General features: G+C 44.5%; 1 protein-coding gene across 1 annotated transcript; it reads left to right on the top strand.

Annotated features, from left to right (window-relative positions):
- Nucleotides 1–26835: 26835 nt before the first annotated feature.
- Nucleotides 26836–135988, top strand: RBM26 (RNA binding motif protein 26). The gene is made up of 24 exons (XM_040341429.1): nucleotides 26836–27146; nucleotides 40947–41065; nucleotides 44659–44795; nucleotides 47542–47627; nucleotides 49924–50073; nucleotides 50346–50557; nucleotides 54862–55122; nucleotides 58399–58653; nucleotides 70966–71106; nucleotides 71303–71467; nucleotides 74804–74912; nucleotides 80423–80582; nucleotides 81204–81383; nucleotides 82251–82322; nucleotides 85829–85951; nucleotides 91475–91549; nucleotides 94653–94820; nucleotides 104776–104880; nucleotides 108786–108992; nucleotides 116738–116824; nucleotides 129830–129943; nucleotides 131060–132024; nucleotides 133997–134056; nucleotides 135930–135988. Exons 1-22 carry the CDS (start codon nucleotides 27088–27090, stop codon nucleotides 131147–131149), a joined length of 3075 nt encoding a protein of 1024 aa, XP_040197363.1. The 5' UTR covers nucleotides 26836–27087; the 3' UTR covers nucleotides 131150–132024; nucleotides 133997–134056; nucleotides 135930–135988.
- The last annotated feature ends 8191 nt before the right edge of the window (nucleotides 135989–144179 follow it).

Genomic DNA, 144179 nt, shown 5'->3' with positions numbered 1-144179 from the left:
CGTTTTTTTAACTGATGGTGTGTAGGCAAGACTGATGAAAGTCAGCTTCATCGGATATCTGATGAAAAAATCCATCAGACCGTTTTCATCGGATGAACCGATCGTGTGTACAGGGCATAATAGATTGATGCGCACATTTGTTCTGACATTTGCTGATCATAGACTCTGTGGCCCAGATTCTCGTACATCGGCGCATCCTTATGCGGTCGTAGCGCATCCAAGATGCGCTACGCCTTCCTAACTTAGAGAGGTAAGCTCCGTATTCCCGAAGCACCGGCGTTCAAATTTGCGCCGGCGTAGTGCAAATTCGTGGGCGTATGTGGGCGTAAGTGAAAGTAGGAAGGAAGTGGGCGTGATACATTTAAATGAACCGTGACCTTATGCAAATGATGGTCTGAACGGACGGCGCATGCGCCGTCACGTGACCGGGTGTCCCCCGCCCCTATGCGCATGCGCACAACGCGATTGGCGAGTTGCTCAAAACAAGTGCATAAATACGCCCAGACATGCGCCCATCATGTGCAAAAGTACACCTGTTAGTTTACTGTTGGTGGTGAGCTTACTTTTGCAGTGCTTTGCCATGTCTGCTGAGCGTACAAGTAGAAGGAAAAAGAATTTCTCTCATGATGAGAGGGCCATCATTCTCGCAGGCATGGAGAGGCACTATGACCGCCTCCATGGGTCCAGGAGTAAAACCACAAGCAAGGGGCGAAGGGATGAGATCCTGCAGAGGATAACGGATCAAGTGAATGCTGTGGGCAATGAGGCGAGGAGGCCCCATCATATAGGCAAAAAAATTAATGATCTTAGGAGGAGGGTCAAGGACAAGATGGCCCTCATGGCGAGGCATGCCAGGGGCACTGGTGGGGGACCTGCCTCAAGGATCCGTCTGACACCAGATGAGGAGGTAGTTGCCCGGTGCCTTACCAGGGTTCAAGTTGAGGGAATGCCGGGCTATGATTCTGTTCATCCGCCCTTGAGGACAGGTAAGTGTTTATTTCAACTATCTGGTGTGTAGCATGTGTGTGGGGGGAGGTAGGGAATATGTGACAAGTTTGTGGGTCCACCAACATGTGAATGTTTTGTGTCATCCACAGGTGTCCAGGATGAAGCTGGCCCGTCTCGTGCCCCTGCCCGTCCCACACCATCCCCTGATGATGATGTCCCTGCCCGTCCCACACCATCCCCTGATGATGATGTCCCTGCCCGTCCCACACCATCCCCTGATGATGATGATGTCCCTGCCCGTCCCACACCATCCCCTGATGCTGATGTCCCTGCCCGTCACACACCATCTTCATCTGATGAAGATGCCCCTGACCCCCAGGGAAGGCAAGCGGCATTGGTGGAGGAGAGTGGTGGCCACGCCTCCATTGAGGAGGTTCTGCAGGATGCGGAGCATTTGGGGGAGGAGGTGTCACTGTCCCTTTTCTTGGAGGATTTGGGAAGCTTGGCTGGTCCATCCCGGACCTCAAGCCCACGATCCTCCATATCCTCGGACTCCATCTCCAACCCAGCCACTCCCTCTGTCTCCATCTCCAACCCACCCCCTCCATCTAATCCCTCACCCTATGCCAGGCCTGAAGCCTCTCGTGGACCAAGGAGGTCAACGCCGAGAACCAGGGGGGTACCCGAGTTGCTGTCTGTGACCCTGACCACTGCGCAGGAAGACCAGACCCGCCTTATGGGTGCGATGGGCCAGGACTTCACTCGAGTGGCTGACAGCCTAGGGGAGAGGGGACATGTCACCGATGTGATTCAGGACATTGCAGGCAACACCACTGCAATTATCACATGTTTGCGGGATCTCGAAACCACCACAGCAAGCCTGGTGAAAGAGGTGCAGACCCTAAATGAGTCCGTCCAGGGGCACACAGCTGCCATTGTTGGTGTTCAAACCGAGACCAATAACCTCCTGAGGAGGATAGCGGTGGCATTAGAGGGCAGGCCTCCAGCCCCGGTGGATGCTCCTCTGCCTGATGAAACCCCCCCCCCCCTCAACCAGGCAGTTGAGGAGCCGGGGCCGGGGCCGTGGCCCGAAGGCAGGCCAATTAGTTTTTCGTGTTGATTATTGCTCTGGTAAAGAGTTTTTTTATTTATTTTTCAAAGTATTGCTCTGGTAAAGAGTTTTTTTATTTATTTTTCAAAGTATTGCTCTGGTAAAGAGTTTTTTTATTTATTTTTCAAAGTATTGCTCTGGTAAAGAGTTTTTTAAGTTAGTGTTGACAAATGCACACGGTGAGGCGTGCAGAATAGTGTGACTGGTGTGAGAATGGGGGGGGGGGTTGACACTCCTGCCAGCAAAGGGGTGTCACCCTCTGCCGTGTGAAAGGTGTATGAATGTACAGTAACATAATTGGAGCCTTGGCGCGGCGTTACTGCTCCCTAAAACAATGTGGTTTGATTGGGTCTAATCCAATTCGATGTGCATGTGGGGGTTGTGTGCTAGGGACCACAGTGGTGTGCACGTGTGCATTCACATTGTGCCATTTTTCATGTGTGTGTTTAACGTTCAAAGAGACGTTCAACGAGGCATCTCCTGATTGCTGATCCCTCAGCAGACGGGGTACCCTCAGGCAGGGGGGGATTGTCGGGTTGTGGGCTCAGGTCATCACGTAGTTCAACCTCCAGGCCCTTTCTCACTGCGAAGTTGTGCAGAATGCAACATGCCCCGATGATCTGGCACACAAAGTCTGGGGAATACAACAGGGTCCCCCCAGACTTATCCAGGCATCGGAAACGGGACTTCAGTTGGCCAAAGGTTCGTTCCACCACTGCACGGGTACTTATGTGTGCAGCATTGTAGTTTTCCTCTCCTGGGGTTTGTGGGTTCCGGAATGGGGTCATTAGATGAGGTCCAAGTGCATATGCAGAGTCACCTGGAAGAGAAAAGACAGGAGGAGGTTAGTCATGCATGTGTCCCTCGTAATGTCTGCGTCATGGGGGGGACAGTCATACCTGACACCCATGTCACTCACCAACCAGCCAGCTGTCCCCGTACACATTCTGGTCAAACTCCATTGGGATGTCGCTTTGGCGGTAGATGAAGCTGTCATGAGAGGATCCGGGGTGTTTGGCACGGACGTGCCATATGAGGCCATGGGCATCCACGATAACCTGGACATTGATAGAATGCCAGTGCTTCCGATTGCGGAATAGGTGCTCTGTGTCACGGGGGGGCTGTAGTGCCACATGGGTGCAATCAATTGCCCCGATGGTGCGTGGGAATCCTGCAATTCTGACAAAATCTGCCCTTGCCTTATTCCGCTGGACCTCCTGGGTGGGTCTGACGATTTGGTTGGACATGTGTCTCAGGATTGCGGGTACAACCTGGTGCACACATCTGCTCATGCTGGTTTGTGACATCCCAGCCACACCTCCACTTGTGCGCTGAAAAGATCCAGTGGCCAGGAAGTGGAGTGTTGCCAGGACCTTGATCAGTGGCTGCACTGCATGTGAGCGGTGTGTTGGGCTTGTAAGGTCATCCTGCAGGATTGTGGTTATTTCCTGGATGGCTTGAGTATTAAATCTGAAGAGGCGATACACCTCTGCTTCCCCGATGGCCAAGACGTCTAATGGCGTTCGGTAAAAACGCTGCCGTGCCCTCCTCCTTCTCCTTCTCATTCGAAGCGCCTGGGCGCACACTAGTTGTGCTATGACCATGCCTGCCCCTGGCATGTTGGCATACAGAAGTCTTGTCCTGCAAGTGTGGTTGCTGAGCTCGTCCGTAAGGGTGCTGCTAAAGCTGCTCTCCAGCTGACCTGCACACGTCTGGTGCAAAGTTGCCCCTGCTTTTATGAGGGGCAAGTTTACACCGGACGAACAGCTTACGCGCACCGCTCGTAGCCTGCGTCGGGCGGTCGTACGTTCGGGAATCTCGGTATATCCCTCATTTGCATATTTGATTATGAAATCAATGGGAGCGCTGGGCGTTCTCGGCGTAAATGTGCGCCTACGCTACGCCGGCGCACAAACGTTGCGCCGATCGAAACAAGACTAATTTCTGGCGTACCTGGTTCTGTGGGTACGGCGCACCGATACGACGGCGCATCTGTTCAATTGCGCCGCGCAAATCAAGGTGCCCCGGCATAACGCCTTTGAGAATCTGGGCCTAAGTTCGGGACACAGTGAATTGTGGGGTAATGGTGGGACCCAAAAATAACTCAGCAGCTCCTACGGGGGTAGTGCTACATAAGTGGAGGGGATGCGCTGGACATCTAATCTTACAGATACAACTGGCCCTTTTAAGGAAAATCATAATGCTGATGCGGCCCACGATCCCACGATGAAATTGAGTTTGACACCCCTGTCCTAAATTCTTACCGTTAGTATGCTCCTTTAGACAATTGTTGTCCAACTTTCAGACAACAAATGTTGATTGACAGACTAGTACATTTTCGGCGGACAACGTTTGCACATCTGATTTTCGTATGGTCAGTACACAAATCCGTCACACGAAATTCAAAAGTACAAACGCGCATGCTTTGAGTCAATGCTCACCAAACATGAAATTAGCATAAGGGGTCCAAAGGGTGGCACTCAAGAGCTGAAATTTCTCATAGTACACCACTACGTTCGTGGCACAATTGTGTACTGTTAGTATGCAAGACAAGATTCCTGGCCCACGCCCAAAAATCAGACGCTCGGTTGGCCAACAATAGTACCGTGTGTATGAGGCTTTAGACTCATTTAAAGGTAAAAACTCAGAAAAACAAGATTCATCACATAGTGCAATATAGCCTGGACACACTGGAAACTATGGGGCAGATCCACAAAGAAAGTACGCCGGCGTATCTATTGATACGTCGGCGTAATTTAAAATTTCCTGCATTGTATCTTTGTTTTGAATCCTCAAAACAAGATACGACGGAATCTGGGTCAGATCCGACAGGCGTACATCTTCGTTTGCCTTCGGATCTTAGATGCAATTTTTCGGCGTCCGCTAGGTGGCGTTCCCGTCGTAATCCGCGTTGAGTATGCAAATTAGCTATTTCCGACGATCCGCGAACGTCGAAAACAAGCGGCCGTCGCATTTTGTTACGTTGTTTCCGATCGGCTTTTTCCGGCGTATAGTTAAAGCTGCTATCTGGTGGTGTACTCAATGTTAAGTATAGCCGTCGTTCCCGCGTATAATTTTGAAAATGTTACGTCGTTTGCGTGAATGGGGCTGGACGCCATTTACGTTCACGTCGAAAACAATGACGTCCTTGCGACATCATTTGGAGCAATGCACCCTGGGAGTTTTGACGGACGGGGCATGCGCAGTTCGTTCGGCGCGGGGACGCGATTCATTTAAATGAAACACGCCCCCTACTCGCCACATTTGAATTCCGCGCCCTTACACCGCGAGAGATACACTACGCCGCTGTAACTTACGGCACAAATTCTTTCAGGATTCAAACCAAAGCCAAGTAAGTTACGGCGGCGTAGCGTATCTCATATACCATGCGCCGGTGCAGATCTTTGTGGATCTGCCCCTGTATTGCTAAGTTGTGCACTTACATTTGTGGGCGCTAATAAGCTAGCACTAACATGTACAGCCAAACAGCAGAGGCACACGCCGATCCTGGAGTTCTCTGTATGCATTCCGACACACCAGAGCTTGGAACCAGGTGTACCGGAAGTGACGTCAGTGCGGGCCAGCGCGCAGCCTCAATGCATCTCATGTTTCTATGTCATCAGGAAGCTAATAGATACACTTCTGATTGCTGCTTGTCCTGCAACTTGTTTGGATAATAGATACACTAATACTATCTGTTATCCAAGCAAGGTGCAGGACAGGCAGCAATCAGAAGTGTATCTATTATCCAAGCGAGGTGCAGGACAGGCAGCAATCAGACGTGTATCTGTTATCCAAGCGAGGTGCAGGACAGGCAGCAATCAGAAGTGTATCTATTATCCAAGCAAGGTGCAGGACAGGCAGCAATTGGTAGCATATCAGCACCACCCACATCACAGCACCTGCACTTTAATCCAATTTGAATTTCAGAAAATAATAAAATAGAACAGAAAATAAAGGAATGGAATAGAAAATAATAGAATAGAATAAAAATTAAAGGAATAGAACAGAATAGAATATAAAAAAAGAATAGAATAAATTAGAATATAACCATCTTCTGAAATACGAATTTCAAATAGAATGAATTTGAATACGATAGAAAATAATAAAATTGAAAAATAGAATAGCATAAAATAGAAAAAATATAACTTTCTTCCGAAATTCGAATTTGGAATAGAATGAATTCAAATTTGAATATAAAATAATATAATAGAAAAGAATAGAACAAACAATAAAAAAGAATAGAGCAGAAAGAATATAACAATCTAACCGTTTTCCGAAATTCAAATTTAGAATAAAATAGTATATAATAGAAAAGAAAAGAATGGAATAGAAAATAAAACAATAGACTATAAAAAACAATAGAATGGAATAGAAAGAATATAACCACCTTCCAAATTTTGAATTTTGAATGGAATTTGATTTGAATTTGAATGGCATTTGAATTTGAATCAATTCCAACTTTCCAAATTCGGTCAAATTTAGTTAAATTTGGAAAAAAAAAAATGTTTAGATTCGTTATTTACATAAATTTGTTTAGTTTAATTTGTTTAATTTGTTTCTTAATTTGTTTCATTTATTCAAATTAAAATCGATTTGAATTTTCTGAACTCGGTCGAATTGAGTTTAATTGAGTTCAAGTGTGGGGCTGGAGGCCGACTGACTGCGAGACCCCACGGGGGGCGCGGGTGACTTGACTGACCGACGGGGAGGAGGGTGGTTGTTTGCCAACCACCAGCCTCTGGCATGTACATCCTGAAAGCTCACATTCACCAGGAATAAATCCAGGGTCTTTACTCACAAGTCCCCAGGACAGCTGTTGCCTTTCAGCCTCCTCTGGGCCTGGTCCAGTAAGAAAGACAGTCCTTAGCAAGTCATGCAGTCAGTTCCAGATCACTTCCAGGTCCCAGCTCCCTAAAACGTTCCTTGCTGGAGAAGACAGTCTCTCCAGAGCTTTAGACTATTTATCAGCATCCCCAGCCATCACCTTGGCACATCTCCTCAATGTCTGGCTAGGACCTGATCAATATGCAGGCTGGTTATTTGAATTTTTTATCCCTAAGATCTAGAAACATCTTCTAGAGGCAGGGGGAAGCAATCAAGCTTTCACCCTGGGAAACCCTGAGCAGACCAAATGATCGTTGTTCCCTTGATTGTAGAAGAAGTCAAAAACAAAATGTATCTAGCATCAGCATGATCCTAGACTCCAGGCAAATGGCTAAACAGATTATTAAAACATTTATTTGAATTCTCTGAACGGCCCAAAAAAATTGAATACGTCACAGCCAAATTTGCAACTCATGCATTCTTACCAGACAGCATAACCACGTTAACGTCCTTTTCAACACTGCATCTAACTTTTGCAGCTTGATCACTCATCTGATTCTGGCCTCCTGATCTGACAATGAAATTACAGTTGACATGGGAACAAGTGTCTCCAGTGAAACATTTCCCTTCAGTTTGGGTGGCAACTGAAAATTAATTATTTTCTGTCACTCTCATTCACGGTGGCATTGGTGTTCAGGACAATTAAACTCCCTAAGAGGGACATATCAATAAACACCAGACAGCAGTTTTAACCCCTCACTACTCTATCCAAATCTCTAAATCCAAATGAAAAAAAAAAAAATTACACTCTAGGGTAGCAGGGTGTGACATATGGCTATAGCTATTGAAGTTCACTTCTGTTTTTCTGCCGTTTTATTTTATAGTAAAAATCGAATATTTCTGTCTCATTTTCTTTTCTGTAATTTTCACTTCTGTACACATTAATATGCACTGCTTGCCTAGGGACAATAAATAATAAGCTGAAGGGGTGTGTGTGTGTACGTACATGCGTGTTTTTACACAAAGATTTTAGCATACAGAAAAGATTGTTAAATCTCATTTGCAAATGCGAATCACTTAGCTGCATGCAACCAGATTGTGTGTAAGATTTGTGTCTGCCTGTGTTTTCCAGCCAGCTTGATGTACAGTGAATCTTTCTCTAGTGGTGGCTGGCAATATTGCAGGCTTTGATAACTTTAGTGTCAGTTTGCACATTCTGTTTTTCGGTTGTCACCCACCTGTGTCTGGAGTGGGGAGGTTCTTGTGACCATGTAGGTGGATTCAGAGAGAGTTAGGCCGGCGTATCAGTAGATACGCCGACCTAACTCGGAATCTGCATCGTCCTAAGTTTAAGTGTATTCTCAAACTGAGATACACTTAAACCTATCTAAGATTTGACAGCCTGCGCCGTCGTATCTTAGGGTGCAATATTTAGGCTGGCCGCTAGGTGGCGCTTCCATTGAGTTCGGCGTAACTTATGTAAATAACTAGATACGCCTATTCACGAACGTACGTGCGCCCGTCGCAGTAAAGATACGCCGTTTCCGTAAGAGATACGCCGCCTAAAGATAAACATGCCCCCTAGGTGGCGTAGCCAATGTTAAGTATGGCCGTCGTTCCCACGTCGAAATTTGAAAATTTTACGTCGTTTGCGAAAGTCGTCCGTGAATTGGGCTGGACGTAATTTACGTCCACGTCGAAACCAATACGTCCTTGCGGCGTACTTTGCCGCAATGCACACTGGGATATGTACACGGACGGCACATGCGCCGTTCGTAAAAAACGTCAATCACGTCAGGTCACCCCCCATTAACATAAAACACGCCCCCTCAGCCTAATTTGAATTAGGCACGCTTACGCCGACCCCATTTATGCTACGCCGCCGTAAGTTAGGAGGCAAGTACTTTGGGCCAGATTCACGAACAAGAGCGCCGGTGTAACGTAACCCGTTTACGATACATCGCCACAAGTTTCCAGTTTTAGTTCCCGATCCACAAAGCACTTACCTGGAAACTTGCGACAGGGTGTATCGTAAAGACATCCGGCGCAAGGCGGGCCAATTCAAATGGGCGTGTGCCATTTAAATTAGGCGCGCTCCCGCGTCGGACCTACTGCGCATGCTCCGTTTCTTAACTCCCGCCGTGCTTTGCGCGAAGTGACGTCATTTTTTCAAACAGCGACGAGGGCGTAGCGTACTTCCGTATTCCCGGACGTGTTACGCAAACAATGTTAAATTTTAAATTTCGACGCGGGAACGACGGCCATACTTTAGACAGCAATACGATTGCTGAATAAAGTTAAGGCACCCAAAACGACGACTAACTTTGCGTCGGGAAACTAGACTAGCGGCGACGTAGCGAACGCGAAAATCCGTCGTGGATCGCCGTAACTCCTAATTTGCATACCCGACGCTGGTTTACGACGCAAACTCCCCCCAGCGGCGGCCGCGGTACTGCATCCTAAGATCCGTCAGTGTAAAACAATTACACCTGTCGGATCTTAGGGATATCTATGCGTAACTGATTCTATGAATCAGTCGCATAGATAGAAACAGAGATACGACGGCGTATCAGGAGAAACGCCGTTGTATCTCTTTTGTGAATCTGGCCCATAGTGAATACAGGACTTGCCTATCTAACTTAAGGCGGCATAGCATAAATACGATACGCTAAGCCGCCGCAAAGATGCAGCGGTCTTTATGAATCCACCGAATGATAACTGCTGGTGTGCTGATTCATTACCAAGGAAGTGTGTTGGATTGGATATTGTCATACCATGTCCATCATTCAGCCTCCCTCATTCCTGTACCCTTGGTTCCCCAATCCATGACACCATGAGAGCATGGAGTGGTGGAAAATGTGTCTATTTCAACTTCCTTAGGCCCCATGCACACGAGACGCTGCTAAACTCGAGTTCAGAGGCATTTGGGCATTTTTTTGCCCCTGAACACATTTAATGTTATCCTATGTGTCCATGCACATGATCACGTTTTTTGGCGTTTCAAAGCAGTTGGGTTTAGGGCCGTTTTTCCAAACCCAAAATTTTGGGTTCAGAAGCTTTCAGCTTTTGCGTTTTAGACGCAAATCGCGGCAAAACGCCGCTAAACGCGGCAAAACACGGCACAAATAGTTTGATTCTGAGCTTGGGGAGGGTCTACAGTGTTTTGGGGATAAACGCTGACAGCCGCAAATCGTGGTAAAACGCCGCAAATCGCGGCAAAACGCTGCGCAATTCGTGGCAAAAACGGGCGTTTTGAATGCCGTTTTTTGCCTTTGAAAAGCTGAGATTAGAGGCGTTTGTAATAGCGTCTCGTGTGCATGGGGCCTTAGTGGTGGGATTTGCACATTATACATTTAGAACAGCCTTTTACAATGTATGCATGGCTTAGAGCAGGGGTACTGAATTAAAATTCACAGGGATCATTCAGAGATCCAAGCGTCATATTGGTGATGACTCAGATACTTCACATGACAGCCTCCTGTGCACGTCATGATTGTTTTCCATTGCCCTTCTAGGGCAGGAAACATATATTTCTGCACAAGTGGGAACAAGCCCTTACATCAGTGCCCTCAGCCCCCCCCCCCTTTACAGCACATCCCTCCCCTTTACATCACCGTCCCCCATCAGAGACCCCCCCAACCCATTACAGACTGTCCCATCACAGCATGTCCCTTTAATGACCCCCCCATCACAGACCCCTCCCTCACAGACCCCCGCCATCACAGATCCTCTCCATCACAGACCCCCTCCATCACAGATCTCCCCATCACAGACCCCACTCCATCACAGATCCCCCTATTACAGACCCCCCATTACAGACCCCACTCCATCAAAATAAAGATATTTGCCAGCACACCATAGAAACAACATAAATAGCATCAAAACGGATAATTTATTGCATGATCACAACACAAGGAGAGTGCAACGTTTCGGAGTCACGCAGGACCCCTTCGTCAGGCATATCACATGCCTGACGAAGGGGTCCTGCATGACTCTGAAACATTGCACTCTCCTTGTGTTGTAATCATGCAATAAATTATCCTTTTGGATGCTATTTATGTTCCATGGTGTGCTGGCAAATATCTTCATTGTGACTTTAACCAGTATCCAGCTGGTTGTTGCTGCAGCACCCAAATTTGAGAGCTCATCCAGGAATGTGTGCGATGGGAATATGAAGTATGTCCCACTCCATCAAAGACCCCCCCCATTACAGACCCCACTTCATCACAGACCCCCCCCCCCCAATTACAGACTTTCTCCATCACAGTCCTTCCTCGATATTACAGAGTCATGGCGCGTACACACGACCATTTTTAATAATCTAGAAAAATAGTTTTTTTCAACCCGATTATTGTTAAGCCTGCCTTGCCTACACACGATTGTGAAAAACAAAATGCTCTAGCAAAGCGTGGTTACGTACAACACGTACGACGGCACTATAAAGGGAAGTTCCATTCGGATGGCGCCACCCTTGGGGCTGCTTTTGCTGATTTTGTGTTAGTAAAAGTTTGGTGAGAGACGATTCGCGCTTTTCAGTCTGTTACAGCGTGATGAATGTGCTATCTCCATTACGAGCGGTAGTTTTACCAGAACAAGTGCTCCCGTCTCATAACTTGCTTCTGAGCATGCGCGTTTTTTTCACGTCGTTAAAGCCTACACACGACCATTTTTTACGACGTTAAAAACGGCAACGTGAAAAACGACGTGAAAATTTAGAGCATGTTCTAAATTTTTAATGCCCATTTTTAAGGTCGCGAAAAATGCTCTGGAGCCCACACACGATCGTTTTTAATGACATAAAAAAAAATGTAATTTTTCACATCGTGAAAAACGGCCGTGTGTATGCGGCATCAGACTGTCCCTTTCATTATTGCAGCATTCCCCCTTCCTCCACCTCCCCACACTGCCCTACCTTATTTACACAAGCCAGGAAGCAAGCATGGCAGGTCTGGACAAAGGATGGGACTTTTCAAGTTAAAGGCAGGTGATTGGTCGCTGGGACTACCCCACTGTCTAGCAACCAATCACCTGCTTTGTAACTTGAAAAGTCTTGCCCGTTATCCAGACCTGCAGCGCTTCCAGGCTTGTGTAAATAAGGTAGGGCAGTGTGGGGAGGGGAGGAAGGAGGGAGTGATGCGATGATGGAATGGAGAGACCTGCCTCGCCTCCCAATGTAATCAAGGATGTTATCGGCAGTGCGGGCAGGCGAGCCGGCAGAGGGGAGAGAACACTCAGGCAACTATTTGGCAAGGCTGTGGGCCTGATAGGGCTGCTACTGGTTTAGGATTCGGCCTGCGGTCCGCCACTTAGTGATGCCTGGCTTAGAGCAACTATAGAGTTCTTGGGTAAATTTTACTTTTCCCATAATACTATTGATCAGCTCTGCTTGTTCAGAGTAATGACTCATCACTTATCACCAACGAGCTAGATTCACAGAACACTTACGCTGGCGTATCTGCAGATACGCAGCGTAAGTGAACAGATGCGCCGTCGTATCTATGCGCCCTATTCTCTATACTAGATACACCTGAATTCTGGCCTCATCCGACCGACGTAAGTCTCCTACGCCGTCGGATCTTGGGTGCATATTTACGCTGACCGCTAGGGGCGCTTCCGTATATTTACGCGCCAAATATGTAAATGACCTAGATATGCCTATTCACGAACGTACTTGCGTCCGTCGCTGTAATCTACTCCGTTTACGTAAGGCGTACGTCCGTCGTAAAGTTATCCCTGCTATAGGTGGCGCAACCCATGCAAGGTATGGACGACGGAACAGCCATCGAAATTTACGTTGTTTACGTAAGTTGTACGTGAATGGGGCTGTGCGTAGGTGACGTTCACGTCGTTCGCATTGAGCCGACGTATCTTAGGCAGTATATGCAACGTATATACATGCGCCGTCCGATCGGCCCTTCATTTACATGGGGTCACGGTTCATTTAAATGTAGCACGCCCACTACCTGCCTACTTTGAATTAGGCGGGCTTACACCGACCATATTACGCTACGCCGCTGCAACGCATATTCGATACGCTACGCCGGAAAAACTATGTGCCGAGCTACCTGAATCTAGTTCAATGTGTGCAAGGTTCTCATCATCCAAAGCTATAAAGAAATCAGCATGTGCTGTGTGTCCTCTTTACATGATCCAGAGTGCTCTGGGAACCCTTTGTCATTTATTAAACCTTTAGGGTCTTCACACCATACGTGAATGGGAACTGATGGGAACTGATAAGAAAACTGCACAGATTTCACTTGCAGAGACATCAGTTTACAACAGTTTTCATGCACGTGGACATCAGTTTTTATGCACGTCAGTTATGTGTCCTATTCACACCAATGTTGATGCTATGTCATTTTTTTTTCCCATGCAGAAAACTGCATACACATTGCTGATTCCTGCACAGAAAAAAATCTGCACGTGATTCCAGTGTTGTGGTGTGAACAGTGCACATAAATGCCAATTTTTTTTTGTGCCCTTGTAGAACGCGTGCAGAAAAACTCTGTACTATGGTGAACGAGGCCTTACTTGTAAAACAATGATTGTTTTACAATTTGGGTATAAACACCTAAAAATATTCATGAATAATTATCTCTAGTTAAACTGGCTTTATCACCTAATTATTAGGAAACTGATAGTGGTACTCCAATGCATCACATGGCCCTATGGTATAAAGAGAATCCATGTGAAAATGCAATGCAAACAGCAAGATTATTATGTCTATACTATGAATCTTATACACATAAAAAAATCCAATATTTTGTTGAACAACGTTATTATATGAACACGTCTCTGTGGCTTGTAACTGCAGTGATAATAAAAGCTCACCACCTCTGACATTTGTTTTCAACTCATCGAAGCAAGACTGAAATCAAATCATGACAACTGGTTTCAAGTAACATTTGAACTTCCTTATGACATTTTGAACAGATTCCCGTCACATCATGTTGGATCCGTCTTATTCAGATTATATATCACTTGTGCAAGAGAATACCAGGTATATAATATGTTGCTATATTTATATAACATTTTGTAAACGTTATCTTTAACATCTTCTATGTTTACCTGATAGAAATACTAACAGAGCTACTAAATGCGAGCTGATTCAGAAGGTACATATTTTATTGGATGCATTTTAGCCCGCATTCACACCTAGGCGTTTTTACACCTGTAGTGCTACGCCGCTGCTGCCAGAGGGCTGAAAACAGATGTCCCTCTATGGAGATGGTTCACATCTCCACGCCGGACGCCTGTCGCCTGCCGCGTGAAAAAAGGTCCCGGACCTTTTTTTCAGGCGTCTTCGAGCGTTCGGCTAGGAGATGGGAATCATCTCCATAGAGGGGGTCATCTTGGGGCACATCTAGGCGGACAATACCGGCGTTTTGTCGCCGCAAATCGCGGTACAAAACGCCGCTATTTTTACCGCGATTTGCGGCGACAAAACGCCGCGATTTCGTCCGCCTAGATGTGAATGCAGCCTAAAGGGTTGTAAAGGAAAAACATTTTTTTCATAATGAGCTTTTTTTACCTGCAGACATTCCTCTTTTCACTTCCTCATTGTTCGTTTTTGCTCAGAAGTTGCTCTATTTCTTCTCTGTTCTGTTCACTTCCTGCTTGTCTGATTTTACTGACCACCGTGAAGGGAGGCTTTACTGCGGTGGTCAGTAACGTGCTCACCCCCTCCTGGGAACTACATCTGTGTGGCAGGACACTCTTTACGTGTTAGAGACTTCAAGGAGGTGTGAATTACTGGGTGTGCCGCAATGCATACTGGGAAATGTAGTTCTTACATGAACGAGCGCCGCAAACCAGGAATTGAATGAGAGAACAGAAACTAGAATGCCGGAGGTGATATAGATGAAGGAATTTAATAGGTATTTACTCGTTTTTTAACAGAATCATTACACTATTCTGTCTGTCTACCTTGCAGACATTAATTTTAGGCAAAAAAATGTTTTCCTTTACAACTCCTTTAAAGCTGAACTCCAGGCTTACCTTTAATATTACACAGTTATACAGGCTTCTCTCCTGTAATGAAACTGCTTAAAGGGGTTGTAAATTCAGAAGGTTTTTTTTATCTTAAAGTGAAGTCTTGTTTTAAAAAAAAAGAAAAATAACATGTTATACTTACCTCCTCTGTTGCAGTTGGTTTTGCACAGAGCAGCCCAGATCCTCCTCTTCTCGGGTCCCTCTTCGCTGCTCCTGGCCCCTCCCTCCTGTCAAGTGCCCCCACAGTCAGCAGATTCCTATGAGGGCACCCAAGCCGAGTCACAGCAGATACAGAGCCCCAACCCAGCCATGCCCCCTCTCTCTCTTGATTGCCTAACTGACTTTGATTGACAGCCGAGGGAGCAAATGGCGCCGCTGCTGTGTCTCAGCTAATCAGGAGCCCTGGATGGCTAAGACACTCATGGATATCGTTGGAAAGAGATGGGGCTCAGGTAAGTATTGGGGGGTGCTGGGGAGGCTGCTACACACAGGTTTTTTATCTTAATGCATAGAATACGTTTGGATAATAAACCTTCTGCCTTAAAACTCCTTTAATGCATTCTATACATTAAGATAAAAAGCCTTCTGTGTGCAGTTGCCCCCCTCGGCCCCCCTAATACTTATGTAGCTCTGCCCTCTTGAGGGTCACAAGTTGTTTCAGTACCCCTCTGGTTGCCCTGACCCTATGAATCCTCTGCCACCTCTGACACCCTGGGTTCATACATTTTCCCTTTTTAACCACCTGCTGACCGCCACACACCGATTTGCGTCGGCAGAATGGCACAGGCAGACAAATGGGAGTACCTGTACATCCCGTTGAATTTGCCGCCTAGCGGGCGGGTGCCCACGGGTCCCGCAAACTCAATGTTTATCCGGCAGCGAGGAGAGGTAGAACAGAGGGATGCCAATGGAAACAAGGCATTTTCCTGTTCTGCCTAGCAACATGACAGGGATCTACTGCTCCCGCTGTCATCGAGAGCAGTGATCTCTGTCATGTTTTAGTGAGCCCACCCCCCCTACAGTAGGGAACACAGTGAGGGAACATATTTAACCCCTTGGGTTAGTGTTCAACCTCTTTCCTGCCAGTGTCATTTATACAGTAATCAGTGGCTATTTGTAGCTTTGATCGCTGTATAATTGTCAATGGTCCTAAAACAGTGTCAAAAGTGTCCGACGTGTCCGCCATAATAAAAATAATACTAGAAATCGCAGATCACCGCCATTACTAGTAAAAAAAAATAATAATAAAAAAAATGACATAAATATATCCCCTATCTTGTAGACGCTATAACTTTTGCGCAAACCAATCAATATACACATATTGCGATTTTACCAAAAATATGTAGAAGAATACATATCGGCCTAAACTGTGGAAGAAATTCGTTTTTTTATATATATTTTGGGTGATATTTATTATAGCAAAAAATATTGCTTTTTTTTCCAAATTTGTCGCTCTTTTTTAATTTGTGGCGCAAAAAATAAAAACCACAGAGGTGATCAAATACCACCAAAATAAAGCTCTATTTGTGGGAAAAAAAGGACGTAAATTTTGATTGGGTACAACGTCACACGGTCGTGCAATTGTCAGCTAAAGCGACGCAGTGCAGTATCGCAAAAAAATGCTCTGGTCAGGAAGGGGGTAAATCCTTCCGGGGCTGAAGTGGTTAAATGACAAGGAAGGAAGTAAATGCACCAGAATTGATTAAACCAGTAGCTTGTTTACTTAACCACTTCAGCCACGGAGGATTTGGCTGCAAAATGACCGGGCCACTTTTTGCGATTCGGCATCCTATCTTAGGGTGCAATATTTAGGCTGGCCGCTAGCTGGAATAGTAATGTTAAGTATGGCCGTCGTTCCCGTGTCGAAATTCGAAAATTTTAAGTCGTTTGCGTAAGTCGTCCGTGAATAGGGATTTATGTCATTTACGTAACCAATAGGCCTGTGCGGCGTACTTTGCCACAATGCACACTGGGATATGTAGGTGGACAGCGCATGCGCCGTTCCAAAAAAACGTCAGGTCAACACAAATTAACATAGAACACGCCCTCTCAGCCTATTTTGAATTAGGCGCCCTTACGCCCGCTCGCTTTAGGCTACGCCGCCGTAACTTAGCAGGCAAGTACTTTGTGAATCATGTACTTGCCTCGCTAACTTACGGCGGCGTAGTGTAAACACGATACACTACGCCGCCGCAAAGTAAGGGCGGGCTATGTGAATCTACCCCTTAGTACTAGCTGGTTTTCCCCAGAGCTCCTGATGGTGGAGATGGATTTAGCTGCAAGCTAGTCCTCAAGTTTGCCCCACCAGGGTGTGAGAAAGCTGGGGTCCAATAGCGGATAAACAGACAAGGATGAAACAGCAGCGTGTTCAGTAAACAAGCCAAGGGATCAATCACGAGTGGCTGCAGGTTGGGATCAAGCAGTAGAGTTGTAAAAGAACAGGCCCGAGGGTCAAACATGGGTGGTTGCAGATTGGGATCAGGCAGTAGAGTAGTCCAGGAACAGCCCGAGGGTCAAACACAGGTGGTTGCAGGTACAGATGGCAGCAGGAAAGGCAACAGCAAGGCACTGGCAGGGAAGGCACAATAACCTGGCAAAGAGGAAGTGCTGAGACAAGGCTTTTATAGGAAGTTCATGGGAGGAGCAAGGAGTTCAAGGTTCAACAGCAATCAAGACACCAAGCAGAGTAGTCTAATGGATCAGATAGGTTTATCCAGCAGATCAGGCAGGGAACTGTCCAGCATCCCAGATAGCTCAGTGGTAAGAGTCAATGCCAGACACTCACCACACTGGAACAAGAGATGATGTGGATGATGACTGTCTCTTAAGAAAATTGCTCAGGGGATGGTGTCTGACCTCTGGCGCACTGCGCTACGGCTCACTCAGCAAGGCCACACAGTGTCTCCTAAATGCAGGAATATGTATATATCCAGCTCCTGGCTACACTTACCTACCAGTATCTGTCCAGCGATGTCCATGAGTGTCCCAGCCATCCGGGACGCTCCCTCCTGATTGGCTGACACACAGCAGCAGCACCATTGGCTCCCGCTGCTGTCTATTAAAATAAGTTAGCCAATCAGGAGAGAGAGGGGACAGGGCCGAAGTGCAACTCTGTGTCTGAATGGACACATGGAACTGTGACTTGGCCCAGGTGCCCCCATAGCAAACTGTATGCTGTGGGGGCGCTAAATGGGAGGCAGGAGCCAGGAGCACAGAAGAGGAAGCTGAGAAGAGGAGGGTCTGGGCTGCTCTGTGCAAATCCACTACACAGGGCCGGTAAGTATGACATGTTTTTTATGAGACTTTACAATCACTTTATTCTGATTTCTCTGCACACTGTGAGCTTCTCACAGAAATGTGTCCTCCTGTACTCAAACAAAAAAAAAATATCTTTTTATCCACCCTTGCCTCTGATTTTACACATTGCTGGATTATACATAGCAAATAAACATAAAGAAAGTGTCACCATACCAGTAAAGCCAGCCAGTATCCCTGATCACCACACCACTAGTGCAGTGTTAATGGACCAGTGCAGTCAGCAACAGCATCCCTGATCTCCACCACACCAGTGCAGTGTCACCAAATAAGTCAGCCAGCCACAGTGTTCCTGATCGCTACCACCAGTACAGAGTCACTATAAGGCCTCTTTCACATGTCTGTTCCGCCTGTCCGTTCATTACAAGTCCGTTAACGGACTTGTAATGAATCCCTATGGGAACGCGTCCGTTAGCGGATGGAGCATCCGCTAGCGTCCACGTCCGTTGGGATCCGGTTTTCGGACGGAAGAAAACCCTATTTTTCTTCCGTCCGGCGGAACGGAACAGATGCAGACGGTCCGTCTGCATCCGGTTCCCCATAGGGCAGAGCGGAGCTGAGATAGGGCGGTCCCTGCACTGTGTGCGGGGACCGCCCTATCCGCCGAGAGCTCAGCGGGGATCCCCGCTGAGCCGACGGAGCGGACAGGACAAACTGAAAGGACGTCTGAAAGGACCCTAACAGTGCAGTGTCAGGGTTGGGCTCAGCCCTTCCTTCTCTGAGCTGGCTGCTCAGTTGTTGGCTAATTGCCAGCTCCCATCTCTCCACAGTGACTCACCTGTTGATGATATCCTGCTTGTCAGTCCCAGCCCAGATGATCTCTGCCTTTGCCTTGGTTAACATCACAGAGACTGTGTTCCTTTTAACCACTTAAGGACCCCTTCACGCCAATATACGTCCGCAGAAGGGCACGGCTGGGCACAAGCACGTACATGTACGTCCTCTTTAAGAGCCCAGCCGTGGGGTCACGAGCTCGCGACCCGGTCCAAAGCTCCGTGACCGCGCCCGCGGGACCCGCGGACCCGATTGCCACCGATGTACCGCGATCAGTCACAGGAGCTGAAGAACGGGGAGAGGTGTGTGTAAACACACCTTCCTCGTTCTTCATTGTGGCAATGTTTCCTGATATAGGAAAAGACGATCACTGACGTCCAGCCCCGCCCCCTACAGTTAGAAACACATATGAGGTCACACTTAACCCCTACAGCGCCCCCTAGTGGTTAACTCCTTCACTGCATTGTCATTTTCACAGTTATCAGTGCATTTGTATAGCGCTTTTCGCTGTGAAAATGACAATGGTCCCAAAAATGTGTCAAAATTGTCCGAAGTGTCCGCCATAATGTCACAGTCACGAAAAAAATCGCTGATCGCCGCCATTAGTAGTAAAAATAATAATTATTAATAAAAATGCCATAAAACTATCCCCTATTTTGTAAACGCTATAAATTTTGCGCAAACCAATCGATAAACTCTTATTGCAATTTTTTTTAGCAAAAATAGGTAGAAGAATACGTATCGGCCTAAACTGAGGAAAAATTTTTTTATATCTTTTTTGGGGATATTTATTATAGCAAAAAGTAAAAAATATTGATTTTTTTTCAAAATTGTTGCTCTATTTTTGTTTATAGCGCAAAAAGTTAAAACCGCAGAGGTGATCAAATACCACCAAAAGAAAGCTCTATTTGTGTGAAAAAAAGGACGCCAATTTTGTTTGGGAGCCACGTCGCACAACCTCGCAATTGTCATTTAAACCGACGCAGTGCTGAATCGCAAAAAGGGACAAGGTCATTTACCTGCATAATGGTCCGGGTCTTAAGTGGTTAAAGACGTGCTTGGCTGACATTCCTTCTGGCTCCAGATCCTGCCTGCTGTTCCACTACGCTGATCCATGGCTTCCTGACTTTCTGGCTTGTCTGACTATCCGTTCCGGTTACTGAACTTTGGCTATGTTTTGACTTGTTCTATTTACTTTTAATATTAAACAAGTGTGATTTAACTGTACTATTGTCTCGGTCTGATTCATGTTTTCTGACATGTAGTCAGTTACAGTACCCCTGATCACTACCATAGCAAACCAGTTCTGCCAGCAACAGTGTTTATGATCACTGCCCCACCATTACCAGTGTTGGAAGGCAACATGGTTTAATATTATATTTCTGAATTTTTCTTTCTGGTTGATACAACCAGATGACTGGAATGTAACAAGTTGCACATCAAAGCTTTGTAGAACAAAAGCTTGGCTCTTGACCAATTAGTGTCATAAGATTGAAATCCTTGATTAACACTCTTCAAAGAGGGCCATTGCTGAAGACGGGCGACATAAGATCAAAGGACCAACAGTCAATGAAGATCACCCGGGTCACATACTGTAGTGATGATCTATGGATGAATACTGCCCCTAGAGGCCAATACAGCAGGACGGACAGAAATATAATATATTAAAAGGACTGCCTCTTGGCAATATCTCATTGGACAGGTAGTGGGGTATGGTTACGAGTGGGTCTGAATGCAGTGTAAAAGTGCACATAGAAGGGAAATTGTCCCCCTTTTCGCTCTTGTTGGCTCTCTGTTACTTGTCTGAGTCTCATGGCTCTCTGTTACCATTTTGAGCCCAGCTGACGAGACAATATCTAGGGGCAACCTTACGTAGCGTATCTTTGATGTTTTGTATTTTATATGCTCTGTAATATATTGTTTTCATAGCAAACCTTATATAATTATGCTATCAATAGTAACATTATCAGAGTTTTAATAGACAAGCTAACTATAGGAATAGACAAGTTAAAGCGGAGGTTCACCCAAAAATCACATTTCTGTCACTAGATCCAGCATACTGCTGACATCTACAGTATGCTGGATTTTTTATTTTTTTTGTACTTATCGTTTTAGCCGTATTTCTTCTCCGGCTCAGAGCGGGGAATCCTTCGGGGAGTAGGCGTTCCTAAATCAAGCGCAGTTGATTGACGGGCTTGGATAGCGTGTCACGCCATGCGGAAAAAGCCGATGTGACTCTCGGCTGCTTACGGCACTATACGGCGCCTGCGCCTGCCGTGTAGAGCTGACTGCGCAGGTGCCGTAAATTGCAGAGAGTCACGTTGGCTATTTTCGGAAGGTGTGACGCGCTATCCAAGACCGTCAATTAACTGCGCTTTATTTAGGAACGCCTATACCCGGAAGGATACGCCGCTCGGTGCAAGAGAAGAAATACGGCTAAAATGATAAATACAAAAAAATGTCAGCAGTATGCTGGATGTATTGACAGAAAGTTGATTTTTGGGTGAACCCCCGCTTTAAAGTGGTTGTAAACCCAACCACACAACTTGCACCTACAGGTAAGATGAAGGCCTACACGGTTAAGGAGATATTTTCACAAAAACAGGCATCGATGTCTATGGCGCGCACTGAGCATGCTGTTTTTGTGAATGGTACATTCGGGCGTTAATGCCGTATTTTCTGCCAGTCCCACGCGCATGCGCAGGAGTGACTTAATCGCCGCTCCGGCCAATCACAGCGCCGGAGCGGCGATAACAGGAAGTAGTTCGGAGGAGACATGGTGGCGGCGGCGGAGGGCAAGGAGGAGAACTTTGGGGGCTTCGATCTCAGGTAAGTCAATCATAATGAGCTAGTATGTTATGCATACTAGCACATTATGACTTTCTCTTGCAGGTTTTTTTGTTTTTTTTTAAACTGAATGAGGGTTTACTTCCTCTTTAATACATATATGGAATAAATAGAGGGAATCCATAACCACCCGAGCAACATTTAGTTTAACATTTATTTCAACCAGCGTCAACATCAGTGTGCCTGATCACCACCACACCAGTCCTAGTGCCAACAATAGTGTTCCTGATCGCTAGCCACACCAGTCTCAGTGTCTCCAGACCAGTGTAAGCCAGAAACATTGTTCCTGATTGCAGCCACACTAGTAACAGAATCACCAGACCAGTGCAGCCAGCAACAATGTTCCTGATCGCTAGCCACAGTGGTGCCAGTGTCTCCAGAACTAGTGCAGTCATCAAGAGTGTTCCTGATGGCTGCCACATCAGTACAGTACCACCAGAGCCAGTGCAGCCAGTAACAGTGTTTCTGATTAAGTACAGCTGGGAATCCAACTACCTGTGGGAATCTTCGGACATGTGTTCTTTGTATACATCCATTCCTCACCAGGCAGGCCTCAGAGCCATCTCAACCTGAATTTCAGGCAGGCTCAATTTTTAGTAGATGAAGTGGAGTTTTGCTTGGAGCACAATAACTTTGTGTTTCTTGACAAATTCTACTTACAGACCCAGGGCAAAACCATGGGTGCCAATTTTTCCCTGTGTTATGCCAACATTACTTTGGTCCGTTGGGAGGTCCATTGGGAGGAGGATAATCCTTTTTCCAAGCATATTTTATTTTTCGGACGCTATATCAATGATGTCCTAATCATCTGGAGTGGCTCTCTAGGGGATTTTGAAGCGTTTGTATCAAATTGTAATACCAATTACTTTGGTTTGAAATTTACTCTTGTCATAGACCTGACCAGTCTTTTTTTTTTAGACTTGGCGCTCACCTAAAAAGAAGGTGCTATTATTACCAAGAATTTCTGTAAATCAGTTGGTGGCAACTCTGATGGCGACCCCTGATGTAAAGGGGCACTCTGATGGGCACACCTAATGTAAAGGAACAATCGGATGGGGACACCTGATGTAAAGGGGCACTCTGATGATGGCACCTACTGTAAGGGGACACTCTGATGGGGACAAATGATGTAAGGGGGCACACTGATGGGAGACACCAGATGTAGGGGAGCCGTCTTATGAAGAAACCTGATGGAAATACCTGATATAAGGGGGTACCCTGACGGTGGCAACTGATTTATGGGGGTGTTTTGATGGGGACACCCAATGTAATGATTATTCTGGTAGGGGTACTTGATGTAAGGGGAAACACTATTGGGGACATTTACATTCACAGAGTATTATCAGAGCGTGTGGAGGAAACCATAAGAAAAGCACCAGAGAGTGCGGCTTACGCCAAAAAAGGGAAGAAAGACATGTACAATCGTTAATGGCACAGACTTGTGATTCGGACCTCGGCCGTAAAAAAAATGTAGTGACCGGACCTCCTTGAATTTTAATTCATTACCCCTGACCTAGACCATCAGCAACAGGCTCTACTGGTTAAGTCACTGATTATAGAAGACAGAGATATTGGCGCTATAGCAACTTCACATGGTACTCTATTGCATGCTATTTGGTAAATTACCAGAGGTACCTCTAGTAGGCCACTTTTACACTGAGGCGCTTCTAAACTGCCAGTAAAAACACTGAGCGCGTTTGAAGAGCTTTCCATTCATTTCAAGCCAGCACACTGCCCCAGTGTGAAAGCATTCATTGATTTTAATGGAAATAGGTTTTCGTGAGCTTTTTAGGTGCTGTTTTTAGCGTGAAAGCGCCTGAAAAACGCCTCAGTGTGAAAGTGGTCTTATAGTGGTCTGATTTAGGAAGCTCCGGGCCCATGTGTGCCGCCTACTCAGTGCCTGGTTGAGCTACCCATGCAGAAGCAACACAGATGAATGCACCACACATGGTTTTATTTTCCGGACGTAACAATTGAGTGATATTTTTTTTTATAGTGTGGTGAAGGGACTGTATAGATATTTTTGTACCATGTGAATTTTTATTCCCCTTTGGGATTCTTTTGATAACATTAAAATTCATATTCTTAACCATTGCAGGAGGTCCAGTTTTCTGCCATAATAACCACTAGGTTACCCATTGTGGAGGCTTTACCTCTAAATGTGTTTACCATTTTTTTCTAATATGCGTTTGGATGCAAGGCGGAACATCTAAATGGTGTATGGTCACAAGGAAGGTGACAATATTTCATATATCTCCTCTCTCTAATAAAATTGTGCCTTTACCAGCTTCTTTATAGCATGGTTACCCCAACTGTTCAGCTGCTTTATATCCTGGGTACCCCAACTGATTTATATCATGGTTACCCAAACCTGTCCAGCTGCTTTATAGCATGGGTACCCCAACTGTCCAGCTGCTTTATCTCATGGGTACCCCAACTGTCCAGCTGCTTTATATCTTGGATACCCCAACTGCTTTATAGCATGGGTCCCCCGACTGTCCAGCTGCTTTATCTCATTGGGTACCCCAATTGCTTTATATCATGGGTACCACAACTGCCCAGCTGCTTTATATCATGGGTACCACAACTGCCCAGCTGCTTTATATCATGGGTACCACAAATGCCTAGCTGCTATATATCATGGGTAGGGATGAGCTTCGTATTCGAGTCGAACTCATGTTCGACTCGAACATCCTATGTTCGATCGTTCGTCGAATTACGAACGCTTTGGGCCGGTTGCGCCAAATTCGAGTGGCATGTCTCGGCCCATAATTCACTGTGGCATCGCAGTGCATTGCTGGCTGATGATTGGCCAAGCATGCACTATGACCCGCATGTTTGGCCAATCACAGCTTGCAAAAAACGGAGAGCCATAATTGGCCAAAGCCAGGGTGGCTTTGGCCAATTATGGCTCAGGGGGTTTAGTACATGCCCCACACTATAGAAGGCCGCCTGCAGGTCGGCCTTGTGTAGTGTGTTGCGGTGGTTAAGAGAGAGAAGACAGAGAGAGAGAGTGTCATTTTTTGTAGGTAGATAGAGCAGGCAGGCTAGTCAGTAGGTAAAGTTACAGTGTGTAGAGGATATATATGCATCCCAGGTGTTGTAGATATATGTATAGTTTAGCTAGATCCGCTCTTCCTAATTTACTGACAGGCAGACAGGTGATTGTGCTACCTGCAGTATTCTAATGTGGTGTACTGCCTGTGTCCTCTGCAGTGTGCACCTAAAGCTATGTGGTGTGTACTGCCTGTGTCCTCTGCAGTGTGCACCTAAAGCTATGTGGTGTGTACTGCATGTGTCCTCTGCAGTGTGCACTTAAAGCTACATGGTGTGTACTGCCTGTGTCCTCTGCAGTGTACACCCAAAGCTACGTGTCCTCTGCAGTGTGCACTTAAAGCTACGTGGTGTGTGTACTGCCCGTGTCCTTTGCAGTGTACACCTAAAGCTACGTGGTGTGTACTGCCTATGTCCTCTGCAGTGTGCACCTAAAGCTACGTGGTGTGTGTACTGCCTGTATCCTCTGCAGTGTGCAACTAAAGATACGTGGTGTGTACTGCCTGTGTCCTCTGCAGTGTACACCCAAAGCTACGTGGTGTTTGTACTGCCCGTGTCCTCTGCAGTGTGCACCTAAAGCTACGTGGTGTGTGTACTGCCCGTGTCCTCTGCAGTGTGCACCTAAAGCTACGTGGTGTGTGTACTGCCATTGTCCTATGCAGTTTGCACCTAAAGCTACGTGGTGTGTACTGCCATTGTCCTCTGCAGTGTGCACCTAAAGCTACGTGGTGTGTGTACTGCCTGTGTCCTCTGCAGTGTGCACCTAAAGCTACGTGGTGTGTACTGCCATTGTCCTCTGCAGTGTGCACCTAAAGCTACGTGGTGTGTGTACTGCCTGTGTCCTCTGCAGTGTGCACCTAAAGCTACGTGGTGTGTACTGCCATTGTCCTCTGCAGTGTGCACCTAAAGCTACGTGGTGTGTGTACTGTCTGTGTCTGTGCTATTTTTCCCAATGATTTTCATCCATATTGCAGGGACCAGACATTACATTAAAGCCGCAAGCAGTTTTAAATTACTTTTTTCTTATAGTAATCTCATTTTGTGCAGGGACAGTTCTAAACCACGTGCCACTTCACAGGCATACTATAGACACCCAGCAGGTACGATATTTAAAGGAATTTTTCATTTTTTTCACTTTAAGCATCATTAAAATCACTGCTCCAGAAAAAACGACTGTTTTAAAAACTTATTTTTTCCATTGATAAATGTTCCCTGGGGCAAGACCCGGGTTCTCAAAGACGTTTTACCACAATAACTTGCATATTAGGCTTTAAAATGAGCACTTTTGAATTCGAACGTTCGAGTCCCATAGACGTCAATGGGGTTCTAAATGTTCGCGCGAATGGTCGCTCCGTTCGAAGGTTCTGGTGCGAACCGAACGGGGGGGTGTTCGGCTCATCCCTAATCATGGGTACCACAACTGCCCAGCTGCTATATATCATGGGTACCACAACTTCTCAGCTGTTTTATATTATAGGCACCCCAACTGCCCATCTGCTTTATAGCATGGGTACCCCAACTGCTTTATATCATGGGCACCCCAACTGCTTTATCTCATTGAGTACCCCAATTACTATATATTATGGGTACCACAACTGCCCAGCTGCTATATATCATGGGAACCCAGACTGTCCAGCTGCTATATATCATAGGTACCCCAACTGCTTTATATCATGGGTACCCCAACTGTCAAGCTGCTTTGCATACTGGGTGCCACAATTGCCCCCCTACTTTAAATCATGGGTACCCCAAATGGCCAGCTGCTTTATATCATGGTTGAGCCAGCTATTCATGGTTAGCTAGAACTGTCCAGCTACTTTATAACATATGCCCCACAAGGCGGGCGCACTGCTGTCAGTCATAGCTATTAGCTCCTAGAACCGTCCCCAGAGTTTAGAACGTTCACTACACTGTGCCAAACGGCGAACACTCGTCTCCGTAGCCGTCGCTGGTAGTGCGCATGTGCGGACGTACGTGCTGACGTAGACGTAATGTGGTGTCGCGGTTGATGGTGGCCGCCATCTTACAGATTGTGTGGGTCCTCAATGGTTTACATGTTATACGGTATCGTTAGGCTGAGCAGACCGGAGTCAGCGGCGGAGCCGTTTAGTACGTACGTTGTACAGCAAGCCGTCTATCAGAAATAGGAAGCGAGCAAGACAACGACTTGTGTGTTGTAGTTCTCCCCTCCGCTCTCCGACCCCAGGAGAGGTACGAACATGATCATAGAGGACTTCGAGGCCCTGAAGATCTGGCTCTCTAAGACCTTGGAGCCCATGTAAGTGACCGAGCAGTGGGGGAGGGGGCAACCTGCACCGTGTATGAGCTCCGCTCACCCCAATAAATCCTGTGTACTGCCCCCCAACTTCTACACACCAATCAGAACTCAGGGAATGCATCTGATCCGTATTACCTGACTGCGACACTGATTGGCTACTAAGTGAGAGACTTCCAGGTCATCCTCCCCACCCCCTATCCCTATACCATCTCAGTGATTGGGGGTACTTCCAGGTCACCCTCCCCACCCCCTGTCCCTATATCATCTCAGTGATTGGGAGACTTCCAGGTCACCCTCCCCACCCCCTGTCCCTATATTATCTCAGTGATTGGGGGTACTTCCAGGTCATCCTCCCCACCCCCTGTCCCTATATCGTCCCAGTGATTGGGGGTACTTCCAGGTCATCCTCCCCACCCCCTGTCCCTATATCATCTCAGTGATTGGGGGTACTTCCAGGTCACCTTCCCCACCCCCTGTCTCTATATCATCTCAGTGATTGGGGGTACTTCCAGGTCACCTTCCCCACCCCCTGTCTCTATATCATCTCAGTGATTGGGGGTACTTCCAGGTCACCTTCCCCACCCCCTGTCTCTATATCATCTCAGTGATTGGGGGTACTTCCAGCTCACCTTCCCCACCCCCTGTACCTATATCATCTCAGTGATTGGGGTACTTCCAGGTCATCCTCCCCACCCCCTGTCCCTATATCATCTCAGTGATTGGGAGACTTCCAGGTCATCCTCCCCACCCCCTGTACCTATATCATCTCAGTGATTGGGAGACTTCCAGGTCATCCTCCCCACCCCCTGTACCTATATCATCTCAGTGATTGGGGTACTTCCAGGTCATCCTCCCCACCCCCTGTCCCTATATCATCTCAGTGATTGGGAGACTTCCAGGTCATCCTCCCCACCCCCTGTCCCTATATCATCTCAGTGATTGGGGGTACTTCCAGGTCATCCTCCCCACCCCCTGTCCCTATATCATCTCAGTGATTGGGGGTACTTCCAGGTCACCCTCCCCACCCCCTGTCCCTATATCGTCCCAGTGATTGGGGGTACTTCCAGGTCATCCTCCCCACCCCCTGTCCCTATATCATCCCAGTGATTGGGAGACTTCCAGGTCACCCTCCCCTGTCCCTATATCATCCCAGTGATTGGGGGTACTTCCAGGTCACCTTCCCCACCCCCTGTCTCTATATCATCTCAGTGATTGGGGGTACTTCCAGCTCACCTTCCCCACCCCCTGTACCTATATAATCTCAGTGATTGGGGTACTTCCAGGTCACCCTCCCCACCCCCTGTCCCTATATCATCTCAGTGATTGGGGGTACTTCCAGGTCACCCTCCTCACCCCCTGTCCCTATATCATCTCAGTGATTGGGAGACTTCCAGGTCACCCTCCCCACCCCCTGTCCCTATATCATCTCAGTGATTGGGGGTACTTCCAGGTCACCCTCCCCTGTCCCTATATCGTCCCAGTGATTGGGGGTACTTCCAAGTCACCTTCCCCACCCCCTGTCTCTATATCATCTCAGTGATTGGGGGTACTTCCAGGTCACCTTCCCCACCCCCTGTCCCTATATCATCTCAGTGATTGGGGGTACTTCCAAGTCACCCTCCCCACTCCCTGTCCCTATATCATCTCAGTGATTGGGGGTACTTCCAAGTCACCTTCCCCACCCCCTGTCTCTATATCATCTCTGATTGGGAGACTTACAGGTCACCCTCCTCACCCCTGTCCCTATATCATCTCAGTGATTGGGGTACTTCCAGGTCACCCTCCCCACCCCCTGTCCCTATATAATCCCAGTGATTGGGGTACTTCCAGGTCACCCTCCCCACCCCCTGTCCCTATATCATCTCAGTGATTGGGGGTACTTCCAGGTCACCTTCCCCACCCCCTGTCTCTATATCAGCTCAGTGATTGGGGGTACTTCCAGGTCACCCTCCCCCTGTTCCTATATTATCTCAGTGATTGGGAGACTTCCAGGTCCCCCTGCCCACCCCCTGTCCCTATATCATCCCAGTGATTGGGAGACTTCCAGGTCACCCTCCCCCTGTTCCTATATCATCCCAGTGATTGGGAGACTTCCAGGTCACCCTCCCCCTGTTCCTTTATCATCCCAGTGATTGGGAGACTTTCAGGTAACCCTCCCCCTGTTCCTTTATCATCCCAGTGATTGGGAGACTTCCAGGTCACCCTCCCCCTGTTCCTTTATCATCCCAGTGATTGGGAGACTTCCAGGTCACCCTCCCCCTGTTCCTTTATCATCCCAGTGATTGGGAGACTTTCAGGTAACCCTCCCCCTGTTCCTTTATCATCCCAGTGATTGGGAGACTTCCAGGTCACCCTCCCCCTGTTCCTTTATCATCCCAGTGATTGGGAGACTTCCAGGTCACCCTCCCCCTGTTCCTTTATCATCCCAGTGATTGGGAGACTTCCAGGTCACCCTCCCCTGTTCCTATATCATCCCAGTGATTGGGAGACTTCCAGGTCACCCTCCCCTGTCCCTATATCATCTCAGTGATTGGGAGACTTCCAGGTCACCCTCCCCCTGTTCCTATATCATCTCAGTGATTGGGAGACTTCCAGGTCACCCTCCCCCTGTTCCTATATCATCCCAGTGATTGGGAGACTTCCAGGTCACCCTCCCCACCCCCTGTCCCTATATCATCTCAGTGAAGTTTGTAACATGAAACATTGTAATTAAACTTCCTTCTTAGAGCAAACTTCTGTGTAAATGCAGGAAGTTTAACCACTTAAAGTCCAAATCTTGTTCTGACACTTGTTTAAGTTAAAAATCAATATTTTTTGCTAGAAAATTTCTTGGAACCCCCAAACTTTATATATATTTTAGCAGAGACCCTAGGGAATAAAATGGCTGCAATATTTTATGTCACACTGTATTTGCCCAGCGGTCTTTCAAATGCAATTTTTGGGGGAAAAATGCACTTCATAGAATAAAAATAAAAAAACGAAACGGTAAAATTAGCCCATTTTTTTTTTCTTTTTTTTTTTTAAATGTGATGTTATGGCGCAAGAATCGTGATCTATCTTCTAAAAATTGTGATTCTCATTTTAACCAGAATCGTGCAGCTCTAGTGCCCAGTAGACAAGTGGTTAAAGGGATTGTAAAGGTAAAAAAAAATTTTTTCCCCCTAAATAGCTTCCTTTACCTTAGTGCAGTCCTCCTTCACTTACCTCATCCTTCCATTTTGCTTTTAAATGTCCTTATTTCTTCTGTGAAATCCTCACTTCCTGTTCTTCTGTCTGTAACTCCACACAGTAATGCAAGGCTTTCTCCCTGGTGTGAAGAAAGCCTCTTGAGGGGGCGAGCAGGCAAGTCAGGACACTCTACTTTGCAGATAGAGAAAGGAGCTGTGTGTTAGTGAGCGTCCTGACACTCCTGCTCGCCCCCTCCCCCCTCGAGGCTTTCTCCACACCAGGGAGAAAGCCTTGCATTACTGTGTGGAGTTACAGACAGAAGAACAGGAAGTGAGGATTTCTCAGAAGAAATAAGGACATTTAAAAGCCAAATGGAATGATGAGGTAAGTGAAGGAGGACTGCACTAAGGTAAAGGAAGCTATTTAGGGGAAAATAAAAATGACCTTTACAACCCCTTTAAACAGCTATAAAACCTGAAGGATGGATGCATAATGCAAGATGAGATTACATAGAAAACTTTGTGAATAGGCCATTTGTTTTTAGTTCTGTCCTGGGGGTCAGGGCTGCAGCTGTGGGTAGAGAATAGCGGTGGTGGCGGCACTGATATACCCTTTCCTTCACATGCAAGTAGGGGATGGAAGTCTAGCTACAGACTGCTGCCACTGTCTGTCATTCATGAGGAGGAATGCGGAGCACAGTTAGTATCATTTACTATGGATCGTTACTGTATATTATGGCAATCATTTACATCACTCCCTGCCCGCAAGGAGCTGATAATCTAAAGTGTCTCCCTCACATGAATACAGTTAGGTCCATGTATATTTGGACACAGGCACAATTTTCATGCTTTTAGCTCTGTATGCCACCAGAATAAAAATAAAACAAAACAATCCAAATAAATTTGAAGTGCAGACTTTCAGCTTTAATTCAAGGGGTTGAACATAAATATCAAGTACAAATTTTAGGAACTACAACCATGGCTATTTTCAGGAGCTCAAATGTAATTGGACAAATTAAAATAATCATAAAAAATTAAATTTTTAATATTAAAATCCATTACTGGAAATGACTGCCTGTCTGGAACCCATGGACATTACCAAAGACTGGGTTTCCTCCTTTCTGATGCTTTGCCAGGCGCTAACTGCAGCTGTCTTCAGTTGTTTGTTAGTGGCAGTGGCGGTCTGTCCATAGAGGGCGCTGGAGCGCCGCCCCCTCTGGCTCCGCACCACCACTGAAAATAACATACATTCATGCATTGCATGAATGTACCGTATTTTCCGGCGTATAAGACGACTTTTTGCATCCAAAATCATGCCCCAAAAGTCGGGGGTCGTCTTATACGCCGGGTACCTGTTGTCAGACAGCGGCCATCCATTATTCAAAAGCTGCGCCTCCTCCTCTGACTGTTATATGCCGGGCGCCAGGTCGCATTGGCGACAAGAAATTGTGACCTGGCGCCCACATCCCGGCAGTAATTGAGGACTGCGAAGCCGCAATTACCGGCCGCCGCGGGCCCGACGGGGGAGGTGGGGGCGCACAGAGGCACAGGATCCTGTGTCTCCGTGCGCCCCGCGATCGTGGCGGGCCCGCGACGGCCGGTAATTGAGGCCACGACTTTGCGGCCTTGTGAAGTCCCAAGCTCTTCCTTCTGTGAGCTCAGCTGGCGCCATCTGGTGGTGGCCGTTGGCATTACACGTTAAACAGCAATTCTAATGTGTAATTTTTCACTATTTTTACTGCCATCTCCTTCCCTCTAATTAGAACCCCCAAACATATATATTTTTAATTCTAACAGCCTAGAGAATAAAATGGCGATCGTTTCAATACACAATCGCCGTATTTGCGCAGCGGTCTTGAAAGCGCACTTTTTTCGGAAAAAAATACACTTTTTTTAATTAAAAAATAAGACAACAGTAAAGTTATCCCAATTTTTTTTTTATATTGTGAAAGATAATGTTACCCCGAGTAAATTGATACCGAACATGTCACGCTTCAAAATTGCGTCTGCTCGTGGAATGCCGACAAACTTTTACCCTTTAAAATCTCCATAGGCGACGTTTAAAAAAATCTACAAATAAATAGAATAGTACTACAGCGCTGCTAAATACTTAATAATATATGACACCAAAAAAAATACCAAATAATAATCGCAGCATATAATATAGGTAGCCAACCAAAAATAGTGAATCAATAATAGTGATATGCGCTGAGTATTAACTCCTGTGGTGTAAACCTTTAAACAACAATACAAATAATGATTCGATTGGGTGTATACAAAATCATAAGCCGGTTCACACTGGGGCGACTTGCGATCCGACTTCATGTCGCCTCAAGTCATCCCAAGTCGCCCTGTAGAGAAAAACAATGGAAGTGAATGGGAGCGGTGTTAATACACACGACTCAAGGCGATCCGACTTCAGAAAAGGTTCCTGTACTACTTCAATCCGACTTGTAGGCGACTTGTACCCATTGATTTCAATGGAAGTCGCTTCCAAGTCTGATCACTGTCTTAACTGAAGCGACTTTCCAGGAAGATAACATACATTTCTCAGGCAAACCTCTCCTGCCCCCCTCCCTCCCCCTCTCAGAGCTGATTGTTGTTTGATTGGCCACTGGAAAGTCTCCTGTCCCGGAGACGACTTCAAGTTGTGTTGTAAATCGCCCCAGATCGCCCTGTGGTTCATGCTCAAGTCGTGTCGGAGTCACCTCTGAAAGTCGCGCTGGAAGTCGTGTCGCCCTAGTGTGAACCGACTCTAATAGTAGTCCCAATAGGTGCTGGGTGTGTGCACATTCACTACACTCCCTGTGTATGAAACCAAGCACAATGCTGTTTAATGACTTGAGTAATGTTTGGTGCGATCAGGCTCCCTGACTCTCAGCTTGCTGTCTCACATATAGATGTCAGATCTTCCACATAAATGCAGCTCATGAAAGACAAGGAGAGAAAAGAGAGATCCTCATAGCGCAATCATATTAAACCATTAGGAAACAGATGGCATGCTTGAGATAAGGGCACACTCGCAAATATTATTGCCAGCTGCCGCTGGTCTATTCAAGGTGGCCGGATATTGAGCGCCGACCACCTGAATAACGGCAGCTGGTTGGCTGTGCGGAAGTGCGCTGGCTCTGATAGGCTTTCCGTGTACAGCCCTCGTCCTCCCGGATGTCTTATCCAGGAAATGTACTGGGTGCGTTCCTTGGATAAGACTGACGGCCGTCTCAACCAGAATCGGTGAACCTGATTGGCTATCGGTAACCTGATTTGGCTGAAGCGTCACCAAGGCGGGAGAAGAAGACATTGAACGACGTCGAAGGATTAAGGTAAGTGGATTTTACAGGGCACAGCGGCGACAATGGGCACAGAGACGACAAAGAGCACAGTGGCATCAATGGGCACAGTAGTGACAGAGGGCACAGTGGCAACAATTAAAGGGCACAGTGACTTGCACAGTGGCCACAATGGGCACAGCGGCTGCGTTTGATGGCATGGCACAGTGGTGATAATTGATGGCACAGTGGCTGCGTTTGATGGCATGGCACAGTGGTGACAATTGATGCCACAGTGGCTGCATTTGATGGGCACAGTGAGGCTGCAATTTTTTTTTTCTTTTTACGTTTGCGCCCCCCAAAAAATTTTGAGCACCAGCCGCCACTGGTTAGTGGGTCTTTCTGCCTATAGTTTAGCCTTCAAGTGAAATGCATGCTCAGTTGGGGTGAGATCAGGTGATTGACTTGGCCATTGCAGAATATTCCACTTCTTTTCCTTCAAAAGCTCCTGGGTTGCTTTTGCAGTGTGTTTTTTGGATCATTGTCCAGCTGTACTGTGAAGCGCTGTCCATTCAAGTTTACTGCAGTTGGCTGAATCCGTGCTGATGTGATATTTCTAAACCCTGCACAAGTCATTCCGGCTGCTTCTGTCACATCATCAAAAACACAAATGACCCAGTGGCACTGGAAGACATGCATGCCCATGCCATCACACTGCCTCCACTATGTTTTAAAGATGATGTTGTGTGCTTTGGATCATAAGCTGTTCCAAGCCTTCTCCACATTTTTTCTTCCCGTCATTCTGGTAAAGATTATTCTTAGTTTCATCCGTTCAAAGAATGCTTTTCCAGGACTGGTCTTTCTTTTTTTAGATGTTTTTTTGGAAAAATCAAATCTGGCTTTTCTTTTCATCAGGCTTATGAATGGTTTGCACATTGTGGATAACCCTCTGTATTTGCTCTTGTGAAGTCTTCTCTTGATTGTAGACTTTGACAGTGATGCGCCCATGTCCTGGAGAGTGTTTTTCACTTGTTTGGATGTTGTGAATGGGTTTTTCTTTATCATAGAGAGGATCCTGCGATCATCCACCACTGTTGTCTTCCATGGATGTCCAGGCCTTTTTATGTTTTTCAGGCGGTTTAGCGCTAAAAATGGCACATAAATAGCGCCTAAAATAACTCCTGCACTGCATTCTTAATGTGAAAGCCAGAGGGCTTTCACACTGAGGCGATACTGTGGCGGGACTGATCCAAAAGTCCTGCCAGCAGCATCTTTGGAGCTGCTGGCAGCTCACCGATCCTTCCCATTGAAAGTAATGGGAAACCGCAGTAATACTGCCAGCAATGTGCCTCTGCAGAGGCGCATTGCGGGTGGTATTAACCCTTTTTCGGTCGTGAGCGGGGGTTAATACTGCACCGCTAGCGGCCGAATACTGCTGCAATTCCGATGGTATAGTGCCGCTATACTGCCACCGCACGTCCTGCTCCAGTGTGAAAGGGGCCTAATTGATGAAGGAATAACGAAGTAGCCCACACCTGGCCATGAAACGGTGTTTGATTCAATTGCCCAATTACTTTTGGTCCCTTGAAAAAGGGGTGGCGGCTATTCTTAAGAGCTGTAATTCCTAAACCCTTAGGCTCCATTCACATCTATGCGACAACTGCGTACGCGGCGTATTTTGCTGCGAGTGTGAAACTTTTTTTTTTTTTTGACAAAGCATTCCCATTGCTGTCAATGGGCGAACGCCAATGTCGCCTGAAAAAAGGGTCCGGGACTTTTTTTCAGGCGTCAGGCATTCGGCGTCTATGAGATGTGAACCATCTCCATAGACAGCAATGGGAATTCTCCCCTCTAGCGGCAGAAGCGTCGGGCGTTTTGTCGCATAGATGTGAATGGAGCCTTACTCTGAATTGAATGTACATACCCTCAACTTAAACCTGAGAGTGTGCTTTCAGCCCATATCCATTATATAACTGTTCATTTCTGATGGAAAGCTTTTCCTTTCGAAAAAGTACAGGCTTACTGGCTGGCTAACCAGATGAAAATAGAAGAAAGCCTAAAAAAGAAAACGAATACAGCCATCACATCGAATAAAATGTTGAGCTGCATTATGTTTGCTTTTGGGTTTAATACTACTTTAACCACTTCCTTCGTGCAAATAGTCAAATGACATCCGCAGGAGGTATATCCCATCCTGGGCGGGCGTTGTATGTCCTCGCCTTCCCAGCAGTCTAGGTAACACATTTACCCTTCATCGCCCCCTAGTGTTAACTCCTTCCCTGCCAGTGACATTTACACAGTAATCACGCAGGCTTTTATGGAAATGAGTTTAGGCGCTTTGGGAAAATAAATCGCCCTAAACTCAAGTTTAATAGCTGCTGGTGTACATGGAGCCTAAATAAGGTTTGAGTGTAAAACATTAAATGATTTGTTCACCTTTTTTTATTTATTATTATATTTATTTATTATATTTAAAAAATTTGGCAGGTAAAAAATGTATTTGGATTAATTTTTTTATTTTTTTTACTTGGAGCCTGTAAAGCATTGCGATCAGCAGATCACGGGTGCCATGCAGGACTATTTCAGTCTTGTCAGTGTATCTGTCTGCTCGTACCCAATATGGTCAGGCAGATACACACTGACAGGGAGAGAGCATAAACTACCAGAGCGCACAACAGTGGCGTGGTATCCCATTGAGAACTCCAAGCTGACAGCCACAAAGGCTGTCGGGACTTTTAGTTTCCAATCAACCGAACACTGAATGGATGCCAAGTTTTTGTCAGATTGTGGCAGCAAGTTGGAGTAGAAGATCTCCCACTCGCTGTTAAAATAACAGGTGGGGAATTTATCCTTTAGCCCAGGTTCACACTGGGTACGATTTGAGATGCGATTTAACATGTCAAATCGCATCTCAAATTGTCGGCAATGGCACCGTCCTAATCGGTGCGGCGCTGCACCAATTTCAAAAAGTACTTCCTGTGCTACTTTTTGCGATTTACATTGACCTCTGTGCAGAAACCTGCACAGATGTTTCTTAAATCGCGGCCGAAATCGGGACTGCGAGCGGGAGTTCTCGCACGGCTTCACTCCCGCAGCCCAGTGTGAACCTGGGCTTAAAGTTGCACTTAAAGCCCTCCAAAACCCCCCTTATGTACATTCAGATACAAACATAAGCACATGTTTGGGATACCTATGTATTGCGCCACATGTTGGTTATCACTGCGTACACCCAGAGTAAGTTCTAGGGCCATCATTTAAGGGTACCTCTAAGCTGATGACCTGTCAAGATTTGTAAAGGGTTGGCTATAAAAAATTTTGGTTATTAAAGTTTGCCCCCATTTCATAGACCAATGCCATTTTAGGCTTCTCCCTAAAGAGACCCTTTCACCACCTAAGACATACTAGGATAAATATTGCAAATTAAAGATTTGCATTTATGGTGGTACTGCCCCCTGATATAACCATTCTGGGAAGAAGTCCACCGAATCTCATGCCAAATCACTACCCTCCTATTGGGTTAGCAGCCCCCCTAATACCTACCTGAGCCACATCTCTGTCCAGCAATGTCCATGAGTGTCTTGGCCATCTGAGACTCTCCCTGATTGTATGTCTGAGACACAGCAGCGGGGCCATTGGCTTACGCTGCTGTCAGTCAAAGTCAGTCAGCCAATCGGAGAGAGGGGCGGAGCAGGGCTGCAGCTCCATGTCCGAATGTGACTCGGCCCAGGTGCCCCCATAGCAAGCTGCTTGCTGTGAGGGGCCCTCAATTGGAGGGAGGGGCCAGGAGCACAGAAGAGGCACACAAGAAGAGGAGGATCCAGCCTGCTATGTGCAAATTCACTGAAGCAGAGAGAAGGTAAATATAACATGTATATAACATGTTTGTAAAGTCTTTGTTTTTTGTGAAAACAAAAGATGATCTGTACGCTACAAAGCGAAAATGTAGTTGATGTTTTTGTTGTCTTCATTATCCGCTACACTGCATTTGTCAAATGAAGCTTTTGGGGGAAAAAAATATAGATGCCCATTCAAAGGAATGCTGCCACTAAAGAAAGGAGCTAAAAATGTGATATGGCAATGTTGCATAGGTGTGAATGGGGCCACACTGGCAGCTGCTCCTCACCTCTGCCATCCACCAAGGTTCTGCCACCACAGGAAGTCTTTCACTATCTCCAGAGATTGTCCATGCCCATTCCATGAGGCTTCTCTGGGCACTTTTTAAATCCTTGCTATTCAGTTTTACAGAGAGGAATGGGGGAAAATGATTGACCATATTTGCAATTTCGATAGCTACTCAGGTCTGTAATTGCTGCCAATCATGTATCTATGAAATACTGACACCATCAAATCTGCTCTGGTGTTTTTTTCAATATTTTTATTAAAGATTTTCACAGAACAAAAGTAAAGAGATTCCAGGATTGAATTCAAACAATATGAAATGCTGTATAAAAATAGAAAGTCATACTTTATCTGCCCATTTTGTCTGAGTGTAGTAGATCTGTGCTTGTCCCAAGTATGCTGAAACCCCCTCATTCCCCAACTTGTTACTGGAAATCTGTTCTATTTCATGTAACAACTGCTCTTTAGGTAAAATAATACTTTCTAATATTGCATTTGAACTTTCCTCCTGCTAGTTTAAACCTTTTTCACACAGACTTTTGCCATGTTGTAAATCACAGGAATTTACTGAATCTTGCTCGTGTATTTGACAAAGAACACCAAGCCTGTGCACTGTAATGTCACTGTCACGTGAGGGGACCGTGGCTGGATGCACACAAATTGTGTGTTTTTGGTATAGTTTCTAGAATGTGTGCTTTTTTTCTTTAGTTCTGAATAGAACCAAATGTATTTAAACAACTGAAACAGCAGATGTGTGAATGGGGTGTATAAGCATGTGGTATATTTTTATTTTCTTTTTTAAATGTTTGTGACATTTTTTAGTTTGGTTTTTATTGTTACATTTAGACGCAAAGTGAATTTTAAGTTTGCTTTAAATAGCTGTAGCTTTTATGGTGTGTTTTATTATAGGTATAATTTTATATGCTTCTATTCTTACAAAACTTCTGACCTCATTTCATGAACTCTTTTGTTTTCAGTCCCCATAATGCAACTGTTAGGTCTATAAAAGGCTCTAGTCAGCTTTATTGCCTAGGCAAAGCGCCTTAATATTTAAATAACACAACACTGGGGTGAAAGCTGGGTTGTTTACAGCTTAGACTGAGCTTGCATTAGGCCTCTTTTACACTTGTACGACTTGTCCTGCGACTTGGAACTGCAAAGTCGCATGACAAGTTACCCCCCCCCCATGATTTCCAATGACAACCATTCATATTAGTACGACTTCAAGTATTCATCTGCAGAATGTACATTGAACTGTGCTTCTGTTTCCAGCATGGTACCCGTGTGCCTGGATTAATGATGTACACAAATGCCACTCCTGTGCCACCTAATCAAGACAGCGTTAGACTGGCACACAGAGCTTTGGATAAGAGTCTGGAAAGAGACCTCATGTGCTTCAGACAATAGGATTGTGGTCTGAGGTCCCTTTCCAGACTCTTATCCCAAGCTTATTCTGTGATAAGATATTCCTGCCTCCTAGTTTTTTATTAGTATTTTTTTAAAGCGTATGTAAACCCGAAGACCCCTTTTCACACTGAGGTGTTTTTCATGTGCTTTTGGGCTAAAAATAGCGCCTCTAAAGGGCCTGAAAAATGTCTTCCCTGCAGTCTCAGTGTGAAAGCCTGAGTGTTTTCACACTGAAGCGATACGCTTAAAGGAGGTTAAAAAAAACTGCAAGCAGCAACTTTGGAGCGGTGTATACACCGCTCCTCCACCTTAAAATGAATGGGCAGAGTCACCGAACCGCCGGCAAAGCGTCGCTGCCCATTTCATTTCCCGACGTTTAACATTAGGACACTTGCCTAAGTCCAGCGATGTCGGGTGCTGCCATTGCGGTTGGAGGGAACCTTTTGAATTCACGGTCGGGTCACTACTGCACGAAGCATGCTGCTCTCGCTAGCCCTGCAGGAGGGGAGGAGGAGGGTGGAGGGGATTTTTTTTTTTGATGTGAACACAAGCCAGAGTGAAAGGTCTAATTAACAGCAACTTAAACCTACGGGTCACAGGAGTGCAATTCAACTTGCCCTCCTGTGACTCGTTTTCAGCAGAGAGCGGTCTGAAATCCGCTGACGTCACTGGAATCGGTCCAGGCACAGCGTAGTCCCGACAATGAAGTCTGGATCCGTCAGGTGCCTGGACTGATGGATAGAATGCATTCAGATAAAAACCCATCTGCCTTACTCTTACCACCACCCTGTTCCAATACTGATGAGATTTAGGGCATTGTTCATTTCCACTGATGCTGGGACATATTGTACTCCCAGTGGCCACAGTCCACCCTCTAAAGTCTGGAGGATAGTAAATTGGCCCTTTTGTTTAGAAAGTTTGTAGACCCCTGTTCTATACTGTGTACTTGTCTCAGTTAACCACTTGACCTCCGGATATCTTTTACCCCCTTCATGACCAGGCCGTTCTTTGCTATTCAGCACTGTGCTATCTTAACTGGCAATTGCTTGTCATGCAACATATGTAAATACATTTTTTATATCCTTTTATTTATTTTTCTCCATCAAATAGGGCTTTCTTTTAGTGATATTTGATCACCACTGGGTTTTTTATTTTTTAACTATATAAACAAAAAAAATATTGCAGATTATGTCTACTCTCTTTTAAAAAACATATTCAATATAATCAAAATGTCTTCATAAATTGAGGCCAAAATGTATTCTACATGTCTTTGGTAAAAAAAAATATCCCAAGTGAAATCCCACTTGCCAACCCACTGCAGTACATTTACTGGGGCAGGTTGGCTCAAACAGGCAAAATTACGTACCTGTACGTCGCGACTGCTGTCATTTTCTGCAGCACAAGCCAATCAGTGGGTCTCTGGCAGTGATTTACAGCCAAACTCGCTGATCGACTGAGTGAATGACACAAGAGAGCCCTGTGTAGGTAAGCTCTCTACAGACGTAGCAATGTGCCGTTATGTTTTGCTTTTCTCTTTGTTTAGTTTTGTTTTGCTGTCTTTATTATGGTTGGAGACATTTCACATTGCCTCCTTAAGGACTCTAGCATCAGATCAGAAAGTGAATTAAAATAACAAAATTTGTTAAAAAAAGAAAAAGAAAAAAAAAGCAAAATCTCCCCTGTATTGGATAGCAAAATCGAACTTTTCCACCATTTTTACAAAGCTAAAATAAAAAGCTATAAAAGTTTCTGATTGCAATTGGACTCTATTGTATGCTTTATATTCATTTGGTTAGCTTTGTCGTAATTTTTATGTTTACTCTGTTTTTGGATTTCAGTTGTGATGCTGATCCATCAGCTCTTGCAAAATATGTTCTTGCATTGGTGAAAAAGGATAAAAATGATCGAGAACTGAAGGCGCTGTGCATTGATCAGCTTGATGTTTTTCTTCAAAGAGGTACGTTTTCTTCAAAGTTTTTTTTTTTTCCCCCCCCCATTAAAGCGGGAGTCCACCCATAAAACAATTTTCCCCCTTAGATGGATGCTAGATGGATGCTCGTTTTGTCTAGGGAAATCGGCTAGTTGTTTTAAAATATGAGCCGTACTTACCGTTTTCGAGATGCATCTTCTTCGTCGCTTCCGGGTATGGGTCTTCGTGGGCGGGCGTTCCTTCTTGATTGACAGTCTTCCGAGAGGCTTCCGACGGTCGCATCCATCGCGTCACTAGTAGCCGAAAGAAGCCGAACGTCGGTGCGGCTCTATACTGCGCACCGATGTTCGGCTTCTTTCGGAAAATCGTGACGCGATGGATGCGACCGTCGGAAGCCTCTCGGAAGACTGTCAATCAAAATAGGAACGCCCAGTCCCGCAGCCCATACCCGGAAGCGGCGGAGAAGATGCATCTCGTAAACGGTAAGTACAGCTCATATTTTAAAACAACTAGCCGATTCCCCTAGATAAAACGAGCAGGAATCTAAGGGGAAAAAGTGTTATGTACGGGTGAACCCCCGCTTTAAGAACACATGCACAGTTTTTGTATTGACTGATCATGGTACTATTTCTGTATGAGAAAAGTCTGCCATTTATGTGGTTCCAAAACACATGGGATAGAATACAAATCTTTTGTGGCTCCTCCCTGTACCTATCTTCATTTATCATGCTTTCTTATTTCATTCTATTCATGCTGAGCTCTTTTAGTGAAGTATAAATTATTTGTTTGGACCAAGCTGGTCCAATCACCATCACCAACTGACCTGTATGTAGCTTCAGCTACCCAAGTATTCTGCGCCGTATTCCAGCAGTGCCATGGGAACTTCCTGTTCTGCTCCTGGAACCAAATCGGGTTGTGTGGAGCGCTGCTCAAGTCATCCATACTGAAACTTTGTATTCTATGAATGTATATCTAGCTTCCTCTCTAATTCAGTGGTTCTCAACCTGGGGGTCGGCACCCCCTCGGGGGTCAAATGATGATTTGCCAAGGGTCACCAAATCCTGGGCTGTTCCTGAAGCCTGCACATCTTTTGCAGCCACCCAGCAGGGCTGTCCCTGGAGCCCGCGGCCGCCCACTCAGCCTCTTTGCAGCCGCCCATTCAGTTCACAACATGGCTGAGGGGGCAGAGACTCTAGGTCAGCTGACTGGTGTGGAATGTGAAGTGGGAGACATAGTGAGTAACACTAGCCCGCTCACTGATCTGAGTTTTACGCTATGTGAGTCTTTTCTGTCTTTATATACCCCCGGGTGACATATCGAGAGCATATACCTGTAAAGACACAGTTACCAAGATTCCATCGCTGTTGCTGTTTATGGGATAGTATCCATCCATGTCTCTTACCATGCGCCATCTGATCTCTTATAATTTGGAGATCAATTCCATCTGGTAAGAGGCTTTTATATCGTTGGTGGAGGATCTTTTCTGTCAAGCACTTTCTTTTGTGGATTGAGTTCATCACTTGGGAGAATTGATTTACTTGCCTTTGTGGCGGGACTGACCACTTATTTGAACTTTTGTCACTATTTATGTTCACTCATCATTTATTTAGCGCGATCTCTTCCCTTTTTTGCATTGTTGTTTGTGTGGTATAACACTTTTTGATCGCTGCTTTTTTTCACCTTAAACAAGCGCAATATTTTCTCTTTTACTAGTGAGTAACACTACCTGTGATTATAGTTCCCATTAAAATTCCCCACTACAGTTCTCAGATCAGAAAATTACCTTGATCCTGATCAGAACTCTCCCACCAGCACTGCCACTCATCCCAACTCTTCCACCAGCACTGCCACTCATCCCAACTCTCCCACCCCAAGGAGTAAGGGAAGGAATAAAAATAGAGAATAAGTGGAAAGGAAAGGAAAAGAGGGGGAGCAACAAAAAAAAAGGGAGAGAAAGATTAAGAAAGAGAGCAAGAAAGACGGCTAGATTGAGGGATGGGGAAAAAGAAGAAATTGGGATAGAGAGATAAAAGGGAAAGAAAGGAGAACAAAGAGTGGTACATACTAAAATGTACCATAAGGGATTTTAATACTTCACAAATGTAAGAGTTAGGGGCGCAAATTACTTGTTTTGCTTCGGGTGTTGACAACCCACGCTACGAAAATGTTTACTGTTAGGGGTCCCCACAACTTGGGAAATTTTATCAAGGGGTCACGGCACTAGGGAGGTTGAGAACCACTGCTCTTATTGGTAGAGAGGTGGGTAGATAACGTCCCAATCTCTGCCTCAACCAGAAGAAGCTTTTTATTCATACATAGAATATATAGCTTTCCTGTGAATGGCTGAGCAGCGCACAGCCCAAATAGATTTCATTCTGGGGGCCGGAAATTTCTGTCTGCTGCTTAAATACAGCGTTGTATACTGTATGTAGCTGAGGCTATATACACTTTATACAGCACTCACAGCCATTGCATCTATTAGTGAAGGTAATGGATCATGTGGACTAGCTTGGTCCAAATTAATTAATACATTTCACTTACAGTTGGAGATCAGCTTTAACTTGGTAACAGTGCGTGAATTCCTTTTTCATTTTCTAGAACATCTGAAGACTAGAACTATTTTATTGTTTAGCTTAAAGTGGTTCTAAAGGCTCAATGTTTTTTTTTTGGAGGTAAGAAAACTTGTGTGCAGTAGCTTCCCCTAATATTTACATTAGTCACATTGCATTCCAACGACGTGCACAAGGGCCTTGTCTCTCTGGGGACTCTCCCTCTCTTATTGGCTGAAACAGCAGCAGAAGCCATTGGCTCCTGCTGCTGTCAGTCACAGCCAGTGAGCCAATGAGGGGAGAGAGAGGGCAAGGTTGAGCCGGGGCTGTGTGTGTGAATAGACATGCAGAGCAGTGGCTCAGGAGCAAGGCTTTTTGGGTGCCCCCATAGCAAGCTGTTTGGTCTGAGGGCAGTTGGCAGGAGGGAGGGGCCAGGAGCGCTTTCACGGCACCCCAGAAGAGGAGGATTGGGATTGCTCTGTGCAAAACCACTGCACAGAGCATGTAAGTATATGTTGTGTTAGTATAAACTTGCCTTTTAATATAATTTTTAATATAGTTAAATGAAACCTTAAAAAAAAAAAAAAAAAATCTTAAATAAAATACTTTTACAATGCAGTGAGTACATGCTAAGTCAACACAGTGTGAAATCCTTGTGCCCATCATCTGACTTGGTTATACAGTTCCTTCCTTTTGCAAACAATATAATATAATTGAAGGTAACTTATGATGCTGGTAACTATGAGCCCAAATGCTTTTTGGGTTTGTGGTGTTCAGGGTTTTCAAAGCTCTCTGTGAGAAACATGGTGACAACAATTGACAACCTCAAGCACGGCGCTCCGGTGAAAGGGCTTAATAATTTTTAATATTTTTTTGTTTTAAGCAGGCGAAGCATCAGGAAACCCACTAATGTTTTATCTGTATATTTTATGTTTTTCTGCTACATTTTAACTTTGTCATTTTTGTCCCCAGGCCTTCTAAAGTATAAACAAATCATAAATACTTTTCAGCTGAAGCATTTCTCTATTTGTATTTGTTCAAATTGTTGATTTTTTTTAACATATATTTTAGAAACCCAAGGCTTTGTGGATAAATTATTTGAAGCTGTGGGCAACAAGAGTTACCTCCCACCCCCTGAGCCTACATCAACAGTCACTGTAAGAGAAGAGGTATTGGAACATCAAGAGAGAGAAGTGAGAAGAGAAGAGGTATTCTTATAGATTGTGAATCTTCTTTATTTTATGCTTCTAAAATGGCCACATTCTTTGTTAATGGGCAGTTTTCATGACAGTAAAAGTATCGTATAGAATGTATATCAGTAACTAGGGTTTGCTCCGATACCGATCATTTGCACGAGTACTCGTGCAAATGTTCCGATGCTTAATCTGATACCTGTTGTACTGCGTCCGACGTCCTCAGCATAGCAGGGAGGGCCGGGGAGCCTCACACGATCGGGGTGGGGGTAGTTACAACCACCATAGCTTTACAGGGAGATTGTTGCTTTATTTAAAGGTTAAATTGTAAAAATAATAAAAAAATAAAAATAAAACGCTGTCGCTCCCCCAAATAAGAAAACACTGTAGAAAAAAAATTACAAAAAAATGTAAATGGTAAAATAGAATCAAAATAAAAAACTACTGACGCAGTCCACGCCTTCTCAGTGCCACCTATCAGTGCTGCATATTGGTACCACTGTCGCATGACATTCTAAAAAAGTATCAGTGTTCACGAGTACTGGGGGGGGGGGGGGGTGTGTGTATGGGTGCAACCCTATCTGTAGCAGTCTGTTTAGCCAAATACTGTTAAACTGCTGAGTTAGCTTGGATCGCTGTCTCCTGCCTGAGTTGCAACACTCCTATGAGTCGTGTTTACCCCTTAAGGCGTTACTAAACCCACAACAGTAAAATCAGTCTGTATATGCAGTAAAGCATGCTTGTTATACTCACTGTGGAACCTGAGGGGTTAATCCAGTGCATTGTGTAAAAGGGATGTTTGATTCTGTCTTCCCTGATCCTCCCCTTCTTCCACAGTTCCCAATCCATCTCCTGATAGAACATAGCTTTGGGGGCGCTCTGCACATGCTCAGTTTGCTGTGTACTGCTAGAGGTTTTTTTCCCCCATCAATCCCCCCCCCCTTTTTTTTGGGGGGGGGAATGTATGTGATCAGCACAGGGCCAATCGGCAATGCCCAGACAAAAGTCAGGGGTCCTGCAGTGTCATAGGACAGTCGGAGGAGAATAAAAACTTTAACCTGGAAGATTTGGCTGCTCAATGACCAGGCCATTTTATGTGATACAGCACTGCGTCACATTAACTGAAAATTGTACGGTCGTGCGAAACTGTACCCAAACAAAATTTACGTCCTTTTTTCCCCACCTGGTGCTCACATTGGCTCCGGGTACACTCGTGCACCCCTAGTGGCCAAAAGGCAAAGCCACTAAGGTAACGTCGTTTCGCCCAGCCGTGCCATTCTGCTGCAGTAAAACTGCTGCGGCTAGTCGGCAAGTGGTTAACCAGTGCTCTGCCAGACTGCTAGAAGTCACAAGACTGCTATACACTGCTGATGTGAAAAGATATTTTAGCAGTTTATATTTACTTAAATAATTGCATTTCTGTGTACTGTGGGAGACCAGATATAGTGCATACAGGGTGCTTGGTTTAGTAACACTTTAATTCTCCTTTTTTAGAGGGTTTTTTTTTTTTTTTTTTTTTTTCAGTAGCAGTCTGTTTTAACCAAATACTGGTAAACTGCTTAGTTGTATATGAAGTTATGTTTACATAGCAGGCAAAATGCCACAGCTCCTATTCTCCACTTCTGCTTGGTGCTTACAATTCTGGCTTTGTCCTAAGAGTTAATCAGTCCAATTCTGTCTGCATCCCTGTAGGGAAAAGGAGCTGCATTACATTAAAAAATGGTGGTCCATTCTGCAAAAACAATAACTAACAAAACACACCTACTCACCTTTTTTTGGCTGCAGTGTCAGCATGATGTCCCCCCGCCAGCTCAAAGCCTGAGAACTGAGTGATCATGTGACCGCTCGGTTCTCAGGTCACCTCTGACCACCCTCCTGGGCAAGTTGATTGCAGTTCTGGGCGGAAGGAAGCAAGAGTGGCTGGCTCAGGCTCTCAGTGGCGTGCTGAACGGCTAAGCCTTCTGCCAGTTGGGTATCTGGGTGGATCCTAACATTATTTGGCATACAACTAGAGTCTGGAGAAGCTCGGTTACATCTGCCGACTGCTAGCTTTGGCCCACGGCAAGCAAAGAGTTTGGCCATACTTCTCTCTTAATCACCTCATAGAGCACATTAAGGAACACGGGTCCCTCCTCTTTGCTCCTTATGATTCACTCCTACTATTGTTTGCTACAAAATGATGCTTGCTTGGGGAAGGAGGGGGTATACAGGCTTTCCTTTTGAGCATTGTTTGTCAGTGTCCAGTGTCCTGAAGACAGCAGCGTGACACCTAATAACCGCAAAAAAGAATTTGCGGTATGTAAAAAAAAATTATATATATATATATATTATATATATATAAAATAAAATAAAATAAAATAAATTAGAAAAAAATAATCAATTTCTTTTTTTTTTTTTTCATGGTTGTAGCAGGATTTTAGATTAAGGGCTTTTGTTGACTTTGCGTTACCATACAAGTCTAAAGGAGTAAATAATGCACTTAAAACAGATCAGAAGGAGGTCAAATGAATATGTCAATAAATTGTGGACGATCTCAGAAATGTGTTAGATCGATGCCAATAACATAAGTCTTAACTCTCCTGAATTCAGACCAGTACCCCATTCTGGTACCTTGTAATTGGTTTTGCCATACCTAAAATTTGCAATTATGAATTTAATTGAGTAAGACTGCTGTTAAAAACATACATTTTCCTTATGGCAAATGTATCATATTGTATCTTATGGACTTTGGTTAGAATTTCCCTTTTGTATTTTCTTTTAGAGTAGAGATGAAGATAGGGAGAGAAGAGGCTCAAGAAGAACTAATCACAGTCCCCAGCCTTCGACTACTCGTCATAGAGAAAACAGGTAACTTGATCATAATGGCAGTGACTACATCTTTCTTGGGTCGATCTTGTCCAATAATAAAAAAAAAAAATGAAGTTTCATTGCTACTTGGAGATATCATAAAAATGGATACATTTCATTTAAATAGTTCTGTGTTTTTGTTGTTGTGTCAATGCATTTACTTCTCACTTCACTTGTGCAAGGTGATTAGCTCAAGATCTTGTCCCACTTTCCCATTTCATGCACTAGCACTTTTGTATTGAGCAGTAAATAGCATGTTTCAGTAGGCTTGGATTCTCTGCTAATAACTTGGCTTGCAGTTTAAAGCAAATGTGGGCTGTAGCCCTTGTTCTTTCTGTTCTTGCCATATAGGAGAAATTGGGTGTTTTTTTTTTTTTTTTTTTTTTTTTTTTAGTAAGTGGACCGCAGCCATCGTGATTTATGGATTTACAGCGGGATTTTTTTTAGGGGGAGGGGTATGAGTAGAGCTACTCATTCACGTGCGTTTGTGGAGGGTGCTACCTAGAGGTCTCCTTTAATATTAAAATAATTTCCAGGGTTGTGGGGAAGAGGGACAATGTGCTTTTCTGTGGGGGAGTCACTCCCTGACCAGACGTCCCTTTTGAGGTCCTATGGCCTGGTAGGAGGGGGGTGGAGGTGCAGGTGCAGGCTTGTCTCTCCTCACCTGTCCAGGCCAGCTAGGCAGCATGCTTGAATTTAGAGTTCGGTGTGTTGTCACATTCTGCTCCCCATCACAGAATGCTCCGGAAGTCACGTTCCATCGCCCCCATCTTGCTACACCATACACTCCTGCACAGTAATGATAGAGTGTGAAGGGGGCAAGCGGACATCTTGTTACACCCATCGCAGTTTTAGATTTCACACTTATTTTCAACACAAAACGGAGCTTATATGCCTAAATACAGTATTTTTAAATCCGACGGACTGTTTAGATGTTAAATGTGAAAATCAGAGGTGTTTTGTCACAGGAGCAAACATGTAAGGTCATCAGGTTTGCTGCTGCTTTCAACATTTAAACAGTCCGTCGGATTTCCAAATACTGTCTTTAAGCATATAAGCTCTGTTTTGTGTTGAAAATCAGTCTCATATCTAAAACTCCGGTGGGTATAACAAGATGTCCGCTTGCCCCCTTCACACTCTATCATTACTGTCCAGGAGTGTGGGGTTTAGCAAGATGGCGGCGAAAAAACTTCACTTCTGCAGCATTCTGTGATAGGGAGCAGAATGTGACACTGCACCGGCATGGATTTAATTTTAATTTTTTTCTAGGGACCACACATTTTTTTACAAAGTGGGGGGGGGGGGGAAATAACATTTAAATTGCTGACAAATTGCATAATTCATTGCCGGCTTTTTAAAGCGGTGTCCCCCCCCCCCCAAAAAAAAAAAAAATTAAAAGCCAGCAGCTACACATGCTGCAGCTGGTGGCTTTTAATAATCGGACACTTACCTGTCCTGGAGTCCAGCGATTTCGGCATCGGCGCTCATGTTTGTCGGGTGCTGTCGCCGCCATTGCGGGTTAATTGTAGCCTTTCGACTTCATGCCGGGAACCCAACTGTGCATGCGCGAGGCCCGCTCCTCTCTCCTACTGGCCTGGTGGTCAGGGGAGGAGGAGAGAGCCCCACGGTGACGTTACAGGCTGTGGGCCGGACTCGCGGAAGTGGGAATGGATACCTGTCAAAGACCCCCCCCCCGAAAGGTGCCAATTGTGGCACCGGAGGGGGGGGGGGAGGCATCGGATGAGTGAAAGTGGAACTTTGCTTTAAAAAAAAATAAAAAAAAAATGCACAAAATCCCCTTCAAATGTCCCACAAAAGTAAAAGAAAATCCCAAACTTTGGATTATCACCAGAAGAGGAATAGAGGGGAAATCTTCCAACGGGAGCACTAGTACTGGTGGCCCGTGTGAGAACCAGGGATTCTCTCACTTTTGAGGCATTTCCTTTTGCTTTCTGTTTTTGCTGGGACAGAAAGTAAAGGTAAACCTCCCCAATGGAGCGCACATGACAAAAAAAACCCCTGAAATTATATAGCTCTCCCTTACTTGCTTTTTCAGTTCCCACCAGGAAGCCGACACTGCACACAGCTAATCGCAGGCAATGAGACACTTCCCGGGGGGTACCCGAACATGCCTGAGCCCATTGCTACTATTTGAAGATGAAAAAATGTTTTTGGGCGTTGCTTTAATCTGTATATTCAGAAGGGTCAACCTGATTTCACATTGGTATTGCTGCTGCTCAGCCTCTTGCAACTGTGTCTAATTTTTTAAATCTTTGTATCTGTCACTTCTGAGCAGAGAAAACAACCGAAGACGAAGTAATTCTGACAGAGAGAGCAACTCCACGCAAAACTCTTTAAGGTCTGCAGGACAAGAGCCAAAACAAGATGTTGACACCACATCATCTCGTTTAGGTGGTAGCAAAATACAGAGTTCAAAAACTACAAGGTATAAACTTAGTGTTCTTTTGGATGAGTTATCGTGTAGCTCTTTGAAAATTTGTTTTGGGCAGGGTAAGGCTAGGCTTGAGCTCCAGCTGAATCAGCATTTCTGTATAAGTCCTTGGGTAATATCAACGTGTGTACGAAATCTTTCTGTATAGGTTTCACTGTGAATTTTTTTTTTTACCTAGTTGTTTATTTTATAGGGTTGATTTTGTGTTGTATTACTTTGGAGTTTGGCAGAAAAAAAAATACATATATTTATAATTTTACATTCAGGAGTAGAGATGACCGCAAAAAAGATGACCGTTCTCGTAAAAGGGAGTATGATCGGACTATGCCTCGTCGAGACTCATACAGGGATCGGTACAATAGAAGAAGAGGTAGAAGTCGAAGCTACAGCCGAAGTCGCAGTCGCAGCTGGAGTAAAGAACGACCACGTGAAAGAGAGAGAAGCCGCAGCAGAACAAGGAGTAGGACTAGGAGCAGAGGTTGGCACTTTATAACCTAAAACATCAACTTCAGAAACTTATTGTACAGTTGTGCTCATAAGTTTACATACCCTGGCAGAATTTGATTTCTGGGCCGTTTTTCAGAGAGTATGAATGATGACACAAAAAAAACATTTCTTTCACTCAGAGCCGGTTCACACAGCCGCGGCACGACTTCGGGGGCGACTCTGCAAGTCGTCCTGAAGACGACTTCAGAGGCGACCTGCAAAACGACTTCTGTATAGAAGTCAATGCAGGTCGCCCTGAGCCGCCCCCGAAGTCGTACAGGAACCTTTTTCTAAGTTGGAGCGACTTGCGTCGCTCCTATTAAAACGGTTCCATTGCATTGAATGGGACGCGACTCGTCAGGCGGCTGAGCCGCCTGACGAGTCGCCCCAGTGTGAAACGGCTCTCATGGTTGGTGTTTGGCTGAAGCCATTTTTTTATCAAGCAAATGTTTTGACTCTTTAAATTGTAATGACAGCAGAAACTACCCAAGTGACCCTGATCAAAAGTTTACATACCCCGGTGATTTTGGCCTGATAATATGCAAACAAGTTGACACAAAGGGGTTTTAACGGCTATTAAAGGTAGCCATCCTCATCTGTGATCTGTTTGCTTGTAATTGGTATGTGTGTATAAAAGGTCAATGAGTTTCTGGACTCCTGACATACCCTTGCATCTTTCATCCAGTGCTGCACTGTCGTTTCTGGATTCTGAGTCATTGGGAAAGCTAAAGAATTAAAAATACAAAAAAGTACAGCGCTAAAAGTATGTGTGATCACCAAAAAAATATTGAAAAATTAGTGAAAAATAATTGAATAGTGAAAAGAGAACAATAGTTCAATAAAAGTCCAAAAGGAACTCGAAATCAAATGGATCATATATTGAATAGTGATGTTGAAAGTAGAAATCCTCCACCATAAAGGACACCCGATAAATAAAGATGTAGTCTCCTTACCAGATGATAAGACCGGTATTGCAGCGGTCTTATAGGGCCCGGGGATATTTAAAAGTCCTCCCAAAAGACTAACTCAGATGCTGGAATGAATCTCATAGGCTAAGTGCGTACCACCAAGTATAGTCCCTTCAAGCTCTGAGACTTCTCCAGAGCCTCCCCCATCCTCTAGAACTCCCAATCCTGATTCACTCACTCCTCTGCTGCCAATGTCTTCTCTCTCGGCAGGAAATAGAGAGAAGACTTTTAGCGCTGTACTTTTTTGTATTTTTAGTGTTTTTTACTTTGGTTTTAGGTATTAGGTACTGGCAGCTATTTACACTCAAGTGTTTCACAATATTTTATATGTTAGCGCAGTGTTTTTTTCCCTACCACTAGTGGTCGAAAAAAAGCTAAAGAATTGTCAAAGGATCTGCGGGAAAAGGTAGTTGAACTGTATAAAACAGGAAAGGGATATAAAAAGATTTCCAAGGAATTAAGAATGCCAATCAGCAGTGTTCAAACTCTAATCAAGAAGTGGAAAATAAGGGGATCTGTTGAAACCAAATCATGATCAGGTAGACCAACTAAAGTTTTACACATAACTGCCAGGAAAATAGTTTGGGATGCAAAGAAAACCCACAAATAACTTCAGGTGAAATACAGGACTCTCTGAAAACATGTGGTGTGACTGTTTCAAGATGCACAATAAGGAGGCACTTGAAGAAAGATGGGCTGCATGGTCGAGTCGCCAGAAGAAAGCCATTACTATAAAAATGCCACAAAGTATCCCACTTACAATACGCCAAACGGCACAGAGACAAGCCTCAAACCTTCTGGCACAAAGCCATTTGGAGTGATGAGACCAAAATTGAGCTTTTTGGCCACAACCATAAACGTTACATTTGGAGAAGCGTCAACAAGGCCTATTATGAAAGGTACAGAGGTGGATCGCTGATGTTTTGGAGATGTGTGAGCTACAAAGACAGGAAATTTGGTCAAAATTGTTGGCAAGATGAATGCAGAATATTATCAAAAAATACTGGAGGAACATTTGCATTCATTAGCCAGGAAGCTGTGCATGGGATGTACTTGGACATTCCAACATGACAATGATCCAAAACATCAAGTCGACCTGTCAGTCAGTGAAAGTGATGGAGTGGCTACCTCATTCTCCACTCTGGGGAGATCTCAAACGTGCAGTTCATGCAAGACAGCCCAAGAATTTACAGGTACTGGAGGCTTTTTGCCAAGAGGAATGGGCAGCTTTACCATCTGAGAAGATAAAGGGCCTCATCCACAAATGCAGCAAAAGATTTCAAGCTGTCCTTGATCTTAAAGGGGGCAGTACACTGTATTAAGAACTGGGGTATGTAAACTTTTGATCAGGGTAATTTGGGTTGTAATTGTGATATAAAAAGAGTAAACACAGTTGATTAATAATAAATGGCTCCAGCCAAACACTAACCATGAGTGAAAGAAAAGTTTTTGTGGTGGTGGTCATATTCTCTGAAAAATGGCTAAGAAATCATAAATTCTGCCAGGGTATGTAAACTTATGAGCACAACTGTACAATACTCCACAGAATACTTTTTTTTGTAGATTACAGTTTTTTTTAATTAATGTAGGCAGTGCTTCTAGTACCAGGTGCTGTTTTCTGTCTTTTTTTTATTTTTACAATACATTTTTGAATAATTGCGTGATTGCACTGCTTCTGAACTTTAGTGCAGTAATATATTGGGGATCTCCCCAACTTTAAAACTAAACTCGAAACCAAAAATTGTAATTATTTGCACCTGGTAATTCTGCAAATAATAAGTGTTAGGGAGAGTGAGCACTGTACAGAAAAAAAATAACATTGGTGTTTGTTCTCAGTTCAGCTCACAGAAAGTGACAAGGACACTGCATTTCTGGCAAGGTCAATAGATAGATTCTTAGCCTGGAAAAAATAAATAAAAAATAACAGCTGCAACCATCACACCGAAGGACTGTTAAGCTGCAATATACCGGTATTTCATTTTTATTTTTGAGTTTAGTTATTTTTTAAAATTTTTGTTTTGTGACCGAGTGAATATTGGCAATGATAATCAGTCATATCCTAAGCAACAGTAATCTTTTGTTTGATTCAGAGTAAAGTGACTACAGGTGGTAAATTTAGCCTGTGAGCCGAAGTTTTGCAGACTGGCTTATGTTGCCAGAGCTACAAATGGTATTGTGCCTTATATGGTCTGTGCGGGCACTCTGTAAAACAATACAACAATGCAGAGAGGTGTGGAAAATTTCTTGCATGTTTGCATTTTTCCCCACTGCAGTGGAACTCTCCTGAAGTTTGTCAGTCTGTGCATTGTGTCACAGCTGACCTACGGGACATGGAAATGTATTAAATGCCATTTTAATATATGGACCCTTAACTGTCTAGTAGAGCTGCACGATTCTGGTCAAAATGAGAATCGCGATTTTTTTGCTTAGACTAAAGATCACGATTCTCAAAAACTGAATGCCAGAACCCCCCCCCCCCCCAAATAAACCTGTGATTTATCTGAAAATATGAATATATAAAAGAGACCAGTGATATGTCTATAATGTTAGACCATATAACTCCTATGAAAAAAGCAAAATCAAACTTTGATTCTGCTTTTTTCATAGGAGTTATATGGTCTTAAACATTATAGACATATCACTGGTCTCTTATACATCAGAAGCAGTACTGCCAGCAACCATTGGGTGGCGCATGGATACACGCAGTTGTACAGAACTGTGAGAAAGATTAATACATCAGAAGCAGTACCACCGGCAACCACTGGGTGGCGCATGGATACACACTACAGTTGTACAGATCTGCAAGAGAAGCCCAGGCATCCATCCAGCGGCGCAGGCTGCCGACGTTGGTTCCAATTGCGTTCTAGGCTGGTTACGTGGAACCGTCCGTGAAACAGAAGAATCGCGGGTCATCCCTCAGGGAGATCGCGGGCGGGGAGAATCGAGATTGCGATTCTCCACAATTAATCGTGCAGCTCTACTGTCTAGAGAGCACGCAATGTCGGCACCGCAGCCGGTTCCCTACTGTGCTGCGCTTATTAATTGGTCCGGTGGTGAAGGAAGGAGGAGGGGGCCAACTTCCGAGAGATGGCGCTGGGGCCTTGTCTCCCGAAAGTGGGAAAGGGGACTTTTTAAAAACGGGTCCTCGTTCCACCCTCCCCCTGAAAGGTGCCAAATGTGACACTGGAAGGGGGGAGACAAATAAGCGGAAGTTCCACTTTTGGGTGGAACTCCGCTTTAATGAATTTGTTTGAAAATATCATTTTTTTTTTACCTGTTAATAACAAATATGCTTTTGGCTAATGCTTTCAAAATGATTATTCCACAGATAAAGATTCAGGAAAACCAAAGTATGAGCTTGATCGACCAGAAGCATCAGACACTAACTATCAGGCAGGCTCCTCCATTCCCCACATTGGGTCAGGTCATTACCCTGTTCCAACACTTAGTAGCACAATCACAGTTGTGGCACCATCACATCATGGGAACAGCACAGCTGAAAACTGGCCGGAATTCCATGAAGACCAAGTGGACCATAGTAGTTATGGAAGACCTCCCATTCCCAAAAAGCGCTGTAGAGACTATGATGGTATGTTTTCAGTCTCTGTAGTATGTGTCAAGCTATACATATTGAGATAGGAGTTACGATTTCTATTACTGTGTCTATTGTCCTTTGTTTTACAACGGTTGCTTATACATTTAAAATCCCAGAAATACAGCCATTTTGTAAAGAGTGTAGGCGTACAGTGAGTTAAGTCTAAGGAGCTGCATGCTGTCTCTTGGGCTTATCTTTATTATTTATATCTAAGAGGTTTATTGCCCTGCCTGGAATTGCACTCCAGACACTGGGGCATTGAGAGAGGGGAAAGGCACACAGCAGCTATGAATATAAAGAGTATTCACGCGCTACTGTGGAACAGCTGAATGACAGCTATGACGGGGTTAAGTATGAGTTAACTGCTACAAAACGCTGAGTGTGCATAAATATAAAAAGTAGTGCTGAGCTGTTGATAAAATTATATGCAAAAGTATAAAAACGCACAAGCATAAAAGCAATGATAATCATTGCTTTTATGCTTGTGCGTTTTTATACGCATTGCTTTTATGCTTGTGTGTTTTTATACTTTTGCATATAATTTTATCAACAGCTCAGCAACTTTTATCAACACAGCAACTATGCCCACCCCTCCCCTCTGCTAGCCATTCAGAGAAGCCTTGGTATTTTATGAATGTGTTCACATAATACAAAAGCTTCCGTGAATGGGCAGGAGGGGGTGAGCGTAGCAGCTGCAGCGACTCTCCTGTTCAAGATGTATAGATCTGAAGGATCAGTGCCACTCTCTCTAAACTACAGTGTTGGCTGTCTTCAAGGAGTATTATAAAGCTGTCAGATAAAAATAGTTATAAGCCCAGATGTCATAACGTGCCTTAATTTATTACAAAGGAGATGACTTCCTGGAAATTGGCACAAGCGTCTTTACACAGACTTGTAGTTCAGTGAAGGGGCTGGTGTGGACAGGCCAGTTTTTCGTTGGTGTGCACTGTCGAATGGTAATGCATGTTCAATTGCACCATCATTTTTACACTTTCAGCACAGCTGCTGTAACAGGAAAGTTGAGGTAAGACTAGGAAAATGCAACGTCCGACTTAATATCTATTTCTGTGACTTTAGTTGGGTATTAAAGAAACCACCTGATAAAATGCATACTATAGGCTCACTACTCCTTTGTCCTTTTGAAAATGCTATTTGCTTGATTATGATCCAGTGGCGTCACTACCTTGTGAGTTACTAATCTGGCAAAAGTGTTCAGATCAGAAGTGTGCACTTTTCTTTCCTGTGACCTCAATTGCCGCATGCTTATTTTGGGTCCACAACTCTCTAATAAACTTTTCAGCTGTCAGACCCTGGTATCCACATTTAACCTCAGATGGCCAGACCACTTTTAGTATTTTTCTGTCATGGTTAACTTTTTTTTACCTACACCCTGGAGTTTAGGCAGGGTTGCTCCTCACAAATTTACTTGCCAGGAGTAGTTATCCTGGTTGGTTGATGGAGATCTATTGATTTCTCCCTAAGTTTGGCCTTGTTTTCTTCTACCACTAGATGGCTGGGTACTTGGTGCTACTAGATATGAGAAGGACAACGCAAGGTCAGGTTATGAATATCTGGGGTATGTTAGCCAATGGGCAGTGGTTTTCTTGAATCCCTTGGCCTGCTGGGAGAGCCTATATGTTCGGGTGGAGTCAGGCGATCTAGGTTCTCTGCCACCTGGATGGCTGTCTGCGTGGATGTGTGTTGTATTGCCTGGGCTGCTAGGCCGGAGTTTGGGCCTATCTTGGGCACATCTGTCTGCTAGGCTTTCTGAGGGCCTATCCAGAAGCAAGAGAGCAGCGCAGGTTTGGGACTGCGGCGTGCAGTCCAACCAGATGTGACGGTTCTGCCAGCCGGAGAACCTGTCGTGGTTGGAGGTAGAGGGGAAACTGTCACCACTAAGGGACCAATTTATTACCAGGGACCACAGTGAGTAACTGAAGCAAGTACTGGAGCAGAATTCTCACCATCTGTGGGTGGTAAATAATCAGGAAACAGTGGGTATCAAGCCAGGGACCCAGCCAGCGGAGGTGATGTTTGCAGAGCAACCTTGTGTGCCAAGCTAGGGAAGCTTGAGAGGTATCTAGAGTGCCAAGCTAGGGACCCAGCAGGGAAGTGGGGGTGACGCTTGAGGAGAAGATTGGAGGAGCTCAAGGGATTCGGTGGCAGTGAATCAGTGGGTCTAGTGAAAGACTGGGAGCTCAGTGGGCGAAAGAACTACAAGGAAAAGTTGCAGTGAAAGAGAGGAACTGTTAAGTTTGTGTTAGGAACTGTTAGACTGTTGCCATAAGAGACGGCATGCAGATGTGCAGTCTTGCTGGATGCCTTTCCCTGCATGTCTTCTATCAGTCTGCCAAATGATCTTGCAACTACCTAATGGTGTCCTGGCCCAACCCCCCCCCCCCCAAAAAAAAAAAGATTAAGAGAAATAAACTTTCTTTTGCATTCAAGAAGTGTCTGGCGCACAATAACTTTAAACTTCTCTGCACCCACCATGCCTCGCAACACACTACGTACCGAAGGATGTCCGCTATCTCTTGCCCGGGAGGTTCTCATAAGACCGAATGAGGCCTGGGACCTTGCTACATATGTCGCAGAACACGTAGAATAATAAGATGGTGGTGGTAATTTTTTAACAGAGTTAATGGCAATTATTTGTACGTTTTTAAAATGTGCAAAACTGTTCAGATTGAAGGTACACAAAACTGTAGATCAGCTTGCACTAACAACGAGGCAGTTGGCTTCAGACCTATGCATTGCAGTAATGTCCAATCCACAGTATTGGACAAGCATACATTTTAGCACAATGCAGCACTTTTAAACTCCGTTGCACAACAAGGTGCATAAAGTTAAATGAAATTCAAGCCCTGTGATGCGTTGTAAGAGCTCACTGCAAAACGTGCGCTATGCATACTAGCATGCACATTAAATGGGCTGTTTTTTGCTGTACTGCAGTGCACCAGTACTCATAATGTTCATTACTGCAATGTGCATAGTGCACGTGTGTGTGTTTGTAATTTTTCTAAACCTTGACTAGCTAAAACATGTTCATTATAAATTCAAGAAGGAATTAAGTGTAAATGCACATGATGCTAGAGCCACATTGCTAGCATCAGAATACATCTATTTTTCTCTATATTTGTTTGGAAGTTCCCTACATACATTACACATGGACATTGTGCAGAATTAGTGTTAAGATAAGTCGGTATCTTTTTCCAATTCATTTACATGGAGCGGAAATTTGTTAATTTTTCAATCTGCTTCTATTTTCAGAAAAAGGATTTTGTATGAGAGGGGATATGTGTCCATTTGATCATGGTAGTGATCCTGTGGTTGTTGAAGATGTCAACCTACCTGGAATACTGCCGTTCCCAGCACAGCCACCTGTTGTAGACGGACCACCTCCACCAGGTCTTCCACCCCCACCCACGCTTCTTACTCCTCCTGTTCCTCCTCCTCCTGTAAATTTGCGACCTCCTCCAGTTCCTCCACCGGGCCCTCTGCCACCCAGCCTTCCACCAGTATCAGGTAATTCTTTGTGTAAATTTTTGCTACATGTTGTAACTATTATATTCTAAAATAATGGCATTGTACCAAAAGCAAGTTTTTTCTTTCTTTATCGTACATCACGGGACACAGAGCTGCATATTCATTACTATGTGGGTTATAGAGTCTACCTTCAGGTGATGGACACTGGTGTAATCAATTAAACAGGAAGTTCCCTCCCTATATAACCCCTCCCCTACTGGGAGTTCCTCAGTTTTTTCATCAGTGTCTAAGGTGTTGGTCACGAGTTAACATGTGCTCTTAGGAGCTCCACTGGAGGGATCCATGCTGGATGTAAAAAGCCTCCATAAATCCGGATCCGTCCAAGGTGCTTCATAGCCAAAGTGGACGGTACCCGGGCCTCGGTACGAAGAACGAGGTTTAGCCTATAATGCCTCTCTGCGGAGGGCTGGATCCTGGGTTCCAGAACTTTGTGCCTTCTAAGGACCAAATGTTTTTTCTGCTGCCAGGGTGCTATATAGGTCCAGGGGTGTGGTGTTCCTGCCATGGACCCCGGTCCCTGAAGGTCTAGGACTATACCCACGGTGAAGGGGGAAGATTGGGCCTCTTGCTTGGCAATACCCTGCAGCGTGGAAAGGTAAGAGAGGGACCTACGGGACTTGGTTCGACAGTAGGTCTTCTGTAGGGGACTATGGGTCTCGCCTATATTATGTTTTTATGCATGGGCAATGTAAACCACAATGTCTTTTGAGACGGGATGGCTCAGGGCACCCATATACCTCCCCTAGCCGGCATGTAGCCTGGGCCACTATGTCTGTTCAGACAGGATGGCTGTAGTACCCATATATCTCCCCTTGAAGGGGCTGGTACATAAAAAAAAAAAAAAAAAATGCCCTTAATCCTATGCAAAGCATTGTCTTCCATGAGTAGCTGCAAGTCTTATCTGTTTTTCCACTACTATGGGCAGTAAAAGACATGCCTGATGTTTTCGCTTACCATGCTTTCCAAAGACGGAAGCTTAAGTGTTAACTGGTCTATTGTGCGTCCCACTTCCTCAGCTTCAGGCTCTACCATGTCGCACGTGCTCACCGGCTCAGTGCAGTCGCAGAGAGGGCTCTTCAAAAAGGCCCAGACGTCAGAGCTCTGTAAAGCTAGGGGGACACAAACGCAAGCACCTTGTGTGAGTTGGATACAGATTCATCTAAGACGCCTACTCCGCATCTAGCTGTGCAGATTAGCAGGCATTGTTGCTGCCAGACTATGTTCAGCTGTTGATGCACCTGGGTTAAGCTCCTCTGCTTTTAGCTTAGGACTTTGGTCTCCCCATTAAATAAGGTCAGGGGTAGGAATATAAAAAGGAATCGCCACCTGAACCTGGTGACCCCTTATTCTCCCCTGTAGAGACAGCTCACAGATTGAGCCATCAGACCTGTCAGGCAATCAATGCAGCCTCCCCCAACATTGCAGCCACTCTGCATGTGTTTTGTTTTCTCTTTCGTTCATAGACGGACACAGCATCCTTTGACCTTAGGGTTATGCTTCTTCCTACCAGGAGATTTAGGCAGAATTCTACAGCACTTAAGGTGTTAAAAACTTTCCTTCATGCCGCTCCTCCCAGGGGGCGTGGCTCCCCCAGGCATAACCCCCACTCTGCTTTAGCAGCCTCAGTTTGTTTCTGCCTAACCGTCAGGAGAGTCAGGCTCTCTCTGGAGTCCTGGACTCTGGAGTTTTTTCTTGCAAATTTTTTTTGCTTTTTGCGAGTTTTTCCTCGCTTTTTTATTTTATTTTTGAATCCTGCGATTCTTCTATCAACAGCCGACTGGGTGACAGGCTGGGTCCTCGACCCTTGTAGTCCCCCCAGGTTCGGCCTTCGAGCGTGTGCCGGCCCTCAGCTCCGCTTTGGGACGTCCACGACAGGCCCCATTGCTCCAGGGGCGGCCGGGGAACTTCGGTTCTAGGGCACACATATGACCGGTCTCTATGGCCTTGTCACAGTGTGTCTGGCTGACAACCATGCCGTTCGCGGACGTTGGTTCTGTCTGGGATACCTCCAGCCGGGTAGTCGCAGGACAGGTAAGTAGTGGCCCCTTACTCAGGTAAGTGGTCTGGCTGGAATGTTTTCCCTTGGGAGGTCGACTGAGGGTTTTTCCCTGCTTTCCTCTCTCCCTTATTCCTCTCCCTCCTTCCCCCTTTGGGTGACGGCTGTGCAGGGGGTTTTTTTCTCTGGGGCTCATTTTTTTCACTCGTGGTATGGCTGGGGCTGTTCTGTGTCACTGCAGGGGACTGTGGTGGACATTCTGGGCATTTTTGTGTGTGCTGTGTGCTGTTTTGGTGTACTGTCATTTTTGGGTACACTGTCTTTTTAAAACTGCGCAACGGCGGCCATTTTGCCGGAGCCGCGCTTGTATTATTCGGCGGCCATTTTCTTGTGGCCGGCGCCGTTTTCAGCACTAGTTCGGCCTCTAGTGGCCGTTTCGGCGGGGAAAAAAGACCGCGAATCATCTGAGGGGACAGACGCAGCGCTGCAGCTTCTCCTCAGCACACACTTGCCTTCACAGACCGCGCTGTACCAGAGGGTGGTGAGTCTCAGGGGGCCCCATACTGTGCTCTAGCGGCCGGGAGGTGACCTGTGGGGGACTTTTTTCCTGCCATTGGCAGTGGGGGTGACACGGCAGCTGCAATATGGAGCCTGAATCAGGCCCCTCATTCCTCACAATGCCGGAATTAACCCTTAAGCGCCCCTTCCCCTGCCACATCTGTTGAGTCGGTGTCGGCTGTCCTGGAGTCTTTTTCTCACCAGGTTTGGAGCAGCCAGTGCTCGGTTGGGGGGTAAAAAGCGCCCCCCCCAGAGGCTGTTTCTGGGGATATCTCTGACGCAGAATCTGATGCTTCTGGTTCTGTCATGTCAGAGGATGCGGGCTTAACCCACATGGACAGCGAGGATGACTCTGCTGCGGAGTCTGCTGACAAGGAATTTGTTGGAGCTCTTATTACTGCGGTGCGTGAGACTCTTCATTTAGAGGATGTGGCGGAGACACCAGCGGTGTCAGTCCCTTTTGGATTCCGCAAACCACCGCGTACCGCTAAGGTATTCCCCTGTGTTCCTTATTTGGACAATTTGTTGTATAAGGAATGGGATACACCGCAAAAGGCTTTTACTATTCCTAAAAGCTTTGATACCCGTTACCCCCTGGAGGAGGACTTTTAAAAAAAAAAAAAAAAAAAAAAAAAAAAGTGGGTCACTCCTCCGTCGGTGGACCCTCCTGTGTCCAGACTGAGTAAGGCTACTATGTTGCCTGTGGAGGGGGCTCCTGCTTTCAAGGACCCCGCTGATAGGAGAGTGGAGGCCGTGGCCCGCTCCCTGTTCTCGGTGGTGGGTTCGGCGGTAAGGCCGGCTCTGGCCGGCGCCCTGGTTGCTCAGACGCTAACTGAAAGGGCGAAGCTCCTGCTGCAGGATCTGGAGGTCTAGGGTGCTTCCGAGTCCTCTAGGGACCTGGCTGAACAGTTGATTCAGGGTCAGAAGTTTCTCTGCGAGGCGGATATGGATTAGATTCCTTTGCTTTCCAGGGCTTCTGTCTACGCAGTGGTTCTGCGCCGCCTTATATGGCTGAAGTGCTGGTCGGCTGACCAGTCCTCAAAAAAGGCCTTGATAGATTTGCCTTTTAAGGGCGGACGGCTTTTGGGGGCATCCCTGGATGACATCATTAAGGATGCCACTGGAGGTAAGAGCACCTTGCTCCCTCAGTCGGGGAAGGGTAGGGAACCTCGCCGCAAGCAAGGTCCTACTTTTACTACCCCCTAAGCGGTTTTTTTCGTGCGGCTGGAAAAGGTCCGCAAGGTGCAAAAGCCCTTGCTGCCGGGCGTAAGCGCCCCTGGTTCAAAAAACCGAACAAGCCTGCGGACAAGCCTGCTTCCGCATGAAGGTCTGCCCCCGCCCGGGTCTCGGGTGGGGGGACGGCTTCACGACTTCGTGGATCGGTGGAATTCTCTTCTATCCGACCGTTGGGTTTGCGAGGTGGTCGCCTCGGGGTACAAGATAGAGTTCCTTTCTTGTCCCCCAAACAGACATCCAACCTCCAGCTTCCTCCGGATAGCCCTGTCCGGGGCTGTCCAGGATCTTCGGTGGTTGTGCCGGTCCCCTCGCTGGAACGGTTTCGGGGGTTCTACTCCAATCTGTTCGTGGTCCCCAAGAAGGGAGGGGTTCGCCCTATCCTGGACCTAAAGGCCCTCAACTCCTTTGTCAAGGTGCAGCGATTCAGGGTGGAGTCGGTCCGTTCTATCATAGCGTCCCTCCACCAGGGGGACTTCATGGCGTCCTTAGACATCATGGACGCATACCTGCATGTTCCCGTTGGCACAAGCCACCAAAGGTATCTGCGCTTTGCGATCGGGGAGGACCACTATCAATTCGTGGCCCTCCCGTTCGGGCTGGCGTCGGCACCACGGGTGTTCACCAAGGTGCTCGCCCCGATCCTGGCCTTGCTACGGCAGCGAGGGATCGCTATCGTGGGATACCTGGACGACCTTCTCCTGAGAGCTTCTTCAGGCTCAGAGTTAGAGGAGGACGTGTCCATCACGTGTCGGACTCTGCAGGAGTTCGGCTGGTTTTCTGAATCTCAGAAAATCAGTGTTGGTTCCGTCCCAGAGGCTGGAACACCTGGGGCTGGTTTTGGATTCGGGGGAGACAAAAGTGTTCCTCCCATCGCAAAACCTGCTGACCCTGCAATCTGCAGTGAGACAGTTGTTGACCCAGAAGTGGTCATCTCTTCGCTTCTGCATGCGGGTTCTGGGTCTGATGGTGGCCTCCTTCGAGGCGGTTCTGTATGCCCAATTCCACACCAGGGTACTACAGAAGGAGATTCTGTCACGATGGGACAGGGTCCCATCTTCTCTGGATCGCCAGATTCGGTTGAGCCATCTGGCCAAATCTTCCCTGGCATGGTGGCTGACGTCTCCGGTGCTTCGGTCCGGGAAGTCTTTTCTTCCGTGCCGCTGGACAGTGGTCACGACGGATGCCAGCCTCTTCGGCTGGGGGGGCGTCTGGGGCACCCAGTCAGCCCAGGGGCGCTGGACTCGGGAGGAGTCCCGCCTGCCGATCAATATCCTGGAGCTCCGAGCAATCAAGCTGTGCCTTGTCAGGTGGTCGCTGGAGCTACAGGGCCGTCCTGTCAGGATCCAGTCCGACAACGCCACGGCCGTGGCGTACATCAATCATCAGGGCGGCACAAGGAGCTCGGCCGCGGCGACGGAGGTCGCTCACATACTTCGGTGGGCCGAAAGGTCCGTTCCGGCCCTGTCGGCGGTATACATTCCGGGAGTTCTGAATTGGCAAGCCGACTCCCTAAGTCGCATGACTCTGGATCAAGGGGAGTGGTCTCTCCACCCGGAGGTGTTTCAGATCCTGTGCCAAAAATGGGGCACTCCAGACGTGGACCTTCTGGCGTCCCGTCTCAATCGGAAGGTACCACGGTTTGTGGCTAGGTCAAGGGACCCGTGGGCAGACGCGTCAGACGCGTTAGTGGCTCCCTGGGTCAATATCACCTGATTTACGCCTTCCCTCCTCTAAGGCTCCTACCCCGCCTGCTGCGCAGGGTGGAAGCCGAAGGTATTCCAACGATCCTGATCGCCCCGGATTGGCCGCGTCGCTCTTGGTACGCGGACCTGGTACGTCTGGTGACAGACGCCCCCTGGCGTCTGCCTCTGAGGGAAGATCTCCTGTCTCAGGGCCCGATCTTCCATCCTGCTTTACGGTCACTGGCTTTAACGGCGTGGCTGTTGAAAACCAGGTACTGAAGGACCGGGGCCTGTCGGGCCCGGTAATCTCTACCATGCTGCGTGCACGGAAGTCCACTTCTCGAAAAATTTACCATCGTACATGGAAAGCATACATCTCTATGTGTGAGGAGATGAAGTGGCACCCCCGTACTTACGTGGTGTCCCGGATCCTGCTGTTCCTACAGCGGGGAGTGGACCAGGCTCTTGCCTTGAGCACGATCAAGAGTCAGATTTCTGCTCAGGCTGTTTATTTTCAGCGTCCCTTGGCAGCGAATTCTTTGGTTCGCACGTTTGTGCAGGGGGTCCGGCATGTGGCCCCCCCGGTGCGCCCTCCGCTACCTTCTTGGGACTTGAACTTGGTCCTCTCGGCGCTTCAGCGTGCCCCCTTTGAGGACATTCGGGAGATCCCCTTGCTGACTTTGTCGCAGAAGGTGGTCTTTCTGGTAGCTATTACCTCTATCAGACGAGTGTCTGAACTGGCGGCCTTGTATTGCAAGGCCCCCTACTTGGTCATCCATCAGGATAAGGCGGTGCTGCGCCCGCAGCCCTCTTTTCTTCCGAAGGTCGTTTCGGCCTTTCACATTAACGAGGACATTGTTGTTCCATCATTATGTCCTCAGCCGAAGAACCCGAAGGAGGCCTCTTTACATTCTCTGGATGTGGTTCGGGCCCTTCGAGTTTACTTGTCGGCGACAGCTCCGTTCCGGAAGTCGGACTCGCTGTTCGTGTCTGTGTCCGGTCCCAGTAAGGGCCTGGCAGTCTCGTCGGCCACCATTTCCAGGTGGATCCGACAGGTTGTGCTTCAGGCCTTCGCCCTGAAGGGGCGGGCGCCTCCCTTTCGGGTCATGGCGCATTCGACCAGGGCGATCGGGGCCTCCTGGGCTTCCGACACCAAGCCTCTGTGTTACAGGTGTGTAAGGCAGCGACCTGGTCGTCGGTCCACACTTTTTCAAAGTTTTATAAGGTGGATGTGAGTGCATCTTCTGATGCCTCCTTCGGCCGCAGGGTGTTACAGGCGGCAGTTTAAGGTTGGAGTTCCTCCGTTGAGTAACTCCGATTTTGTTTGGGGTGTAACCTGTTTTTGCTGTGTTATTTTCCCACCCCTCGAATTTTTTTGACACTGCTTGGGGACGTCCCTAAGGTCAAAGGATGCTGTGTCCGTCTATGAACGAAAGAGAAAAAAGGATTTTTGTACTCACCGTAAAATCCATTTCTCTGAGTTCATAGACGGACACAGCACCCACCCCTCCTTTGTTTGTACTGCTTGTTACGAACTGAGGCTGCTAAAGCAGAGTGGGGGTTATGCCTGGGGGAGCCACGCCCCCTGGGAGGAGCGGCATGAAGGAAAGTTTTTAACACCTTAAGTGCTGTAGAATTCTGCCTAAATCTCCTGGTAGGAAGAAGCATAACCCTAAGGTCAAAGGATGCTGTGTCCGTCTATGAACTCAGAGAAATGGATTTTACGGTGAGTACAAAAATCCTTTTTTTTGCATCACATTTGTTGTTCTACAAGAGGTTAACTGCTATGTTCGCAGCATCCTCACAAGAAGCAAAAAAAAAAAAAAAAAAAAAAAGCAGGGTGTGTCCCTTTTCCTGCTTTAATCCTTAAACAAAGGGATTAGAAGAGCTGGGGATGAAGGTTCACTGTCAGAGGACAGGAGACAGGAGCTGCAGCCTAACGAGGAGAGGCTATCAATAGCCCTACAGGTTCTGATTGCACCTGCAGTCTTTTCAGAGATTCATGCTGCATATAATTTCCCTCTGCCTACTCGGCCAAAGCCTCTATCTTCTCCTTAGAGTGTAAAGAGAGGTTTTCCTATAGGTGGCTAGTAAGACCTCCATATGGTCCTCAGCCTGGTGTCGGCTTCAGGCTAACCAAATGCACATCTGAGGGATGCACAGTTGCTGGTACACATTGCTAACGTCTCTTAATTGAGGAAACGCACATCTACAGAGGATAACTTCCTTTTTACCAGTCCGCATGTTGCATAAGATACATGAGTTTGGAATGCATGTGGGATAAAAACAAGTAACAAAGCATGTTTTATTGTGGATCGCATAAGGATACATGTTTCTGTCTGTATGGTGTTGCATGTTTGTTAGAGTTGCATAGAAATGCTTGAGTGCATAAAGATGCTAGTTACCTGATCACTCAAGTCCTGGATTACCCAAGGATATTGGGTCACACAGAGATACTTGTTTCCACAGAAAAGCCTAAAATCGCATAAAGACGTTTGTATGTATAAAAATGCTGGATCACACACACATGGTTACCTGATCACCCAAATCCTTGATTACCCAAGGATGTTTGGTCACACAGAAGTGGTTTGTTTCCACAGAAATGCCTAAAATCGCATAAAGTTGCTTGGATGCAAAAAAGATGCTGCATCACACATGGTTACCTGATCATCTGCGTCCTGGATTACCCAAGGATATTTGGTCACACAGAGAGGCTTGTTTCCACAGAAGTGCCTAAGTTCGCATAAAGATGCTTGTATGCATAAAAATGCTGGAATCACACATGATTACCTGATCACCCAAGTCCTTGATTCCCCAAGGATATTTGGTCACACAGAGAGGCTTGTTTCCACAGAAATGCCTAGAATCGCATAAAGAGGCTTGAAGGCATAAAAATGCTGAATCACACATGATTACCCGATCACCCAAGTCCTTGATTACTCGAGGATATTTTGGTCGCACAGAGAGGCTTGTTTCTACAAAAATGCCTAAATATCGCTTAAAGATGCTTGAATGCAAAAATAAGCTGGATCACACATGGTTGTCGGATCAACAGCGTCCTGGATTACCCAAGGATACTTGATCACATAGAGAGGCTTGTTTCACAGAAATGACTAAAGTCGCATTAAGATGCTTGAGTGCATAAGGATGCTGGATCGCACAGGGGTGCTTGGTCACACAAGAGTCCTTGGTCACACAAGGGTTCTTGTCCGCACAGTAGTGCTTAAAATGCATAAGATGTTGATCGCATGGAAGATGCTGAATCGCATAAGGATGCATGATTACTTTAAAGTTGTACATGGCGGCCTAATTAAGCAATACAGGATTCCTTGTGTTTGCATAGAAATACGTGTCTGCATGGGTTCATGTTGCACATTGTTGCATAACACGTTTATATCGCATGCTTGCTTGCAAGATGCTTGTTCCAGAGCACACATGCTATATGCATGTTTTTCTTAAAACATATTTATATGAATTCATGCTTCCAGGAACACACGCTGCCATGTACACACACTTCCATTGAGGCATATGGCTTTAACACTTGCCACATACACACATGGGGAGCCAGTTGCATATGTGTTTATTTACTTGGGTCTGCAGAGGTTGTCTGCGTTTCGCAGGGGAACAGCACTATCTCCAGTTGGTGGTCTTGCCCTTTTGGGTTAGCCTCCGTGCCTGGGTTGTCAGGGTGCTAGGGCCCGCCTCTAGCAGGTCTGTAGGCCCAGGGTATAGCAGTAATGGCATACCGAAGCAAACTCCTGCTGATGGGTCAGTCAGTAGCATGGCTGGACCTAAGGGTGTCCAGCATGGTCAAGTATCTGGAACTCTAAAGATACATTCTTTCATTTGACAAGAAGCTGGGTATGTTTGGCACAGTCCAAAAAGGAGAGTTTTTTTTTTTTTTTTGGCCTCAGACAAGACCATCGCTATAAGAAAACTGGTCTATGTGGTCACGGCAAGGAACAGTTCCTTACTTTTGGCCTTTTGATTAAGGCACTAGGGAAGATGCTGGCTTCATTCAAGACAGTTCCCTATACTAACTTTTATTCAGGGCTGTTATAAACAGTATTTTGTCGGCCTAGAAAGAGTGGATCTTGACCTAGCATTATCCAAAGAACCCGGTCCCAGAGATATGCTGGAATTCCTCTTGGTGATTCTTAACTAAAAGGGTTTGCCAGGTCAGGAAGAGACCATGGCCCAGGGGAAGTAGTCAAGCTCCAAGGGAGCCTTATCTGTCAGCTAGAGCTACCGATGGAGCATCTGGCTTAGGGGCCTGAACGTTCAGGTGGCAGGTTGGTTCTGTCAGAGTACAATCAGACTATGCCATACTAGTGATTTACTTAATTTACCAAGGAGGAGCTTGTGCCTTGCCTATTGGCATTCGTCATTTCATGAAATGCAGAATTGGCAGGCGATTCGCTGGAGCCGTCAACAAGTGTCTCCGGGAGAATGACCTCTACACCCCGACTGTTTTCCTGACCAAATGTCACAGAAATAGTACCCTGTACATATGATGTATTGGCGTCCAGGCTCAACAAGAGATTGAACAGCTTGGGGTCAAGGATAAAGGATCCACCCGCATGCGGGGCAGATGTGTTTTTAATCCGAGGGGGGGGACCAGTTGTCACTGGTTGTGTCTCTCCCCCCCAGTGCCGCGACTTTTGTGGCTTCTATGCAACATTTAGAGGAGAACGGAAGCTGGCCTGATTACTCCGGCATAACCCTGACGACCTCTCGGTGCAGGAACAGTAAGGGTGGTAGTAGAGGACCCACAGTCCCTTACATCTTGTCCAGGCCTACTTTGCAGGGGGTATTACATTCTGCCTTGCAACAGGTGAATTAATGGTCTGGCTATTATAGACCACATTCTCGAGGATCGGGGCTTTCAGAATCAGCGCAATTCCCTTGATTCATGCAAGAGAGCTGGCCTCCAGGACCAGATAGCCTACGGTCTGGAAGGCCCAGGTTCCTGGTGTGAAACCAGATGGTGGCATCCGTGGAAGTTTGTCAAAGGTAAAATTCCTGCCTTCCTACATTTGGAAAGGAGACGGAGCTAGCCTTAAGTTATATCAAGGATCCGATCTCGGCCTTGCTTCCAAAGGTCGATTACTTCACACTCTTTGGTCCGGGCTGTTATGCACGTCACCCCTTGTAGAAGTCCACCAGTTAGGTCGCCCTTGTGCTCGGAGGATTGGCTCTAGTTTTGTCGGCTTACAGGGTCAGCTCCTTGGGCCGATGCACCATATTTTCCTTCATCCTTTAACAAGGGAATTGGTGTTCTTGGTTGTGGTAGCCTCCAAGAGTTTCAGTATTGGCAACTTTCTTGGTATAGAGCCATACTCAATTATTCTTACAAGTAGAGTGATTTTCATCCTCACCCAACCTTATTTACTAGAAGGATCTAGTATTCATTTGAATCTAGATATTCTTACCTTCCCTTTTTTCAAAACCTTGTTTCACGGAAGGAAAGGTTATTGCTTTTCTCTGAATTGAGATGAGAGCAGTTAAATACCTATCTGAAGGTTTCAGATATAGAAAGCTGACGTTTTTATTGGGCTGCCAGAAGACCCTAGATGGGCAGGCAGTGTTCAGGTCAGCTATTAAAATGGTTACACTCTCTCTCTCGTTGGAGTAAGAAGGGTCTAGGCCTATCTGAAGCGGCTGCTCGGATACGGAAAACTGATGTTGTTGCGCTACCAGGAGGCCCCAGGAAAGGGCAGGCAGCGTCTAAAATCAACTGTTTTTAAGGTTGATTCATCAGGTTATTATTCAGGCTTGTGGTTAGAGTAGGATTCCCCCTGTTTTTTTGGTGGGGGTGCTCCCTACCAGGATGGTAAGCGCTTTATGCGCAATACATTTCCAAGCCTTTATGACGCAGATTTTCAAGGCCGCAACTTGGTCATCTGTGCTTACGTTCACTAACTCCTATCACTAACTCCTATCAGGTGAACATAAGACGGCAAGAGGATGCAGCTTTTTGGCGCAGTATGCTGCAGGCAGCATTATAGGTCCTCACGTCTGATGGCGGTCTGCGTTGTTGGTGTCTCCCTCCCCTCAGTAAGCATTGCTTTGGGACATCCCACATAGTAATGAATATGCAGCTCTGTGTCCCGTGATGTACGATAAAGAAAATAGGATTTTTATAACAGCTTACCTGTAAAATCCTTTTCTTGGAGTACATCACGGGACACAGAGCTCCCACCCCTCTTGTTTGGGGATATTGGGACACTTATTGCTTTGCTACAAAAACTGAGGAACTCCCAGTAGGGGAGGGGTTATATAGGGAGGGAACTTCCTGTTTAATTGATTACACCAGTGTCCATCACCTGAAGGTAGACTCTATAACCCACATAGTAATGAATATGCAGCTCTGTGTCCCGTGATGTACTCCAAGAAAAGGATTTTACAGGTAAGCTGTTATAAAAATCCTATTTTTACCACTAAGTAGCAGGTCCTCCTCCTAGCTGCCTTCCTATAGTAATCCCTGTCCTGCCCACCCCTATCTGGAACTCTTGGAAACTCCTAGTACTTCCCAGTATGTGGCACATGTGACCACCTTCCCTTTCACCCACTATGTAGTGCACATTACTGCCAGTTTCCAGCCTAGTGTAGAGTCAGGAAGAAGGTTGGTTGCAAGTAATCCACAATACAGACTGTCAAGGAACTTGTAGGGGAATCTCTTTTTGGATGTGAGGTCAAAACAGAAGGGGGAACCTATTACTTTCCACATTTTAAGGGTCCATACAAAGCTTTTCCCATGCATGTACTGGTTTTCCGGTCTCCTGATTTTTATCTTATTTTTTTCTTTGCTTTTCCCAGGCCCACCACCACCTCTTCCGCCATTGCAACCTGCTGTCATGGATGCTCCCCCAATCTCTGCCACCAGCTCGGTTCCTACTGTTGTGACTACTGCCATTCACCTCCCTCCTCCCCCTGTGGTCCCACCACCTCTCTTCTCAGGTATGTGTGCTGTGTGTCTTTTTAAGATTTCAGTTTGCTCCCTTAACAATTAAACATTTCAGTAGATTTGTTTTTAGTAACAACTCTAAAACCCCAGTGCAAAAAAACAAGTGTGCATATTTTAGTGATCCTGTGTTGTATAGGATTTATGCATGGCTAGGTCTGATAATAATTTTTTTTTTATCTGCCTTTTCAGGAGCACCAATACCGTTGTTCCCAGAAACATATGAAGCTGATGTTTATAATCCAGAAGCCCCAAGCATGACAAACACTTCTCGACCTGTGTACAGGCATCGTGTACATGCACAAAGACCTAATTTAATAGGCCTAACATCAGGAGACATGGATTTACCACCTAGGGGTACATACTTTTCTTCTTCATATTTAAAAATACCTTGTAGGTGGGGGTTATTTACCCAGTTTCTAAGCAGCACTGGATGGAGAAACATTGGGTCGCCCTTTCGCTTGTTAATGCTGGTGAATCAGGGCTGCTCTGTACGTACTGCACACTGTCTCACAAACCTGTATATTAACCCTGCCCCTCCTTTTATACTGCTCACCTGTAGATTATCCCCTAATTTACATTCTCCCACTGCATGTGAACTGTACATTAACACCTTTATTTACCCCCTCTGTATATGAACTGTATGCGATGCATCTAGTTCATCATGACCAAACTTCATACAAAAAAGCAAGCCACTGCTGCCACCTATACTGGTCATTGCAGAAAGCAGCATTGAAAGGCAACATATGTTAGAAAAAAGGCCAAGGAAAACTCCAAGCTCACTTACTGACCAGCCCGTAGACAACCAAATGAATCTGTGTAACAGCATGTGTTAAAAACAGGGCTTGAGTCTGCACACATTTGCAAATGCATGCGTAAGCTACAGGCTCGGCCAAGGCACCCTAGTATTTGTAGTCTTAGCATTAGCTTATTAGTGACTCCACAATGGAAGCACATGCATCATTACAAAACGTCATGTTTTAATCCACTCAATAGCAGCATGTTTTTTCATTCCCTAAAAAATTTGCAAAAATATGGTGTATTTTTTTCAATATAAAACAGTGGTTATAAAATACCACCAAATGACAGCTCTATTGTTAATAGAAATGATTTAAAATTAATTTGGGTACAGTGTTGCATGATGGAGTAATTGTCCAAAGTATCACAGTACTGGAAACTGAACATGGCCTGATAATGTAGAGATTTTACAGGCTGGTACTCAAGTTGTTAAGGTGATACTAGTGCACCGTAAATATTTGTATTGCAATTGGTTTATGAAAAATTCTGCAAAAGTTTTTTTTTTTAATATGTAAAAAATGACTGTGCTATGCTAAAATAAGCATAAAAAAAATCAAAGATAAATCGATGGCTACCTTATAAATATTAAACATGGGAAGTCAAATCAATAGCAAAGTAGTAGTGTCCAAACCCGTGCAAATATAATCTTGTGAATACCATACCAGAAAATATGCAAAACATTTATCATAAATGTAAATGTTTCTGCCACCGTTGTGCTCATCAAGTGCAAATCAAAACACAGAGTGATTCATCCCATCGGAGAGCAGCTCATCGTCACAATTAATCCCCAAGATTACTGGAAGGTCTGAAAATGCATTTGCAAAATCCACATCTTGACTGCTGTTTTAATATACCAATCTGGACTACAGATGGATACATCAAAAAGAAAATCCCATATGTATGGAAAAAGAGGCTAACAATAGTGAAAAAACGCTTTAAAAGTTTTTTATTAAAAGGTTACACTCGCTTGTCTTATGCCGCGTACACACGATCATTTTTCGGGTTGTAAAAAACGACGTTTTTCAGGCTCTAGAAAAAACGTTTTTTCAACCCGATCATTAAAACGGCCTTGCCTACACACGATCGTGAAAAAAATGCTCCAGCAAATCACGGTGACGTACAACACGTACAGCGGCACTATAATGGGGAAGTTCCATGCCGATGACGTAACCCTTTGGGCTGCTTTCGCTGATTTTGTGTTGGTAAAAGACGATTCGCGCTTTTCTGTCTGTTACAGCGTGATGAATGTGCTTACTTCATTACGAACGGTAGTTTTACCAGAACGAGCGCTCCCGCCTTTTAACTTGCTTTTGAGCATGCGCAGATTTTTCACGTCGTTAAAGCCCACACACGACCATTTTTTTTACAACCCGAAAAACGACAATGTTAATAACGTCATTAAACAGCATGTTCAAATTTTTTTTGCCCGTTTTTCAGAACCCGAAAAATGCTCTGAAGCCCACACATGATCGTTTTTAATGACATTAAAAAAAGTTATTTTTTACAACCCGAAAAATTATCATGTGTACGCGGCATTAGGCTGCGCTTTTGACGGAGCCCAGGAAGTTTCATGAATCCCACAAAATTCTACGGCCTGCACTCCGGCACCAGAGACAAGGAACTCCCACGCTGACATATGCCCTGTTTATTTGTGTGGCCATTAATGATTAGTAATTTGGGAACGGTTTGTATATCACTTTTGGCAGTGAAGTATATGCTCCTTTTCAGCTCCAGATCATGGACTTGGAATTGTCTCATGGCCAGGCTGAGACAGTTACTTGTCAATGGGTACTGCATAACCTTGCAGATACCTTATATCTGACTTATCTCCTAGAAGGAATCATTTTTTTTTTGGTTTGTTTTTTAAAGCGGGGGTTCACCCTATCGACGAAAAAAATTTTTTTTTTTTTTCTTTTACCATAAAATCAGGCATTGTAGCGCGAGCTACAGTATGCCTGTCCCGAATTTTTTACCCCCGTACTCGCCTTGTACGCGTAGATCGAAGATACCGGGGAATGGGCGTGCCTATGGAGACGGAGGATGATTGACGGCCGGCTCTGGCGCGTCACGCTTCTCCGGAAATAGCCGAAATAGGCTTGGCTCTTCACGACGCGTGCGCATAGCCTGTGCGCAGGCGCCGTGAAGAGCCGAGACCTACTCCGGCTGTCTTCGGGGAGAGTGACGTGCCAGGGCCGGCCGTCAATCATCCTCCCTCTCCATAGGCACGCCCATTCCCCGCGGGAGCCGAAATCTACGATCTCCGATTACAAGGTGAGTCCGGGGTTAAAAAAAATCGGGACAGGCATACTGTAGCTCGCGCTACAATGCCTGTCTCGATGGTAAAATCGTGTCGGGGGGGGGGGGGTGAACTACCGCTTTAAGCAGATTGCTATTGTTGCGTGGCATTTTTACCGATGGTTGGACCTGGACCCATCCCATTAGCCTTAGGCTTCATTCACACCTAGGCGTTTTTACGTCCGACGCCCCACGCTATTGCAGCCTGCAATATGCTGGAGGGGTGATTTAACATTGTCGGCTATGGAGATGGTTCACATCTCCACGCCGAACGCCTGAAGCTCAAAACAAGTCCCGCACCCTTTTTTCCAGGCGGCTTCCGCGTTCGGCATAGCCGACAATGTGAAATCACCCCTCCGGCGTATTTTAGGCTAAAAAACGCTGCGTTTTGTCGCGGCAAATTGCGGTACAATACGCCGCGTTCAGGTGTGAATGCAACCTTAGAGCGAGGCTATACTCATTCAAGCTAAATATATAAATAAGCGTTGTCAAATGTTTTTGAGTGTTACGTTTTAAGAAATTCTATTTTATAGGTTGAATAACCTGTTGGTTTATGCCGATTAAAAATTGTGTGATAACATTTTTTTCTTTTTACCACAGAAAAACCTGCCAATGGTAATGTAAGGATTGTTGTTGATTCTGAATCCAGGAAAAGGAATCTTCCACCCGTAGAAGCTGCAATACCTGTGAAAAAACCTTGGTTTGACAAGTATGTTTCATTATTATCTACCGCGAGAATTACTGATAGTGTTGCATGTTAATGGAGTGAGGTTTATATTTTAAATATACAAAATGTATTCTGGGGATATGCCTACATAGTGCCTCAGCACTGAAGCTTGAGAATTGACTTCTGGCCACCAATTTTTCCTTTCCATTCTAGCACTGTCCCAGAAGGACTTTACCAGAATAAACCACTTCTCCAAGCGGAACAAGCTTCTAAATAGTTTAGGAATGGGAACACGGGCCAGACTTTCTGTGAAAAGAACAACCAAATTCTTAGGCTGGCCGGTTCAGTAGGGACCAGTCGAGATTCGGACAATCTATGGTCATGCTGGTAGAACCAGCAGGTCAACTTTTTCATGTGAGTTTTGCCAGCATCTATAGCCGCTAGCAATATTCACTATTCTCTCCTGACTGAACCCTTGGTTGCAGGAAAGAAAATCGCACCATCTATGGTCGGCTTTATCTGCATTCCCTATAATGCATCTGCATACAAATTTACCCCATCACATATGTAGAAGACGTTTGTTTAAATGTATCACTCATCTGATTCTATCTCTCCATCCTCTCCTCTCGTCTAATTGATCTGTTTGAGCTCCCTTCGTTAACAATGGGATAAAGGCTAACAGGCCTCAGCTCAGTTTCACGATCACAAAAAAGAATGTATCATACTCTTTGTCTACAGGTCCTATATTGCTTGCAGATATACCAAGGGTAACTATAAACTTCTTGCATGATGCTGAAGGATGGCCCTGAAACTGAATCAGACTCATACACAGTTTATGAAGACCGGTTTAGTGTCATTAAAGCGGAGGTTCACCCATACCCTACACATTTTTCCCTTGGCTTCCTGCTCGTTTTGTCTAGGGGAATCGGCTATTTGTATTAAAATATGAGCAGTACTTACCCGTTTTCGAGATGCATCTTCTTCCGCCACTTCCGGGTATGGGCTGCGGGAATGGGCGTTCCTTCTTGATTGACAGTCTTCCGAGAGGCTTCCGACGGTCGCATCCATCGCGTCACGATTTTCCAAAAGAAGCCAAACGTCGGTGCGCAGTATAGAGCCGCACCGACGTTCGGCTTCTTTCGGCTACGAGTGACGCGATGGATGCGACCGTCGGAAGCCTCTCAGAAGACTGTCAATCAAGAAGGAACGCCCGCTCCTGAAGACCTATACCCGGAAGCGACGGAAGAAGATGCATCTCGAAAACGGGTAAGTACGGATCATATTTTAATACAAATAGCCGATTCCCCTTGACCAAACGAGCAGGAAGCTAAGAAAAAAAAGAAATGGTTGAACTCCCGCTTTAAGTACGCTAGCTAACTTTTCCTGGGCCATGATCCAGGACACCTTCTGAATTGTTACTTTAATAGAAACTCTCAGGCATTTCCACGCCCTAGCCAGAGTAATTTTAGCTCCCAGCAAAATAAAGTGGATCAGTACACGACTATGCTTAAAAGACCTAGGTATACATGCATTAAGGAGTACAAACTCTGGCGACCTGGGAATCTCACAACCCGTGACTCTTTTAATGAGGTTCAATATTTTCCTCCAGAAAGATCGTATTCTGGGGCATTCCCACCAAACATGGGCGATAGTGCCAAGCAATTGACACCCCCTAAAACATAATGGGTCAGCAGAAGGGAAAAACTTCGCCAATTTGTAAGGCGTTAGATACCATCTAGTCAAATTTTTTTAACTTGCTTCAGTCAGTGAAATATTGATAATACCTTTTATATGCACGGGTTACAGCTGACTGCCAGGACTCCAGGCTCCACTGGAATTGGAAGTACTGGATTTTAAACCACATAGGTACTTATTTTAAAAAAAATATGTAGCCATATATGCAAAAGAGGCCAGCAGAAAACAATCTGTCAGAATAAAATTTTCTGACTAAATTTCCACTTAGTGTGATGGTTCACTCCTTCACATCTTCCAAGGCTGCCCCAGGCTCAGGTGAGGAACATGGTCGAGCTCATGATAGATGTCTCCTGGAAACGATCCTCCTACATATCTCCTTTATAATGCAACAGTTTTCTTAAAAGCTTGCAAACATTTTTTACTAAGGCATCATAATGCTTTTAAGGTGTATATTTTGGCATTGTGGAGGACAACTGCATGACCAACAAAAGAACAATGGTTCTCAAGAGTGTTTAAACAAAAATAAAACCAAGAAGAAAAATACTGCCAAGTAAACCTGGAACCCAATGTTGCTATTCAGATACCCTCCTCTCTGACTCTCTATATTAAGCACTTTGCATTTTGCTTTCCTTTTTTTGAGTAGATGCTCATTCTCATCCTTTCTACAATATTATGTTTCCAGTGAGTGCAGAATGATTTGTTGATTTGTGTGGATGAACGGATTCCTCCATCCACAAAAGGGAAGTAGATGAAGGAAATCCTGTGTTTTCTGACTATGGGACTCACAATAAATTGATCAGCAGCTGCTTATTGACAATGATTGACTTCTGTCGAACGGGGATTCCCACATATGGAATGAAATTCTGCAGGTCCCTGCTGAACACGCCAAATTTTGATCTGTATATGGCTAGATTAAGTGTATGGCCAGCTTTAGACTCCCATAATTCCTCCTCCTCCTATATTCCAATCATATTGTTTCCTAGATAATAAAAAAAAAAAAGTTTGAAGTTCTGCCCTGTGCGGAGTGAGCAGCTGCCATCAGGCACGCTGTTAAGCTCAGGTAAGTATAAGGCTGGAGGGATCATGCTACTTTATTTTTTACCACAATGCAGAGAATGCTTTAAGTAAAAAAAAAAACTTAAAGAGGAGTTCCACCCATTTTTTCATGTTTGGCTGTGCTGCATGCCCTTAGTGCCTAGTTTTCATAATGGACAATCTGTTTTCTTTTTTTGCATAGTAAATACCTTTTTTCCGTTTTAATCCTCAGCTCCCTGGCTTAATCGCCTAGGCAATTAAGGCATAAGGCGATTTGCAAGGGTTCCTGGGATATCAGCGTCATGTATTGCCTCCTACCGAAATCTCGCGTTTTTTCTAATTCTAGCTGCAGGCTTTCCCTTTGCAAGGCACGGAGCTGCCAGGGATTGGATGTGGGCGGGGCTGCTTACACACAGGAGGAGGAGATCCTGCTCTCTCTATCTCCTCTCCTGTCTGAGTGTCCGGACTCCGGAGGAGGAGGGGGGTGGGCTGTCAGTGCGGGGTCTGGGCAGTGTGACAAAGAGTAGACGCTCTCTGTTCATAACTGCAGCCAGCAACAATGGAGTGAATACCCAGTCTTCTGGGGCTCTGCACACACTCAGCCCCCCTCCCCCATGGCACAGTAAACAGTTTCTTCGTCTATCTGAAACTTTCATGTCAGGATGATATGATACCAGCCTTCAGTTCAGCTCTTCCTCCTGATAACCCCCCAGCTCCTTGGAATGTTCCACCCCCTCCCCTGGTCACATTGCACAGGTCACAGCATGGCAGGTTTTGGAAGCACAGGATGTGTGTGAGTGATCAGTGTCCAGCTACACGTTATTACTGAGATCAGTGCGCTGTGCAGGGTGGTCAGTGTGTTGTGTCTCTATGTTTCTTTCTTCTGCTGGTGACCCCCCATGCAAGACATTGCCTACAGATCAGGCTTCTGCCCTGGTTACTGCTGATACTGCCTGGGGGTGCAGCATTTACAAGAACTGGGCTGTATTTTTACACCCGCTGTGCCTATTAGGGGTTCCCACCATCCCTGTGCTGAGTTCCCGGGTCTGTACACCCGCTGTGCCCATTGTGCGAGGTTCCCACCATCCCTGCGCTGAGGTCTGTACACCCGCTGTGCGCATTGTGAGGGGTTCCCACCATCCCTGTGCTGAGGTCTGTACACCCGCTGTGCCCATTGTGAGGGGTTCCCACCATCCCTGTGCTGAGTTCCCGGTCTGTACACCCGCTGTGCCCTTTATGAGGGGTTCCCACCATCCCTGTGCTGAGTTCCCGGTCTGTACACCCGCTGTGCCCATTGTGAGGAGTTCCCACCATCCCTGTGCTGAGTTCTGGTGTCTGTACACCTGCTGTGCCCATTATGAGAGGTTCCCACCATCCCTGTGCTGAGTTCCCGGTCTGTACACCCGCTGTGCCCATTGTGAGGAGTTCCCACCATCCCTGTGCTGAGTTCTGGTGTCTGTACACCTGCTGTGCCCATTATGAGAGGTTCCCACCATCCCTGTGCTAAGTTCCCGGTCTGTACACCTGCTGTGCCCATTATGAGAGGTTCCCACCATCCCTGTGCTGAGTTCCCGGGTCTGTACACCCGCTGTGCCCATTATGAGGGGTTCCCACCATCCCTGTGCTGAGTTCCTGGGTCTGTACACCCGCTGTGCCCATTATGAGGAGTTCCCACCATCCCTGTGCTGAGTTCCCGGGTCTGTACACCCGCTGTGCCCATTATGAGGAGTTCCCACCATCCCTGTGCTGAGTTCCCGGATCTGTACACCCGCTGTGCCCATTATGAGGGGTTCCCACCATCCCTGTGCTGAGTTCCCGGGTCTGTACACCCGCTGTGCCCATTATGAGGGGTTCCCACCATCCCTGTGCTGAGTTCCTGGGTCTGTACACCCGCTGTGCCCATTATGAGAGGTTCCCACCATCCCTGTGCTGAGTTCCTGGGTCTGTACACCCGCTGTGCCCATTATGAGGGGTTCCCACCATCCCTGTGCTGTGCTGAGTTCCTCCTGCTTCCTCCTTTCCCCAGCACAGCACATTGCCACCATAACATTGCGCATTGCATCCGTACAGCACAGTGATGGTGGGAACCCCTCATAATGATCACAGCAAATACTATTAGTCCTTTTTGAGCATCCAGCTTTTTAAATTCATCATAACAAATGTTGGTAATTTTTTATGAAAAGTGAACGAATCTAACGAAAATTGAGTTTCGGGTACGAAATAATGGCTAATGCGAAACTAAACAAAATTAATTTATTGACGGCGCACGTTTAGTATGTACACACCACGATAGATAGATAGATACTGGTTCCTGGAAGGAGGAGGGGAGGAGAGGTTTGCATAGAGAAGGGGTGGCAACTTCCTCTGACACTCCCGTTGCTATGGAAACCTGACCTGAAACTATTACATTGCAAGACAGAAATCCAGGAAGTCATACAGTCTGGCTTCATGATGCCCACACTTAAGATGGCCACGGCCTATTTCTAGATTATAAACTAACTAAATACTCTAACAACCTAACAAAACGGACCTTAGTTTACAGACTAGCTTTACTAGACTACATTAAGCTTGTGTATTACAGGGGTATTCATATTTAAAAAGTGAAATTGTGGGTGGAACACCCCTTTAAGCCTTTAAAACCATTCTCATTTCTAGAATATTTCTTCTCCAATAAAACAGAAAAGTATATTGACTCAAATGTTAAATATTTATTGCTTTTAATCATAGTATAGTATGACTTGCCAGTGTGGACATGTCTTGTACTTGTATTTTGTGACATTCAATCAAAAATGTAAAAGATGCATTTTAAATTATTTCTACAGACAAAACTTCAATAGAGGAAACCCTCCCAACTTTCCAAAAAAGATTCCATTTCCTAATGAGAATACCAAGCTGGAGTTGAGGAGAATTCCTTCAGAGCTGAACAACATTAGCAGACTAAATGAGCATTTCAGTAAATTTGGAACACTGGTCAATTTGCAGGTATTGTTTGGTTTAAGCTGCTGCTTCGTTTATTTTTTATTCTACTAATATATTTTTATTTATTTTAGTTAATTAGGCTAATCCAGTTTGGGCAAGTTAATTTGAATGTATTTGTAGCTGTGTTCTTCAGTTAATTTTGGTGCTCAATATTCGCAGATAGATGTGAAGAGAGGTGTGTGTGTGTGTGTGTGTGTGTGTGTGTGTGTGTGTGTGTGTGTGTGTGTGTAGTCTCTGTATACTAGTTCTGGGGATAGTAAAGTCACTTGCACTGTAGCTCATTAGGTTTAGCTTCCCTGCCCTGGGAAGGTTTTGTGTTTTGTGGGTTCTGTGCCTCCCTCCCCTTCTTTTTGTTGAACAAAAGTGCCTTTTTTCTTGAGAGATTTGGGGTAGGACCTTAACTCATCTGAACCACTTCTCCTATATAGCCTGGACAAAAGGTGTTAACGAACACCGTGCTTCTCTAGCAGCCAGGAGTTTGTTTATTTTCCGGCGATATACTAGGTCTGTGGCAGTGAAAAGGATTGAGAGATCAAGCAAAGCAAATTCATAGTAATACTGCGTGAGAACTGCTACTGTTAATCTCTTTCCCTTTAAAAAATAATTGAGCTTTATATTTTACAGGTTGCTTATGAGGGAGATCCAGAAGCTGCTCTTATTCAGTTTGCAACAAATGCGGAAGCAAAGGCAGCCATCTCAAGCACAGAAGCAGTTTTGAATAACCGGTTTATTAAGATGTATTGGCACAGACAAGGGCCTGCTCATCAAACGCAAGCTCCAGCATCTGCAAATATATTTGCAAAGGTATTTTGCATAATAAATATAAAACCTATAGGTGTTTTCTATAGTGCAACAGTTTGGTTGAAATCTGATAATGGTACTAATTGCAGTAATTTTAGGAACAGGTTGGATGATCCTGCTCAGAATATTCTCTTTTTAAGCCAATCATAAATAGATAAAAATTTGGCCGGTTCAGCAGGTACTGGCCAAATTTTAAAACATGTCTGGGCTGCGAGGTTGTACAACAGTTTACCATTCAACTTCTGGGGGGAACTGGTGATTTTTTTTCCCTTGCTTTACCAGCTGGATGAACAAAAAAGACCAATGTATGGGCTGCCTTACTTGATGAATCAATATTATTGACAAGCAAATTTCCTGACTCTTATTTCACATTACTTTCTCAAAGGTGATTAAGTGGCTGTTTAACTTTTTTTCAGGCAGCCATTGACTTTACCATTATCAATGAGGGCTTCAGATACTCTGTTATCAACAATGGTTATAATAGATAAAGGCAGTACAAATTGCTGTTATCTATGGCAACCAGTCATATTTCAGTTTACTGTAGTCAGATTAGTTTCAGATGGTATTTGATAGCAGTTTGTTCACTGCTTTGCTAATGTGGAGGCAGTATAGGTATATTAATGTCATTTGCAGGGTACTTCTAAGTTTGAAAATAAATCACTAAGGTAAGGATTGTGTGGAAGGCAAATCACATTTGGAAGTATAACTGCTCTAAGTTGCCCTTTTCAGGTTCCTTGATTGGCATACCTTTTTATTTTACTTTCCAAATACTTGGAGATTGTGTCGTTATTTTGTAGGTTTGCTAATACTGCATTTATATTTAATTTGGTCTTTGTTCATTGCGCTTAGTTGCTATTTTATTTATTGCAGACTGTAACCAAAGTACCAATAAAAGAAAGGCTGGGTTTTATTGCGAAGCACACAACTGCAACCACCGAAAAGGTCAGTAAATTGCTTTAGAACTAAATCTATTATAAGTTTGGTCAAAGTGGGGGAAAAAACAAGGTCTATCGCTTGCTAATTAATCTGATGTGTCCCTTTGTGTTGCTGGTTTCTGCATCGGATGAAATCTCCATCCTCTGATTTAGGAAGATTGCAGCAGCTGGGTTAATATAGCTGAGGGAGCTGCGACAGGTACTTAAGGGTGCCTGACTATGGCTGCCCTTTCCACCCAGTTCCTTCATTCCTAGAAGTCATAACACAGCTTCTATGAATGGAGGACTCAGATGATTGAAAGGTACGCTCCTGCAATTCATAGACCATGTTTTTTTAATATGCTATATTTTCACCTACAATTAAAGCACTTGAATAAATGGATTGGTATCCCCCGGCTGTGCCTCCCAGAGAAAGACGCAGATATTTTATTTTAGAAATGTTTTGCAGTGTCTGGCATGGATCCAGGTGAATTTTGCGTCAAGTTTTGTCACTTGTACATAAAATTAATGTCTTTGAACCTTTATGTGTCTTTTAACAACCACCTAGTTAGTCACCTGGCTTTAGTTTTAGATCTTTCCAAATTGTTAGGATCCTGAATTGAAGAGTTTTAGCCAACCCTTTTGAAGATCAGCAACATTCTCTGTGAGAACGGAGTGGAGACCTTAAAGGGGTTGTAAAGGTTTGTTTTTTATTTTCTAAATGGGTTCCTTTAAGCTAGTGCATTGTTGGTTTACTTACCTTTTCCTTCGATTTCCCTTCTAAATGTTTTTTTCTTTGTCTGAATTTTTCACAAAGAAAACATTTAGAAGGAAAAGGTAAGTGAACCAACAATGCACTAGCTTAAAGGAACCTATTTAGAAAATAACGAACCTTTAGAACCCCTTTAAGCGGCTGTGAAAAAATCTATGCAAGTGCATGGCACGCAAGGCTACATTTCTCTTCCGTTCATGGACGGACACCGCAGACTTTGACCTTAGGGTTATATCTGCTTCCTTAAGGTCAAAGGCTGCTGTGTCCGTCAATGAACTCAGAGAAATGGATTTTACGGTGAGTACAAAAATCCTATTTTCTCTTCCGTTCATGGACGGACACAGCAGCCTTTGACCTTAAGGAAGCGGATATAACCCTAAGGTCAAAGGCTGCTGTGTCTGTCCATGAACTCAGAGAAATGGATTTTACGGTGAGTACAAAAATCCTATTTTTTCTGCTTCTCCACTACTTTGTGGACAGTAGGGGATGTGAAACCCCGCTGTATTCCCAATGCTTCTTTGTCTTTCTTTCCTGTGACCTTTTACAGGAGCATTTGGCAATGGCTGGGCAACTAAGTGGTTTGCACTTGCATCTAGCAGGATCATTGGTTTGAATCCCAACCACGGCATTACCTGTCTGGAGTTGGCATGTTCTCCCTGTGCCTGTTTCCTCCCACACCCCAAAGACATGCCAGTAGGTTAATTGGCTCCTGTCCACATTGGCCGTAGTATGTGTATGTATGAATGAATGTGAATTAGGCACTTTTAGATTGTAAGCTTCTTACGGACAGGGACTGATGTGAACGTACAGTAAATATGTGTAAAGCACTGCAAAAATTGACAGCGCTGTATAAGTAAATTAAATGGCCAAGCTTCTGGCCATCCAGAAAACAAGTCCATACAGATAAGTGCATGCTTATAATATCCTGACATTAGGCTTCTGGATATATCAATTGGTATACTCTTAAAGGGATATTCAGCTTTTGATATACCTTTTGGTGACAGGTAAAACAAGAAGCGGTATATTTTGAAACCGCTTAAGTGGACCCTAGTGCTACCCAGTGCTCGATTTACAGTGCCTTGAAAAAGTATTGATACCCCCTTGACATTTTACACATTTTGTCAGGATACAAACAAAAAACGTAAATGTAATTTATTGGGTTTTTATGTGATAGACCAACACAGAATGGCAGATAATTGTGAAGTGGAAGGAAAATGATAAATGGCTTTCAAATTGTTTTTGCAAATAAATATGTGAAAAGTGTGGCGTGCATTTGTATTCCACCCACTTTACTCTACTCTAATACCCCTAACTAAAATCTAGTGGAAACAATTGCTGTCAGAAGTCACCTAGTTAGTAAATAGAGTCCACCTGTGTGTAATTTAATCTCAGTATAAATACTGCTGTTCTGTGAAGCCCTCAGAGAACCTTAGTGAACGAACAGCATCACGAAGGCCAAAGAACACACCAGACAGGTCAGGAAAAGTTGTGGAGAAGTTTTAAAGCAGGGTTAGGTTATAATAAAAAATATACCAACCCTTAAACGGCTCACGAAGCACTGTTCAATCCATCATCCCTAAATGGAAAGAGTATGGCACAACTGCAAACCTTCCAAGACATTGCCGTCCATCTAAACTGACAGGCTAAGCAAGGAGAGCATTAATCAGAGAAGCAGCCAAGAGGCCCATGGTCACTATGGAGGAGATGCAGAGATCCACAGCTCAGGTGGGAGAATCTGTCTACAGGACAACTATTGGTCGCACACTCCACAAATCTGGCCTTTTATGGAAGAGTGACAAGAAGAAAGCCATTGTAGAAAGAAAGCCTTAAGAAGTCCCGTTTGAGAGAAGCCATGTGGGGAACACAGCAATCTATGCATGAAGGTAAAAAAAAAACTTTAAGTGTGCAGCTCCCCCCCCCCCCCCCCAAATACTTGCCATAGCCCGATCTCGATCTTGCTATGTGCACGGAACCAAGGCTCTCCTGGGTCTTTCCCTCATTGTCTGAGATGCCGGAGCCATTGGATCAATAACAGCCAGTGAGGGGGGAGCAGGCAGTAGGGCTGAGCTGCACTCTGTGGCTTATGGAGACAGAGTGGGGCTTGGGAGAGAGCAGGCACGAGTGCCCCCTTAGCAAGCCACATCTATTGGTAAAAACAGCATACACTGTTGGGCACACCCTTCTATTGCCCCTAGCTGTTAACCCCTTCCCAGTCAGTGCCATTAGTACAGTGACAATGTAAAGTATTATCACTGATCACTGTATTGGTGTCACTGGTAATGTCAGTCAGTTACTCCATTCCCATCCAGTGTTAGTGTCATGTTGGCTGCCACACTATCACAGTTCACGTACAGAGCACTGTGCTGTTAGTAAACGCAGGTCCTGACCATAAATCTCTGGCCTGGGACCTGCTAACCAACTTGTGCCGTAGCGAATGACACAGGATGGGGCAGTACCTGGAAATTCTGGATCATGTACATGTGTAGGCTTGGAAGGGTAGGGATGTGTTGCGTATGACTGTACTGGCTTTCTATTTGCTGAAGTGTTCCTTTGTATCGGAATACAAATGTCTAACTTTTCCAACCAGTACACCCAATAACAGGAACTGTTTTTGCTGCAGCACTGCTAAAATGCAAAGAAATGTATTATGTAAAGGCCCTCCGCTGTCCACATCAGATGAAGGGCAAGTTTTTTCTGTTGCTCAAATTTTAAAGTTCCATTATGTTTTGTTTTTAATGATTTGTACCCTTTTTTTTTTCTAGGTCTTATCCACATCTACTGGACTTACAAAAACGGTTTACAACCCGGAAGCTTTGAAAGCCATACAGAAATCTGTTGTCTATTCCAAGTCAGTTGACATCAGTGAAGCACAGAAAAGGAAACAGGTAATTTTGCATCATAATAAACATTTGAAATGAATGTTAAGTTGTCATAAATTAAATTGGTAGTAAAGCCCATTTGGTGATTTTTTTTTTTTTTTTTACCTACAGGTAAGCCTATAAAAAGGTTTACCTGTAGTTAAAGCGGATGTTCCACCCCAAAAAAATATTAAAAGCCAGCAGCTACAAATACTGCAGCTGCTGACTTTTAATATAAGGACACTTGCCTGTCCTGGAGTCCAACGCCGTCCGCAGCAGAGCACGAGCGATCGCTCGTCACCCTGCTGCTCCCCCCTCCATCCACGGTGAGGGAACCAGGAAGTGAAGTGCTGCGGCTTCACTGCCGGTTCCCTACGGCGCATGCGCGAGTCGCGCCGCGCCCGTCGATTGGCTCCCGCTTTGTGCTGGGAGCCGAGTGTTCCCAGCACACAACGGGGGGGGGGCGACGGGATGTGACGCAATGCCCGTCTTTTGCCCGAATGCCAGGCCGGAAGTGGGTGCAAATACCTGTCTTTAGACAGGTATCTGCACCCCCTCCCCCCTGAAAGGTGTCAAATGTGACACCGGAGGGGGGGAGGGTTCCGATCAGCGGGACTTCACTTTAGGGTGGAGAACCGCTTTAAAATAAAGCTCTCCTAAAAGTGTGCCATATGGGAGATATATGCCCTCAATGCAACCTGTGATGTCACCTGTCCATGCACTCTGAAGGTCTGGCATACCTTGCCAGACATTCAGAGCTTTGTGCCGGAACCAAGGGCTCCCACACGCATTGCGACTCTGGCCAATCATAGTTGTCGCGTGTGAACCCTGAAAGACTGGGGGAACCCTCTCAGTGGTGACAGCGCACCTCTAAAATGCTTAGTTCCAAAGGTAAGTATTTCATAATGTGCTAGTATGCGAATAGCAATTGCCTTTTCAGGGGGGTGTGTGTGTGTGTTTTATTTTATTATTTTATAACTACAGCTTTAATGTATTGGTGATGATTTTGATGGTAGAAGTACTGAAAATATATTTTTTCTCTAAAATGTTATAGCAACAACAGAGGGGCAGACTGTCTCTTATGATTCCTAATGTTAAATGAAAGTCAAGGTCCCCTGCATCTCTTTAAAAGTGCAAGTTTAGTTCCTCTTCCTGCAGCACAGTAGATTTGTAGAGGATACCCGATTTTAAGACACTGCATTTAGTAATCTGAAGATTGTCCAAAAGCAGTCGCTCAGTTTGGAAATGTGCCTGCTTCTGAAAAGTAATGGGTAAATCGCAGCTGAGATGCGTGTTTAAATTGGTAGCATATATGTTATCTTTGATTTCTAAGTTAAAGCTGAACTCAAGGAATTCAGACATTTTTTAAAATGTTTTAGATTACTAGGGGTGAAGACCAACGTAGTGCATTTACAATTTTAATTTTTAGTGAGTTCTGGAAACATAGCTACTGGTATACCTTTGGCGTTCCAACGCTAGACCTTCTGGTCTCAGCTTCTGAAGCTGCAGAGTGATATGCAACTGCTCAGCCAGCCTGTCCCCCTTCTGCCAAATCAGAGTGCTTGTATTCTGTGAACCAAAATACTTCTGTGAAAGGGCAGCAGACTGTATGAGAGAGCAGTGTTTCTCCTGTCTCAGAGCACAGGGAGTATAGTGATAGCTGTACTCCTAGAGCTAAATAAGAGATAACCCCCCCCCCCTCAACAGCCGGCTGGGCATAGTCTCCCCACGCTCTCTGACACCATTAGAAAACTGTGCGGGGCTCGATCCACACAGCTGCATCCATTCATTCACAGGTATCTGTGAATGATAGTACTACTAAGAAGTCCTGTTTTCCAGTCACAAACAGCTTGTGGTTCTGAATGACCTGTGAGGGTCCTGATGAGCTGAGAAACGTTTTGCATGCTCCTGCGGGGAAAAATAATAAATTGCATTTTTTTATTTTTTGCAAAAATATATGCATTTGTTAGCCAAAAGGTGAACTTGGCATTTAAAGAGAGAAAAGTTCATGTCATAGCTCCTGTTACAGTGACTCTAGTTGGTGTCCCGCAAAACTGTAATTTAATAATCGGTTGCTCGCTTAAGAGAGTCTTATCAAATGTACTGATGTGACTTAGAGCTTGCTGGCTTGGCCAGGCAAGCGGAATATTAAATCTTATAACATGTTTTCTTTACTAAATATTTAGGCAATTTCCATCTAACCTAGCTCATATTTAGACATACTTATCTCTGGTAATGCAACCAAATGGAGTATTCTGGCAAACTAACAACATTTATTTTCATATAGTTCAAACATGAAAACGTGCAACTTTCATGCTTAACTCCATTCGCACCTAAGGGTAAAACAAATCTTGAATGCCTAAGCACAATTTTGCAACTTTGAAATTTGGTAATGCATAGCTTCTGATTTTTTTTTTTTTTTTTATATATATATATATATTATAAAAGGAAAACTGGCCCAAAACGGTAAAAATATATAATATGTTTTTAACCTCTTCCATACCGGGCAGTTATACACACTTCCATACCAGGCCTATTCTGGCACTTCTCTCCTACATGTACAAATCATCATTTTTTTGCTAGAAAATTACACAGAACCCCCAAAGATTATATATGTTTTTTTTAGCAGACACCCTAGGGAATAAAACGACGGTCATTGAAACCTTTTATCTTGCACGGTATTTGCGCAATAATTTTTCAAACGCCTTTTTTTGGGAAAAAAATTGTTTCATGAATTAAAAAAATTTAAAAACAGTAAAGTTAGCCCAATTTTTCTGTAAAATATGAAATGTGATGTTACACCGAGTAAATAGATACCTAACATGTCACGCTTTAAAATTGCGCACACTCATGGAATGGCGCCAAACTTCGGTACTTAAAAATCTCCATAGGCAACGATTTGAAATTTTTTACAGGTTACCAGTTTAGATTTACAGAGGAGATCTAGTGCTAGAATTGTTGCTGGCACTCTAACGCACGCGGCGATACCTCACATATGTGGTTTATACAGCGTTTACATATGTCGGCGGGACTTGCGTGTGCGTTCGCTTCTGCGCGCAAGCTACCAGGGACAGGGGCGTTAAAAAAATAAATTTTTATTTCTTTTTTTTTTTATATATATTTCTTTTTTTACACTTTTTTTTTTTAATTTTTTTTTTTTTTTTATCACTTTTATTCCTATTACAAGGAATGTAAACATCCCTTGTAATAGGAATGTGTGTGACAGGTACTCTTTATGGAGAGATGCGGGGTCAATAAGACCCCACATCTCTCCTCCAGGCTGGAAAGCATGAAATCGGTGAAAAAAAATTCACCGATCTCATGCTTGTGGTTGCTTAGCAGCCGCAATCGCGGCTTTGTTTACTTACGGGGACCCGGGCGTGACGTCATCACATCGCGCCCGGGTCCTCCGACGGTCATAGAGATGACTGGTGACCATCTGGTCACCAGTCATCTCTATGCTTCCTGCGAGCGCCGGACGATTCGTTCTCCGGGCCCCCGATGGCACGGGAGAGCCCGGAGAAGCACCGGATGGCGGCGGGAGGGGGGGGGATGTCCCCTCCCGCCGCCTGTAAGAACGATCTAGCGGCGGAACCGCCGCTATGATCGTTCTTACGTTGTGCAGAATCGCCGGCAGTTTAGAAGGATATCTGAATGATGCCTCTTAGCTGCAGGCATCATTCAGATATCCACCCGGAAAGCCCAGGACGTCATATGACGTCCACTCTGAACGGCAGAAGTTCTTTGTGGACGTCATTTTACTATGGGCCGGTAGGGAAGTGGTTAACTTGGCTGTATATTTCTTGCTCCTACCATAACCTTCCACCAAAGAACAACCCCAAATTCTTCTTCTCCTGACAATTGTAGCGATACCACATATGTATGTTTGTACCCGCAGTAGACCTGAGAAACAATAGTGTGCAGTTTGCTTCTTTTTTTTTAATCCTACCTAAAACACTGACACTAATTGGAAGGAAAAATCCTGTCCATAAGAAATTACGGATTTACGGAAATCTAGATATTTATTTTTATTTCTTTCTTTAGATATTTCTCCCTCACCAATGTATCTCTCTCCTCTATTCACAGATAGCGAAAACAGGGAGCAGCCTACACAGTGACTGATCACTGAGCCTCTCAGAAGCTATTATTATTATACACAATTTTATATAGCGCCAACAGTTTAGGGGAGACAGCACAATTAGAGTAAAGTTCAATACAGGAGGGCCCTGCTCATAGAGCTTACATTCTAAAGGGAGTGGGTGGTGGTGCGAAAGGTTATCGCTGTGGAGAATGATTTGATGGGGTGGCTCTGGGACAGTTTTTTTAGGTGGGTGTGGGGATAGACTTTACTGAATAAATGAGTTTTCAGGGATCTCCTAAAGGTGGAAAGGTTAGGAGCTGATCGAACATACCAGGGAGTTCCAGAGGATGGGAGAGGCTCTGGGAGAAGTCCTGAAGGCGAGCATGGAGGTAACAAGGGAGCTAGAGAGCAGGAGGTCCTGGGAAGAGGAGCGGAGGGGGTGATTAGGATGATATCTGCAGATGAGATAGCAGGAGGTCCTGGGAAGAGGAGCGGAGGGGGTGATTAGGATGATATCTGCAGATGAGATTGGTGATGTAGATGGGGGAGATGTTGTGAATGGCCTTGTATGTTGTGGTTCGCATTTTGAATTTTATACGGTGGGGCAGGGGAAGCCAGTGAAGGCAATGGCAGAGAGGAGTAGCAGTCACAGGTCGGTTAGTGAGGTGTATTGGTCTAGCAGCAGAATTCATAATAGACTGAAGGGGGGAAAGCCTTCGTAAGGGTAGACAATTATGGAGAGAGTTGCAGTAGTCAAGGTGGGAAATAATCAAGGAGTGAATAAGTTGCTTTGTGGTGTCATTAGGAAGGGTAGAATTATGGAGTTGTTAAGGTGACAAGATTTAGCCAGTGATTGGATGTGTGGGCTGAAGGACAGGTCAGAGTCAAGGATTACACCCAGCACCCTGGCACGTGTGGAGGGACCAATGATTGTGTTGTTTTTCCTAATGGTAAAGTCATGGGGGGAGGGGGGGACTGGGAAGGAGGAAATATAACGAGCTCCGTTTTTAGAAAGATTGAGTTTGAGGAAGTGGTGTGACATTCATACCGATATGTCATTTCAGTAAATTTGAGATCCGTGAGTAGATTGAGGGGGTGAGTTGTGGAGAGAGAGATCTGGGTGTTATCAGCATAGAGGTGGTATTGGAAGCCATGGGAGGTTATCAACTATATTACCGCGATCAGGTGACCCGGAATCAAAATTTCCAGGGCCAACGCTGTATGGCAAATATGCAGCCCCACGAAAAAAACAATCCCAGTCCAGTTGGGCCAAATATTTGCGTACGCGCGGTGCCAAGGGGTTAGGTCATTGTAATGCATACCTGTTATGTAGGGAAGGAACTGTCCTAGTGTACATTGCTTTGTGGAAACCTCAGAGCCACTTTTTTTTTTCTTTCCTTTTATATAGTCATATTTATACTTTGCTATATTAGCCATTTAATCAAGTTTTTTTCCAAAATAATTTACAGGAAACACTGAAACTTCAGCAAGATGTAAGGAAGAAAAAGCAAGAGATTTTGGAAAAGCACATAGAGACACAGAAGGTAAGTGTTTTGACTGCTGAGTCTAGCCTTGCACCTTTTATAGTAAAGCCCTGTATTCCCTGTGTCATGTTTTAGTTGATCACTGCAAAATCTATTCAGACGTCTTCTGGAGAAATATATTGTACATACTATTAGTGGGGAGACACTGTACATACGATTAGTGGAGATATACTGTACATACGATTAGTGGGGAGACACTGTACATACGATTAGTGGAGATATACTGTACATACGATTAGTGGAGAGACACTGTACATACGATTAGTGGAGAGACACTGTACATACCATTAGTGGAGAGACACTGTACATACCATTAGTGGAGAGACACTGTACATACGATTAGTGGGGAGACACTGTACATACAATTAGTGGAGAGACACTGTACATACGATTAGTGGAGAGACACTGTACATACGATTAGTGGAGAGACACTGTACATACGATTAGTGGAGAGACACTGTACATACCATTAGTGGAGAGACACTGTACATACCATTAGTGGAGAGACACTGTACATACCATTAGTGGAGAGACACTGTACATACGATTAGTGGAGAGACACTGTACATACGATTAGTGGAGAGACACTGTACATACGATTAGTGGAGAGACACTGTACATACGATTAGTGGGGAGACACTGTACATACGATTAGTGGGGAGACACTGTACATACGATTAGTGGAGAGACACTGTACATACGATTAGTGGGGAGACACTGTACATACGATTAGTGGGGAGACACTGTACATACGATTAGTGGGGAGACACTGTACATACGATTAGTGGGGAGACACTGTACATACGATTAGTGGAGATATACTGTACATACGATTAGTGGAGATATGCTGTACATACGATTAGTGGAGATATGCTGTACATACGATTAGTGGAGATATGCTGTACATACGATTAGTGGGGAGACACTGTACATACTATTAGGGTGAATCCTGGTAAATATCAGACTCGGATCAAAAAAATGTTATTTAAAGAAAAAAAAAGTTGACTGTTTTGCAAATTTTCAAACAGAACTATAATATATTATATGCTGGCCATACAACAATGTCTTCCTTCATTCCTAATCAACAGAATCAACATTATTTTTTAACCACATTGATGGGAAAATTTAGAAATAGAGAAATTCTTGGTGAAAGGAATTTTCAGACAGTGTATGTGGTTTTCATTCAGAAATGACATTCATTCTAAAACTGAATGTTAAAAGCAAGCAAAAATTTGAAACAACATTCTTTGATTCGGTAAATGTGCAAACATTTATTTGCTCTTTTTGTACTATAAAGGGCTAATTTTAGTTGCTGGCCGATTAATCGGCCCTAATAATTAACATAATTAATTCTGTGCATTGTTCCACACCCTGTGAAACAGTACATTAGATTGGCTTGTCAGCCTGTATCAGAGAAAGCTGAGGGTGGCAGCCATTTGGGCAGATCACTAAATTCAGTACACTGCTTTGTCACACATCTCCATCCTTTTGGAGAGACCTGCCACTGGGATCCAATCTGGCTATGTCTCTGGAGCTGTGTCTGTTAATAACCCCATCCAAGAGATTGGAAACCAGCCTCTGTGCAGGGATCCTGGCACAAAGATAATAGGAAGATATAAGACTTTTGTTGTAACGCTCTGCAGATTAAGCCATAGATCATTTGCATTGGTCACTAGAATTTTAAAGTATTCTTTATTCTGAAGTCCATTAATCCAGCTTGGACATCTATGTCTGTGCCATAATCCTGTAAATTTAGTCATGTGCTTAAAGCTTGTGTCTGAAGAGCAACATGAGAACTACCAATGCTTGTCTTATTTTTGAAGCTGTCCGGGGCTATCCTCCTTACCTTTAGCTTTATTGGTTGGTGAGTTGGTACTCTTCTTCTTCCCCATTTTTATTTTATTTTTTTATTTGAATGCCAAAAAACACAATACTTAAGCCAATATTTTGGTAAACGCTGCTTTAAAATTGCACACGCCCGTGCAACTGCAACAAACGGCATACATTTTTCTTTCTGTAGGCAATGCTTTAAAAGCCTTTAATAGGTACTGCTTTAGATTTGCACAGGAGGTCTAGTGCTAGAATTACTGCCCATGATATGACATTCGCCGGAATACCCCACATTTGTGGAGCAATCACTGTTTGCATGCGGGACAAGAGATTTTGGGGTCAAAAAGATGCAAGATCCCTCTTCTGCCCTTAAAAGTATTTGATCACATCAGGATTGATGCGATCAAATGCTTTCCATTTTTAAAAATGGTGCCTGGGAAACCGGAGGTGATGTATGCTCATCGCTACTTCTTTCTTATATCATAGAGGCAGAGCGGTTCCAGTCTTTTTCAGTGGAAGCGCTGGCTGGTCCAAGCGGGTGTTCGGTGGCATGGAACAGCCTGCTGAAGACCGTGAAAGCGATCCATTCGCTAGTTGGCCGCTTGGATTGCTTTTGCAAGAAAGCCCACCTGCAGCTCTAAACCCTGCTACTTGCCCGCTTCAGGGCTAATAAATAAAAACACTTCCTGGTGTCTGGAACTGCATGTCCTGGGCATTGGATGATGGGAATTGAATGTCCCTTAGAAAGGACAAGTAAGACAGTCATAGTGCAGGCACCCTTCCAAACCAAGTCCACAGTGGTAGCTCCAGTATTTCTATTCTGATGGGCTCAGTTTAAAGTGGAATTTTAGTCACAAACTTACATTCTGCTAGATCACTTCATGCTGACCCCTTTTGCAGGTGTAGTTATGTAAAACATTTAAAAATAAGTGCCTTCACTTTTTAAAATCCAGTAATACACTGTCTCACCCTGCTCTGCACATGCTCAGTTTCAGCACCATGACAAAAATGTATAGGCTGATCTGCTGACAGCCTGAAGAGTTACTGCTGCTCAGGGACTCATCAAAATGACAGCCCCTGGCAAGAAGAAACAGGAGCAATGCTGGAGGCATTGGAATGTATGTTCCTTTGATAAAGATCCTTATTTTTTATTAAGTTGTTATGGGTAAAGTTCCACTTTAACTTTCTCTCTGTTAAACATTTGAACACTTATGGCAGATTTTGTGTAGACCATGTTGTTTAGATCTTCTGTGTGTGTTTGTTTAACTTACAGATGCTTATATCTAAACTTGAGAAAAATAAGACCATGAAGGCTGAGGACAAAGCCGAAATCTTGAAAACTCTGCAAACCTTGACTATTGCCATTACAAAATTAAGAGATGAACTAAAGGCTGTGTCATCTACAGGAACGGCTCTTAAGAGTAACAGAAGTAAAGTTCAGGTATGTTTGTTGTTGTTGTTTTTTTTTTTTTTATATTATTTATACATAAATGCGTGAATCTATGCACATGTTTGTAAGGGAGATGCTTTACTGATAAGAGTGCTGTTTTATTTCAAAACCTGCTGTCATTTTGAACTTATCCAGGGCTAGAGTTGACAAAATCTGTGATAGTTTTTCTGCTACAATTTATCCCATATCGACAGATATCTCGCAACATTCTTGAGTCTATGCACAGACATGATGATGCTCATCTATGTTTTTGGCAGCTCGATGAAAAGTCACAGCAATTCTGCATATGTTTGTGAAATTCCTATGCATGCACACACAGTGTAGGCATCTCCAATGTCCCCGATACCAAAAACAAGCAGGTCTTAGGGATTTGACAGAGACCTGTAGCATGTCTTCACATTCATGAGATATATACCGATAGTGCTGCAGCAGGGCCACAGTGAAAAATTAGGGGGGGAACAAAGGTACAAATAAGCAAAATTGCTCTAAAAATCTGGAAGTTATTTTTCACATACAACTTTGACCCCCCCAAACCATGTTCTGAAAGCACATGACCTGTAGAAAAAGTGTGTGTGTGTAAAATGTTTATCAAATCCTTATTACCCTAAAATTAGCGGCGATAAACACAACACAACATAACTTTACAAATTCCTTCTAAATTCCCTACTAAGGTCTTTTTCACATGGGGCATACTAAAGCGTATGCCCGTGAAGGGTCATGTTTACCTATACAGTCCATACACCGTATAGATATGTCAGCGCAAGCATTAAATTAGGTAAAGCATGTAGAACTCCTTTGACGTTTAATGATTTTTATTGAAAAATTTTAAATGAGACAGGAAAAAAAAGTACATTCGTTGTTTCTACAACCAGAGCCTGGGTACAATCTTACAAAGCATTCTTTACATTTTCAAACTGGAATTAAGGGAAACTGAGTAACCTCAGACTGTATCCCTCCAGAATAAGATTGGGGGGGGGGGGTTGGGTTGGGTTGGGTTCAACACATAAAGCAGAGTTCCAGTCCCCCAAATACTTTTTTTCTTTTTTTTAACCACTTAAAGCGGAGGTTCACCCAAAAATCAACTTTCTGTCACTAGATCCAGCATACTGCTGACATCTACAGTATGCTGTATTTTTTTTATTTTTTTGTACTTATCGTTTTAGCCATATTTCTTCTCCGGCTCCGAGCGGGGAATCCTTCTGGGAGTAGGCGTTCCTAAATCAAGCGCAGTTGATTGACGGGCTTGGATAGCGCGTCACGCCATCCGGAAATAGCCGACGTGACTCTCGGCTGCTTACGGCACTAAACAAATTTGATGTCCCCCCCCCCCCCCCACAAATAGAGTGTCAATTTTGAAAAAAATTCAATATTTTTTTAACTTTTTGCTATAATAAATATTCCCGAAAAAATATATAAAAAACTATTTTCCTCAGTTTAAGCCGATACGTATTCTTCTATATATTTTTGGTAAAAATCGCAATAAACGTTTGGTTTGCGCAAAAGTTATAGCGTCTACAAAATAGGGGATAGTTTTATGGCATTTTTATGAATATATATTTTTTTTTTTACTAGTAATGGCGGGGATCAGCGATTTGTAAAATGACACTGGCAGTGAAGGGGTTAACCTGTAGGCGGAGCTGAAGGGGTTAAGTGTGTCCTAAGGAGTGATTCTAACTGTTATGGGGCGTGGCTACAAGTGACACATCACTGATCGCTGCTTCCGATGAGAGGGAGCAGAGATCAGTGTCGCTAGGCAGAACAGGGAGATGCATGTTTACACTTTCCTCTCCCCGTTCTGCAGCTCTATGACCCGATCGCAGGACACCGGCGGACATCAAGTCCGCGGGTCCCGTGGGCAAGGTCACGGAGCTCGTGGCAGGGGCACGTGCCCACACGGCAGGACTTTTAAAGTGACGTGTATATATACGTTACTCTGCCCAGCTGTGCCATTCTGCCAATGTATATGTACTGGAGCCGGTCGGGAACCGGTAAAACACTCCTCCACACCTGTCTAAACATATACAGCAACATTTAGAACATGTCATCTGTGTGTTCCTTATAGTTTAAGTTAAAATATTTGAATTTCTAACCAGATCCCGAAAGCAAGCAGATTCTCTTCTCCATTTCCGGGATTCAGTGCAGCTGGCTACCCAGCTACACCTCCCGATCTCGCACTTGCGCAGTAATACCGGTCTGGAAATGACGCAAGATTTCGTCACTAGGAGATTTGCATGCACTCCTGGGATACGTCACTCCCCTATCCCAGGAGTCCTTGCGAATCGCTTGGTGAAGAGATCGCCTAGGCGGCCGCAGCGGGAAGTGCTGCTGAAAACACAAACAAAAAGGTATTTATGTATAATAAAAGGAGGGAGAATGGGTGGAACTCTTCTTTAACCACTTTGATACCCGCCCATAGTCATTTGACGTCCACAGATGGGATCTCCCATCCTGGGTGGACATCATATGACGTCCTGGGCTTTGTGGGGGGATATCTGAATGATACCTGCAGCTAGAGGCATCATTCAGATATCATTTGTTAGTCCCGGCGATTCTGTGCAACATAAGAACGATCATATCGGCGGTTCATCTCTATGACCGTTGGAGGCCCGGGCGCGATGTGATGACGTCATGCCCGGGTACCCGTAAGTAAACAAAGCCGCGATTGCGGCTAGTAAGCAGCACTAATCATGAGATCAGTGAATTTTTTTTCACCGCTCTCATGCTTTCCAGCCTGGAGGAGAGATGTGGGGTCTTATCGACCCCGCATCTCTCTATAAAGAGGACCTGTCGCACACATTTCCTATTACAAGGGATGTTTACATTCCTTGTAATAGGAATAAAAGTAAAAAAAAAAGTAAAAATTAATAAAAGAATACAAAAAAAATAAACGCCCCTGCCCCCGGTAGCTCGCGTGCAGAAGCGAACGCACGCGTAAGTCCCGCCGACATATGTAAACGCTGTTTAAACCACAAATGTGAGGTATCGCCGCATGCGTTAGAGTGCCAGCAACAATTCTAGCACTAGATCTCCTCTGTAAATCTAAACTGGTAACCTGTAAAAATGTTCAAAGCGTTGCCTATGGAGATTTTTAAGTACCGAAGTTTGGCGCCATTCCATGAGTGTGCGCAATTTTAAAGCGTGACATGTTGGGTATCTATTTACTCGGTGTAATATAATCTTTCATATTTTAAAACTTTACTGTTTTTTGTTATTTTTTAATTCATGAAACAATTTTTTTCCAAAAAAAAGACATTTGAAAAATGATTGTGCAAATACCATGCAAGATAAAACGTTGCAATGACCGTCGTTTTATTCCCTAGGGTGTCTGATAAAAAACATATATAATGTTTGGGTGTTCTGCGTAATTTTCTAGCAAAAGAATGATGATTTGTATATGTAGGAGAGAAGTGCCAGAATAGGCCCGGTATGGAGGTGGGTATAAAAGCCCGGCATTAAAGTGGTTAAAAGAAGTTCTGGTTGTAACTTTAAACAAGTTTTCTCTTTCGTTCATAGACGGACACAGCATTCTTTGACATTAGGGTTATATCCGCTTTCACTAGGAGAGTTTAGGCAGAAAAAAAGCACTTAAAGTGTTAACAAACACAAACCTCAGTGCAGCTCCTCCCAGGGGGTGTGGCCCCCCCCCCCCCCCCGGTATAACCCACACCCTGCTCTAACAGCCTCAGTTTTTTCCTGCCTAACGTCAGGAGAGTCAGGCACTGGAGTTCCTGTACTCTGGAGATTTTTTTCTTGCGATTTTCTCGCTTTTTATTATTTTGTTCCTGCATTTTTGGAATCCTGTGATTCTTCTATCAACAGCCGACTGGGTGACAGCCTGGGTCCTCGACTCTTGTAGTCCCCCCATGTTCGGCCATCGAGCGTGTGCCGGCCCTCAGCTCAGCTTTGGGACGTCCACGACAGGCCCCATTGCTCCAGGGGCGGCCGGGGAACTTTTTGTTCTAGGGCACACATATGACCGGTCTCTATGGCCTTGTCACACTGTGTCTGGCCGACAGCCATGCCGTTTAGCGGACGTTGGATCTGTCTGGGATACCCCCAGCCGGTGGTCGCAGGACGGGTAAGTAGTGGCCTCTTGCTCAGGTAAGTGGTCTGGCTGGAATTTTCCCCTGGGGAAGTCGACTGAGGGTTTGCCCTGCTTTCCTCTCTCCCTTTTTTCCTCTCCCTCCTTTCCAGTTTCTGGGTGACGGCCGTGAGGTGGGGGCCCCGCTTGGGGGGCTCAGTCTGACCTGGGGGCTGCTACTGCTGTGGGTGCTGTGTTTTTATGTGCTACATATGTGCGGAGGGGGTCCTGTGGGCCTGTGTACTGCGTGTGTCACTGGGGCTTTGCTGTGTTTTTTTGAAAAAAACGCAGTTTTCGGGCGCCATTTTGCCGCTGACGGCGGTGTTTTATGGCGCAGTTGTAATTGCGGCGGCCATTTTCTCGGAGCCCGCAGACATATCGGCGGCCATCTTGATACAGCTCTTGTGCCTAGGATGACGGCGCGTACGGCTCTGCATTTTTTCTTTTGGATGGTGCGGCACAGGCAGCGTTTTTGGCTCTCGGCAGCGGCGGTCTGGTCGGACGGTGAGTCCTCCGGGGGGGGGGGGGTTTCCCTGTTCTCTGTGGCGGCTGGGGGGATGTCCTGTGGAGCCTGCCAGTACTAGGGGATGTTAACCCTTAGTGTCCCTGCGGCCTCCAGGGATGCTGTGCTGGCAGTCCCTGAGGCGTTTTGGGTCAGGATGGGAGTGTTGGAGGGATGTGGGAATTGCACTTGTTCTCCCCTTTGCCTCTCTCTGGGTATTTTTTCTGACAGGGAATCAGGCCTCGCTGAGGCGTCTGGTTTTGTTTTTTTGTCAGTTGCTGCTGGCTGAAGTCCACACGGACTGTGAGGATGGCCCTGTTTCAGGGTCGGCACTTGATGGTGCTGTTGTTGGGGCTCTTAACACTGCGGTGCGGGTTACCATGGTTAGCTATGGTGGTTTCGGTGGTGGCATCAGTGGTGTCAGTCCCTTTTGGGTTCCGTGCCGTCCCGCACCGCAATATGTGTTGTTTCCTTGTGTTCCATGTCTGGAATATGTTGTGCAAGGATTGGGATCAGTCGCAGGGTACAAAATGCTTTGCGGTCTGTCCCCTCTTTTTTGGGGAGGATTACTGTATCAGGGTGTCTCTCTCTCTCTCTCTCCCCCCCCCCCCCCCCCCCCTGTGTTCAGCTGGGTAGCTTGTTTTTGAAACAAGGCTGCCACATTACCTGGGGAAGGGGCTCCCGCTTTTGGGGACCCCGCTGATAGGGGTGCTGTGAATGTGGTCGCTCCATATTCACATGGGGGGGGGGCGGTGGTGAGTCCGGTTTTGGCCGGGACTCTGGTGTCGCACACATTTCCCGGACGGGGAGCTGGAGGCGCAGAATGCTTCTATGACCTGCGTGGTCCTGACCGACCAGTTGGTACTAGGTCAGATATTTGTCTGTGTGTCGACCCCGGATATGCTCCCCTTGCTCTCCAGGGCCTCCGCCTGCGCCATGTTTTCTGCCCTGCCTTGTATGGCTGGGGGTTGGTCTGCGGACGATCTTTTCAGTAGTCCCTGGTGGTATTGCCCTGTGGGGGTGTACGCAGGGGTGTCTCTGATTGTCATCATAAAAGATGCCACGGGCGGTGTGAGCACTCTGCTCCCGCAATCTAAAAAAGGGTAGGTGCCTCACTGTAGGCGAGGGCCCTTATTTACTGTTCCCCATGCGTTTTTTTGTTCTCGCCCGCCAAGTGCGGCAGGAAAACATTTTCAGGGGGCTAGGACGTCCACTGAGGACACAGGCGCCCTGGGTGCCGCAAGCCCAGCAAGCCTGCTTCCGCTTGGTGGTTTGCCTCCGCTCGCATCTCGGGTGGGGGGCTGGCTCCGCGAATTCGCGGCTCGGTGGAGGTCTCTCCTCTCTGACCGTTGGGGTTGCGAGGTAGTTTCCTCTGGGTGCGAGATAGGATTTCTCTCTTGTCTACCAAACGGATTTTTTCCCTCTATCCTCTGGCTCGCCGGTTGGCTCTGTCAGGGGCTGTCCAGGATCCTCTGGTCAGGGCTGTGATTGTGCCAGTTCCCTCGTGGAACAGGCTCCGGGGTTTTTCTCCAATCTGTTTTGTGGTCCCCAAAGGAGGACGGGGTCCGTCCAATCCTGGGCCTCACCTCAGGCCCTTGTTTGTTTTTTAGTAAAAGTGCAAACTTTCAGGATGAGGTTTTTCTGGCGTCCTTGGATGCCGTGAACGCGTACCTGCATGTTCCCATATGCTCAAAGCACCAGAGTTTCTGGACTTTGCGGTCAGGGAGGACCATTTTTCATTTGTGGCCCTCCCGCTCGGCTTGGTGTCGACACCACAGGTTTTCACCGAGGTGCTCGTTCCGATACTGGCCCGGCTGTGGCAGCGGGGGTTTGTTATTGTGGGATGTCTGTACGACATTCTCCTACAAGCTTCCTCGAGCTCTGAATTAGTGGAGCCATGTCTGTCACGTGTCAGACTCTCCAAGAGTTTGGCTGACTTCTGTTTTTGTCCAGAAGTCAGTGTTGGTCCCGTCTCAGGGACTGGAATTCCTGGGACTAGTCCTGGATTCCGCCGGGGCGGAAATTTTTTTCTCCTAACGGAAAGAATTCAGACTCTGCAATCTGCTGGGCAGCAGTTGTCGACCTAGTAGTGATCATCTCTGCGATTCTGCATGAGGGTTCTGGGTCTGACGGTGGCCTCTGTCGAGGCGGTTCCGTATGCCAAATTCCACGCCAGGGTGCTACAGAGGGAACTGCTGTCTCGTGGGGACAAGCTTCCGTCATCCCTGGATTACCAGGTTCAGTTGAGTCACCTGGTCCCTGGTGTGGTGGCTGACTTTTCCGGTGCTTCGGGCTGGAAAGGCATTTCTGCCATGTCACTGGACGGTGGTCGCGACGGATGCCAGCCTCTCCGGTTGGGGAGGGGTTTTTTGGGGCACCCAGTCAGCCCTGTGGCGCTGGACTCGGGTGGAGTCCCACCTACCAATCGGTGTTCTGGATCAGGCTTTGCCTTGCCTGGTGGTCCCTGGATTTACAGCGCTGACCATTCAGGACCCTGTCCGACAACGCTGTGGCGTACGTCGACCATCTGGGAGGCACACAGAGTTCTGTTGCAGCGACGAGGGTCGCGCACATCCTTCGGTGGGCCGAAAGGTCCGTTCCGGCTCTATCGGCCGTGTACATTCCGGGAGTATGGAATTGGCGGGCCGACTCCTGAGTCGGACTGCGCTAGACCAAGGAGAGTGGTCTCTCCTCCCTTAGGGGTTTTCAGTGTCTGTGCCGAAAGTGGGGCACTCCATGCGTGGACCTTTTAGCGTCCCGCCTCAACCGGAAGGTGCCATGTTTTTTTGGCCAGGTCGAGGGACCCATGGGCAGACGCGTCAGGCGCGTTGGTGGCTCCTTGGGGTCACTTTCGCCTACTTTGAATCACTCCTCAGTATCTTCTTCCTCGCCTGCTGCGTAGAGTGGAAGCCGAGGGAATTCTATCAATCCTGATTGCCCCAGATTGGCCGCGTCGATCATGGTACGCGGACCTGGTGCGTCTGGTGGCAGACACCCCCTAGCGTCTTCCCCTGGGGGTTGATCTTCTGTTACAGGGTCCGATCTTCCACCCTGTTTTTTACAGCCACGGGCTTAGCGGCGTGGCTGTTAAGTGCCTGGGGCTGTGGGCCAGAGGCCTATTGGGCTCAGTGGTCTCTACCGTGCTGCCTGCACGGAAGTCTACCTCACGTAGGTTTTACATCATACGTGGGAGGCCTGCATGTCTGTGTGTGAGGAGATGAAGTGGCACCCTCGGACATACGTGGTGTCCAGGATTCTGCTGTTTTTTACAGCAGGGAGTGGATCAGGCTCTCGCCTTAAGTACGGTTAGGAGTCCGTTTTCTGCTCTGGCTGTTACTTTCAATGAGCCTTGGCGTCGCACTCCTTGGTGCGTACGTCTGGTCTGGGGGTCTGGCATGTGGCCCCTCCACTACCCCCATGGGACTTGAATTTAGTCCTTTCGGTTCTTCTGGATGCTCCCTTTGTGGACATTCGGGAGGTTTTTTTGTTGACTGTCACAAAAGGGGAGCAGGTTTAGCTCAGCGCTGGAGTACCTGCCCTTCATGCTTTTGACTCTGGGTGCTAGCCCAGGAAGGTCTGCGTCGTCACGTGGCCATGGCTCAGCGTGGGCATTTCCACTGTGATTTTTTCTGGTAGCAATTACCTCGATCAGACGAGTGTTTGTTCTGGCGGCCTTGTCTTGCAAGGCTCCCTGCTTGGTCATCCATGAGGATGAGGTGGTGCTGCGACCGCAGCCGTCTTTTCTCCCCAGGGTCGTTTCGGCTTTTCACGTTGATGAGGACGTTGTTCTTCCATCCTTATGTCCTTGGCCGAAATGCAGGGAGGCGGCCACTTTACATCCTCTGGATGTGACTCGGGCCCTACGAGTGTACTTATCTGCTACGATTCCGTTCCGGAAGTCGGACTCGCTGTTCGCGTCGCTGGCTGGTCCTACAAGGGGGCCTGGTAGTCTCGTCAGCCACCCCTTTTTCGGGGTGGATCCGACGAATTGTGCTTCAGGCCTATGCCCTGAAGGGGCTGGCGCCTCCCTTTTGGGTTACGGCGCATTCGACCAGGGCGATCGGAGCCTCTTTGGTTTTTCTGGCATCTGGCCTCTGTGTTACAGGGGTATATGGCAGCGACCTGGTCGTCGATCCACACTTTCAAGGTCTTACGAGGTGGATGTGTGTGCATCTTCTGATGCCTCCTTCGGCCGCAGATGTTACAGGCGGCGTTTTATGGTAGGAGTTTCTCCGTTGAGCAACTCCCGGTTTTGTTTGGGGTGTAACCTGTTTTGCTGTGTTATTTCCCACCCCTCAAATTTTTTGACACTTCTTTGGGACGTCCCTAATGTCAAAGAATGCTGTGTCCGTCTATGAACGAAAGAGAAAATAGGATTTTTGTACTCACCGTAAAATCCATTTCTCTGAGTTCATAGACGGACACAGCACCCACCCCTCCTTTGTTTGTACTGCTTGTTACGAACTGAGGCTGTTGGAGCAGGGTGTGGGTTATACCGGGGGGGGGGGGGGCACGCTCCCTGGGAGGAGCTGCACTGAGGTTTGTGTTTGTTAACACTTTAAGTGCTTTTTTTCTGCCTAAACTCTCCTAGTGAAAGCGGATATAACCCTAATGTCAAAGAATGCTGTGTCCATCTATGAACTCAGAGAAATGGATTTTACGGTGAGTACAAAAATCCTATTTTTTTTTAAGTCTATTATTGACTTGTTTAGAGCAACAACCAACAAGAGGGGCTTTCAGGAAGTTGCTCAAAGTTTATAGAGAACTTGTAAATGTCTACGTTATACATAGCTTTTTAGTAAAGGGTCTACAGCTTGAAGTCTGAGGGGGCTATATAAAATTCTAACAAAATGACTCCACACCATGGCCTGTGTTTTTCACCTCACTCCTAAAATGCAGACCACAGCATGGGGGCCTGTGGCATGTCAGTTATTTTTGTATATTGCTGGAGAGAAAGCATTTGGATTTGAGGCTATTCACATGTCAACAGATCATGTGACCTGGTGAACTGTTTGCACATTTTTTTCTACTTTCATTTTTTCCAGCTTGCTTCCATCTCCCAAAGCAAGTCGAGTTCTATGTACAATTGTAAAGTGTTTTTATTTTTTCTCTTAAAGCAGCAGTATGCCTGCAGTAGGGACCATTTAACTGTTTTATAACTGGGGGCCTTAACATGGAAATTGTTGCTGTAGAAAGCCGTTACCTAATGTGGGTCAAACTGAAAAAGAACACTTCCATCAACTTCAACGATGTGTTGCTGTAATTTTTCCTCCAATTTGTTTATCTTCTAAGCTTGTTGTGTCCAGATCCGTACTTTTCAATGTAGCTTTATATATAAAAGTATGTTGAAATGTTTCTTTCAGATGCAGAAAGAGCTACTTGACACTGAACTTGACTTGTACAAAAAAATTCAGGCCGGTGAAGGTGTTGCGGAGTTAAGGAAAAAATATATGGAGTTGCAGCTTGAGGTATGTGTATTGTTTATCCACTTTGGGGGGGTAATGTTACAGTTGATAGTGTGATCAATTTACTGTATACGTTATGTTGTATTGTATTTGGGAAGGACATGGTTAAGCCCTTATTACTAAAATTAAAATGGGATTAAAAAAAATAACAAATGCATTATTCAGTTTAGCCATTGGGTGGCACTACAGCTGTGCAGATTATTTCAGTTTTTCATTAGTTACTACTTTTGTTTTCTTACTTCAGTTCTAAACTCCTCCTAAAATACCATATTTGTAATTACTGTAGCAATTGGCTATGAAAATTTTACAGTTTAACATGAAGACAAAAAATGATGCCAGTGTACCAATTCTAAACCTTTTCACCAAGAATGTATTCTATTCACATTGATTTGATTTACTAAAACTGGAGTGCGTAAAATGTTACAACTGTGCTTAGAAACCAGTCGGCTTCCAGGCCTTTTTAACCACTTAAGACCCGGACCAATATGCAGGTAAAGGACCAGGCCCCTTTTTGCGATTCCGTACTGTGTCTCTTTAAATGACAATTGCGCGGTCATGCGACGTGGCTCCCAAACGAAATTGGAGTCCATTTTTTTCCACTAATAGAGCATTCTTTTGGTGGAATTTGATCACCTCTGCGGTTTAGTTTTTGCGCTATAAACAAAAATAGAGCGACAATTTAAAAAAAATATGCAGTATTTTTTACTTTTTGCTATAATAAATATCCCCCAAATTTTCCCTCAGTTTAGGCCGATACGTATAAGCGTTTATCGATTTAGTTTGCACAATTTATAGCGTTTACAAAATAAAGGATAGTTTTACTGCATTTTTATATAAAAACAATTCTACTAATGGCGGCGATCAGCTATTTATTTTATTTATTTATTTTTTCATGACTGCGACATTATGGCGGACACATCAGACAATTTTGACACATTTTTGGAACCATTGTCATTTTCACAGCAAAAAGTGTTATAAAAATGCATTGTTTACTGACAATTGCAGTTTGAGTTAACCACTAGGGGGCACTGTAGGGGTTAAGTGTGACCTCATATGTGTTTCTAACTGTAGGGCGGCGGGTCTGGACGTGTGACAGCATTGATCGTCCCCTATATCAGGGAACAGACGATCTTCAGATCCGGTGACCGATCGTGGGACACTGGTGGGTCCCACGGTCACAGAGCTTCGGACCGGGTTGCGAGCGCGGTGGCACGCTCGCAACCCCATTGCTGGGCTTAAGGATTCACGTACAGGTACGTGATTGTGCCCAGCCGTGCCATTCTGCCGATGTATATCGGCGTGAAGTGGTCCTTAAGTGATTAAAGCTTAATTGAACAAGCTGAAGTTAGAAGCTGATTGGCTACCATTTAACAGCTTCACCATATTTTGCACACTCCAATTTTTAGTAAATCCCCACTGTATTCCTTCTTTAGTATAAAAGACAAGACAAAAACAGAACATTCCATAGCTCAACTCGCCGACCAGTCTGCTGACTAATCAAATTAACCTGTCCAACAGTCTGCGTTAAAAACAAGTTTTTACTTGGCATGCATTTGCAAACACATGCGTAAGCTTCTTCACGGCACCCTGTGTATGCTTGCAGTCCTAAACGCTACTGAATTTATAAGCGTCTCCACAGTGGGAGTGCATGCATTCAATGGATAGGTGAGGGGCATTTGTTTGTTCCTTCTTTAGTAGCCAGTGATGTCATAGCCATGACACATAATACACAGAAATATGATGCATCATTGGGGCTAGGAAGTCGGAAGCATTTAGTCCTGTACCCTGTCAAGGTTCCAGGATAGGGAGGCTATTTCGGGAAAGTTTCCTATTAGGGCTTGCCCCAGGATGGCCTTGTTCATCTTCTAGATAAGGGTGAGTTGACCTGGTTCTTAACGCTATCTGATCTGTGTTCTTCCTTTCTATTTTGATGAGGAGCTCTACCTGATTTCCCTCTGCCTAATCCTTGTATAGGTAGGTTCCATGTACCTCATCTTGGTAAAAAATAGAGGCGTCTCAAGGATTCCCCAATTAACCCCGAGACTCCAATGAAGTAGTGTGGGCGGGGAGGACTATACCGGTACTTGATAATTAGGTTCAGAAGCCTGAATAATTCATATTTACGAAAGTATTTATTAACAAATAAACATTGAAGACAAGAATAAAAATGCAATACATACAGACATTACAAAAAATACAAACTTGACCACAATCAGGTCACCGGTTGTGCAATCCCCATTTTACAGACGGGGTAAATATCGGTGAGAAAATTTAAATCATGAGACCATTAGTCTCGAGTCTCGACTAGTTTCGCTTCGTCAGGAGATGGTCTAGAGGCACAAAGTCTCTTGTTTCCAGAGAGAGGTTTTCCAGTTGAACGATAGGTGCATGTGAAATATGACCAAGTCTAGTGAAACAGACCTGTGTGCCTGATAGGGCATTCAAAAGTTAAAGGGGTAATGGGTCCCAGGACATAAAGGTCCTGTAAACCAAGGAATGCTCACAGTAATGGCCAGGTAAAGGAGGCCAATGCAGGAGGCTGGTAATGTATCAGTTACCAGTCAGTGGGGATAACCAGCAGGTGAGCTTTTGGTGTTTAGGATATATGTATGTCCTGGGACCTGGCTCCGGTGCACCTCATCTTGCCTGTTGCTGACTTGGTGGAATTGAACCTTGGCTCACCTGCTGATTTGCCACTATTCACAGGCAGTTTAACTCTTCAATAAGCTACAAAAGTTGAATCCACTGCAAATTTTTGGATGTCTGTGATTGCTGAACACAATTTTATCAAAACAATGCTTTCAATAAAAATGTTTTGCTTTAATTTGCGCCCAAACAAGCTCAACGTCATTTGCAAAATTCCTATTCACTCATTTCTGTATGTCCTGCAATTTCTGTGTGTGTGTGTGTGTGTGTGTGTGTGTGTGTGTGTGTGTGTGTGTGTTTTTTTTATATAATCTCTAAATGTTAGTGGGCTCTTTTACAAACCTTAATATGCTTGTGAAACATCGAGAACTGGTTCAGCCATCTGAGGTTTTATACTCTTGCACTATAGAGGAGTTTGATGTTTTTGTGGTGTACGTGTTCTGTCTCAAAAGTCCAGCCATTGTTAATGTATTGAACGGTCTGCGCGACATTGATGTAACCTGGCTGCCATGGAGAATGGACTGGAATGCACATTTGTGAACAATGATGACTTCACAGTACTAGACAGTGGGGGTGCTAGATGCTGTTGAGTGAGCATGTGTACAATCACAAGGTTCTTATCCTTGCTACATTATCCAAATCTGATTAAATTTACTTTGGCTGTATAAGAATTCTAATAGTAGTAGACCTTTTCAGTTTTTGTTGGCAGAATACCCTTTTAATATATGCCTTTTTTTAAAGAAAGTGTACTCGGCAATGTGTACTCTTTCAGGGCTTGTTCACACCATACATGCTTGAAAACTGATGAGAAAACCGTGCAGATTTCACTTGCAGAGACATGAGTTTATACATTCGTTTCACATCAGTTTTCATGCACATTTCGGTGAGTCTTAATGCACTTTGACGTCAGTGTTAATGCGCCTCAGTTATGTGCTCCGTTCACACTACAGTGTTTGTCAGTTTTTTTTTTTTATATGCATACTTGTACATTCCTACGCAGAAAAAAATCTGCTCATGATGCCAGTGTTGTGGTGTAAACAGGGAACTTAGAGAACGTTTTTTTTTTTTGTGCCCTTGCAGAACGCATGCAGAAAAACCGTTGTCTCTGCACATGGTGTGCACGAGGCCTTAAGGATCATTTTGAGAATCTTTCTTTTTTTTCCCTTAACTAAAATGCCTACATTTGCAAATTCTGTGACAAGTGCCGAAATACAGTGCAAACATGTAGCCTTACAATTGGTGTTTTTGTATCCTGTTTGTAGGCTGCAAAACGGGGCATCCTGTCTTCTGGGCACGGAAGAGGGACACATATGCGGGGAAGAGGAATGGCACGTGGAAGAGGGAGAGGAAGAGGTCGAGGTCGAGGCCGAGGCATTTCAGTTCATTCTGTGTTAGATCATCGTCCAAGAGCTTTAGAGATATTTGGGTTTACTGAAGGTGAAAGGGAAGATCTCCTTCCTCATTTTGCAGTAAGTTATTGTTATTCCTATTTTTATATCATTTTAGTATATAGGTATTGTAATATATAGGTAATGTAGAACAGTGTTGTGGATACATAAACATTTTTGGTCATTAGTTGTCTCCCGTGGCATGTGCATTGCTTCAATTTCCTCCTACAGTACTTGTATTAAGGAACAAAAAGCTTCTGTAAACAAATCGTGTACCGTATATTCTTACCTAAATCTTGCTATTCTTTCTTTTTTTCCATATCTGTGCAGTAGTACAGCATTAAACAACTGTACTTTGCCTCTGTCACTGTTCCCCGAAATAAGACTGGTTGCTGCTACTCCTTTTTTTTTTGTACAGGGGTTACTAGTCTTGTATCTGCCCCTGTAGGTTTCTGCAGGCATCCTGTAGTGGGTGGACCTCTCTCTACAGCTCTGTTCTCTGCACAGAATATTTGCAGTACTTTTGTGATGATGCGGCTACTTCTACAAAGTGGCAATTACATTTCAAAGGTATTTGGGGTACGCAAAGTGGGTTTATAACCTTTTCATCTTTCATGGAAAATAATAAATGCCTTAATTTCCATAAAAAATATGGTTAATAAGGGTACGTTCCTGATAAGTAGCATCCATGATAGGTGTATGTCAGGCATGTCCAAAGTCCGGCCCGGGGGCCAATTGCGGCCCCCGTTCCAGTTTAATGTGGCCCCCCTGGTAATTTGGATATATACTGTATTTATCAGCGCTGCCTCGGAGGGGACAGGGAGAGGGGGAAGAAGTGCTGTCAAATTACATACAGGAGAATTTCCTGTTTACTCAGCGACATCTGTAATACGAAGTCCTGTCTCCTGGGCTGCCATTGGACGACTCCTGTCTCATAGGAGGCGGGAGAAATTGTATTAAAGAGTTGGTGCTCATCCCCCCTCCCCCGAGGCTGCAGATGGACATCGATCAGGCTGCATTCATGGCAGTGGAGAGGCTGCATTCATGGCAGTGGCGAGGCTGCAGATGGGCACTGATTAGGCTGCATTGATGAGCAATGACCCTTATTTTGCTTCACAGTTTTTTATTTACATTTTTTTTTCCCTGGAACTTCCCTCCTAAAGTGAAGGTGCGTGTTATATGCAGATAAATACGGTATATCCAAATAACACGTCCACGCTCATCTCTTCACCACACACAGCCACAAAGGCAAGAAAATTCTTGTTGGGCAGTGTATTAGTGCTTGAACGAACACACTTAGACCGAATTTTAATGGTTCAAAGAATGTCGGGCAAAATGGTTGGCCCTCAAGCATGTTCACTTCATCAAATCTGGCCCTCTTTGAAAAAAGTTTGGACACCCCTGGTGTATGTAGAAGTGCTTCCCAAGGGTCCTTGTGCAAGTTAACACGGAGAACCTTTTTGACCAGTGTATAGACCCGTATTCAAAGCTTTAGCACTTTCGTCCATCACATTTCAGCCAGGTCTGGGCAGCTCCAACAGATATGAGTAGGCTTTTTGCTATCCTAGCCAGCGTGAAATACCAGAAGGACATGACCTTAGGAGTTTTTGAGAGCAAGCACATTATGGGATAATTTAAATAATAGTCTCAAAAGCTGTCAATAGGGGTGGTCACAGTTTTTAATCAAAGATTCTAGAAAATTATGAATTTGAAGATAATTTGTTCAGACCCAAGATTTTCATATGATCACTAAGCTATTGAAATTAACAGATCCTCTGCCTGGTTAATAGGGAACAGACTGTCATAAGGTCCTTTTTTAGATGCCACCATTGAAAGCTCTGGATTCTCCAAGCCTGGGGGAAGCAGAGGACAATTAAAGAGTGGAAGATGTGGGGATAATAAGCATGCAGAATATTTCCTACAGTAAGAGTATGGGTCAATGGAATTTAGGGGGTTTGGGAGAAGCGCAAACTCCCTTGCCTCCCACCCCAATGCACCTTGTCTCCATATTGATGGTGACAAGGGCCCCTTCTCGACAACCGCCGTTGTGTGGGCCTGTGGGCAGGGGGCTTATTGGAATCTGGAAGTCCCCAGATCCCGCCCCCTCTATGTGAATGAGTATTGAGGTACATTGTACCCTTACCCATTCACCAAAAAAGTCAACAGTACACAGGTTTTTGACAAAGTCCTTTATTAAAACTGAAGAATGTCCCCCGTCATACCTCCAACATGTCCTCTTTCTCCTGTGATGTCTTCTCCCACCAGTTCTTCTCCCTCCGCTGTCTTCCACCGCTTACGACGCCACGCCCCATCATCCCCCAGGCGGTGAGGTTATAAGGGGTGTGGGGTTTCTGGGTGACGTCACCCAATGGCCACACCCCATGTCTATATATGAACCGGCAGAGAACGGAGGTGGTACAACTGCAGGAGCTAGCGTCAGGAGAAGAACCAGAGGAAGAAGGCATTTGCAGCAGAGGGAGAAGAACCAGGGGAAGAAGACATTCGTAGTGGAAGGAGAAGAACCGGAGGGAGAAGACACGTTTGAGCTATGACGGGGAACAATCTTCATTTCTTAATAAAGGACTTTGTCAAAAACCTGTGTACTGTTTTTACTTTTGACACTTTTGGCGAATGGGTGGGGGTACAATGTTCCCCTATACTCATTCTCATGGTGGGGGGGGGGGATCCGGGTTCGGGCTCCGAGTGTACTTGTCTGCTGCGGCTCCGTTCCGGAAGTCGGACTCACTGTTTGTGTCTGTGTCAGTGTCTGGTCCTAAAAGAGGTCTGGTAGTCTCGTCGGCCACCATTCCTGGGTGGATCTGACAGGTTGTGCTTCAGACCTATGCCCTGAGGGGCGGGCGCCTCCTTTTAGGTTACGGTGCATTCGACCAGGGCGATCAGTGCCTCTTGGGCTTTCCGACATCAAGCCTCTGTGTTACAGGTGTGTAGGGCAGCGACCTGGTCGTCGGTCCACGCTTTTTCAAAATTTTACAAGGTGGACGTGAGTGCATCTTCTGATGCCTCCTTCGGCCGCAAGGTGTTACAAGCAGCAGTTTAAAGTTGGAGTTCATCCGTTGAGTAACTCCGGTTTTGTTTGGGGTGTAAGCTTGGTTGCTGTGTTTTTCCCACCCCTCGAAATTTTTGACACTGCTTGGGGACGTCCCTAAGGTCAAAGGATACTGTGTCCTTCCATGAACGGAAGAGAAAATAGGATTTTTGTACTCGCCGTAAAATCCATTTCTCTGAGTTCATGGATGGACACAGCACCCACCCCTCCTTTGTTATGCTTGTTACGAACTGAGGCTGCTAGAGCAGGGTGTGGGTTATACCTGGGGAGCCATGCCCCCTGGGAGGAGCTGCACTGAGTGTTGTTAACACTTAAAGTGCTTTTTTTTTCTGCCTAAATCTCCTGGAAGGAAGCGCATCTAACCCTAAGGTCAAAGGATGCTGTGTCCGTCCATGAACTCAGAGAAATGGATTTTACAGTGAGTACAAAAATCCTATTTTTTCATTGGCAACATTCACATTGTGCGTTCGGTTTTTGTTGCATTTAAAGAAAATCCAGTTAGATACTTTAAATGCAGCTAACCTGCTTTACATTTGTTTATACTTCCCAGACTTTTTCTGCACTGAGAAAAGCTAAACTCAAGTGTGCCAGTGTGAATGAGGCTTGTGATCTCACTGTCACTACTGTCACTTGTGGTTATCGCACAGTTAAGTAGGTTAAAGAAGGCCTTCCGTCCAAAAAAAACCTCTGTATTATTGGAACCCTTTCCCCAACTTTTTTTGTTTTTATCATTCCTCCTGTTTGCTTACTCAGTTCCTACTTTGTCAAAAATGGCTTGTATACTGCTCCAGCAGCCTCCTGGGATATCCACGTCAGATATTTTAGTAGGCATTAAAGCGGGAGTTCACCCATAAAACAATTTTCCCCTTAGATGGATGCTCGTTTTGTCTAGGGGAATCGGCTAGTTGTTTTAAAATATGAGCTGTACTTACCGTTTTCGAGATGCATCTTCTCCGTCGCTTCCGGGTATGGGTCTTCGGGAGCGGGCATTCCTTCTTGATTGACAGTCTTCCGAGAGGCTTCCGACGGTCGCATCCATCGCGTCACTAGTAGCCGAAAGAAGCCGAACGTCGGTGCGGCTCTATACTGCGCCTGCGCACTGACGTTCGGCTTCTTTTGGAAAATCGTGACGCGATGGATGCGACCGTCGGAAGCCTCTCGGAAGACTGTCAATCAAAATAGGAACGCCCAGTCCCGCAGCCCATACCCGGAAGCGGTGGAGAAGATGCATCTCGTAAACGGTAAGTACAGCTCATATTTTAAAACAAATCAGTGCTGTCCTTCTGTAATCCGCTGCATGCAGGGTCCCATGCTGCCAACTTCACACAGGTCATCAGGAGCCAGTTGCCTCTTTCAGGTTCTTGCAGCTGGCCCCAGGATGACCCACTACCAGGTCATTTCTCATCTAGCTGCTGTCTGACGTTAAAGCAGGGGTTCACCCGTACATAACACTTTTTCCCCTTAGATGGATGCTCGTTTTGTCTAGGGGAGTCGGCTAGTTTGCTGGAACTTTTTTTGGGATAGGTAGGTGAAGTTCCACTTTAATAGACAACGGGTGTTTGATTTCAACCTCTAAAAAAAAAAACTACAAGATTTGTTATGAAAAGCAAAGGTAGATTTAAAGTGGACCTATACTCCAAAAAGGAGTTTGTTCCCTTCCAATCCTCCCCCCCCCCCCCCCTTCTGCTACCCGAAACAGGTGTTTGTGGTCCCGCCCTCTTGCCCCGCCCCCTTCCACCTGGTTAACCTAGGCCTGTTCTTGCAGCCTCTTATCACGTCAAATCTTGCAGGACCAGGGACACAGAGAGGCCAGATGGCATGCCTAGTGTCCCTCATTGAGGACAGGTTGCCTGAACCCAATAGAGGTAGCCAACTCCCATCAGTGAGGAGTAGGGATGAGCTTCGAGTTCAAGTCGAACTCATGTTCGACTCGAACATTGCCTGTTCAGCGAACAACGAACAATTAGGGGTGTTCGCGGCAAATTCGAAAAGCCGCGGAACACCCTGTTAAAGTCTATGGGAGAAATCTAAAGTGCTTTAAAATGCTAATTATAAAGCAGGGCTGTGGAGTCGGTAGATAAATGTTCCGACTCCTCAGTTTTATGTAACTCCGACTCCCCGACTCCGACTCCTCTGTATTAATATGCAAATGTATTTTATACATTCCTTGAGGGAAAGAAACGCAACCTACCACAGGACTACTGGCTGGGAAGCCAACAGTCTACTGTATTGCACAGTTTAAGCAAAAGACAAACACAATGAAAACAATCAAGTGGCTGGATAGTAGCAGCAGGCATAAACATCAGGAACAGGATCTTTACCAGTTCAAAAATACAAACCACATTATTTGGTTGTTTTAGAACAAAAACAAAGCTTATCTATAATGAACCAAAAACAAAATCTGTAAAACCTAGAAATGGTTTATATTAATCTTGAAATGTAGTTATAGGTTTTAGCAAATGCAAATCAATTCAATGTAGAGTTCTAAGGAAGAGAATTGCCTCTGCCAGATTCTCTTTCATAGAGGCTCTTAAGTCAGACTTTATTATTTTTAGGGCTGAAAATAATCTTTCGACACTGACTTGGGTGGGTGGCGTTGCAGTAACTATTCTGGCCAAATCACTAACGATCTCTGTATAAACAAGGATGGCTTCTTCAACAGTAAGTTTTGATGAGCGATCATACTTTTCAACTTCTTTTAGTGCTTTTATAAAACTCCTGTTGGAATTTTTTTATTTGGACACTTGCTGGTTCTCTAACATGCGTTCCCTGTAAAAGCAGAACACAACACTATGGAAAGTATAAGTATTGCAGCTCCTAATTGTGCGTTGCGTGCAATATAGTGAAGCACATGAAAAGCATGCTTCTTCACGGTCACTTAACGTGTTCGTTTTGCGGTTACGTGAGGCACTGCATGCATTGGTCTTTATTCTTACAGTAGAGAAGTCATTAATTATAACTTTTTGTGAATTGGGACTTTTAAACTTGTTTTTTTTTTTTTGTTTTTTTTTAATTCCAATCTAAATTTAGTAGGAGTCGGTGCATTGTTTGCCGACTCCGACTCCAGGTACCCAAAATGTCCTCCGACTCCGACTCCACAGCCCTGTTATAAAGGCTAATATGCAATTTATTGTCCTAAAAAGTGTTTGGGGACCTGGGTCCTGCCCCAGGGGACATGTATCAATGCAAAACGGCTGTTTTTTTCGGGAGCAGTGAATTTAATAATGCTAAAAGTGAAACAATAAAAGTGAAATATTACTTTAAATTTAGTACCATGGGGGGGGGGGGGGTGTAGTAAAGTTAGCATGTGAAATATCGCATGTTTCAATTCTGAATGGAAAAAAAGTCTTTTAAAACCGGACTTGCGGCTGAAACGAATTGTCGGCTCTGGCAATTCAGAGAGAATTCATTCATAAAAAAAAAATAAAAATAGCATGGGGGTCCCCCCAAATTCCATTACCAGGCCCTTCAGGTCTGGTGTGGATTTTAAGGGGAACTCCAACCCAAATTTAAAAAAAAAATGGCGTGGAGTTCCCCCAAAAATTCAAACCAGACCCCTTATCCGAGCACGTTAACCTGACCAGCCACAGAAAAGAGAGGGGGACAGAGTGTGGCCCCCCTCTCCTGAACCGTACCAGGCCACATGCCCTCAAATGGAGAGGATGTCCCCATCAAGGGTTGTGGGGATGAGGCCCTTGTCCCCATCAACATGGGGACATCCTCCCCATGTTGAGGGCATGTGGCCTGGTACGGTTCAGGAGAGGGGGGGCCGCACTCTGTCCCCCCCTCTTTTCTGCGGCCGGCCAGGTTAACGTGCTCGGATAAGGGGTCTGGTGTGAATTTTTGGGGGAACTCCACGGCATTTATTTTTAAAATTTGGGGTGGAGTTGCCCTTTAAATCCACACCAGACATGAAGGGCCTGGTAATGGAATTTGGGGGGAAGCCCACGCTATTATTTTTTTTTTTTTTTAATGAATGAATTCTCTCTGAATTGCCAGAGCCGACAATTCATTATAGCCGCAAGTCCAGTTTTTTTCCTTTCAGAAATGACAGGGACAGTTCTATGTACTGGAAACGTGCGCTATTTCACATGCTAACTTTACACCCCCCTAGGTACGAAATTTTAAGTAATATTTCACTTTTATTGTTTCACTTTTAGCATTATTAAATTCACTGCTCCCGAAAAAACGGCCGTTTTTTAAAACTTTTTTTTGCATTGATACATGTCCCCTGGAGCAGGACCCAGGTCCCCAAATGCTTTTTAGGACAATAACTTGCATATTAGCCTTTAAAATTAGCACTTTAGATTTCAAATGTTCGAGTCCCATAGACTTTAACGGGGTTCTAAAGTTCACGTGAACGTTTGGTGTGTTCGCAAGTTCTGGTGCGAACCGAACAGGGGGATGTTCGGCTCATCCCTAGTGAGGAGCACCAAGATGGTAGTGCAGGACTTGGGCTATTTAACCTCAACATTTGACTGCAGTGAGACAATGCTGAATTTGCCAGACAGGCGCTTTGAAGAGGACCCATCCATACAGGTATAAGGGGGGAGGGATGTGGATTTAATCTTTGACCTATACATGTGTTTCATGTGACTGTTTCGGTTTTTGTGTTTTTTTTTTGCTTGACATCGAGTCCATCAATCAGTGGTTTGTATCCAGCTCTGTTTTCCAAAGCATATTTCCCTTTGTAGATAGCAATGCTGTTACTCTGACATCTATCAACATAAAATTACATTGTGTTCATGTTTTATGACAGCAATATGGAGAAATTGAAGACTGTCAAATAGATGACTCATCTCGCCGTGCAATAATTACCTTCAAAACCAGAGCAGAAGCAGAGGCAGTAAGTTGAAATGCTTTGTTTACGTGTGTTTAATGCCATATGCGTGTTCTTTGTAAAAATGCAGTGCTTCTGCTTTTAGGAATACATTCCTATGTTTTTTTTGGAAACCCTCTAATATAGGTGTAGGTCCTATAGAAAAAGAAAAAACATGACCATAGCTTAAAGGTGAACCTATACTCAAATGTTAACATAAAGCTATGTTAACAGTCTTGCGGAGATGGATAAATAACAAGTTAAGGAAGGGTTGAAATACTTTTTATAAAAGCTAGGCGGGTGGTCATCATTTGACTGACAGCTCTCAGAAAAAAAACAGGCTGGGTATTCAATTATAGTTTGACTGTGCAGTAAGCGCTTGTCAGCAACTTGGCAACTGTTTTAAGCTCACAAATTTTTGTGTGAAGAGAAGTGCAGCATCTTGGTCTAGGCAATCAATGAACTGTGCTTGCAGCATTCCCTGGTCATCTGCTACTAATAACAAATTGTGCTCCGAGAGCAAGCAATTATTAGGCAGTTTCCAAGCTTTTAGAAAGCAATCCACTATTTATTTGCTGTTTTGGAGCATTTTACCATATTTTGGAATGCTTCCTTTAACCCTTGTTAACTGCTGATTAAATGCCATTTTTTTTTATAAGATTGGTAAGCAATCGCCAAACCTGTATTACATTTTTAACTTATTTCTTGTAAGATTAGTCTTGCATATATTGCACACATATGGAAGTAGCACCGGCTGTTCTCTGTTCCCATACAGGATAATACACAGGTATATTCTTATTTTTTTTTTAAGATATTTTTATTAGGTTCAAGACAAACCAACAAACATACAAAAAAAAACAATACCACCAGACAACCTGGTCATAAACGTTGGGCAATGCACTCAAACATAGAAAAATAAACTGACATCAGTGCAAAATATAAAGTAGGCACAGTGGTAAAAGGCTTAGGTATAACACCGGGATATAGCAAAAGCGGAGGTCCAGACATTAGAGATCCGTGAGGCACGGCCCATCAATGGTCAAACAAGAGTTGTACAATCAGTGCTGGGAGAGGGTTAGCGGACTAGCCAACCATCTACCCCAAATTTTGTGGAAGGTTTTGTTCAGTTTCCGGAGTTCAAAAGTAAGTTTTATACAGTGGGATAGCGTCATTAATAAGTTTTAACCAGAGGGATTTCAGAGAGGTCTGTGTGCCCTTCCAGGACAGTAAAATAGTTTTTTTAACGTAGAAGAAGAGTATATGGAGCAGTCTCTTGGCATGTGATAGGTGTAATTCGCCAAAAATGCCATATAGGCAGTTCTTGTGGTGGATTATGTCTGGGAGGCCTAGAGCCGATGAGATGAAAGCACCCACTTCTTCCCAGAAGTCCCGGACTACCAGCATGGCCAGAAGCAGTGTAAGAAATCGGCCACAGCCGTAGAAACTGGCAGCTGAGGGCAGGAGACCAATCTTGTGTAACTTACCCACTGTGAGGTGGGTTTGATTGAAAATTTTGACCTGTATGATGCGGTCCCGGGAAGCAATAACGGAGGTTTTATACGTATCACTAAATTCTGACCAGTCCTCGTCTATCAGGGATATGTCCACAGAGGTCCATTTTACCTGAGCTTTGTGAAATCTGTGGTTAAAGTCAGTCATTAGGGCTGCATAATAGGTGGAGACAAGTTTAGTGGGATCTGGCTGTCTGAGCAGTTTTTCCAACGGGGACAGTTCAGTGGGATCATCCAGGGAGCCAAACTGGGCACGAATGGCGTGCCTGAGCTGGTAGTAATAAAATAGGTATTATCTTGGTAGATCGAAGTCTAAACGTAGCTGAGAAAAAGATTTAAAGCCCTGAGCATTGTACAGGTGGCATAAATATCTAACCCCCCTGGAGTACCAGCGATTAGGATCAGGAAGGGAGTATAGTTCCTGCAGATTAGGGTTAAACCACAGGGGTTTGTTGGGAGATTTCAGCCAGGTGTGCCTGGATACTTTTGTGACAATATAACAGAAAAAGGAAAAGGGAAGTGGCAAGTAGGGAGGTTCCGGGGGGATCGGGGACCCGGCCTCTGTAGATATTATGTTGGGTTTTCAGAGAAGATGCGATGGCTCCCTCAGTGGAGGTACATGCTCTGGCCGGAACCGGGCACAGCCAATCATGGATGTGCACCAACTGGGATGCCAAATAATATAGAAAGAAGTTGGGAAATGCCAGGCCTGCCAAGTGCGCTGGCAACCGTACTGTTTCAAGTGCTACCTTGGGGGAGCCACCCTTCCACAGGAAAGTAGTACATATTGAATCTATGGGTTTAAAAATAGATTTAGGTATTTTGCAAGGGGAATTGGCAAGGATATAGAGTCCTTTCGGTAGGTAGATCATTTTGAGGACGTTGGCCGTCCCCATAAGATCCAGAGGCAGATCTATCCACTGCTTGGTCCGCTCCTGAAGGCGGACCAATAGAGGATCTAAGTTATTTACGACATATAAAGATAAAGGGGTCTTTCCCCTAGAACCCCAAGGTACCTAAAGGAGGATACCACTTGAAGCTTGGAATCCGGATGAATCAGGGGAGGCTCAGCCACATCTAGGAGGAAAAGACTAGACTTCTCCCAATTCACCCGAAAGCCAGAATAGTCTCCAAAGGTATTAATCTCCACCAACAGGGCCTGAAGTGATTCATTAGTATCAGCCAGATACACCAATGTGTCATCCGCATAAAGTGAAATGCGCTCCTCTGTATTAGCAATTGGGAGTCATTTAATCGAGGGGGAGGAGCGAATGCAAACCGCAAGCGGCTCCATGGCCAGGGCAAACAAGTGGGGTGACAACGGGCACCCTTGTCGTGTGCCCCTAGTAATCGGAAAGGGGCCAGTGATGGAGGAATTGACCCGCACCACCGGGAGGTGTAAAGGAGTTTTATCCATGCTACAGCACGGGGGCCAAAGCCATACATCTGTAACACCCGAAACAGATATGGCCATTCCACACTGTCGAATGCCTTGCAAGTGTCCAAAGACACAATAGAACGAGTGGGAGGACAATCTTGTGGATATTGCAGGTTTTGAGACAGCCTGCGGATATTCATTCTGGTGGACCTGCCGGGGATAAAGCCCTCTTGGTCACTATTGACCAAGGACGTGACTACAGTGTTCAAACGGTTTGCTAATATTTTGGCCAGAGTCTTATCGTCCACATTAATAAGAGAAATTGGACGATAAGATTCACATTTAAATGGGTCCTTGCGGGGTTTTAATAGAAGTACAATCAAAGCCTCTCACATCGTTGGGGGGGGGGGGGGGGGGGGGGGGATCCCGACATATAGAGCTTTGTTATAGGTTCGCAAAAGAAAGGGGCACAAAAGGTCTTTAAATTGTGAGTACCCCATTCAGTCGAGAAACTGTCTATGCCCGGAGTCTTATGTGCAGGCGTTTGTGAAATGGCTGCGGCAATTTCCTCAACTGAGATAGGTGCATCCAGCACTTCTTGCCCCTCCGTTGACAAGGAGGGGAGAAATATGTCAGCCAAATAGTCATTCAATTGGGAGTCATGTAGTCAACCCTAGAGGTATACAGGTCTTTGTAAAATAATAAAAAGGAGTCTAGGATATCCCCTGGGTTGTCACTGATGGGGTCTTGAGCAGTAAGGATACGTGGGATGGAAATAGAAGAATGGTCAGGTCTTGTCAGATATGCCAAGAGACGTCCGGCTTTATTACCATGTTCAAACGATTTTTGTGTGGCTTGGAACATGCGTTTTTGCGTGAGATCTAACAGACTGAGTTCATACTCCCTACGGCTCTGTAACCATACCTCCCTCGTGTCGGAGGCAGGATTAGAGGCATAAGCAGACTCGGCATGTACCATAACAGTCTCAAGTTCTTCTGTAAGCATCTGGTTATTTTTGCGCAAGACCCCTGTGATGGACATGAAAGTCCCCCTCAGAGTTGTCCTAAACGCGTCCCATTCAGTGGAAGGGTCTACTTTTCCCAGATTGTCCCTCCAATAGTTTGTGATGCCTGACCTGCATTCTCCCTGCACTACCTCGTCCTCCAACCAGTAAGAGTTCAGGCGCCAAATAGCAGGTCCCGAACCCGAAAGTGGCGTACATCCGGATGTTTATATCACCACACCTCTGTAAAGCCATGAACCTGTGCCCAGTCTAGAAAAGAGGGAAAGGTCTACCTCCACCACCCAGGCGGTCCAAAGTTGGATCTAATATGGCATTAAAGTCTCTGACATAAAGTAAGGGGCCAGGGGGTCTAGTCAGCAGCTGAAGTGACAGTCTAAAGAGTACCTCCACCGAAAACGGGGGGGGGGGGGCACATGTTCACCAGGGTAAAGGTCACAGTAGAAATTTGCAAAGTAAGAACAATAAACCGCCTGTCGGGGTCGGTTTTAACTTGTACTGTCTCAGCTGGGAGAGATTTGGCTAGAAGGATGGAAACCCCCCTGGAGAAATTAGTATGAGTGGCATGATAGGAGTTAGACAACCACGGGCATTTTAGGGCCCTTGTTTTAGAGCCTGTAAGGTGAGTCTCTTGGGGGCAGATGATGTGAGGGCGAAATTTTTTTAATACTGAAAAGGCCAGGGGACTATCCTTAGGGGCTTTGCCATTGCAAAACATACAGTAGTAAATCGACACAAAGTAACATGCATACAAGAATATAAATGACCAGACAGGCTGCGCCACCTGAAGCACATACATGCACATGAGTAAAAAAAAGTGTGTGGATCCGCCATCAGGACATCATGAGCCAGCAATGAAATAATTAAAAACATTAAAAGTCCACCATAGGCAGCAACCTGAGAAAAAATATAGGAGTCAAAAAGTGCAAAAAGAAACATAGAAAAAAAAAAGAGAAAAAAAACAATAACAAATCCCAGAAAGTCTAGATAAAATCCCTTGCCCCCCTCCCCGCTCGGCCAACCCCAACATAGCGAGCCTTGGATCCCTGAACTGTAAAACGAAAACCCCCCTCCTTAAACTGAGGGAAAGCTGTACCGTGGCCTCGTCACTAACTGGTATGGGGGGTGTAGTGGAGTCCAGAGTGACTTCCGAGCAACATTGTAGGGGTGAAAAGCATTACAGTCCAATAGCGGATGCAGTAGATTGCAGAGTAAACAACTGGCAGAAGTTGTAGGGGGATAGGCCTGTTAATAAGGAGGAAGTTGTCTATTAGGATTAAAGATGGCAGGGTAATAGTTCTCAGGCTTATTGCAGGGAGGCGTACCATACCTTCATGAAAATCTGAATCCGACAGTGCAGTCAAGGCAAATGAGTTCTCCAAAATGGAAGAATGGACATATCCATAATCAGTTCAAGGCAAACATAGAGGAGCATGCAGGGGCCTAGGACCACAGATATTAGGCAGCCCTGTGCCTAGGAAGAACTCTGTATTGAACATTAAGCCAGGCCATAGCCTCCTTGGGGTTGTTGAAGTGCGCTTTACCCTCATAAATGATGCGCAGCTTGGCGGGAAAATCATGGCGTAGGAGAGGCCCTCCGTACGCAGGCGGGCCTTCACTGCCGCAAAGGAGGTGCGTTGTCGCTGGACATCTGCTGAAAAATCGGGCTACACTGAGATGGTGTTGCCATTGTATTTAAGTGGACCCTTCTCCCGGGCCAGGCGCAGAATAGCAACTTTGTCTTGGAAGTTGAGGATCCTTGCTTTAATGGATCGTGGGGGTGCTCCAAAAGGTGGGGGACGCGGAGGGGGTGCGGTGGGCACGCTCAATGACATGTGAAAAGGATGGTGCGTCAGTCCCAAAAATGTCTCTCGGCCAATTATATAAGAATTTTTCTGGTTGGGAGCCCTCCGCCCTTTCAGGTAAACCAACGAAGCGGAGGTTGTTCCTTCTCGAACAATTTTCCAAATCCTCGATTTTGGCGCAGAGGGCTGCCATTTCCCCCGTTAGGTCCCTCGCTCTAACCGTTAAGGGGTGGACAACATCCTCATAGGAGCTGATACATTCTTCAGCCTCCCCAGCTCTGTCCCTTACATTTTGCACATCTTGCTTAAAGGGTCACTAAAGGCAAAACATTTTTTTTTTTTCAAATAACAAACATGTTATACTTGCCTCCACTGTGCAGCTCGTTTTGCACAGTGTGTCCCCTAACCCTGTCTTCTGGGGTCCCTCGGCGGCTGTCTCGGCTCCTTCTCGCAAAAGCTTTCTACCTTCATGCGAGCGAGCTCGCATGGTAGAAAGCTTTTGCGAGCGCGCTCCCGTGATACAGCGGCGGACATAGCCGACGACTGTATCACTCGGCCCCGGCGCACTGCGTCATCCGCTGTGATTGACAGCAGAGCCAGCCAATGGCTGCGCTGCTATCAATCCGCCCAGCCTAGCCAATGAACGGCCAGGCTGGGAACCGGAGATCACATGGACGCGCCCGGGACTTTCGAAGGGTCAGGTAAGTAAAACAAGGGGGGGGGGGGGGGGCAGTACCATCGGATGTTTTTTCACCTTAATGCATAGGATGCATTAAGGTGAAAAAACATTTACCTTTAAAACCCCTTTAAGGAGAGAAAAGTCCATGCGGACTGATGCAATCTGCGCAGTGAGAGAGGCCTTGCAGCCCTGTATAGCATGCATGATGGTGGCCAGGGTGGGCTCAGCAGGAGGGGACTCAGGGCCTGAGCCATCCTCACTGTCTAGGGGGGAGTCCTGAGACTGCAGGGGGTCTGGCTGTGCACCGTGGCCTTCTGGCTAACCCTTCTGGCTAGCTATGCAGACTGTGTCAAAATGATGCAAGACGCAGGGCTGGCCTGTAAAGTTGCTTCAGGCACTGGCTCTAGGTGCTCCTCCTTGGCACAATGTGCTGTGCATGAGAGTTATCAGCAGGGTGCTGTACAGGTCCAGTGTAGTGACAATCTGCACAGGTGTGACCCAGTCCCTGAAGACCCCTCTGGGGGTATACTCTTCGGAAGTGAGTGAAGCAAGGGGTTCCACATTTGCTTTTAAATCTTGCGGCTGTGTTCTTACACAAGTAGGTTGGTGAGGAACACCTGTTGAATTTAAAGATCCTCTTTGTGTCCCATTGCCCAAGCCCTTACTGTTTATATGGGGGATGTATATAAAATGTATTATTAGATGCATTTTTATACTGAGAGAGGGGAAGCGTTGAGGCACTTCAGTTGACGTTTCGTCTTTTGTGCAGCAGAGGGACAGCTTACACAGGACTGTCACTGCCTTCCCTTATGACCCAGCTGTTATTTCTTTCTCCTGCCTGTGCACCAACCCAACCCTCCCCCCCCAGAAGAATCAATGCAGGAAGAGGACATTTTGGCTGTTAACGCTCCAAAACTCAAAGATATCACTTCTTCTGTTGCTTTAACCAGTTCCCGACCTCCTCATGTACATTTACGTCGGCAGAATGGCACGGACAGGCACATCCACGTACCTGTACGTCCTCTGCTAGACGTGGGTGGGGGGTTCGATCGGGACCCCCCCCCCCGGTACATGCGGAGGTCGGGTCCGCTCGGGGAGCGTTTCGGGACGACGGCGCGGCTATTTGTTTTTAGCCGCTCCGTCGCGATCGCTCCCCGGAGCTGAAGAACGGGGAGAGCCGTGTGTAAACACGGCTTCCCCGTGCTTCACTGTGGCGGCGCATCGATCGAGTGATCCCTTTTATAGGGAAGACTCGATCGATGGTGTCAGTCCTACAGCCACACCCCCCTACACTAGTAAACACACACTAGGTGATCCCTAAATGTTACAGCGCCCCCTGTGTTTAACTCCCAAACTGCAACTGTCATTTTCACAATAAAGAATGCAATTTAAATGCATTTTTTGCTGTGAAAATGACAATGGTCCCAAAAATGTGTCAAAATTGTCCGAAGTGTCCGCCATAATGTCGCAGTCACGAAAAAAATCGCTGATCGCCGCCATTACTAGTAAAAAAAAAAAAAAAATGCAAAAAAACTATCCCCTATTTTGTAAACGCTATAAATTTTGCGCAAACCAACCGATAAACGATTATTGCGATTTTTTTTTTTTTTACCAAAAATAGGTAGAAGAATACATATCGGCCTAAACTGAGGGAAAAAAATTTTTTATATATGTTTTTGGGGGATATTTATTACAGCAAAAAGTAAAAAATATTGCATTTTTTTTTAAATTGTCGCTCTATTTTTGTTTATAGCGCAAAAAATAAAAATCGCAGAGGTGATCAAATACCACCAAAAGAAAGCTCTATTTGTGGGGAAAAAAGGACGCCAATTTTGTTTGGGAGCCACGTCGCACGACCTCGCAATTGTCTGTTAAAGCGACGCAGTCCCGAACTGTAAAAACCCCTTGGGTCTTTAGCCAGCATATTGGTCCGGGGCTTAAGTGGTTAAAGTGGATATTCACTCCCAAAATAAAGTTTGTTACCTAAGACAACCTTTTGTACTTAAAAACTTGCCCCAAAACTCAGGGGTCTTATACGCCGGTACTGGTCTGTCGGACTGCGGGCGACCATTATTAAAAAGCCGCGCCTCCTCCTTGTGCTGTTCAGTGATAGTTGGAACACTGTTTCCCAGCAGAGCCTCTGTTCAGTGTTCCGCCTATCATGGATGTCTTCTCATCCTCGGCCTCGGACGAGAGGACATATGCGGAACACCGAACACAGGCTCTGCTGGGAAACTGAGTGTTCCGACTATCACGGAACAGCACGAGGAGGTGGCGCGGCTTTTGAATAATGGACGCCCGCAGTCTTGACTGATTCTGCATACAGGGATAAGGTATGGGATCATCGAGGTATGCAATGGGCACAGTGAGATTCCTGTCAGCGGTTGTTCCGGCTACCCCTCCGCTTTCAGACAGACTAGCAGGAAGGGGGTCGTCTTTTATACGGTGAGTTTTAGCTGAAAAATTAGGGGGTCGTCTTGTACACCGGCAAATACAGTGTGTATTCACAACTCTGCACACACCTGTATTGTCGTGAGGTATTAGGTTTTGACAACACAAGTTTCGAGGAATTTCTTCTCAATTAACATAGCAAGTAAGAACTTTTTTTGTCCAAAAAATGCCATGCCCTTGTTTGTGTTTTTGATTATTGGTTGTGGCTATCATTTTACTTTTCTAGGACCTCTGGTAATTGAGAGATTTGAGCCTTCATTGTATTCGGCATGTTTTCCATTCAAAAAATAAAATTTGTTTCTGATCTCAAGTCACTTAAAATATATACAGTGTATTGCACACATACATATCGAGAGTATGTGTATGTGTGTGTGTGTGTGTGTGTATATATGTATGTATATATGTATATATGTATATATATATGTGTGTGTATATATATATGTATATATATATATATATATATATATATATATATATATATATATATATATATATATATATATATATATATATATTAATATACTTTTTTTTTTTTTTTTCTTAACAAATTTGACTTGCGTGACATTATGATTAGACCATGATCTGAACTCTTGCCGCATGCTAATGAGTTTTGAATGCTTGAAAGATATCATAAATTTATATGTTCAGATTTAAAATTTATACCCAAGGACTTCAATATAACACAATTCATGTTCAGATGTCATTGAACATGTAATTGTTTCTACACTTCACATTATTCTGTACTTGAGTATTGTACTATAAATCTTGTGTGACTCTGCCAGTTATTTGGGCATGTTGCTAACTCTGATTTATGCTGCTTCATGTTACTTTAATTTGAGCATACAATTTCCAAAGCAGCCACTTTGTGCAGCGGGCACCAGTCAAGACTCCAGTATTTTAATACTAGATCTTTTCCATTTTCAATTACTAAGGCTGTTCTTCAAAGGCTATTTGTCTTTCCAGCTACTTCACTTTCCTGATAATTCCTTCCCTGTTCCTGTCACAATAAGCATTGCAAATACTTTTTGTTCTGAATATGGAGTTTACTTATTGATGAAATCAATTTTGATTAATTAGGTATTGTTGTCACAGTAGCATTTAGACCCATTGCAAAGATTTTAGCAGCAATTGGTTAAATAACAGAGTAAATTATAAAATACCTTCCATGGTACAGAAACGAAAATCTGTAAAATTTGGGTGTATGCATGCAAAAGTTATTTCATTAAATTAGAGCTATAGGCAGTTATAATACCTTCATAGGCACTTATAATATCTTCAGATTAATCCATATAAATATTCATTGTCATATTTAAAAAAATAAAATAAAAAGTTGAATATAATTTAAGCGTTTATCTTGGTGTAGTTTAAGCCAGTGTTTCAACATTCCTATATTTCAATATCCCTTTGTAGTGCAGCACAATTTTTTTTTTTGATTTAACACCTTTTTGTAGACCTCTTCCTTATAAATTCATAATGTAATATTTTGAAGCTCACCAGTCACTAAATGGTGGCTTCAGTAGTTTTCTTTCTTTCAGGGCACATTCACATCAAAATGTGGTTCAGTAAAGGCATGTTCTGTGTGCATTCTTGGCACTACAGGGGAATTTGCCTCTCTTCAGAGGGACATGCAAGTGTCAATGCATTAATGGCACTTAAAAATGCATCTTGCAAATTAAAGCACAAATCAAATGGTACTGCAGTAAAAATTTTTTTTTTTTTTTTTTTTTTAATTGCGCAGGTGGAAGTGTGAACACTGAGCAATACTTGATGTATATGATTGTTGTTTATTACACTAGAAGTAGATCCATTTGCGCTGGAGTATCTTACACACTGTGGGGAAAATAATTTGAATATTTGATTCCCTGCAGATTTTGGAAGTTTGTCCACTTACTAGGAATACAAATTTTTATCATAGGTGTATTTTGTATTTTAACCACTTCAGCCCCGGACCATTTTGACACATTTTTGGGACCATTAGCATTTTTACATTGATCTGTAAAAATGTCACTGGCAGGGAAGGGGTTAACACTAGGGGCGATCAAGGGGTTAATTATGTTCCCTAAAGTGTGTTCTAACTGAAGGGGGGGTGGGACTGACTAGGTGAAATGACAGATCGCTGTTCATACTTTGTATGAGCATACGGTCAGTCATTTCTCTCCCGGTTCTCGCTCTGTCACAATCGATCGCGGGTGCCCGGCAGTGATCGCGCCCGTCGGGCACTCGCATCAGCACCAGGGGCGAGCAGGGGGCGTGCGCGCACGTCCCTAGTGGCCGCAGAGCAACATCACGTTATATTACGTGATTTTGCGCGGCCGAGCCAACCTGCCGCAGTAAAACTGCGGTGGGCGGTTGGCAAGCGGTTAAATGATGGCGACAGAAAATCCAGAAAAAATATACAATAAATGCTATAAATCAGGTTTCAGTTCAGTGCGTAAAATAAGTATTTATTTGATCCCCAAGCAAAACATGACTTGGTACTTGTTGGAGAAACCCTTGTTGGCAAGCACAGAGGTGAAATGTTACTTGTAGTTGGTGACCAGGTTTGTACACATCTCAGGAGGGATTTTGGTCCAATCTTCTTTACAGGTATTCTCTAAATCCATGAAGGTTTCTTGGCTGTTGCTTGGCAACTCGAAGTTTCAGCTCCCTCCATAAATTTTGTATAGGATTAAGGTCTGGAGACTTGATAGCCCACTCCATGACTTTATTGTGCTTCTTCTTGAGCCACTGCTTTGTTGCCTTGGTTGTCTTGGGTCATTGTAATGCTGGAAGACCCCTTCACGATCCATCATAAGTGTTGTGGCTGAGGGAACAAGGTGCTCATTCAAGATTTTACAATGCATAGCCCTGCCCATTGGCCCCTCAGTGCTGCAAAGTGGGTCTGTACCTTTAGCAGAGAAACGGCCCCAAAGCATAATGTTTCCACCTCCATGCTTGAATGTAGGGATGGTTTTCTTGGGGTCATAGTCAGCATTTTTCTTCCTCCAAACACGGCGAGTCTAGTTAATGCATAAGAGCTCATCCTTCTCTGAATCATTTAGATGTTTATTGGCATGACTGTACATGATGGCTCACATGTATTCGCAAGATTACCGTTGTGCTCAGCAGTTGCTGTTTGGTGGGCGTGACACACGTGCATTTGTAAAAGCGACTCTGGACTTAGCAGTTTGTTTGGTGGCCATGGCGCACGCGGCTTTGCGGTACGAAATTCTCGTCATACGCGTATAGTCACGTGCGTGTGCATACAGCTGTTGCAGCAATTGGTATCTGTCAGTCCATAAAGGATCAGGTCAGACGGCCTGATGTGCCCTACCAGGAGGATGATCTGCCCGAAAGTAAGACGGATATTCCTCAAGTGCTCCGTTTTGCTGTTGATGCCTTTTAAAAAGGGTTCAATACAGCAGGTTTTTTCATTTGGCTCTCTACATGTGCACATACTTTTGTGGCTTAAGAACTGGTCAGCGAGCTTCCTTATAAAAAGCTATTGGCAGGTTTCCCTTTTATGGGGGAACGTTTATTGGTGGTGATTTGGACGGATATATCCAAAAGGATTTCCGGAGGGAAGAGCGGTAGAAATCAAATTTGGCTTTGAGTACAATCAGAGGTCAAGTTTCGGCCCTATCAGTATTCTTCCGAAGGCCCTCAGCCTCCCATTCATTAATCCGAACCTTTATGCAAGGGGCAACTCTTTTGCTTCCCCCCCCCATTAGGTCACCTATGTGTCCTTGGGACTTGGACTCTACTGGTCCCTGCCCCCACAGCAAGCAGCTTGCTTTGGGGGCAGCTACGCCGCTGCTGTGTATCCATTCAGACACAGAGCTGTGGTTCAGGCCCGCCCCCTCTCTCTCCTAATTGGCTTTAACAGTGGGAGCCAATGGTGCCGCACTGCTGTCTTAGCTAATCGGGATGGAGAGTCCTGGGCAGCCGAGTCTCTCCAACACCACTGGATCGAGATGGGTTTAGGTAAGTATGAAAAAAATCTTCTGACTTTACAGCCACTTTAAATACTTTACTATACTATGAACATCTACAATTGGTAGATTGTCTGTCTGGTCCTGCACACCTCACATCAGTACATCAAAATGTTTAATTTCTTAATTAAAATATGATGCATGCATGTGATAGTTTATTTTGGTTGTACCTAGTTTATGATTTTCTTTAGTTAAGTTTTCAAATATTTGTTTTAGGCTGCAGTCCATGGAGTACATTTCAAAGGGCAGGACTTAAAGTTAGGATGGCATAAACCGGTACCTAATGCCTGCATCACAGAGGTGGAAGATGCAGAACAAGAAGAGGAAGAAGTGAGTGTTCATTATTATCGATTATATTATAAATGTACCTGTGTTACAATTACTAATTAAAGGAATTGTTTCTTATAACGGGCAGTTTTTTTTTCTGTTCTGTTCAAAACAGCTGTTCTATTTATCTTGTGTAAAAGAGCACTGCAGAGTTTTGACGGGAGCTTTATTTTAGAGCAAGTTTCGCTGCCATCACTTACACACATTTTGCAATGTACTCCAAATCCCTTTCATTTCCAAACTCCATGTTTTTCTTAAGAGGCAGTAGAAAACTATAAGGCTCCTTTCACACTGTGGTGTTTTTCAAGCGTTTTTTGAGCGAAGCCTCATCTGCAATCCCAATGTGCTGGTAAAGCACCGCTAAGACCGTAATGTTTTAGGGCGTTTTTGCAGTGCCTCAGTGTGAAAGGGCAAGGCATTTTTACAGCACTTTCAATTCATTTCAACGGAGAGGGGCGTTTTTGGAGCGTTTTTTTTTTTTCAGCGCCCAAAAGCTGCTCCAAAGATGCTGCTTGCAGAATGCACTGTGAAGAGCGTTTTATTAACTATTTTATAGCGCAATGGCGGCGGCAGCACCTGACAGCTGATGAAAACCTCAGCTGCGGGTGCCGACATCACTGGACTCCAGGACAGGTAAGTGTCCATTTATTAAAAGCCGGCAGCTGCGGTAGGTGTAGCTGTTTATTTTTATTCTTTTATTTTGGGTGGAACACCGCTTTTAAGTGAGAGAATTTGAGAGATTTTTTTTTTCTCCTACAATTTGCTATGAATGTCTTCTAATCCAGCATGAATACATTTTGTGGGTGAAATGTTTTATTTATTTATTTAAATGGGTATCCATACAGTCCATCCGGAAATTATTCGGTGATAAAAATACCAGGCTGACTCCATGTTGACACAAGGTTTCCTGAGATGCTGCCACAACACAGTGCTGCATATTTTATGTAGCTGATGATACTTTAGCACAATGCAGTGCTCATAGCAGCCACATCACTTGGTAAAGGAAATAGTTTGAGTCAGCTTGGCCCAAACAAAACTATTTCAAGTGGCAGAAAACCTGGATTTAGGCATTACATTTTTTGTCACTCGTTTTTGTTTTTCATAATGTTTTTTTCTCAGTTTCAGGAAGATTCTGTTGTGGATGACTCTTTACTACAGGATGATGATGAAGAGGAAGATGACAATGAACCTAGATCTTGGAGAAGATAAAGGAGTTCACCTATCGCTCAGCTGTAAACATTACATCTGATATTGAGATCACCTAATGCGCTTTTCCATCGGACGTTTTCAGCTTGTCTGTGGACATATATAGCGGACACTTGGTTTAGAAATCTCATCTAAGACTGGAAAGCCTTCTGTTGTCACATTTCAGTTAATGGTTTAATGCATTATAATACAAAATGCAACATTTATTAGCACACTTTTGCTGGCTGTACAATTTTTGGTTTAAGTTTTAATTTAAAAACAAATTAACTTGTCAAGTGCAAGTTGAAAATATTCACGATAACACAATTTGCTTTAAACTCTGTGGAAGTTTTGAGAAGTCTAGACAAATACTAAACAAAAATCTCAGTTGTTATATTTACATAATACATAGTGTTATGCATAGGCTTTACTATGTAGTAGCCTTTCTGTTCACTTTATTTTGTGTACGTATTTTACGTATGGGTTTTAATAACATTGTACAATTGCTTTGCATATGTCTTTGCAACTATAGTATGTTGAAAAAGAAATAAATGGAATGGGCAAAAAAAAAAGTAAAAAAAAAATGACAATGTGGATTTGTTGGCAAATAAACCAAAAAATGGAAAAAAAAAAGAAAAATTAAAAAAAAAAAAAGAGGAAAAAAAGAAAACTAGGAAAAGAAAAAAATAATCTAACCATTCCAGTGGTTGTCTCATCCCAATACTTGTAAATATCTTGCTGTTATGTCAAATTAAAACTTTACCATAACAAGTACAAAATCCTGTTTTATGAAAAGTGCATTGCTTTCAAATGGTGATTTCCAAAAAGCTCTTAATTGCGTACATGCTGGCGTTGGTGGACGCTGAAGATTCCTATCCTGCAGGCTTAAACTTAATTTGGTAAGTAAAGTATGTTTTCTTCTTTTTTTTTTTTTTTTCTTGACAAGTGTATGAAGGTTTTAGTTGCACCACTAGAGGAGCACCTATGATTTCCAGCAATGTATGAACCACCGAAACCCAAATCAAAATCTACACCAAAATAAAAAAATTTAAGTAAATTATTCCCACATTTATCCCACATTATAACGCCATTTAATGGAATAAGTAGTGTGCTTTAACCACTTGCCGACCGGCGCGTACGTCGGCAGAATGGCACGGCTGCGCACATTGGCGTACAGGTACGTCCCCTTTAATGAGCGAGCCGGCGAACTCGCGACCCTGTCGGGAACTCCGGGACCGCGCCCGTGGGACCCGCGGATCCAATCGCCGCCGGTGTCCCACGATTGGGTCACAGAGCTGAAGAACGGGGAGAGGTAAGTATAAACCTTTCCCCGTTCTTCCTAGTGGCACTGTCAGTGATCGTCTGTTCCCTGTCATAGGGAACAACGATCAGTGACGTGTCACACCAAGCCTAACAGTAAGAATCACTCTTTAGGTCACACTTAACCCCTTCAACGCCCCCTACAGGTTAACCCCTTCACTGTCATTGTCATTTTTACAGTAATCGGTGCATTTTTATAGCACTGTTCGCTGTAAAAATGAATTGGCTTCATTCAAAGATTAAAATATTCAGTTTTAATTTTGCCATCTTTGAACACGTTTTTCTTGCCTCCTTGTTTAGCTAGATTCTGCCTAATACAATCACTTTAACTTGATAGGGTTCTGTGTAAAACAGCTGCGAAAACTAATGCTATATAAATACTATATATTAACTGTCAAATAACTAAAACATTGCATCACATTTTTTGTTTTTGTTTAAAGAGATGGGTATATTTTTGTAGTTGGAGAGGTAGGTGGATGCAAAAAAAGTATAGACTTTAGGAGTCATCCCAAGATGCAGCAATATCAAATTAATTCCATAGTATATTTGTAGGTTTTCTTCACCTATTACTTGCAAGGCAGACACTTTTTTTTTGTTTTTTTTTGTTAGTCTGCTAAATATGAAATGTTTCATATGACTATTTCATGTTTACCTTTTACGTCTAGTAGACAGGGTGTTTTAAAGTGGTTGTAAACCCTCGCCTTGTTAAACGACCCAATTCAGTTTAAAATTTAAATGAAAGACAAGCCATTTTTGGAGATAATATAAATATATATATTATTAAAAAGTGCTTACATTCCCTCTGTTCTCAGCTGCATAAGAGCTGGGGGATGAGAAGAAGCAGCACACTGAGCTTCCCAGTGAATGGTTGTGCTGTGAGGGCGTGTCAGGACAAGTCTGATCATTGGGGTAGAGCAGTCTGAGTTCCCAGCGTAGCTAGAGAACTGTCAATGGTGTGCTCTCCTGCTTAGTGTGGTCAGTTTTTAACCAGAAAGCAGAGGGACTGGCAGAAACACCAGGTATTTCACACAAATGAAATACAAAGAGAACGGAAGACTCTTTTACAAGTACATGGCACAGCAGACACATATCAGGAATATGAAGTGTTGGAGTAGCAAATGCTTTAATTGTTTACCACTTTAAGTCATTTGGTACTATGCAGTGAATATCTTGTGTAACTTGCTCCTCCTTGCCCAGGCCTATTTGCAAAAACACACATCTGACACAGTTTAAAAAAAAAAAAAGGAGGTACAAACAAAGGAATCTTGGTTAAGAAACGTTCAAGATGTTTGCAGATTTTTTGGGCTTTTTAGAAAGCCAGATACATCCTGCACAGTGTAGCACCCTGCATTAAAACTTTATGTAGAAAACCTATTTTGACATTTTGTGTTTTTGAATTTGTGTAAAATGTTAGTTTTGCTATATTTAATTAATATTCGGTCCTAATTGTGATCTTTTTATTTTGTTTCTTTTTTTATATGGAGTTTTTTTTTTTTTACTTTTTTTTTTTCACTAACAGCTAAAATATATATTTTTGTATTTGTTTTAAAGATTTTGTGCCTTAAGACCGTCATGTTATCTGACATGGTGTTCAAGAACTACTTGACAAAGGTAATGGTGTTCTGGATTTTAATACTTTTTTTTTTTACTGCAAAAAAAACTCTGTGGGGTGTGCAACGTTGAATATATGTTGGATTGCAATACTGCACAATACATAAAAAAAATAAAAGGTTTGTGCTGTCATTTATGCAGCTTCAAATTATGGATGTGTATTTACTGTTCCTTGGGGTCTGCTGTCAGTCCATACATTTCTTGATTAGTTTTAATGTAGAAGGATCTAGCAATTTCATCTGCATACTTTTCAGGTTACTTGTCTAAGTCTTTCAGATATCTTTAGAGCGGATATGGTTTTCAATAAGTTGGTTAACTCATATACTTGGTAAAAAAGCGCAATAAAGCGCAACCAGTGTGTGGATTGCAAAGCAGGAGCCCCTGCATTTGTAATGTGCAAAAATATGTACATATTCAGTATAACTACAAACTAAATACAAGGTTTTTAATATACAGTATTATGGTTATTTACATCCATTACGGGAGTATTTTGCGAACATATCATAAAAAAAAAAAAAACTGAGCAGCCTACATGTTCCTAAACATATTTTATCATATTCGCCCTAAAAATAATAAATAATGGTCTCCTGCTAGTCAAAAATTATAGTACAGGAACCACACATTTTAATTAAACATTGTTGTTTTAAGAGAATTGCCGATTGAGAACCTTGCATCAAACAATTCAGGTATCCAAACAAGCATACTACTTGAAATCTTGCGCTTGATTTTATTTGGGGGCAATCAAGGTTATTTTTTTATTTTGTTAATTTTACCTGTGTTTTTCTGTTTTTGTTTTTTTCATTGGCTTACTAAGATCAGCAACCCACTATAAATCCATGTTTGAGATTTTTTATTTTTTTTTGTAAATACTATTTGTCATAGTTCATGGTTTAAAAATTATTTAGCTTTTTCACAATTCTCAGTATGTAAATATTGAATTTGTAAGCCAACCCTTCTCAACCAGGAGTTTTGTTGGACCCCAGGGTTCCTTCAGAGGTTGCTAGAGGGGTTTCTTGAGCTGTGGCTCGTTGAGCTTTCTTTGATGGGGCTGCATAGTTCTGAGGCCAATGCCACTTGGAAGAGCCAATGATCTTTTTAGCTAAGAGTGACATCTGGAAATTGTTTCAAGGATGTGTCAGAAATAAAAAAGACTAATGCCGCGTACACACCATCACTTTATGTCAGGCGTCTCAAACTGGCGGCCCTCCAGCTGTTGCAAAACTACAAGTCCAATGAGGCATTGCAAGAATGACAGTTACCAGCATGACTCCCACAGGCAGAGGCATGATGGGACTTGTAGTTTTACAACAGCTGGAGGGCCACCAGTTTGAGACCCTTGCTTTATGTGATGAAAAAAAACGACGTTTTTAAAAACGTCACTTTAAATGACAGTGTGTGGGGGAAAACGTAGTTTTATGTCTTCTGAAAAACGACAAAAAAAAATTGAAGCATGCTTCAATTTTATGTGTCGTTTTTCAAAACGTTGTTTTTTACTTCACAGAAATTGACCGTGTGTAGCAAAAAACGTAGTTTAAAACAACGTTTTTACACCCGCGCATGCCCAGAAGCTAGTTATGAAGCGAGCTTCAATGGAAACAAGTGGTGAGAACGTAACCTCGCTTTGCTAGAGCATTGTGAGAAAAACGATGGTGTGTAGGCAACTTCGTCTTTGAAAATTGAAGTTTCAAAAACGTCGTTTTTTACTTCACAGAAAATGACGTTTTTTTTCATCACATAAAGTGATGGTGTGTATGCGGCATTAGGGTAGCTGTTGTGTGTTATGGTTTTCCTGATATGATGCTTATGAAAGGAGATGGTAAATTAAAATAACTTTCTTTCTTTTTTTTCTTTCTTTTTTTTTTTAAACTTGCAGGTTGGCTGTGGATGGTTTCTGTGAACTCATCTGGAAATTAAACCTATAATTTTTATCCATCAAAGTGCTTTACTTTAAAACTAGTCTTACCTGGTACACAAATAAAATTGTTTTGCTAGATTGTCAGGTTATAATCCAAGTTGATCAGTATGTTTTTTTTTTTTTTTTTTTAACACAACCACACATTTAACTTTAAAAACATTTGCTGTTTATGCCCCACTTTTTTCAGATTTATGCATTAGAAAGGAAACCTTTTTTAAATTAACAATATATTTGTTGTGCATCCATAATTACATTGTAGATTTTGCTGAAGTTCCCTAAGTAGAATAATGTAAATTGTTCTAGTATAGAGTCCAGTGTGATATATTCAATACACTGAATATAGTAAGGGGGAAAAATAAACCTTCAAAAATATCCTGCAATGGCTAAAGTGGACTCTTTAGTAAGATGTTTGGCTGCTGTTGTATGTGAGTTCATCTACAGTAAATAAGTGACTTTCCAATTGATTAGAATAAAACTGTTCTAAATCTAGCAATCATTAATTGTACAAAAAAAATTAAGATGGAAGTTTTACTAATAACTTTCTAGGGTTTGTCCTGATTTCTTGAAGATTAGTCTTTTTGAGCTCACAACTTCTTTCTGAGATAATGGGCTTGAATAAACTCTTGTTCCATTACAGAGCCCAGCTTAAGGTATAATTTCTTTAATCCAGTAGTTTTGAGAGCGTAAGATTAGCGGTTTGATATCAGTTGGGTATTGGTTTGATGTCACATTGACCTGAACAGGTTCAAGAATGTGCCTAAACTATTCAGAGAAATTATATAGGGTGCATCTGGTGTATAGATTCCCTTCCCTGGACGGACACACACACACACACACCATATTTTAAGCACTTGCTTACTGGGCACATATACCCCCTTCCTGCCCAGGTGAAATTTCAGCCTCTGGCACTGCGTCGCTTTAATTGACAATTGCGTGGTCATGCAACGTGGCTCCCAAACAAAATTTTTCCCCACAAATAGAGCTTTCTTTTGGTGGTATTTGATCACCTTTTATTTTTTGCACTATAAACAAAAAGTGTAAATTTTTTTAAAAATTATATTTTTTACTTGTTGCTATAATAAATATAATAGCCCAATAAAAAAATAAAAATAAATCTGTCTAGGCCGATACTTCTACATATTTTTGGTAAAAAAAAATCACAATAAGCGTCTGGTTTGCGCAAAAGTTATAGTGCCTACAAAATAGGGGACAGATTTTTATTTTATTTTTTTACTAGTAATGGCGGCGATCTGCGTTTTTTTTTTGGGACATGGGACACTTTTGACACATTTTTGGCACCATTCACATTTATACTGCGATCAGTGCTATAAATATGCACTAATTACTGTATAAATGTGACTGGCATTGAAGGGGTTAACACTAGGGGGTGAGGGAGGGGTTAAATGTGTACCCTGCATAGTGTTTCTAACTGTGGGGGGGAGGGGACTGACTGGGTGAGGTGACCGATCTGTGTCCCTATGTACAAGGGACACAGATCGGTCTCCTCTCTCCCTGACAGGATGTGGATCTGTGTGTTTACACACACAGATCCGCACCCTTGTCTCTGTAACCACCGATCGCGGGTGCCTGGCGGACATCGCGGCCGCCAGGCATGCGCATCGGCATCTCAGTGATGCAGCGGGCACGCGCGCCCCCCCAGTGGAGCGGAGGCTGTTAAAAGACGGCGGGTCCGATTTAGAGCCACCCTGCGGCCGTACAAAGTCGTACGGCCGTCAGGAAGTGGTAAGGTTATTCACCTCTTAATGCTTTAGGTTAATGCACTTATAATTGTCTTTAGGTCCATAAGCTATACAGCAAGTCCCCTACATGCAAACAAGTTTTGTTCCGAGAGTGTTTTCATAAGTCCAATTTGTAAGTGAAACAATGTTAGTCAAGGTACCCAGCCCAACACAACTGGTCATAAAGTAGTATTCTGTAGTAGGTTTAAAATGCAGTATTTTTCACACAAATTATACTGTACTCCATTCGGTACTGTACAGTAAAGTACACAAAAGCACAACCATTTATAAAGGATGCACGCAGGTGACAATGTATGCCAGACGCATGAACTAACTTATACGATTGGAAATATTTGTATCTTTGAAAGTTTGGAGGTTCGTATGTAGGGGACTTACTGTACATAAATTATTTAAATGCTAGCATCTAGCAAAATACAAGCTCAGATCCATACTTTTTTGGAAAGTAATTATTTGGTGAGTATTTGAAATCCTTTGAATGACCAAAAAACACATTGATTCTTGTAAGCTTCTGCTTTCTGGAATGTGAAGGTGAAAAAAATGCTGCTGTAGGAATGGAGAAAACTTCTGTATGGCACAGAGTTATTTATTTTCAATGCAACTAATCTTGGCACTGAGTTGTTTTAAGACTACAATAGACATGTATCGTTTTCTATGAACTTTTATTTTTTTATAAAATCCTAATGTTTTTGGTTTCATCAGATTGATTAGAACAATACTCGAGAACCAAACCTATTGGAGTAGTCAGATTTTTTCCTGTATTGTGGTTTTGAATACATTTTGTATATACTCAATTTTCTGGCATTTTTTTTGTAATTTTCATTAGGGATTTTCAAAGGCTTAATATTCAATTTAAAAAGTTAACTTCTAATTGGAGGGCCTTGTTGAAATGCATCAATATGTACATGATTGTTAAAACATGTTTTCATCCACAACTTAAATCATACATATACCAGTCATATTTGTCATTGAATGGGCTGAACATTTTAAGGAATCAATTTTGGTGCTAAAGCAAAGGTTTTCCATGCAACTGGATGTGTTACTATTAAAACATTTTTATTTGTTGCATATTTAACCTTTTTTCCCTAACAAAACAATAAAGGTTCTATTTTTATCTATATTGTTTCTTGTTTATTTTTCTTCATGATATATGTATAAATATCAGTTCCAAAGATGTATCAGAATTTTATATTGAAATGAGGTTGCATTACATTTCTTAATTTTTTGTGGTAACTGATTACTCAAAAGGAACATTCGGACTTTAGCTTTGTAATACATGGCATTTTGTGCAGCGCAGAATCACAAGAATGAGCAATGCGCACCAGACATGGCTTTGTGGTGTGCAGCTTTTCATAATCAATGGACTGCCTTTAAAGCTGAACTCTGGATAGAAATGGTATTTCCTGCATGCACTGGTGCTTTCATACCTTTAATATAAAATGCTTGTTTTTTCTTTCCCCGGTGTGCTATGTTTGAGAAATACAGGGTGCATTTTTTTTAATCGGTTTCTTTCTCTGTAACATCTATGTTACAAGACTAACGGCTATGCGGTGTATCCCCCTGGTCTCGTCTCTTTACAAGCATTGATGTAATTGTGTCCCTGCTCGCTGTAGTGAAAAGACTCTGGAGTCTGAGCTGCCCACTATTTGTATCAGGATAGTGGTTGGCTATGTAGGTGTGCCTTCAGCACCAACTTCACCCTGTGCTCCACCTCCCCTCTTCCACAAGTTCGCTGCACACACCTTTCGTTTCCTGCATTTCCCCTTGCATCAAGGAGTCCTTTTTTCCAAGGGTCTCATGACTTCATTGGGACTGAAAATTTTGAATTACAAGAAAAGTAAGGCAACATTATTTAACAACTTCCCGCCCAGTCAATAGCATATTGACGTCCGGGAAGAGGTTCTTTTATCCTGACTGGATGTCTATTGACGTCCAGCAGGATAGCATGCCGGCACGCGATCGCGAGTGATCTCTGATCGTGATAAGAAGCCTCTGTCAGAGGCTTCTTACCACATGATCAGCAGTGACTAATCGCAGCTGATCATCGCATGAACCAGGAAGTGCCGGTAAACTGCATTCCTCGATTCACGCTGTCAGTGAGAGCCTATCGGCGGCTCTTCCTGTCAGAGGGGGGGGGGGTCTGTGCTGATAGTCAGCACAGCCCCATCACTTGTGCCAACAAAGTCAGTGCCCCCTTAGGATTGCCTATCGGTACCCAATAAAGTGCCAATCAGTGCCCTTCACATTGCCAATCAGTGCCCTTCACATTGCCAATCAGTGCCCTACATTAACACCTGTCAAAAACCTCATCAGTAATGCCTGTCAGTGCCCATCACAGTCACCTCTCAGTGCCGCCTATTGGTGGCCATCAGTGCCCATCAATTCTACATATCAGTGCCCATCTATGCCGGTCGGTGAAGGAGAAAACAACATTTTATAACCGGAATGAAGAAAAACTTTTTTTCCCAAAAATGTAGGTTGTTTTTTTTAAGCAAAAAATAAAAACCCCAGTGGTGATCAAATACCACCAAAAAACAGTTCTATTTGTGGGAAGAACATTATAAAAATGTAGTTTGGGTACAGTGTAGCATGGCTGGGCAATTGTCATTCCAAGTGTGAGTGACAGCGCTGAAAACTGTCCTGGTCAGGAAGGGGCGAAAGTGCCTTGTATTGAAGTGGTTAAACTGTTAGCGGTTTAACGCCCCTTAGGGATCTGCATTTGCAAAGTTATCTAGATCCTGGAGTTCAGCTTTAAAGCAACACACATTCATATTGCAGATGTGTGAATCCAGCCAAAATATCGTAAATGAATCCTGATGAATAAGCTGAGATTAATGTCCATATCAACTAGACCGCTCCGGGTCTTCTACAATCAGAAGCTGGAAGTACCAGCTCTCAATCATATGATCACTATGATAGCCTATGGTTGGCTATCACAATGACCAATAACTATGACCTGCCCCTAAGTTCTTATCAATTTTCTATTTCCTTCTGATGGAGGAGATTGTGAACAAATAGTTTTTGTGTAAAAATAAATAAAATGGCAAGGTCGGGATTAGGATGAAAGTCGTCAGTGTGTGTTTTGCTAGGATAAAAAAATTCTGGGTCCTACTATAGGTACAAATAATATACACATACAGTCATGATATCTGACAGATAATGCATTACTTCACCCAGAAAATTGTTGCAATTACAAATGTTTCGGCATTCTCATATTTATTTATTTTGTTTGTATTGGTATGACACAGTGGGGAAACATAAAGCCTAATCTGGCACATTGTACTCAAAACTTCAAAAATAGACTGGACAAAATTATTGGCACCTTCTCAAAATTGTAAGAAATTATTGCATTCCAAATTTGTGATGCTCCTGTAATTTTGTAATTAAACTTACCTGTATCAATTAACAGGTGCTCACAATATAGAAATCACACCAGCAACCCATTTTAAAATGGTGAAAATTTGACTTAACCTTTCTGTTGTGTGTCTCTGTATGCCGCATGGAGAAGCGAAAGGGCAGCAAAGAATTGTCCTGAGAAGCAAAATTGGAAAATCATGGACAATCTCAAGGTTACAAGTCCATCTCCAGAGATCTTAATGTTCCTGTGTGAACGAAAGAAAAATTGTTTAAAGAATTTGCCAAAATGTACCCAAGGAAGACAAAACAAAATTACAGGCTTTTGGTGAAGCCCACGATTGTGCTGTTTTCAGAAAAAGAAATGAGGCCTTTAAAGGAAAGAATACAGTCCCTACAATCAAATATGGTGGAGGTTAACTGATTTTTGTGGTTGCGTTGCTGCTTCATGCACTATGAAATCTGAAGACTGCCAAAGAATTCTGGAGTGCAATGTAGGGCCCAGTGTCAGAAAGCTGGGTCTCCATCAGAGGTTATGGGTATTGCAGCAGGACAATGGCCCAAAACACGTCAAAAAGCACCCATAAACGGTTTAAGACAAAGTGCTGGAGATTACTGAACTGGCCAGCAATGAGTTCAGATCTAAATCCTATAAATTACCTATGTAGAGATCTCAAAACGGCAGTTGAGAAAACTAACTCTTCCAGTTTGAGAGACCTTGAGCAATTGGCAACACAACCACAATTCCAGTAAAGAGGTGTAAGAAATTAATTGATTCTTACAGGAAGCAATTGATTTCAGTATTTTTTTCCCAAGGTGTGAGCTACCAAATATGAAATTGAGGATGCCAATTTTGTTAAGTCCATTTTTGAAGTTTTGAATAGAATGAATCAGATTTGTTTATCCACTTTCGTGTCATACCAATACAAACACAAGAATGTCTAAACATTTTTAATTGCAATAATTGGTGCATTATCTAACAAATGCAGGGGTGCCAATATTTTTGGCCATGACTGTAGTATTGCTGCGATTGTCAGGAGTAGGAGAATTTGTTTTGGGTTGTTTGGTAATGGTAAAAAATATACAGTTAATTCATATTAAACATGCACTTATTCACTTTGTGTTGCATTAAAGCCCAGAGTGCTGCATATTTTGGACACCGGTGTGCCCATCAGATTCTTGCAAAGGAAAAGCGATACCCATTGTGGATAAAAACGCTGCACACCCCTGATAGAGCTTTGAAAAAGGAAAAGGTACCCCTAGGGGCTTTGAGTTGCAGCAATGAGTAAAGATAATACAGATATTGAAAATTTTGTATAAAAGTGTAAAGTCTATTACAGTTCGAATAGTATCAAGTATAAAAAATTATCCGATAGGAATCGGGACATGAGCTCCAAAGGGGACATATAAACAAAGGTTAATACACGTAAAAAAAATGTCCAGTAACAGGCAGTACATCATTAAAGAAAATTACTATGGACGCATGGACCCAACACGTTTCGACCTTTTATATGATTGCAGTCTTCTTCAGGGGGAACAAAAGTTTGCAACTGTAAATTCTACAATGGAATACATATATATGTTAGTTGTTTACAAAAACGTGTATACAATGTCTATGTGCAACTTTCACATGACATGTTAACATTGTTGCCAAAAAATACATACCAGGGTGACTATTGGAAACCAAGGACAGCAGTCAGTCAGCGACCGGCCACTAATGAGCAACCCTTGAGGGTCTCGCCAGTTGAGAGGATGGTCAGAGGAAAACCATATTGTGGGGCGGACAAGAGATCACCCCCGGGCCTACAAGAGGCCGCAAACTGCAACCCCACATCAGCGAAGCCGGAGAATGGGAGCAGGGGGGGGAAAGGGAAGGGCCCAAAGGGCAGGGAGGGAGGGGAAAGGGACAAAGGGCTAAACAAAGGCCGGTAGGAGGGGAAGAGACCGAGGGGCGTACAGCCAACCAGGAGCATGGAGATTAGTCACCAACTAGATAAAGCCAAAAATCCTGTTAAGAAATTATGAATAATAAGCAAAACAAAGAAATGTTTGCCTATGTATATTGATACAATTGTGATTAGAGACAATAGCCGGAAAAAAAAAAAATTGGAAGGGAGAAAAGGGTAACTGTGCAAAAATAGAGATGTGTGAGTGTTGGGAAAAATGGATGGATGGGTGCATACCACAGTAAAACAGTGGTGATAAGTGTGCTGAACATTACTGAGACCTGCTATGGTCTAGAAAAGAGTGGAAAAATTATTGGACCTTTTACCCAAATGATCAATGACAAAAAAAAACTGTAAATCTCAGGACTAAATGGACAAAAATACACTGATCAAATTTTTTTTAAGGAACACTTAAATCAGAGTTTAGCATCAAGTCAATTAGGCTGCTTTTGCAAAATATAGCGCCTTGAAAGAGCCTCTCCTTTCACGCCAATGTGAAAGCCTGAGGGCTTTCACATCGGAGCAGTGTGCTGGCAGGGCGGTAAAAAAAAAAAAGTCCTGCTAGCCACATCTTTGAGGCACTATAGGAGCTGTGCTTTGTGGGTGGTTTTAACCCTTATATGGCTGCTAGCGGGGGTTAAAAGCACTGCAAAATTGACGCCTCAGTGTAAAAGCGGCCTCATGCTCCTGAGATATTGATCCGGACAAGTTGGTAGCAGAGGGAGTTGTTTATCAGTTTCCGCTGCTTTGGTGTTAATGAAATTAACAACAGGTGCACTAGATAGGAAACAATGAGACAACTTCAAAAACAGGAATGGTTTTACAGGTGGAGGCCACTGACATGTTTTCCTTCTCATCTTTTCTGACTGCTATTAACTTGTTTTGAATTTAGCTATGGTCTGTGTTACTACTGGTAGCATGAGGCGATACCTGGATCCTCTAGTGCAGTGGTTCTCAACCTTCTAGGGCCGTGACCCCTTGATAAAATTTCCCAAGTTGTGGGGACCCTTAAGTGTAAAATAATTTTCGTAGGGTGGGTTGTCGACACCCAAGGCAAGACAAGTAATTTGCGCCCCTAACCCATGGACATGTAGCGCTTCCTGAGTCCTTTTAATGGCAACTATAATCACAGGTACTCACTGTGTCTTTGG

Source organism: Rana temporaria, chromosome 2 (genome assembly GCF_905171775.1).
Source record: "Rana temporaria chromosome 2, aRanTem1.1, whole genome shotgun sequence".
NCBI classification, from domain to species: Eukaryota; Metazoa; Chordata; class Amphibia; order Anura; family Ranidae; genus Rana; species Rana temporaria.
The sequence above is the reverse complement of the archived record's forward strand: the minus strand, read 5'-3'. Positions and strand labels throughout refer to the sequence as shown.

Bases quoted from the DNA above. Each gene is read 5' to 3' on its own strand.
- RBM26 (XM_040341429.1), top strand. From the start codon at position 27,088: ATGATCATAGAGGACTTCGAGGCCCTGAAGATCTGGCTCTCTAAGACC. The intron at 47,628-49,923 runs GTAACTTGATCA...ACTTCTGAGCAG, and splicing joins ACTCGTCATAGAGAAAACAG to AGAAAACAACCGAAGACGAA. The intron at 82,323-85,828 runs GTCAGTAAATTG...TTTTTTTTCTAG, and splicing joins CAACTGCAACCACCGAAAAG to GTCTTATCCACATCTACTGG.